This window comes from Aythya fuligula, chromosome 16 (genome assembly GCF_009819795.1).
Source record: "Aythya fuligula isolate bAytFul2 chromosome 16, bAytFul2.pri, whole genome shotgun sequence".
Taxonomy (NCBI): Eukaryota; Metazoa; Chordata; class Aves; order Anseriformes; family Anatidae; genus Aythya; species Aythya fuligula.
This window is the reverse complement of record NC_045574.1, coordinates 11207158-11351336: the sequence shown is the minus strand read 5'-3', so window position 1 is coordinate 11351336 and position 144179 is coordinate 11207158. Positions and strand designations below refer to the sequence as shown.

The following is a 144179-nucleotide window of genomic DNA, read 5'->3' as shown; positions in this document are numbered from 1 at the left end:
TAATTTTGAAAAGAGCAATCAGTTGTATGTCTCTCCACATCCAGTTTGAAGTTTCATGCAAAGTTAGGTGTTTTTGAACTACATGAAATCATTCCTTGCACTTTCCTGATTGGGAATGAAACGCTGAAAGACGTGTCCCCTTCTATTGTTATCATTGTGCTTTTAATATCTCAGATGTCTTCATTTCCTGGAGGAAGCATTCTTTCTTTTAGCTACTTGGAAAACACACAATACACATTGCTGTAATGTTCTCAGAAAATTCTCACCCCTGAGGAGAGGGCTGAAGTTTTAAGTAAGATGTTCTTGTGTCCTCACCTTTCATTTAATTTTATGCAGATATCAGGAAGTTATTTCTTCTTTATTCAAGATGCTAAAATACTTTTTGCTATAATATTTTCTTTCTTTAAAGAAAAAAAAAAATCAATAGATTCCACATAATTACTTTCTTTGAAACTATGGGTTTTATCGCTCTTCCAAAATTTTGAGTGGATTTCTTCCAATATGCAGAAACCGGCAGTCACTATGGCCTGTTGCTTGTTTCTAAAGTTATCTTGATAATTTGAGATCTTGTAAATATAAATATTTTCTGTTTCCCATGAAGCTTTTTCTGAACATTATTACTTTTGTCATCCATTCTTAAAAATTTGCTTTCTTTTTTTGGTTGAGGAAGGAATCCCTGTCTAGTAATAAAGACATCTTACAGAGCTATTGTTAACTGTCCCTTGTTATGCCTTTAGAAACTGTCCACCTGCTGGGTATTGGAAAGTAATCATTGCCACACATCCACCATTTGGGGCTGGGCGAGTCTCCATATTTTCTTGTGTGTTTACTTAGCTTGTTTTAGTTTCTGAAATGTTTAATTTCCTTTATTTCTATAAAATTTTTTGCTGTGATTGGACTTGTTCATAAATATGCTGTGGTAGCTCCTGTCAACACTCAAGTACTCCATGACTGTTTAGTAGATAACATGATGTTCTCCTGGGAAATTTCTGTGAGCAGAAGACTGAGACGGCATGAGGCTTTCTCAAGTCCTTCCCTCAGTTCCAGCTGGCTACTGTGGACTATTCTGCAGGACCAGAGGTGCTGAGAGGTATGTTACTGACTCAGGTTCCAGCACAGGTAGCATGAGTTTTATTTGCAGTAGGACTTAGCAAAAGAGACTGCATAGCATAAAACAGATTGCCATCACTGTAACTAACTTTTAAAATCAATTTCTGAAATGCCTGTTACTCTAATATCTTCATATACAGGTGTTTTTTGTTTGTTTGTTTTTCCTCCAGAGGTAAATATGATGCTCCTGAAAATACACATCCTTGCAGTGGCTGGGGGGGAGAACAAATATCTCAAATATCCTCAGTAGATTACATTTATCTCTTTTTCCAATCTCTTTTCAAGATGAAAGGTGAAATAGTCTGACTTTAAACTAAGAAATAAACCCTATCTTCTCTTTGAACTATTTGCCAAGGAAGTAATGGGCTTATGTGGCTTTACCTGAGCATTGTAGGATTTTGCTGAGAACAGCAGCTTTTAATGAAGCATACAAAAATATTTGAAATCTGGATATATTTTTTTATATGGGGGAAATAAAGGATTTTTGTGTGAACATATTAAAATTCTAAATTACTTCTAAGTATTCATTTAATTAGATAAATATCCCAGAGCTCTTTTCTACTTATCTGTGTACCCTTTTGTATTTCAGTTCCAACTGAGTCTTGTATTCTAGAAGTCGTTCTTTCTATTTTGAAATTAACAAATTCTTCAGAGATTGTACATGGATTTTAGATTTTTGCTCTGGGCAATTTGAATCTTCCAGCTTTCGTTTTCCAAATACCCAAGCTCGTGTATAAATTCATACATGAAAATATTCCTATTGATTTCAACAGGACTATTCATGTGAATGTACATATATATCTGTAGGATCAAAGCACTATGAAACAAAATGGAAGTCATTACAACGAACATTGGCCAGCAGTTCTGTGCTGATACGTTTCTGTATATTTATAAGAGAAAAAATAAAAGAAATATATATAAGGAAAAGATAAGAGCTACCTGAAGCTGATGTGAACCAGAAGTCTAGACAAATGCTTTTTTAACCATGGTAGTTCCAATCAGTACTTCTGTATACAGTCAACCCCACTTATAACAGGTAATACTAATACTTTATGGCTCATTGCTAAGCCATCTTACTTTCTTTTTAAGGAAGATGGAAAGATTTCTAAAAAATTCTAGTATTATAAATGTTCTTAGACTAAGATGCTTTGCACTTAACAAACCTGTGATTATCCAAAGGGTAAAATATGTCTTATTGGTATCCAGAGTCATGAGCAGATCAGAAGAGAGAAGCCTCAATAGTACAACAAATGTTATTCAAGTCAGATCATTTAAGACCATTTTAGTAACCAACATGGAAATCAATTACTGCCATTCTTTTTGCAGTAGCTCAAACATAGCCAAGGACTGTTTCTGTATCCCCCCCCCCTTTTTTCTACTGTTCGTCACACTGAACCTAGCTTTTCTCTGCCTGCAGACATTTTGTTAAATAATCCCATAGACAATATTTTTTAAACCAGGTATGCACATATTCATGCACATACAAGCAAGCAAACCAGAGAGGATCATTTAAACCTGATGTAATTTAAAGGTTATTTTAATTTTTATTTGATTGTAAGTAGAGACAAGTATTGAACTATAGCACAAGAAATCCAAGAAACTTTGCAAAACTACTAGCTGCTTCTTGGGCTGGAAAATGTGGAGAAGCATGGGAAGAACGCTTCCAAATTTTCACTCTGCTCTCACAGGTATATTTGCAAAGACATTTGATCATCTTGACAGTTCCAGGCTCTTTCTTTACCTGTTGAACATCATTCATAGGCACAGTAGTGCAGAAGAGGAAGAATTACCTCCAGCTTCTTGCAAGCCATGCTGTTATCCAAACCTAACAGTCCTGTAGTTATTTTGGTGCAAGTGTGCCAGTGTCTGTTCTGAGGTCAGTATGTGACTAGGTATGCTGTACTTTGTAGTATGCTCAGTAATTACCTGTTTTATGAGGTGTAACAATAAAAAGAACTATGGAAAGCCCTTCAATCCTTCTGCAGTGCTTTAATGTCACTAGGGAAAATCCACCCCCATTTGGGGAAGTAGGATTTGTAGTAAAGAGAAGTCTGATGCTTCATTTGGATGTGTTTTGATCAGAGCAGTTACAAAGTGCTTTTTTGCTTTGATGCATCTTGAATTTAATGTGTTCATACAGATAAGCCCTTGGGCATGCAGGATTTGGCCTGGTAAGGATCTGAATGAATGCCAGGTAAAGTCAGGAAAGATTCTGTTATTTTTTCAATAAGTTTTGAGTTAAGCCTCAGTGAAAATTTATATTCTAAGGATCCCTACACATTTGAAGTTTATTGCTCCTTCATTTCTGCCAATGCAGCTGAAGGTTATGTGCATGCAGGGCTGCGTTTGGAAAAGCACTGCCAGAGGGCCAAGGAAGTGGTTTTGTTTTTTCCTTGTATTCATCACCTGTGATCACCACAGATCATATTTGGAGGTTTGGGTCCTACCGTGGTATCCCAGGCACAGGATGCTGATGAACTCAAGCAAGTGGCTTAGTGGCTGGGGACCTAAAGTACTTAGAGTACACACAGAGATGAGAGAGCTGCGTTTGTTCAGCCTGGAGCAGAGGCTGTGGGAACTGTCCTAGCAGCCTGGATATGCAGAAAATAGCCTCTAGTTCTTCATGAAGGCATACAGATGAGTGGAAACAGGTAACAGCAAGGGCAATTCTGATTAGATAGGAGAAAAATCTTCACAGTAAGGGTGTTCAGGTGTTGGAACAGAGACCTAGAGAAGTTGTGGAAGACTGGAGATTTTCAAAATTGAACTGAACAAGATCCTGAACAACCTAATCTAAACTTGAGATTTTCTCCACTTTAAAGCTGGCCATGAAGTTGTACCAGGTGATCTCTAGAGTTTTTCTCCAGAATATACATTTGTAATTCTAACTGAGAAATACATGATAAAACATCTTTAGAAGATTTTCCTTCTACCAGTCTGTTTCACCATGTTGTCCCACAAATGGTCGTATGAACACAGTGGTAGGGGCAGTAAACTATGTCATAAAAAATGACAGCCAGGATGGAAAGAGAAAAGTAGTAATCACAGAAAGTGTCCTAAATGGGTTTTGATGCTGAAAACATTAAAAATAGGAGTGTGCCACCAGGCACTCCTGGTGTTTGTCTTCAACTTTTGCTTTATGCTAAGCATGTTGTCTAACGCCACAGAGGGTTTGTGGATTAAATGACACCAGATGGGAATAAGAGATCAGGCAAAAATCTCCCTATGTAGTAATAATTGCATAAATCTGGATAGCATCTAGGCATTGAGGGTAATATGTGGGAAATCAAGATTGCTCTGGCAGATCAGTATCAAGTACTGGCACCGAGTGGATCGGTATTAAAGGTACAGTTTCCAGCTTTGGTGCAAAAAGTCAAAATCTCCTGATAAATGTTTCAGTGCCATGGTCCTGTCAATCAAATCAGTATCTCCATCTTAATTAAAAGTGCTGCAATGTGTAATCCTATAGCTCTGTATTTGAAAGAAAGAGGAAAAAAATACTGCAGTAATCTCATTTGAGAAGGCAAGAAAACACATGTGGAACGCACATGTAGGTAGGTATGTAGGGAGGCTTATTGAGATTCTTGCAGAAATAAGGAAATAACTAAAAAAGAAACTGTTGTAACTACTAAGAGCTAAGAAAAAGAAATCCCAAAATGAATCTTAGACATTTATTTTTATTTTTTTTTAAGGCACTAAATTGAAGTGTTCAGCCTTTAGGTCATTCTTAGACTTCAATAAACTAGAGTTCAATGCAGGGCATGTGATGTCTTCTTGTAAGTAATAATACGAAATAAAAATCCTACACTGTGGCTCAAAATTGTAATTTCTAAACTATTATTTTCCAGATGTCTTTACCAGTATGCCCATAAACACAGTCTACAATGAACTGATGCTTTTGCCTGTCATGGTAACAAATGTTCATATCTGGACAAAAGCCTGCACCTTATGGAGGAAAGCAGAATTTCTCCTAGGTTGTGCCCTTTCTTGGGAGGACTTCCCTGTTTTTCTCATCCATCCCTAATCTTCATGGTTAAGGAAAGGCTAGAATGAAAGCATGGCTCAGAAGAACAGGTGAAGTAGCCACTTTCCAGAGGGTGAGGGGGGGATCTACTCCAGAAAGTACAAAACTAATAAGGAAAAAATATTCCCTAACAAGCACCAATAAAAGATATTGATGGCACTAACATGACTATACCTGTAAAATTGTATCAAACTTCCCACCCCTCCAAACTGTACAACAGGAGTTTGTGCTTCTGTAGGAGTTGTAGTGGGATAATAGAATTCTTGGTTATCCTACATCAGCACCCTTGGAAATATTAATGTAAAATAGAGCAGTTTCTACTTGCAATTATTTTTTCTTTCTAAAGCTTCTGTCCAAAACAGATTACTACCTTACTAGTGTTTGCTTTTTTCTTCTAAGTTTTTCCATAATCCCAGTCCATGTGGAGGTGCTGTAGCTATGTTGCCACACTACTTGCAAGCGTGAGAAATCTTTGCAGACATAATGTTCAGATATGGAAGTCAACAAAATGGTTCAGGACAGTTATTTCCTATTGTAGTTGAGTAACTCCATACTATCATTTATTCTTCTGAAAATGCACTTCTCAAGAGCAGTATTTTTCCTGAGCTTTGGCGGTATTTGTGGAGTGTTCCCTCTTCTAATTGTGTTCATGAAATTCCATATAAATACAAAAGTGTATGCAAAAGGAACTTGAATTTTGCAAGACATTACATATTTAAAAGATATTAAAAGATAAATGTTTCTGATCCCTGAAATGCTGTTAGCCTCACTCATGCAGAGGTGAACAGAGTCTTAGGGTGGAAGGGCATTATTTCCAGATAGTGAGTTTGGGAAAGGCATTAGCCATTTCACAGCCTCAGTTTGTCTCAGTTTGTGGTGAAACAGAAATGATGGTACTGAGTTCTGTGAATTGCTTTAAGAACTGTGGATAGATTATGGCATGCAAGAATGAGGCAATAATGTTCTCCTAGGCTGTGTGGTAGAATCCCTGCAATCTTTGAGGAAACTAAATATGTTCTCTTCTGGCAACTTTTCAAGAGTAAACAGCCATTTCAACTTTCCTCTGTGTATTTTGGTCTACTAGGAAAGGTTTTTAACATTAAGTCCTGGAGTAGTGCCATTGTTTCCAATGGATTTCATGTTTAGCACAGAGTCTTTTGAGGGTAAGGTGTGCCACAAAAACTAATAAGCAAAGCCTTGAGGTTGGATAATATGACTGTAATTGCGGATAATCACTGCTAGTAGAAAACTAGAATATAGTCGTCATCGTTGTCCTGTTCTAAAGTCTGCTCTCAAATGGTCTCAAAACTGTATGTCAATGAAAAACTTTTTAATTAAAAACTGATTATAAATGGTAGTTTTAGTATTTAACATTGCCTTGCTGCTCTTCAGTTTTGCATTTAACCCTTCAGGAATTACTGCAAAAGTGGGATTTTCAAGAAAAGTCATGCATTTTTAATTAATTTCTGTGGATGAAAAAGATGTATCAGGCAATACAGCTAGTAACTGGCATACCAAAACTTTGTTATATAAAATCAAGGCTTAAAAGGCTTGTTTTGGTTTTATGCAAACTATTGTAATAGAATGTGTGAGGTGATGTGTAACAACATAAGAAAGTAACTCACACAAGCATTTGGATAGTTCTGCACTCATGGATTAGCCTCTAAATCAATTAAGTCCAGATCAGATCATTCGAGACCACAAATCATTCCCATACGGAGTTCTCTGTGAGTACAAAAAATAAATCTACATAATCAAAACCAGGACTGCCACTAGCCTGCAGTGGTGGTGTCAGAGGAAAGGGACAATGGACTGCAGAAATTAAACTATATTCACATGAACTGTTCTTTTGAATGAAACACTTCAGAACAGCACAGACATCTTACAACACTTCTGCTATTGCTGTTACATAGAGGGAGGCATCTCTCACAAGAACTGCATTTAGCTCTGGGGGACTTTTCCTGCCTTGTAATAAGGAAATGCCAGAATGTAGATGCATCCCCTGTAGAAATGTACAGACTGAGAATGCCAAGATGTAGATGGTCAAACACTGAAAGTGTTATGGCATATTTATGGGCAGTTATAAGGGTGAGGTGTTTGGGTAACTGCTGCTTCAATAGCACTACAGAAAACACATGTATCTTGGATTTTTTTTGCAAGTGTCACCCAACCATAATCTTCCTCCTTTATGCTAAGCTGCCATTTTCTGTGAAACTGTAAATGAAAGAAAAATGTTTTAATGTTATAATTTTGAGATGAATTTACTATTTGTAAAAGGAAAGGACTGCATAAAAATCTATTTAGTTAAGTAATACATTATAATCTTATATTAATTTGCCACATCTTGAAATTCCAGGCATTTTAACTGACTTTTTATAGAAAGCAAACTTTTGCCTGGTAGGTAAATGGTCTAACTGTTTAAAAATTTCAATCTTCCTGCTGCATACAACCATGTCTGCATTTGTGGATGCCCCATCCCTGGAGGTGTTCAAGACCAGGCTGGATGAGGCCCTGGGCAAACTGATCTAGTGGTTGGCATCCCTGCCCATGGCAGAGAGTTGGAACTAGATGGTTTTAAGGTCCCTTCCAACCTGAACCATTCTATAATGACGTCTGACAAGTGAGTGAATAAGTTAATAATCTTAGGTACACTTAAATGCCTAGATGTTTGGTATAAGCAGGTTGTCAGGAAAGGGAAAGATCATTCATAAGTCTGCCCTTAATGAATCTGGATCCCATCTCCCAATTCTTGTAACCATTCAAGAGAACCTGTGAGTTTCTACCAAAATCCTCTGAAGACTAAAGTTGGATTTTTTGTTTGTTTTGTGTTTGGTTGGTTGTTTTTTTTGTTTTGTTTTGTTTCTTTCTTTCTTTAAGGAGAAAAAGGGATTATAATTGTATAATTGTATAGATATGTGAGGTATAAGCAGAAAAACTCTGTACAAGTCTATTTAAAAGTTTATCTAAAAGCACAAGATGTCAGGTTTCTTTAGTTCTTTTTTTTAGTTCTTTTTTTTTCATACAATTAATGGTTTAGTGTTCATATTACTGTAATACGTAAACTTTGAGAGATATCACTAAGGATTTTCTCCCCACCTTAATTATATGTAAGGCTTGCCTTAGTGATGTTTAGTCTGTGTTTGAACAAGGTCTCTCTTTGCTTGTTTAGAAATAGGGTTGATAGAGCTGTGAAGAGTTAGCAGAATTGTTTTTGTCTGTAGAGCTCAGAAAAAATGTTTTGTATTTGAGAAATTGGAACAATAAGTGGTTACTAATACTATTGCTATCGTGTTGGTAACAGAAAACATGAATAAACAACATGCAAAATCTCTTTCTACTGTGTCTACAACAGTAGATCATTTAAAAACATATTTCAAGTCTTGACACCATATCAGTTGAGGCTCCTCAGTAAGATAATTGTAAAATCATGGGAAATTGAGCTAATATGCATGCTACATAAAATTTGAAGCAGTGTGAGGAAGATGCTAAAGATCTCTGAGGTAGAAATAATATTTTAAGAAGAGCATCTAGTGGATGCAGACAAAATACTAAGTATGCGCTTGACAGAGAAATCAAAAATTTCCAGAGGAATTTTTCACGAGAGTTATGTTGTGATGTTTTGTACAGTGTTCCTGTGGTTTTTAAGTGAAAAACAAGCTTGATAAACATCTTAAGGCTGATTATCCATGAATGAAATTTGAAAACAATGAAATCTGAAGTAGGAGAAACAGATGAAGCACAAAAACTAGTGTGAGAACTATTTTCTGTAGAAGCAGAAGAAAACCTGAAAAAGAGAAGTTGACTAGCTCAGGAAATTTCTGGACTGCTAATGTTCCAATTCACACTGCTAGACAAACCCTTTATAAAAGCACCATTAAAAATATGTTTAAAAAAAAAAAAAATTATGACTTATTTAGCCCAGATGAGAAAAACACACATCAAAAATACTGGCAGCTGTTTTCCAATAAAGCTGTTGAAAGATTGTGCTGAACTTATTCTTCCTGCTGTTGAGGCAACAGATGCTGGACTCCCTTCTGTTCCAGCTAGAGCATGATTTTTTTTAGCATTATTTCATGAAAATTACAAAAGGGGAGATTGGAACTTAAGTTTCTTCCAGTAGACAGTGTTTTTTTTGAATTATTTAATTTTTTTTTTAATTATTTTTGTAGTGAGGCAGGCATAGAAGGAGTTTAGAAACACACATTGTCTTTTGAAAAAAAAAAAAAACGTAATGCTGCATATGTGGAAATAAAGGCTTTAAGAACTATTTATGAAGTCAACATGTGACTGTCAAATGTTGTTTACTGAGTTTGCTCTGTGATATATAGGAGAAAACATTTGCAACATTGATGAAATAGTTGTTGCAAGAAAAAGCTCTCCTCTGAAATCTTTTGGTAAGCTGGCATAGTTTTATGAGTATCTAAAGACAGAATGCCCAGTGCTTCCACTGTCATCTTCACAAGTAACCATATGTTGGAGCTGTTGGCCTAATGCTAGGTTGCATGCTGCACTTGAGAATGTATACAAGAAGATCATACACGATGCAGTAGCGTGGGTTGGATGTGGGCAGCTAGGATGTTTTATTATTACTGATGCTAGTAACAAGAGGTTGCAATATTGAGATGTTTCTAGAAACAGTGACAAAGTGAACCCTACACACATTAGTTTACTTTCTGAGCCCATTTTTTCCCAAGATTCCTTCATGGAATTATTGGTTCTGGAGTTATTGGACTCTAATGCAGGGTTTTCTATCCTTAAGCTTTCTTCTTTCTTCTGTGCTCCCCCAATACAGAGCTAAATTATCCGATTTCTGTGGAACTCTGCTTAAAAAATATTAATCAAGGACAAACTTCAGGGTCTGGCACAAGTGTTTTGTATGTTTTAATTCATAAACACGTTTGTATAAAGAAAGGTTTTTCATTCAAGAATTCAAAGGCTTAGATTCAATCTGGTACTTAATTGCAGTGTCTTAAACACTTCACAGCATGACCCTTAGCTGACCCATGACTGTCCAAACTGGCACCAAAAGGAGCTATAAACTGGCTTCATTCTTGTGAAACTAATGGAATTCTCTTCTGTGGTAGATATAAGGAAACAAAATTTAAAAATAAAAACAAAAATCTTTTGGGAACTGCATCTGAACAGTATCAGAATTGAATGAATACGTACAAAGTTCCAGGAATCTTCTAAGAGTACCCAGGCTTTGGTTTTAACACCTGCTTTACATTGGTTATGTATTTGCTTTGATCCTCTTGCAGAATGTTGGCTGGGGACTGGATTATTGTTCTCTTCAGAGATTGCTATTACTCAGGAGAGACTGGCTACCCAGTTGCCTATGAGCAATATATTCAGGGCTCAGTCATTACTAGCCTTCTTTTTATTAGTAGCCCAGAACTTTTTGAACTCAGGTTTATAGAATAATTTTGACTGGAGGGAACCTCTAACAGTTTAATGTACCTACTTGTATGCCTACATTTGTTAGTTAATTGAAATGAGAAATGCTGATTCCTTACCTACAAAATCCAGTGCAGAACAGTATAAATGCTGGCTATCCAGTGTGCATGACCTGTTTTATTTTTGGCAGGATAAAAGGTGCTGAAAACAGATCCTGACCTTGTATCCTAAGGGGATTTGCCAAGAGAATATTGTCAAGGACTGAACAGAAGTGAGGGTGGAACATTACTTATTACAGTTTAGAACAAATTAAACTTTTATCTTTGAAGGGGACCTCTATTGAAGCTATGATGAACTACGATATAATGCAGGAAAAAGTCCTTTTGTGGGATTTGGGATTAAATTCTAAAATGGATCTTGCATCCATTTTAGAGGCACCTTCACAAATTGTTTCCTTTATCAGCACAAGCTGCTTTCTATTATGAATAGGTTAATGAATTAGATGTTTGTATTTGCATGTGTTTGTGCTTTTGCGGTGGGAAAACTAATTCCAAATGGAAAAGAGCATAGCTTCCTTTTAGATGTGCTAAATTCAGATGTCACCTTGTACCAAAACAAGCTGCCTCATCACACGAACAAGATAATGCTACCTAAATTATCAGTATTGTCTTGAAGCTATTTTCCTGTCATATTTTGTATTTGGTAAGTCTTTCAAGTGCCGATCCTGTTTAAGCCAGGTTTTCAGTATCTACCATGTTCCCATGCTGACATGACTGCATTGGCAAAACCTCTAACCTCTGCTCCAGACAAAACTAGAATTAAAAAGGGAGAAGTTGGGGAGGAGGAGGAGGGGGACACCACACTTTTTTTTTTCTTGTTTATTCTGCTAGTATTCTTTGAAGAGATTGTGTAGCTACACTTGCAGGAGAAATTCCTGTTGTAAGGATATCCTTTGTCTTCCTCAGGGACCTTTGCCAGAATAGCTACAACCACAAGGATTCTGTAGAAAGTCTTTGATACCTGGAGGTGATATCTGCCAATTCATATTAGGAAGATGAAGAGGGTACTTCTCCCAGATGTCAAACCTATCTCTTTCAAGAGCTACCTATCTGAAGGAGAGCTGGCATAGTGGGCCAGCTACACTGTTGCCTCAGGCTCAGCTTGTATGTTCATGTAAACTTGATTTTTGTTGCAAGTTAATACATGTGGCTGTTGCTGCTCTGTGAACTCATGTTTGCTTCCGTTCGCTTGCTCCAATGTGCCAAATTACCACAGCATGAATTTCAAGTCCATCTAGAGAAAGCCTCAGTAACACATCTCAGCTGGGTTGATAGATGGCGAGTAGCTGTTGTTAAGTTCAATAGCCAGATCAGGCCAGCAGTAGGCAAGTGTATCCTCCTCTTTTGCTGTTTTCTCCAAGGCTGTTTTACCAAAAGTATCCATGGTTTTGAGATGGTTCATCTTAAAATTCACACTTACCTGCTTGTGACTTCATCAGCAATTTTTACATGTTTCTGAATAAAATCTTATAGCTGACTCTTCCAGTATCTGTGTCTGTGAACACATTAAGATACAAATTGTGCACATACCTAACTGTTGTACTTTCTTGGTTGCTTTCTGCAGTGTTGAAAGTACAGATCTCTGGAATGCAGTATTATAGATTACCAGGCTTAGAGGATGAGATTTACAGACTATAACGGAATATATTTGTCTTCACATGTCATCTTGCTTTCTGCTTAGTAATTAAAAATCTCTTAGTTAAATCTTAGTTAAAAATCTGCACCTTAAGTTTAATCTTAGTTAAAAATCTGCACCTCGGGAATTTAAGCACCAAGCTGACTCCAAAGATGATTCATCATTTACTTCGCCATACCTTTTTAAGTGCCACTTGTCATCTGTGTGCATTTTTAAGCGTAACATACCTGTGAAAAATATGTCCTCTGTAGAGAATTCCAGTCTACAACATACTTGTTGTGTTCCTGTTTTCCTGTAACTTTCTATTATGCAAAGTAAAACGTTGTTTAGTTTGTCTCCATGGTAAAACCTATCTAGCCCTTCAACATATATATATATATTTATTGCTGAAATAGTTTGCACATTTATTTTAAAGACAAAAAAAAAAAATGGCTCTAACACTTTTTATTATATGCACTGAAAGTATTTGCGTAGCCAAGGGTCTGTACTGGTAACTGAAGATCGCTCTCCTCTCACTTGAGCAATATAAATTGCCAGGCCTGGATCCACAAAGAGGAATAGAGTGAAAAATGAAGCATTTCCAAATTGATTAGTCAATACTTTGGGGAAAAAATTGTCATTACAAAATAGTAGCCAGCAAATTCAAAATGAACTATGGAAATAAAAATGAAAACAATCTAGCAGCTAGCAATAGAACAAATAATTCCTGGACAAGTATGGTAAAATTTCTGCTCATGAATCACACATAAACTCTCACTGATGTAATGGACAGCTGGATCACACTCTGAGAAACAATTTTAACAGAAATCAATAGTTAATAAACATGATTTGTTGTCCAGTGGAATATCCATTACTACAAGTAAAAAGGAAACATCTTTTTCTCAGATATTTCCTCATCTCTTCTCATTTAATTTTTTTCAACATAATGGCCCTTTACTGTCTAAATGGCCTTGTCCACATAGAAGGTATCTATTCACTGATGATTGAATGATAGCACATGGTTAAAAAAAAAAAAAAATGTAGATACCTTCTAAAAAGAAAAAAAAAAATGCAGAAGGACTAAGAATTCTTAGCATTGTGCATATAGGACGTGACTTGGTAACCAGGTCACTGTTTTAAGATTGATAAGGTGCATATTGAAATAGAGAACCAAGCTAGAAGTATGGGGGATGAGAGGGAATGTGTTCAATATGGATACTACTTTATGCAATGTGGATTTTGCAGCTTAGGCTAAAGCTCAGTAAGAGCCCAAGAATTCAGTGAAGTATTTCTCATGGCAGAACTTGAACCTCATCCCAGAAGTTTTTTTGAAGCGCAGTTACACTACTAACTATCAGTATAGGTTACTCAGCTATAGAGATAATTTTGGAGTGCAAATCAAGGCACATCTGTCTTCCAAAGAAAGCACTTCTGAAAATCTTGGAAGTGGAGATACTTCTGTTACTTCTGAAAATTTGTTTTTGAATGAAGTTTGGAAAGATACCATGCAAGGTAAACAGAAAGCTCAATATGCTTCATTTAACTTGCTTAACATATTTTAAGTCTCTCAATCCTGACATTTCTTTGTACTATAAAGCTCTCCAGGTTATGTCTTTTCTTTTGCAAAACTCTAGTAGTGAAACCAGAGATTGTTTCCAATCTCATCTGTTCACAATTTTGTTTGATTTCTGTTCCAATAGATATTAAGTTGCGGATTTAAAGATTTGATGTTCATATGGCTTTTTGTTCCTTTGTGCCAGGGCAGGTTTAGGTTGGATATTAGGAGAAATTTCTTTACTGAAAGGGTTGTACTGCATTGGAACAGGAGGTCTTTGAGAAACATGTAGATGTAGAACTTAGTAGCGTGGTTTAGTCATGGACTTTAGTACTAGGTTAACGGTTGGACTGGATGATCTTAGACTTTTTTCCGACCTGCATGGTTCTATGATTCTACAATAACTTCTAGTTGCATTTTTGTCTTACTCTTATTAGCCTGCATTTTACTCCTATAAGATAAATAGTTTTGTCATCTCAAATCACCTTGAACCAAATTTTCATGATTTCCCTCTGCAATCTTTCACTTTTTTATGCTAGATGCTGCCAGTAGGAATATCTGTCAGGCTTAAGTGCTGAGTATCTAGAAAGTATCTGTCTGGGTGGATCTGGTGGGTTTGGGTGGCACATCCCAGAACTGTGGCCAGTGTTTCTTTTAGTTGTTATGAAGAGATTACATGCACTGTAGTAACATATTTCCATTTTTTTCTTGCAGTAAAAGGAATTCTTTCAAACTCTTCTTTACTCAGCTGTGTTTTGTGAGAAAGACTTATATGTCAAACTTCTTTGAGGTTTTAAAACTGTCAAAAGCATTTCATTCAGTCTTTGCTGGTACATCATGCCAGCAGTCTTGGTTTTTATTATGGAGAAAAAACAATTCCATTCTGCTGCATTTAATGAATAGTTGGAGGATGTAGTAAATTCCATTTAGCACATTCATAAAGCAAATGAGGAATGATTTAAGTTGTCATAGTTTAGCCAAGAGAAAATTACTTCTGCCTGCATGACAAAATTACGCTAAAACATGTACCACCTTCTCCCACCCACATATCTGATAAATTTCAGTGGGTTACAAACAACCCTTAGTAAGGGAAATGAATAAATCAATGGCCTATTTTAATTCGTCTATTCTTATGAATAAAAATTAAATAACTTTCCTGGTGAAGTCAAGTAAAAATTAGTTTCCTTTTAAAGTCATCCCTGTATTAACTTAACATGAGAAGGATCTACTGAAGAACTTTGCTTCCAAGTTTTATAATCATTGTGTAATCTTTGGGAAGATTAGAAGCAAAAGAATAGTATTCCCAAAAGCCAGCACAGCAAGCAAGGAGCCATTTACTCTGATGAACAGGAAACATGAACTCTGCTCAGGGAGTAGTCACCTAACTCTGCAGGAAGGTACTTCCTTCCCCACTTGCAGCTTTGACCCCTCTCTGACTCTGACACCAAAGTCTATGCCTTTCACAGGGCACAGCCAAGGAATAAGAAGTGGAGGTGGTGATGGAGACCATTGTCTCCGTGAGACTCTTGTCTTCATGGCACTTAACTGTTCTTACTGCCATGTTTAACTTGGATGGGCTTTGCTGTAACGCAAGCCCCACACTTGCTGTTTCTGCTAGAGGAACGTAGGAACAATATGCTATTTTCCTCTCTGCCACAGACCTGTGCATTTGATGGCTGTGTTCACTTCTTTTTTTTTTTTTTTTTTTTTTTTTTTTTTTTTTAATTTAGTTTTTCTTACAAAAGAAATTCTTCAAAGCCTCCCTTCTACGGTGTTTCTAGACCTCTGATTGTTTATTGTTCTTATTCTTATTAACACCTGAAAATTGCACTTCTATTGATGGCAAATAGAATAAGAGCTATGCCATGCTGACAAAACTAGAAAAGTTGCATGTAAACAGTTGTACATGGAATAGAGTAAGAACTGGAACTAATTTGTTGTTACAAAACTATACTGGAGTGTCCTCAAAACAATATCGCAGAAGAATAGTTCTGTAGTACACCTAGCTATGCTAATGTTACATGTGAAAAGATTTATTTCTAGCTTCTGCAAATAATCATTTTGATTTATCACATTTTAAAAATTTTCTTACTTAAAACATTCATTAGTTGTATATTAATTTTATGTGAAATTTTTAAAGAATTTAAATTCAAATTAGTCCAATATGCACACCATTAAAAACAGATAGACTGACTCCCTGAGACATGAGGGATGCTAGTGGTGAAATTTTCCATAAACATATGAAAAGTAGGTAATAATCTTGTAGTCATAAACTATTTGCAGACAGAATAGTTGTGGTTACAGTCCAGAACCCAGCACACGCATTGTTTGGCTATATGCTGCAATTTACTGCAGATATATCAAAATTAATCTATAAACTTTGAATTTTGTCCCTTCCTGGTTTAATGCAACAGTTATTTCTCATGTTCTTTCTTTTACTGTGTTCAGGACAGATTGATTTTTACATGAACTGCTAGGGGTGCATACTCAATTCTCAGACTTTTAGAGCTATCAATCTGTTTTGAAAAAGGCAAGTTTTTGTATGACCTAGGTGTACGCATTCAGGGAAAGAAAAACAAAGATTCTGCTAGTAGTTATAAATGAGTATTAAGCATTCTTCATAACAAAGCCTGATTATTTGGAGCAGAGGGGAAGGGAAATTTTTCCTTTAAAAAAATTATGGGAAAATTATATGTGAGGAGTTTCCATATAATAAATAATCTATTTTCTATAAATGTACAAAATCATTTGTACAGCAAATAAGACATTGATACAAATGCAATAACTGAAAGATATATTTACTTTTATAACTATAATAATTTATTTATGAAATATATCCATATATATATATAATATCATATATATTTTGGCAAAAAGACCTCCCTTTCTTGTTTCAAACAGTCTATCACCACTGTTTTAAGTCTATATAACCATTTTTACTCTTCTCTTCATTTTGCAGTTTTTCTTTTAGTCTCCATCTTCCAATAAAATATAATTTAACATCATCTGGTTACAGTTTAACCTATGCACCCTGGGGAAAGTCTGCCTGAAGTTCGGTCAAACCAAAAAAAGATCTATAATGTTACAAGTAAGGGATTTCCTCTCTCTCTTTTTAAATTATGTTATTGAACAGGATGTGCAAAAGTTACTCTCTTTCAAGCTTACTCTCGCATCTTTCTATCAAAAAAGTCCATAATGTCTGAAAATATATTTTCTGTTGAAAGATATCCACTGGTGGATATAATAACATCATCATGTCTCCAAGTTGTTCAGTGAAGAGATAAAAATGTGATTTAAAGGACTAGAAAGGCTGAATGTATGTATTAAGGATGATAATGTATGTTAGGGGCTTTGAATAGCATATGATCTTGTACAGTAAATTCCTTTGTGTGAAGTTTCTTTTGAAGTTCCATAGTCCTACCCTTTCATCCCTAGGAAATTTATTTGGGATGAATTATTGTAGTTCTGCTCATCAGCTACAGTGCATCTCTAAATAGGCACTGTAAATGTTTTTGAATGGAACTTTGTGCAAGAATAATTTGTGCATAAATTCAGTAACCTATTGAATACTCCATGTATACTCTTAACTTGCTATAGTTTATAGTAATGTTTATATTAGCCGTTCATATTTATTCTGCATAGATATTGTTATTTAAACATCTGCCACAAGGTTACAATATGATGATTCAGGCTTGCATACATTAACAAGAGAAACATTTTGAATCTGTTTATTCTTATTGAGAACTCCTGTATAGGCAATCTCTCTCTAACTCATCACGTTGTCCAGTTACAATTGCCCATGTAAAACTGGATGGGTTCTTCAGACACATAGCAAGCATAAGTGAAACATTATGTTTCTATTTTACTTTTAAAAATCAGGTAGAAAAATGTTTCCTGAAATTGTGTTGCTGAAGTTTGAATCAGTCTTTGAATCTGTGTTCAAATATTGATATATATATTCCCTGCCAGGTTATGCGATAATTATCCTTTACTGGGACTCTCATGGGGGAAGTATGGGAGAAAGCTTCTTCGTACAGGTTCACGTGCCCTCAGAATGGCATTGAGGGAATGGAAGTGTTGCATGCTGCTGAATTCTCCACTGGCATCAGACTGAAGCATCAATGTTGTCCATCTCAGGAGAGAGCTGTAGTTTAAGTTCTTGCTTCTGAGCTTCAGCAAATGAGCATTAAAGCTAAACAAACAAACAAAAAAAAAGCCTGCTTGGTTAGTCAGAGCTAGCTCTCTCTGACCTGGTAGAACTATGGTTCACCTCCTTGATTATATACACACACCTCCTCGATATAGTATACACACAGAGTAAATGCTACCCAGATGCCTAATTAGCTCTGATTATGTAATCATAGCAAAACAAAACAAAACAAAAAAACAGCAACAACAAAAACAAAAGAAGTTGGATCCTTCCCTCCATAGCTAAAATTTTGAGGTAATGAGGTGATTTTGATGTATTTTAGAAGTCTTGTAGTCCTAATGGCTGCTTCATTTCACCCAGAACTACAAGTATTTGCTTATACTGATATAATTTTGCATTTCTTACATTGCAATGGTATTAAAGTTTGATTTGGAACAGGAACTTTTTTGCAACTGGCTACAAGGTCACAGTAACCTCTTTATATCTGACACTCATAGTAGATTTATTTTCCCCCTCCAAATATTTTTCCACAAAGTTTGTTTTGTTTCTGTACCCAGACAACTTAGGTTTTACTGCAGTAGTGCACTGTCACATGTAGATGAAGTTATTGAAGTAGTAATTGAGTAAAAAGATGATAGACAGGAACAGCTCTTGACTGGAGAGGGGGAGGGGAGTAGTACTGTTTCCAAAATATGTTGGCTTATAGCCAGAGAATCCAATTTCTGAAAGAGCTATATCAGCAAGAGAAAAGCTGTAGTAATTCTATGTGTAATAAAGGCTATTTAAAAATAAAAATAAATAAAAAATAATAAATTTATAAAAAAAAAAAAAACTTCACAAGCCAAATTCTGCCCTTATTTAGCAGGAAGGGAAAATATTCATTTGGAATAATTTAGTCTTATGAAAATACAAAGCAAATTTATTGAAAAATAGTATCTCTACTCAACAAGATACACACCTGAGCCATACCTGACTGTTCAGTATCCTCCAAGCTCTCTGTGCTACTGAATGAAAGCGTTCTCCTCTTCCCTGCTTTGGTCTTTTTCCTCTGTTGTTTTCATTGATCCATGATTTCTGGGGAAGAGAGATTTGCTCAATTTCTCACTGTGTTCTCATCAATTATCCTTACTGAGCTATTCATAAAATGACAACATCATACCTTTGTTTAGAATAGAAAAAGCCTTGCATATTTCCATTCTAAAATAATGCACTATTAAGCATGGCCTGAATTGTTCTGCTTGTTATCCTAACTGTAGCTATTTCAAAAATACCACATCATAAAAAGAAATACACACCAACAAAAATCCAAAGCACTCATTTGTCTGGCTGGCTGGGATGGGATGGCTGGGATGAGTCTGGCTGGGATTGAGTTAATTCTTCATAGCAGCCCATATGGTGCTGTGTGTTGGACTTATGATTAAAAAAAAAAAAAAAAAAAGTGTTGATAGTGCACCACTGTTTTGGTATTCCTGACCAGTGCTTGCATGGCATCAATGGGACAAAACTCAGACAGGTGACCTGAACTGGCCAAAGGAATATTTCATAACATCTAACATTATCCTTGATTACAAAACTCTGGGTATAGATGGGGGTGGGGGTTGCTTTTGGTTGGCTTTTCTTAGTGACTGGCTGGGCATCAGTCTGTATTCAGGAGATGGTGAGTGATACGCATTGCATTGGTTATTGGGTTTTCGTGTGTGTGGTTATTTATTTGTTGCTGTTTTTTTTCCCCTCTTTCCTTCGCCTGTTGAGCTGTCTGTATCATGAAGCATGAGTTTTCTCACTTTTGCTCTTACTATTCATTCCCCTACCCCACTTGAGGGTGAAGTGAGTGAGTGGCTGTGTGTGTGCTTTGCTTCTGGCCAGGGTTAACCTACACAACTAGATATGAGAATTGGATTTGAAAACAATACATCTCTTGATCAGTTTAATTTGATTAATGCAACGAACAATTTACTTCCATGAATAGTTTACTTCCATGAAATAGTCAAATCATGTACTCAGCCTGCATTATTATAAAAGATACTCACCTTCTCTTGTCTTGCATTCTCCTGCAAAACTGCGTACACTGCTTGTCATCAGTATCCAAACAGGAACACCGAAAAGAAGACTGGAAAGTACTTTGATTCTGGCCTGTAGATCTTTTGCCTCTAAAATTGCCTCTGTAGTTAGACAGCCCATATGGAACAGTCCTCCTGTTGTGAGAATCACAAATATTGTATATTTTAAGAACTATTAAGATGATGCTCTGTTTGTTTTTTTTTTTTCTCTTTTAGAAAACAGACCTACACCAAACCAATCAACTTATAAAAGCCTAAGTTGATTGAGTTTGGTATCTTCATATACCAAACTTTATGAAGTAGCTAAACAAACAAACAAAAAAACAGCTCAAGTGTCAGAATTAGTTGGCAGCTGCATTGACTATGTACAAAATAAATTGAGTACCGAGCACCCAGTACAAATACATCCCCAGGTAATTGCTTATTTTAGTGTTTCTTTGTGTTGGTTACTCCCCACAAATGTCATGTCCAGTGCCATAGCTGGTAGAAATTGAAAAAGTGGCTGTGGCAATTTCCACCAGATAAATGACATGTTGTTGTCATCGTTTTCTGATTTGCCATTAATTTTACTGAGAAATGAAGAAAACCATCAACATGATTAGTTTACTGCATCACGTTTAGGAACATGAACCGAGTCACAAATGTGTGAACAGCTAGATTATCTTTCTCATGTGATCTCTCATAGAAAAGCACTGGTGCCTACATATTTTTTACAGCAGCACGCCAATAGATAGAGGTAATTCTCTTTATTTTCCTGAAGTTTGGCATACTTTGTTTACAGGTTATAGGCGATAGTATCAGAAAAAGGAATGCTTCATTGCTGCTTGCTAGTGTCCCAAAAATGCATGGATAGTTTTGATGTACGTCATGAATTATTCTCCTACTACTACAAGTTGTCACAGAATCTCAACTCAGGTTTACACCACGTGGAACTTCTGGAGACCCACCAGTGTTCCGGTGTACTCAAGGGCTGGGCTAAGCAACCCACAAATGCTAAAAAACCAAAGGGTTCAAAAGTGAGAAAGAGGAGTACAGGTGAAAGGGTGAGAAAAAAAAAAAAAAAAAAGAAAAAAAAAAGAAATGCGGAGGAGAGGAAGTAAGAGTGGTTATAGAAGGGTTGCAGAACAAAGCCTGAATAATCAGCCTGGAACCACTAACTCTGTGTACTTGGACTTGTTTCATTTGCTTTCATAAAAACATCATTAGGCTATTAATTGGAAAGCTGCAAATTTTCCGTTTTCCCACACTCATGGTGGGCTGAAATGTTCAGAAACATTATTTTTATAATCTCTGCTATAATTTTTGATGTAACATCAGTACAGTTCATGCAAATCAGTTATTCAAACCTCTGCACTGCTAGTAACGTACCAGCTTGTAACCGTGTGTCTCATCTTTCATAGCCTGAACCAGATAGATTTGTCATAAAACCACAGAAAGAGGCAAAATCACAAGCAGTATTTCTGTTTGTTACAGGCCATGAGTGAGACACTCTCCAGCAGGTGCTGATCTTCTTGACATTTATGCAGAAATTGTTGTCTATTTTCACCACTTCCTTCATTCTACAGCTATACCTCAACACTAGGAAAGGCCAAGAATATGCAAATTTGGGTTAAGACTTTAGGACTTGATTTTGCCCCCTCTGTTCAAACAGCCATTTGAGAAGCTATTTGTTGTCTTCAGGGTTCAGGGCAAGTCCTATTTTATAATTGAAGAGTATTAATAATTCTGTACTGTCATCTACTGGAGAATAACGAATGATAAATGGCTAATGTAGTTAATTTGTGTCATAAATAGTTGTTGTACAGTCATATTTTTAGATACATTAATGCTTTTTATGAAGTAATGGCTGGTATTTAGAGACAGGAATGAAAGGAAGAAAGTTCCTGTCTTTTTAAGGGTAGTGAACCCTCTATGGAAACAGTCTGGGACAACTCTGTTATTCAACTTAATTCTTAGATGTAGGCTGAAATAAAGAGAGGAATTTTGCTTGGTCTAACCAGCTGTGAAACCCCTATTTCATGGTAGATAGGCTGTAAAGGGATAAGGAAGTTTTTTACAGCTTTTGCAGATGTCATCCCACATCATGTTAACAAGACATCAAATACTGTAGTATTTTATTTTCATTATTTTAAGTGGTTCCCCTTAAAATGTTCACTTTTCCAACATATGATACTATTTTTTCTTATTTTAATTCTCTAAATGAGACTCTCGGTGGGACTCAGCTACAGGTTGGCCTGTGTCAGAGGTTTTGCCTTCACAGCTGGAGAGGCAAAAGGGCACATGTGCTTTATTCCGTAGTTGCTGCAGTTTGCAAATTAATGGGCTAAGTGCAATCATAATCAACATCAATTTTATGTTAATGCATCAGTATGAGAACTACGGTGAGTTAGGAACGGGCCCTTTATCAGTCTGATGTATTTCCTAAGAGCCAGTAAATTCCAGAAAACTGGCAGGAGTGGACAATGTAGTGTAATTCCAAGTGATTAGAAGCATGAATCACAGCCAGAAGCAGAGGAGGAAACTGATATTTTAGATACTGCTTTTGATCTTTCTAATCAAGTGCCTTAAGTTCTGTGAGGCTTGTAAGCCTTATGCTTATAAGGGTATGCTTCATAGCTTGGAAAATATATTCAAGAGCACCTCGTTGTCAAGTGTAAGACCTTTAACTAGAATACCCAAGCAAACATTTTTATGTAAGCTAATGTGCAGATTTGCCAATCAGAGATGGAAATTTAATAGTTCTCCAATATGCCTGTTTTTTTTTATTTCTACAGATAAACTTCAATAACAACTCAGAATCCTTCCAGCAGTATTCAGAAAGAGCTAAAAAAAAAGTCAGTGTTTTCGTGCCTGTCTGTTACTCTGATGCAACTCATAAATCTCAACATTTAAACAAATGTTAGTGTGTGCATGGTTATCATTCCAGCAGCTGAAAATGTTAGTATTTCAAGTTAGTTCATGCCTCTCTCCCAGTACTTCAGAAGTGAGAAGAGATGCCAGAGAGATTCAGTTGAACAAATATCAGAAGCATTTGCCTAGCAGCATGCTGAGATTGTTACATGTGATTAATAAATGGCTGGTTGTGCAGCAAATTTTATGGTGGTGCAGTGCTCAGGTTCAAAATGACAGACACAAAATTACAATTTCTACATGCTAGATGGGAATTCTTGTCAACATTTAATTGTCACCAAGCATTTGCTTTGCTTCCTATTTCAGGTGAGGTATCTCACTTCTTTAGTCAGCTATTAACCACTTTCTAAATTAAAGAAGGTGTGAGTTTAAACAAATAGCTTCTTCAGTATAAGTTGTTTTGTTCTTTATTTCCTTCATTATAAGGCTATGGAAAAGAAGCTGCTAACCTAACTCTCCAGTGCCTCCAGCGCCTGGAATTATTTCATGTAATAAAATTATGGGCAGTCAGTGCAACAGATCTGTTATCCAAATATAATCCCATGTGTAACATAGAGCTGCACAAAGCTAATCAAAGCACAGCGTGCTCCTGTCACTTGAAATGTGCTTTTGATTTCTGCAATGGAAGGAACAGGCAGCAATCTTTAGGCTGGCCAATGTTTCTCCTAGAATTTTAAAAGGCAAGAGCATAGATATGCTCTTAAATAACCTTAAATAACCCAGACCATTTCTGTACTTCTGTACTTGTATCCATAAAATACCACATAAAAAGCTGACCTAGACGTCAGCTGTCTCTTGAAGCAAGTTTTTGTCAGTAAATTAATAGAGATACGCATTTGTTGAAAAAGACAAGTACTGAGTAGTAGTGAAACAGCCATTCTAAACCAGTGATACCAGTGCAGATTTCCCGCAGAAAAAACTGCCCGTTGAGTAACTCTTGCCTTTAAGTCTAATTGGGAATTGTACAATTTGCCCATGTCCAGCTGTCCCTCATTTATACCAGGGTGAATGTTCAGAATTCAGGCAGCCAAATCCAATTGGTCTATTTTAATTCTTATAACATGTGGCTGAGTTTCTCATGCTATGTTATAATTGACCTATGAGCTGCTATTATTTTCTACTTTCCCAGCCACTTAAACACAGCAGATACCTCCAGGGCACTTGAGAGTTTCAGCCAAAACAGAGGTATGAGGGGGTTGCAGCATTCATCTCAGATGCTGCGATTTCAGTATTCAGCAATATATTTTCTGGCAAGTATCCAGGCCAGAAAGGCTCCCAACAGTCTCTAGAGTTCTCAGAAAATCTTAAAATGTATGAGATCCCTGTAAGGACCACTGAGAACAAAGAATATGGAAAGGAAGCAAAAAGTAACATCCTTCGATGACACCAAAATGTCTCCAAAATGAAAGGTGTTGAGGGAAATCAGATATTTCTGTGTACAATTCCACATAAAGCTACTGCAGCAATACCATGCAACTGCAGATGATGAGATCATGGGCTGTTCTGAGAGTTCACTCCAACTGCCTGCAACAAGCATCAGGTTTTCTAAACTGTGAGTAGTTCACAATAGGAGTTCCTCCCGTATTATCACTTCCTCCTCTTCATTATCATTCAAGTAAAACACCATGGGAATGCTCTTCAGAGAAGTCCTGGACTTCTTGGTCTTCTGTCATTCTAACCATACGCTCTGTTCATAGAAATTGTACTTTTTCTAAGTAGCTTTTTGCAGTTAAAATTATTTTCAGATGAGAGAAACAAGTTTTTAAGCTCTAGAGCCACACCTTTATTTCCCCCATCCTCCATTTAGTTGTACTCAGTGTTCCTCTTCATCTAAACAGGCAACTGTTATCCATAAAAGATGTAGCTCCAAAATCTTGCTGGATTTGGTTTTACCTTCACTCTTGTTTTTTGTTTGTTTATATATATTTTTCAATCCTGTTCTTTAATTAATACTCGATAATTTGTGAGGACTCCAAATTAGTTAATTAGTTATAGTTAACTTAGGCAATAAGCCAAAGATTGCACATATTTACCTTGCCATCCCATCTCACTCATCAGATGGGTTCTTTGATATACCTCCCAGTGAGATTTCACACTACCCAAGTACTGTGAGAGAATCCGAAGGCTGCAATAAGGCAGATTATTGCTGGGCACCTTCTTTAGCACGCCATCCCAGGAGGATTACAGCAATGACACAGGCTTGAGCAAAACTGTGCATAGCAAAATCAAAACATATGTTTGTTTGTTTGTTTCTTTGTGTATATTAAAATTTTATCAATAAAAGCCTTAACTTATAGCTGTCAAAAGGATGCTACATGCTCTCTGCATCAAATACGATCAGAAAAAAAGTCTGAGTTTAGTAAAACCTGGGGTATGTTTCTTGAGGCTAGTGAAATCAGCAAACCATGGGGGCGTATTTTTTCTTTTTAATTTCATTCTCTAAACACCCGGAGTGGCTAACCTGCTGAACCGAGCTATTGCTTCACAAAAATACCTCTCTCTAAACAGCACTGCCCGTATCCTTCAGTGTCTCATACCAGCTCTAATCTGCTCCCAGTTTTGTGGCAAGTGATATGATTAAAAATATGTATTTGGTGCAATATTTTCTGTCTGTGGGGCCCAAGCTCCCATTATTCCTTGTTCTTCCTCTGCCTGGCAGGAAATCTTATTAACAAGGAGGCTGCTTCTAAAGGAAATAGACTGAGGCAAATCCCAAAGGGCAAGAACAGCTGGAAAATGAGGAAAGGAATCAGATAAAATTAGGTGGCAAAAGGTAGCTTTCTTAAAGTAAAATTCAGAGTACCCATTGCTAGTTTCTGAAGCCACCATACCAGTGCACACACACAACACACTCTCCGGTGCGTGTTCCCGCAGTGTGTACAGTTCAAAACCCACTACTGGTTTAAAAACAAATAAAACAAACCTGGGGGAAAATGAACAAAGGTTAAGCTTTAAGACTGATGAAAGTGCCTGTGGTTTGATGGCCATGGAGACTGTTTACTCTTTGTTTAGTCTTAGAATTAGGCCAACATGAGCAGCTGTAGTGAAATTTCAAGGCACTAGCTGTTAGCGTGTCTCATCCCTGACCCCATTTTCTTCAGGGCCAGCTCCTGCAATGACACAGGAGCCTAGGCTGCAGAGCCAAGAGATTTCAGGTCTTTCTGAGGATACTGCTGTTAAGCTATCAATACTGTCAGCATTGTAAATAAGGTTTTCAGGAAGACAGGATATATTCTACGTTTAGACTGAGGAGGGCATGCAAGCTGTGCATGTGTCAGACAGAGATTTAAGGTACCCAGGGATCAGGCTGAACAATGCAGGATGAGGAAATCTGAAAAGAATGAGACTGTTTAGGAGCAGTCAGGAGAAATGAGCAGAACACCAAGCAGGAGAGAGGGTGAATTTGAGACAGTTAGTGGAATGGGACTTTCTTTTCAACATGAAACTGTCAAAAGAAGGCATTCACTAAAAAACAAAGCCACACCTTTCTTCTTTTTTTTTTTTTTTTTTTTTTTTTAATGGAATGTTAAAGTTATTGTAAAATGGAAACACTGGATCTGTTCATTCAAGAGTCTACTGACCCGTCCTTTAAAACAGAATAAGCACAAAAAAGCAAGCTGTTTTCTATCTCAGCCTAGAAAAATCGTATTTTAAGTAGTGTGTAGTAAGATTGTGTAGTTATATGCCATTATTGAACTATTCTGAAGATATTTTTTCTTAAGTTTGATACTTATTTCACTGATTGTGGGATTCGAGTTGTGAAAACTGGTTGCACTGCTTAGTAAAATGCATGCATTTTGATAACGACAAATGACCAGCAAACTGTCTTGTCCACCTGGGAATATGCATAAAAGCTAGGAATATGCATATAGACAATCAACCTAGATGTGAGGTCAGTTGTGCAAAGCTGGAACTGTACAATAAATTTATTCTGAAACCCTTGGGGTTTCATTTGTAATAATGGCAAAGAATGAATACATCAAAAGACTTGTCTACCCATGAATCCATGCAATTAAACTGTATTAAATCAAGGTGTGAAGTCAGTACATGATTTAAATTTTCAAGAATAACCATGTTTGTATAACAGGTCTAATAAGCGCACTAGTTTGTCTATGATAAAATAAAACCATAACAGTAGAAGCCTATTACTATGTTCAGTAAACCTATTTGAAATAGTCCGCTTTTGATGTGAAGATTTGTGTAGCATTTTAATATAAAAAACCTCCTTTAGGGTAGGGGAAATTTACAATCTCTCATTTAATTTTTCACAAATATTTGTAACTTAAAAAAAAAAAAAAGACGTTATTTAATATTACTCGTTTTGTTAATATTCCTCATTTACATTAACTCCTTTTATCTTCTTTATGCCTGATTTTTTTATTTATTTTTTTTTTACACCAGTATGACCATAGATTCCATAGTTTTAGTTATTTTAATTGTTACTAACTTGTTAAGATTTTTCTTTTTATCTTTCATTATTCAGGCTACATTAAGACCGGAGATACACATGGATAATCTAATCTTGATAGTCTGCAACAGGACAGGGCAAGCTTCATCCAGAAAAATGAAATCAATTCAACATAAGATTCATCATTTCGTCACTTCTTTTGGCACTTAGTTCTGATGGTTAACAATGCACACTGTTAAACAGAGAGATCAACTTCTTTATTTGAACTTGCCTGGCTTGCAGCCACTGTTTTATCATCATGCCTTTGGCTAGCAGGTATTTTTAGTCTGATCTATTAAGATCATAAGCACGTGCTTAATTGTTTTGGTGAACGAGAAATCTTTAGCTGTGTTCTTTTATTTCTAGTAATAGGACAGGACAGTGTCTACATTTAACTAATGATGGAGATAATTCTAAAAAAAAAAAAATAGGGAAAATGTAAGACTTTATTATAACACTTAATAACCATAAGGATGAAAAGCACTTTAAATAATATTATGCAGGCTTTCTTTCAACGAAATTCAATTACTGATGAGATGCAGGTAACAAAAAGATGTTATGAAGAAAATGGAAAAGTGAGTCAGCAGGGCATCCTGTTAGAGCAGTATCCAATTGATTGTCCTGGAGTCTTCTTGTTTTCATTCTAGGATGGCCTTGAGACAGTGACCTAAGCCAGCAGCGAGCAAAGATCATTAGCTTATAGCTGTTAGACACCTGATCATAGGTGGAGTCAGCCACTGTTGCCTATATAGCTTCTGGCAAATCCTGAATCCACAACAAACACATTTGTCAGGAAAAGGAAACAAGGAAAAAGGCCTTTCTCACCTTTACAGGTGGTCATATTAGATCAGAAAAACAGATTTCTCTAGGTGAACCATCTAGAGTTGTTGACCTAGTGCCGCTCACATGATGAATTTTGATGTCCATTCAGGAATAATGACACAACATTGCATCCTTATAGCATCCCGATGTCAACACATACTCGTGAAACACTCCCCATATCCTCTACCACTATATCCCACAGAGCAAAGCAACAGACTACACTTTAGTGTATGCCCTTGTCCTTCCCCAGAGGAAATAGATACATCATGTGTAACCACAGAAGAAGTAGAACATGTCAGAGGATCAGAGCTGCAAACACAAAGATATTAGAACAAATTCTCCCTTTCACTTTGTCCATCCAATTGTACTGATTCAGAAATTGGTGTAATTGGCAGACAGAACTGTTGGATCATCACCTAAGCTGCCCTTTATGACATGGTCATAGAATTTCATTCAGTTATCCATCTTTTGAGTTTAATTAATACTGAAATAAGACGTCACTTAGAGAAAAAACTTTTGTGTTGATTTAGACACTTCAATAAATTAATTTTGTTGCTTAATCCAAGTGAGGAAGTGCTTTTACAATTATGTATCTACGCTGATTCCCCTTTGAAAGTCTCTGTATTATTGCCACATATTCTTACTCTACTTCTATTTCAGAATTAAAGCCCACTTTGGTATCTGATATTGTGTCACCGTTATAGTATTACTTTCCTATAGTTTTGATCTTTTAATCTTTTACTAATCATTCTGAGCATCTGTAGTAGTTCATGCAGCAACAGTAATGTCATTAACTGAAGCGCATTTTGACATTGATGCACAAGCTCAGTTCATATTGAAACATAGGACTCCTGTAAAGAGATACAGATCTAAAAGGTCTTCCCTACATTTTCTTCTTTAACATATAGAATTGAGCATTAAGCTGTAGCTTTATTACATCGGTGGGTACTGTTTAAAAAACAAGCCATTCTTTCACCCTCAAAATGTGTCAATCTATGCATATCTTGATCTGCATCTTGATCTATAATTAATAACTTGACAAAAAATGCATTGCCAACTAATTCTGAGTAACCAGTTTTATCAGTGAGAAAAAAATACCAGCTTTTAATTATCTTTATTATGAAAATTTTGCCTGCATCACGTAATTGCATTATTCTGTTCTACCTTACCTGACTTCCATTAGGACTATGTCTTTCCCACTTAGGGCTCTTGCTGCTCCCAGCATAAGGGACTCACACTATGTGAAAATAACACTGGTGGGCTCAGCGATCTGGACTAACCCCAGTGGTTCGTAGATAAGTATAAAGCAATACTCAAATGTGTACACGTCATATCTCATTTAATTGGAAATAGCTGCAAAGTCAGAGGCTGGATACTCTGCAATTGTGTGCTTTTCCAGAATTGTCACTCTGCTTATCCAAGTGGTTTCTCAGCAAGGATAGATAAAGGCCCTGTATTGGCAAGGCTTCTGCCTCCAACACTGTTATTGAAACTTTAACCACTTCTACAGGGAAGGAAAAGAGGAGATCATGACCACTATTTGCTTTAAACATATTACAACAATGCTTAACACCATCTTCTGTGGGAAAGAGTAGAGGGAAGAAACCAGAGGAGGAAGTGAAGTTTGTCTGTGAAGTATGGAGAGAAGAGTAACCTGGTAACAGAAAATAACGAGGAATTTGTGACAGGAATAAAAAAGGATAAAGTGAAGGATACAAATCCAGAGAAATGAGAAAGCAAAAAAAAAATAGTAAAAAAAAAAAAAAAAAATCAATTGTAGTGCTTGGTGTAGGAAGTAAAACTGCAAAAGAAATGAGAAGCAAATAAGCAGGAAAAAGATCAGAGTCAACAGATGTCAGGGTCGAGCACTGGAACAGGCTCGCAGGAAAGTGGTCACAGAACTGAGCCTGCTGGAGTTCAAGAAGCATTTGGACAATGCTCTCTGACATATGTTTTCATTTTTAGGTAGTTCTGTGTGGAGCCAGGGGTTGGACTTGATGATCCTTGTCTCTTCCAACTCAAGATGTTCTGTTCTATTTAAGAAACACGCTCCAAAAGTTTACTAACTTGCTCATGATTTAATAATGGTATCGTAAGCAAGAGAGACCCATTTAGATGAAGACACAAATACACCTTTATGAGTATAGGCACCAGCAATAGATAAAAAAACAACATTAAACTTGTCCAGGTTGATGGTTGGACTTGATGATCTTGGAAGTCTTTTCCAACATTAAACGATTCTACGATTCTCTGAAAACCTCTATTTTTCAATGTAATCTTTCTGGCTTTCTGTTGCATGTGTTGTCCTCAAAGTTACGTTTGAACAATCCTTTTTACTAGTCAATATAAAAACTTCCAACAACACGTATATAGCAACATGAAAGCCCTATTTATAAACAGCCATGCAGTCTTTACAGATCCAAGGGTTACTTCCATTTAAAGAAGTATTGTAACTTTCTTGGGATATTGAAGTGCACAGACAGGACTGATTCCTCTCATTCATATCCAGAAATACTTTGTCTTACTGAGAACACTGTTCCAGGTAGAACACCAGGCCAGAATTAGCACCTTTTCATTCATACATGTGACATAAAATCCTAATGTAATGTAATCCTATTCCTGTTGCACTGAACATGGTCAAAAATGTGGAATATCTCCATACATACTTAATTCAGTGACTACCTCTGCCCTCATATTTAGAAGCGTTCTTCTGCAATCCTAGAATCTTTGAAAATCAAGGGTGTGCTTTTTCAGCTTAGAGGGAGATTTGTACATCTACCTAACACGTAAACAGAGCCTTTCCTTTCATTGCTCAAGAACCAGCTAACGGAGCAAGACAGTCCTGTATAGAATTTAACATTCCATATGAATACTTAATCCTCGAATCTATACATTCTGTAGCTTGCATAGAAATATCTGGTCAAATGGCATAAAAATCAGCTATGATAGAAATCAAACTTTTAGAGAAGTTGAACGATCACAGGTAAGACCTCTGCACTGGACAGTGGCAGTACCAGAGACATTTGCTGTTGTTTTGCGTACAATTGACTTTAGTAAAGAAAGTTGAGAATCACAGCCCCAGCTGTTTAGTATTTGAATTATGAATACTTCCTTCATGGAAATCTTATATATCTCTCCATTCTCTACTTTTTAGAAGAAAACCTCCACATCAGTGAATTAATGCAAACATGTTACAGGATTGCATCCAAAATAATTTTCCTAATAGAATGAAAATGGCAACAACAACAAAGAAATTAAGAAAAAAAAAATTAATGACTTCTATGGACGTATTATACTTTCAGGCTGGTAGAATTTCAAAAAGGCTTGTCATCAGGCATGGCCTCTAGCTGGGATACACATATGAATTTACAAATTAAGTGTTATAAACCCTGTGTAATTTAACCTTTTCTACTGCTACTCGCTCTCTTTTTCTATTCCGTTTGTTATTTTAATCCAATGACAAGGTTTGCAGTTGATTCAGATTTATTCTTATGGCTAAGAGAAACATTCACAAACCATAGTCAACAGCAGTCAACAGTTTTAGATTCTTCCAATCTCCTGATTATTTTTTAATGAATTTGATTGCTGTGGTTCCTACAGGGCTGATACCTTTTAGCCTATGAAAATCTTCACAAATCCTTAAGACTTGTTTAGTCACTCAATGAGACAGGATATATACAATGGGCTAGGAGGAGGACTGTAACCTTTAGGATGTAGGCAAAGTGTCACTCTTCCTGGATGAGTTCTTTTAATTAGATACTGTTCATAATGGATCCTGCTTTTCTGCATGTGCTTCACCCCCTCTGACCTGCGGGAAACTCAGAATTTCCACTTCATGAGAAATGTGATGATTTCAAGAACTGTTTTTATTATATGTTGAAACAAAAGCTTATGTTTACCATTCCCATTGAGCGTAGTTGTAAAAGACACTCTTCTGTAACATCTTAACTCTGGTATACTGAGGTTTTCAACAAAATATTATTTTAACGTCAAAGCACTCTCCCACATGAATTTTTATCAAAGCCAGTACAATTACACACACACACACTATTCTTCCCTTCCTAAAGGGCGGTTTATTAGAAACAGGTTTCTCCTACAAAATAACTCCATTTTCCCCCCATGACTAATTGCACTCGGGCTGCAAACGGAGTCCACCCGGGGCTGCCTCCACCGGGACGCTGCCTGCAGCCCGCTCCCCAGCCTTCCTCCTCCTCCTCCTCCTCCACCCCCCAAGGCGATGCCGGGCAGGTGGCGGGGCGCTGCAGTTCGGCCGCCCCCGACCCCCGACGGGACCCCCGGCGGCCGCCCCTCGCCCCCTTGACCCCGGCCCCGCCTTCCCGCGGAGCTGCCCCGAGGGTGGCTGGGGGCGGGCGGGTGCCGCAGCCCCTCGGAGCCTCCCGCAGCCCCCTCGGAGCCCCCCCGCAGCCCCTCACCTCACCCCCCGCAGCCCCTCTCCTCACCTCCCGCAGCCCCTCTCCTCACCTCCCGGCGACCCGCGCAGGGGCGGCCCCTCGCAGCCCTGCCCGCCATTTCGCGTCCCTCCCTCCCTCCCCTCCATCCCTCGCCCCTGACTCACTCGGGGGTGTTGATCCAGATGATGTCGAGGTGGCAGTAGTAGACGCACTCCTTGTCCTTGTAGGTGTAGCAAGTGCAGCGCCGGGCTCGCCGCCGCAGCGCCCCGCCGTCAGCCCTGGCCCGGCCGCCGCCACCCGGCGCCGCCGCCGCCGCCTCGCCGCCCTCCCGCTCCTCCCGGCCCAGCGCCGCCGAGCGCGGCTCGCCGCCGGCCGGCACGGAGCGAGGCCGGGGCAGCGAGGACCCTGCAAAAAGGGAAGGGGGAAGAGCAGGGCTCAGAGATCCCCCTGCGGCCCCCTGGCGCCCCCCACCCGCTTGCAGTCCCCTTGGGGATGGGACCCCGAGAAGTTTCGGGCGGCCAAAGGCACCGTTATGTCTGCGCGGGATGCCGGCACCGGGGCTTGGGGGCGGCCCGGGAGAGGTTTTGGGGGGTTTAACCCACCGACGGCCGGTGATGCCTAGGTAGCTACCCGCGCTTCTGCTTATAGCCTTTGGGGAAAAGAAGAGCAAAAGCAGCTCTTCTTTGTGTGCGTGCGTGGAAACGGCGAAGAAAGAAAGCAAGTCAGGTTACCTGCAGTCGATGTAATTGTAAGTCCAAAGAGGAACAGTAACCCCAGCTCCATTAACCCCAAATTGCACGCTTGTTAACTGCAGGCAAAGGTGAAGCGCAGGGGCCGCTCCGGGAAGAGTCGCTGGGGGCCGGAGGCAGCCGCCGCTCCCCGCAGCCGGCTCCCCACGGGGCTGCGAGCGGCGCTGCTCCCTCGCGGCTCCTTTCCTCCAGCGCCCGCTGAGTCCCGACGGGGAGAGAGCGGCGTCAGGAGCAGGGAAGATCCATCGCTTGGCGTTTCTCACACACACCTCCCACCCCACCCCCAAATGCGAGCAGAAACCGGAGCTGCTGTTTCCCAGCTGCAGCCGCCTCCCCGCAGAGGCAGCCTCCTTCCCTGCCTCCCTCCTTCCCTCCCTGCTCTGCCTCCCCCGGGGCGGGCGCTCCCCGCCCCCGGCCCGGTGCAGGTGAGGGGCCGGCAGCGCGCAGCATCCTCCCGGCGCCCCCCTTTGTTCTGCCGCCCGCGCTCCATCGCCCTCGGACGGTGCCCGCTCCTCTCGTCCTCTGGGCGCTCCCCTGGGGGACGGAGGGTGGCCTCTGTGATGGAAACAAGAGGTTGAGGCTCAGTCCTGGGCTACGGGTATAGGAAGGGGTGTTTGGGGCTTTCCCTCCGGGACTTTATCACTGATTTCCCAGGTGAAAATTAAGTCATCAGTTCTCTGCTACTTTCGTTTTTCCCTTAAGTAAGAGCACCTCTTTGCCGGACAAACCTACCGAACTTAAAGAGCTTTAAGTAAACTTAAAGTAAAAGGGGGTTCGTGCTGCGTACAAAACTGGCACTTGTTCCTAGAACATTACTGCCTGTGGCCTCGTTTGTTATCATAACATAAGCCACTAAGTGATAATAGGCAAGGGTTTAAGGGTTAAGGGAGTCTGCTATATCTTCTCTTACGGTAGTTAGTGTATTACAAGCTATTATAGGGAACATATGTTGCAGATGGCATATAAAGAAAGGTTAGTAAATTTAATTGTGGATATTTTAAATCGAAACAGGATATTTCGTTTAAGTGTCTTTCAGTACTACCAGAAAGAGTTGCAATCAAAATTATTTGTATGTATCATGCCATTTCAGTCTATTCCCTAAAATCTGTTTCACGAGTAGAAAACTAGTTGCAGGATCCCTCAGGTTATTTATTTGAAGGCGTAACGCTGCTCTCCAAAGTGTCGCATTCTTTCTCCGGCCCTACCCCCAGCTCCAGCTTCAGCTGTGGACTGTTGAGTAACAACACTTACAAAAACCCCATCGAGATGTCACATTCTGTCAGTTTGTCAAACCCTGCCTTTTGTCAGTTTCTAAAGTTTGCCTGTTTTGTTGGAGAGCTTTGGTCTACCATATTCACAGCTAATAACAAAAGCATGATGCTCATTAAAGACATTAGCAGCTAGAAAGTTCCTTTTTCTCCAGTTTTCCCCAGACCATGATTCTCTGTGGAAAATTAAAATGCTTTTGTTTCACTTGGGTTTTGAAATGACAAGACATCACAATACAGAACTAAACTGCCAGGAGCATTAATCAAACCCTATATTCAAAGACTGGTTAGAAAAGACAAGAATTCAGTAAGTCCCCAAAGTTTGCACCCACTGTAGTGAGTGCAGTTCATGCAGACATAGCCAGCTGCAAGCAGTTTGCTCAGATATTGACAACATTCAACAACTGAACTGTAAAACTGTAAAAAGTCTTTGGTGATTTTAGTTCTGATAGTTTTAAATATCTTTGCTACAGCCACTAATATTCTCATAACTAATACAATGGGGGAAAACAGATCTTATCTAAGTTCCTGAAGTTAGTGTTATATTGACATTCAGGCTTGATCTAAGTGCTTATTTACCTTTAAAGTTTATTATTGCTTTGCTGGGTTGTGGGTTTGTGTATATTAAAGTTGTGTTCTCAAAGTATCAACAGAGTTACAGTTAGGCTTCACAGTTATATAGCAGCTGCTGCTATTTTGAAAGATACAGTGACAAAACATCTTTAAAAAAAAAAAAAAAAAAAAAAAAAAAGAATGATCTTGAAGTTAGTTCTGTTATGTATATGAGTAGAAAAATTAATTGCTTCAAATCACAAGTTCTAGATATAGTACCCTGATGCTGTTGGATACAGGACTGATTTTGACAAATGCTTATGACTGCATTTTAACATATCTGAAAATAAAAAAAATAGGGATTTACTGTGCAGTTACTGTTTAACAGAACTCACCCCTGAAGCTTATAGGAAGTACTGGTTATTTGTTTCTGATGTGATAAGTAACAATATGTTATTCCTAATTCTAATTTTTAAATTTAATTTTCTTTGTTGCAGCATGATTTTGTCAATAGTAATGTAAAATGATCATAGTAATAGAATGAGTAATATAAAACTGTATCATATCTATAGGTTAACAGGCTAAAAAGTTCATGTTGTGTTGTGAATTTATTTGCACAAATTTTCCTAAAAAAGACTGCTCTGTTTTTTTTAATGTTATGTTGAAGGCCTCTTCTACATTGCCCTACTTTTTCTTCCGTGTGCTGTTTAAACACTGAAAAGCCAGGGGAGACCATATCAGCACTGATACTGAGTGTTGTGTAAACAGAAGAAGTGATAAAATATATTCTGAAATTAGCTATCAAGGTTCAGAAATTGAGAAGGGCAAGGTTTTGGTCAAAGGACCATATTCAAACTTTAAAAGAAGATAAGACAGACTCTACAGGAAGAAACAGATTCTCATCAAAGGAATTAATACTTCTGGACATTGTGGGTCTGATTCTTATTTACAGTGATTATCAAGTTATTTGTTTGGTCACATATTACCTATGGAATGGTAACGGCTTTGTAAACCAGATGATCTTTAAGGTCCCTTCCAATCCAAATCATTCTATGGTCTATTTAAGGATTATATTTTCATTTATTACCAAGAAGAAAAAAAAAAAAAAAAGAGGACCCAAGCAAGCATCCCAAGCAAGATGGACGCCTCCATAGCTACAACCTTTGAAGCAAGGTTATAGCTATGGAGGTAGATTCCCAATAGACTGGACACCAAAAGATCCAATCCGTATTATCTTTTTCTGTTTCAGTTTCAAATCTTTAGGATGGATTGGTATTTTCAAAAATTTTGAGAGCCCCGCACAAAATGTATAGAGTTAATCCTCCTCATGCCTTCTAGTCTTCCCATGTCCCACATGCCTTCCTCTGCTCTTGTACAGCCATGGGGGCTGTGGGAGCTCGTTGTATTCTCTACGCACAATGGGAATTACCCTGTGCTAGGACACTTTCCCGTTCTTAGGGACACCCAAGCAGCTAAAGGGAAGACAATCAGTAGATCTATGCTCTCGCTGGGTGTAAATGGTGTATATTTGAGATGAATTTATAATTACTGAAGGGAGAATGTATCTCAGAGATGAGGTCAAGGCTGAAGGAGTCCTGGAATGCGGAGCAGCTGTAACAAATGAGATTAAGAAAAGTAAGCTTAGATTCCAGATTTTATATTTGAAAACCCTGGGCTGTCTTTTCAATTAGGAACATAATCTTGGTTTTGTTTAGTACTTCTCTGCCCCTTGTTATCCTCACTTTATAAATACACTCCAGTGATTGTGAAGCAATCAGAAACCCTAGCCATAATTCCACAGCATTTAACCTTCATCACACAGGTGACTACACAAAACACTTCTGAGTTATAAAGAAGTTCCAGATGTGTTTAAATAAGGTTGGTTACTGAAAGAAACCACTTAAAAAGCTAACCTTCTAGGATATATTTACACTAGAAATAAAGCCTGTATTTAACATGTATGGTAGGGTTTCGGCAGTAGTGGAAACATTTTTGGCAGTGACATCTATTCTTACAGCTTCACAGCAGGTCAGGAGAAAAACCTGGTCAATACAGATGTGATGCTAAGTAAATGCAACCAACCTATCTATTATGCGTATACGCCATCCATCTCTCTTTTCCCGCTCTCTTGCTTCCTTCTTAATGACAACGTTCTTTTCTGTTAATGGAAGGAAAGATCCTACTCGTGTGCAAACACCATGTGTTTACCAGCACATTCTGCATCACTCGCACAAAGCAAGGTGGCTGAGTGAAAAAATGTGCTGAAATCAGTGGGTTCTCAAGAAAACAGTATCATCTGATAATTATTTAAGTTACTTTTTGCTTTGGTTCTATAGCCAGAAAGCTGAAGTTAATTTTGACTCCCCTTCTGTTACAGACAGCCCCATTTAAAGCCCTTTGATGTCCAGAGAAAGAATCACATTTTTAGTGGCCTTTGAACCAGATGTAATAAAAGGCAACTGAGCGTTTTGTATGGGCTGCAATCAGGTAACTTGCTTAAAGGAGGAGAGATGTGTCACCTATTTCTCTTTTCCTCTTGCTTTTGTAATTTTTAATATATGTATACCATTAGAAGTAAAATAAATACTTGGTAAACACCGAAGAGGACAAATGCTCTGCTCTAACCATATTACAATATTTCGGTGAAGGCAAAGTACAGAAGGACCTGTATGGCTGTTTTTCAGCCTTCAATAGAGCACTAGCACACACATTTAATGATTCCTGTTTGTTTCAGCTGTTGTGAAATTTAGGAAGGAGTTTGCATAAGATAACATATCCTGCTGTTGTAATATACTGGAGACAGAGCTCAGATCTCTGGATAAGGAACACTGCATAAATCTGAAGTGTTATTACCACTGCCCACCACTCTCCCCAGGATCTGAACCTGACCTCACTTCCCAGCTCCAAACAACCTCTGTCTTTGTGGAAATAACAGGGTTTTATAAGAAGATGATTTACTATTTTCTTACCTGTTTCACATAACCCAATTGTGCATGAAATAATTCTTTTCATAGAAGTTTATTCAGGTTTGGACATGTTCCCAAAGAGAATTCTGTATCAAAATACGATCAATCTGAACACTCCTTGTGTTTGTAAAGGATAGTGACTGAGAGTTGCTTGCAATTAAGAAGCTAGAGGCTGAAAGCTGAGGTGGCTGTCCCTCCAAGAGACCTTGGCACACTTACAAATGAGCAAAGCAGAGAGACAGACCACTTGAGAGGGAAAGCTCATTCTGGGACATGCGGTGGCAGAAGGAAGCAAACATGAGTACCAATCCAAATCATGCTGAGCAGGAGCCATCCTAGAGGGAGATGAGAAGAGGGAGGGAGTGGTGTGGACATACAAGGGTTTGGGTTCTGGCCTGCTTTTCCTTCCATAGCAGCCTCATAGGATATTTGTATTCAGTTGTTTGTGGTGTGCGTGACAGGGAAAAACAAGGAAGGGGAGGTGTAAAGATAAGATGGAGGAAGGTGGCCAGAGACTAGGTATGTCCTGAAGACTCTGGCTGGCCCTCAGTCTATTTTCCAAAAATGAAATTTTGAAATGCGTTCTCTGACAGCGCTTCCTGGAGAGCTCCCCTTTTGGAGTGCACTGACCTGAAGCCTGCGTGGCTGCCTTTGAAGAGGGCATTTTTGCATTCCCTGCAAAGCCGGAGAACCAGAAACCCTGAGTCAGCTGTCCTGTGTGGAGCAGAGCTGCAGAGAGAGGTTACTACCAGGGACACACAGGACTACTGGAGCGGTGAGTACCTGCCATTGCCACTGCTGAGCTCCTAGGAGCTGGATGGAGAAACAGCACAAGGTGTACTGGGGCACTGCAGTGATGCTGCTTTTTACAGCTGCTTTTGTTTGGAGATGTAGAAGCTTTGTTGGAATAACAGCTTAATGCTTGTGTTGTCAATTGTGTGGTTCCTGGCCCTTCTGTCCGTGAAGGGTGCTTTACAACATCTGCTGGATTTTTAACTGAGAGACTGGATTTTGCAGAAATGGTTGGCCCTTCATGTGGTGACAATTCCTGTTTGCCTTGTTAATCAGTTTTAAGCTGTTTTGTGTGTGTGTGGATGTGTTTGAGGGGGATTGTTTGTTGTTTTTTTTTTAAGTGTGGTTTAGTGATGTGACATGCAGGTGATTGCAGAAATTAGAACAAAAGAAGGAAAGAAACAAACAAACAAAAACCCTGTCCTGCACCACTGATATGCAGGAACAGCTTTTTACAGATCTGTGGATGAGATAGGTGCCTTCTACCAGCCAGTCTTGTTACATAGTAAGGTCAGTTTGCAAACAAGGCTTAAAAACATATACACTAGCAAAAAATGTGCACATCAATAACAGAAACCTGATTTATTTTATGTGATGTATCCAGGTGGACAAGACTGTTAAAGTACATACAGCACGCAGTATACTGAGTGCAAATAGTTTATTTACCCACATGAAAACCAAACAGGCTGGTCACAAGTACTTTTTTTTTTTTTTTGTAGGAAATCTCCTCTTCAGATTTGTACTAAACAACATCAGTAAGAGACTGTTTCTGGTGCTGCTTTGTAGTATAGTATAAATAGAAGCTCTGCTGCAGTTACCAGCTACTAATGAAGTTAGTGTCATCTTATTGCAACTGCTTGGCAAATCTAATTTTAAATACAAGTCTAGGCCCAGCCATTTCTTCTTCTGGAGGATCGACAGCTGAGACTCATCAGTCTAGCAACAATCTTGACACCATGTTTGAATATATAACCTTTCCTCTCCCTAAGTAACTTATCTCTCACTAAGAAAAGACTTCCAGAGAGAAATAAACAAGTGTCTGCCTGTATGAACTAGTAAAGGGAAAATAAAATGAAAAATGAACCTTTATTATTTAAACAGTGTGACATGAAAAACTGCGAGTGCTGCTCACACCTAGCCCTCTGAGAGCAGCTTTCTTTGTTGATAAGCTTTGACTGAACATGAACCTTTACTAACTGATGCTAGGTTTGCAAATACATTATATTATATACTGGCATATTATAATCCTCCAGATTTTCTTCATACCATTTGCTGGCATGAAATCACGCAATGTCTGAACACAAAGACAAAGCCAAGTTCGGCATTGGTGTTGTGAGGGCTCTCATGTCATCATCCAGGCATATTCAAGTTTGGTGCATTTAATTGGTCAATTAAATCATTCTAATACATAGAAAGACTCTGTGTATGTGGAGCAGGGAGCTGTGGCATGAAAAGTGGGATCGTAACTGTGGAACATTTTTGCAGGTTATGTGGCCTAGGGTTGGTGCAGCTTTAACTAAATGAAGTTAAGGAAGCTCATGAATGGCCAAAATGTAAGTGCTGTAAGTGCTATGCTCTAATCCTTTCTACAGTGTATATATGTTGCACAGGTACTTTTGTGCAACACAGAGTCCATTTATGTGTGTTTTGTAGGCCTAGAAGATCTTATGGCAAAGAGTGCCATTCAGGTCCAAAATGCAAGGTCATTACACAGTTCAGAAGCTGTCTTCTGTATGCTTGAGATGCTGTTGGTAAAAGATGTGGCATAGATATCTAAGGTAGTCATAGTTATGCAATTCCTTCTGTGGCTGTGTTGTGTTTAGTCTGATTTTTTTGGAAGAACAAACGGCAGCATCCTTCCTGAAGGTTCAAAAGGAACAGCTCTTTCCAGAAGAACCTGAAGCCTGCAAAATAAACACCTAGCGTTACAAGATGAATGTAAGTCTAATGTAACAAGGGAATTCTCAATCTATTTAGCTGTTCTCATTGACGTGATTGTGCTTATTCTCAAAGGTCTTGACCTCACATTTGGTTTAATAACATGTGCCTAGGAATAACAGCAAGGCAATACTTCAGATGTAACAGAAATTCCATACGTTTTGTACATTTAAATCCATAAATTATCTTCTTGGTGGGTGAAACATCAAGATAGGAAGAAAAGTAGAAGAGGAGTAAGTGCACCGTACAACCTGCACATAAGTTTTGGATGTCACTGGTGCAGCTCTTCCCTTTTTCACATTTTCCATAGCTGCATTTCACCCTACCTTGTCAGGGTTTGTAAAGTAAGTGCTAGTAAATCAGATGGTAAGAAAGGGATGAGTGCTAAAACAATGTTCTTCTCTAGTTCCTAGGGAAAAATACTGGGACATTAACTGAAATAAGACAGTGAAGATAGCAGTGTTTAGTGGGAAAATAGGGGAGAGAATGGGGAAAAACAACAGGCAAAAGAAGGGAAAAAAAAGAAAGTCAATTAACTGATTTTTCACAGAAGTATCTATCCTATATAAAACAGAAAAAGGAGAAGAAATAAACAAAACAAAAGTAGAAAAATACAATAGGGGAATTAATGGGGGAAGTAGAGAAAAGGAGTAAAGAAACAAGATAAAGAAAGAAAATGAGATGCTAATCTGTTCCTAAGGGTCAAGTATATTCCTCTAACAGCCAACATAGCTATGATTGCGCTTCTGCTTTTGCCTTTAAGTGCTTCTGTAAAGCAAATAGCTAACCAGGCACCAGGCTGTTTAGATTAGTAGATTGCCATTTGAGCTTCCTAGGTATTATGCTATTTCCCTAGCAAAAATTCTTCAGCTGCAAAATTTGTCAGGCTGTGGTTGTGTAAGGACATGAGGAGAGGCAATCTGAGATTATTTCTGAGTAGTGGTACTTTTCATATTTCTTAGACAACACAGTGTGATAAGCACTGAAAATAGCATCGGGATAAACAAGAACAAAAGGCAAGTTCAAAAAGTTATTTTGTTGATTGAAGGACTTGGTGAGGGAGGGAATGAAGAAGGACTGGAATTTGTGCAACTCTTTTAACAGTCTGGCTGCATTCTTTTGTCAGTATTTTTATTGTCTTTCACTTCCAAAGAAGCAATGATGCTTCAAGCTGTTCTGTGAAGTCTGGATGTACCTTGCTGAACTAATGAGGCAGAATGTGTCACAGCTGTTAGCAAGGGTTACACGTGTGTACACACATTTGAACTGGAAGAACAAAAGAGCTGTGATAATACTTTCTCACTCTGAAGTGCAATTGTTTCCATGTCTTTGGGTTTTGAAAAACAATGCTTCACACATTTGAAGGGCCATCGTGAAATTGATTGTCCCTGCTTGTCAAATAATTTATTGTTGCATTGACATTTTTTCTCTTTTACTGATTAGTATTTTCTCAGATTCGGAATACAGGATTAGGAGTCAGATTTTCTGCTTTTGATGTTTGCAATTTTGCATGGAAAAGTTTACCTAATGTCTATACCAACTGAAGTTGGACTGGTAGTGACTATCTGTTGCAGTTGCAATGATATCTAGCTGAGGGGGGGGAAGTACTCATCTTCATTTTGTGATGAATCAGAATTTAGGGGCAAGGATTTTATATGTCCATCCTTATGATAGTGGTGGGCAGAAAGTCAGTGTCTTAATATGAGTTAGCTGCAGAAGGGATGTTGAAGGTTATTTTAGACTCCAGTTAAGTAACCTAAAATATGAAATGAGTAACGACTGTCAGTTTTCCATTGAATAACTAGTTTAATAAGTATCTGATCAGGTAGAGTTTCAATTAGATACCTTTATTTGCCTTTAGTTAGTTGGTGAAAATATACACGAGTTACTAATAAATCATTATTATTGCTTTAATGTGTTTGATTCCAGTAGTTTATGTTTGAAGTTCTAAAAAATCACTGGGACCTTAAAATTTGCAGAATATAATGAAAATGCTAAAAAGGGTTGGCATGAAGTATAAGGACAGCTGTGCAAGTAAAGTTAGTTGTGCTGCTAGAAACTGGCCACCCAAGAAGATCTGGCAGAAAAAGTGAAGTATTAATAACATTATTAATCTACCGAGTTTTACTGCCAGCAAAATAAGTAGAGAAAGGAAGATTAGGGAAAAGTTATGAAGCAGCAGCACAAATAATGTAACAGATTTACAGTTGTCAGAGGTATTATGTTTGTGGTTCCTGTTAGCAAACTATGAGTATATACAGGCACAGCAGCTATGCAAAATGTCCAGATATTGCAGTTTGCAGTGGGATAAAGGGCATAGCATTGTTTAAACTCAACATGTTTCCCATAAATCCCCCATGATTATTTATTAAAACCATCAGAAGCCATTTTTCATGGGTTTTGGTGGAGGGTGGGGGAGGGGGAGTTGCATTTTGTGTTAATCAAATGTATTTTTTCCACTCTTACTCTGCAGAGTTCTGGTACTGTGTAACAATGGCACTGTGCCATTGTTACTTCTTGTGTGTTTTTCCAGAAATTAAAAGTAGTTTTCTTGATATTCTGGATATATATATATATTTTTTTTTTTCAACAAATGGTTCCAGTAATTTCAGAATATCTCAACCAATTGAAACTGTCATTCATGGAAAAGCCTGGGTCACAGTTCAAATTATTCCTGAAAAACCACTTCATTCAAATCCAGCACAACTCGGGGCAATGCCACATCATCCAGTGTAAATCTCCAGTGTATTTTCTGCATGTGTTCACATCAGTACTTTGGAAGAAATATGTTAAGCTTTAATTAAGACTTACATTTTATTTGTAACACAGAAAGAAAATTCTGCTCTCAGTCTGTGGTATTCTATTAAGGCTCAGATTTAGTTGCCAGTTTTTGGTGAACATTTTTCTTTGATGCACTATTTACTTTCCTGTTCTTGCCTTCCTGACACTTGCCATGACTTCTCAGCTTAATGATCAGCATACATTTTTCACTATACTTTTCTCAGTGTTGAAGAACAGACTGGAAGAGCATTTGTCTACACAGACCTTCCTAGAAAACAAGATAAAACTATCTTTTTATTATTATTATTTTAATGTTTGGTTTGTAGCATCATCTTGAAGGGCCAAAACAGAGGAAGGATGTGATTGCTAGATGTATTGCACATGTGTAAGAATCAATTCCTACCTCCAGGACCATTCCAATTTTTCCTGGTCAAGACAATAGGTCTGCACAGTTGGGAAACTGAAGGCCCAATAGGTCAGACGATTTAGAAAAGATTGACTAAAAAAGGAAAACACTGTTAAGCCCTTTTGCCTGACATCAGATAGAATAAATAATTCATAGGAACTCTTTTTATACAGAACATATTCAATATGAGCAGGCTCTAGTAATAAATAAAGCATGATGAAGCCAAGAGCAGTTAAATCCAGAGACTGATCTCTCCAGAAAATACAGTCTTTCCAGGATATGGACCAGGTTATGCCAGATTAGATGGCCTAGGCAAGCAGGCAAGAAAAAAAAAAATACATTGGAGATTTCAGGCCCTGCTATTCATACATTAGGGCTCCTATGTAGAAATAAATGGTAAAGAAAGGATGGAGATTCTATGCAAAAGGTCTAAGTAAATACAATATCTTGCACAAGGACTTCAACACAGAAGACTGTAATTAAAAAAAAAAAAAAAAAGTCATATTTGGGGACACACATTTTTAAATAAACGGATTAGACCTATCAAAAAAGTCACATGTGGCTTAAATTTCCTTGAAATATGAAAAGCAGAATAGGAAAAAGTTGTTTGGAAAAAGAGCATGAAAACAGCTCAGCAGGAAAACTGAAACATATTACATTCGCTGTCAGAGAACCATCATTCAATTTTCAGATCCTCAGATGCAGAGGAGGACACACTGCTTTCCTCTCTTGCTTCAACTTCTTTTCTCTTAATAAAACTGTTGTTTAGTTTGAAATTTCACATCTGTTTTATACAAACTGCATGAGTATTTTAAACTTCAGCTTTAAATGCTGTTAAGCCATCATTTGCTGCTCACAGTATGGTTTATAATTGGGATCACGTACTCCCTTCTTGAACCGGGAACTGAAGCCAGCATTCCCTGTCCCGATAAATACCTCAGAAATCAGTGACAAACTGAGTCTCATCTTTTGCGAGCTGGGCTCTGTCAAGGATGACAGCCTGCTGGTTGCTACCCATTCCTACACTGTCTCAGAAGGAAGAGGAACATGCTGGGAATCCCAAGGTACCAGTCACTACAGAGGAGACTTTGGCATGACGCTTTTTGGTTTTTCCTTTTTTTTTTTTTTTGACTTGTCTGTTTGTAAGTAATTTGTTTGTTTTCAAAATCTCCCTTACTTCCCTTTCCCCAAACTAAGTTAAACCCAAGTGAGCATCCTGTTTAAAAGTAAATAAATAAACAAAAAATCTAGCTATGTAATCAAATCTCAAGTATGTTGCTTATACAATTGATCTGAACTGTCAGCAAGAAAAGTCCAATCTTATGCCCTTAAGATCTAGGTTTTGGCTTTAAAGAGACCTTTTTTTTTCTTTGGTTTGCCTTTTAGACACCTCTGAAATGTAGTATTTTTGCAGATATAGTGCCTTTTGAGGGTTATTTTCTAACCTTTCTTCAGTCTCCTGTTTCAAGAGTGGGTATGTGTCCACGGGTTTTTTTCCCTTTATTTCTGCTTCTCAGGGCTACTCATAATCTCTTGGGTCTATAAAGCATGTCCAGGTTACTTTTACCATTTGGAAACTGAACATAGGGCAATACAGGAATCTGAACTAAACCTGTTAAGTTTAATTCTGGATTAATTTTTTTATTGTGGTTTAGGAAATCTCTCTGGCAGTTTCTCGCAAGCTGGGCAAGTGGTGTTCTTCAGGCCTACTTAGGTTATAATCCATTTGAGGCAGGTTTTCCTTATCTTTTGTATGAACACTGCTTCAGTGTTTGCATTTTGTCTCTAAGTACAAATGAAAAATAAAAGACGTAATGGCAAGTCCCTCTAGTAAGCTCCAGCTTTGCTTCATATCCACCATTGAAGACATACTGATTGTTCCCAGTCTTAAAGAACTATATCTTAAATAAGACAAGAAGTTGAAAATAAATGTATTTTATTTGAACCTCTGTATTCTGTTTCAGTGATATTTTGCATGTTCTTTTATTTGAGAGCGATGTTTGAAGTTAAAATTCAGTGGTCTTACAGAGTAAAGGCTCTGTATTTAGGGCATTTAAAATGTGTGGTTGATTTTATTTTGCTCTTAATTTTTGTACGCTGACTGTATTTACATTTTATGCCCAGATGGTTTTCTTTAAAGTCTTAGTAGAACTTACATGTAACATCTTGCGCCAGTGTTGTTTTCTTGATTTATGCCTCTGTGTTTGAATAGTTTGAAACTTTGTTAGGGCACCTAATGGGGAAACTGCTTTTTTAACACTGGGGATGGCTGTTCTCCATCAACAGAAAAATGGAAACACAGCTTGTGTGAATTGTGGGACAGTATTATTGTCACATTGTGCTGCTGTGTTTTTTGTTTTTGTTTTCTTTAAAGAAACCCAAAGCCTTTACCCCTAGTTGAAAGAGCATTCTTCCTTATCATTTTAAGTATTGCTCTGGAATTAAGGATTAAGTTATATCTACTTTTCATAAGGGATCTTATTCTTCCCATGTAATAAAATGCATATAAGATGTTAAGTCCTGCATGTCCAAGTTAACGATGAAACTTATGAGCTGTTGTTAACTGTTCATGGAGGGAACATCTAATGTAAGGTAGAAGGAGGAATATTCATTGAGTAGATAAAAGCCTGCAGACACTATTGGCTATGACCATTCTGTACGTTATCTAAAACAAAAGGTTATACAGTAAATAAACATTTATAGTAAATTTTAAAACTAGTCTGCAACCTGATGTGCAAGTTAGATGTCCCTTACTGCTAGCAGATAATTTTGTTCAGTGAGTAGAAGAACATAGTTTGCTATGGCAGCCTAAAAATTAGTATGAATAGAAGTCCATAACTTGTTGAACTGAGCTAGCAATTGAGAGTATTTTCAAAACAAAATAGCATGGGCTTCATTTTTTCTACATCTGGGGAGATACTGAGGGCTTTTGGTATTACTTGAAAGATGAATTGATCAGTGATGAATGACATTATGCAGCTACCACAAGGAATTGATTTCTTATCAATTTTCACTGGACTGGTTATAAAATGATTTAGTTGAAATGTCTATCAAGTATTTTTGTTCCACTGTTGAACAAAATAGGCTAATAATATTCACAAACAATGACATTTTTGTTTTCTTTTGAAATGTGCTGTTGCCAGAGTTCTGTTTCATCCCAGTTTAGGGAAAGAAAAAGTAGAAAAGCATTCTATTTGTACAAACTGAATGCAATAGAAATTACACAGATTAAACCAAATTCTTTACTGTAAATGTGCTTAGTTTTACTGTAAGCTGGGGAAGCGTAAGTAACATTGGTAAACTGAAGCTAGTTACACCTTACTGGCATATTTAAATCTTTTTAGAGAAGACAAACTTCCGTGCAATCCCAAAGAGATGCAATCTATTTAAGTAATTATTGGATACACAGAAAAGTGCTTATTCCTGTCTGAAAATCTTCCCATATACGTTTATTTGCATCCTATACCCACTTCAGTCAGTGCTTAGAGGAAACTATTATGCTAAAATCACAATTTTGGCAAAATATAAATGTTTCTTATTAGAAAACGTGAAAACAGCAGTTTTCATTAAATCATGGTTTTCAATCTCTTCTTTGCACTCTGTATTCGGATGTACTTTCACCGAAAGCATACCAGAATGTATAAACTTTACAAACTGAAGCATGATCTGATCTGTGGCTTTGAGCAAATCTTATTTTCATTTACTGCAACATTTACATTTGCCAGGGACATACAATTCTACAGACCATTATTAATAAAGTAAAAAGTTTTCTGAATTAATGTTGTGGCTTGATTAGTTTAGTGGAAGAATTTAAATCCCAACAAAGGACTGTCAGGATTTAATTGCTATTAAGAGTTCTTCATATTTCTGCTTTTTTGTAGAATAGCAAATGTCTTACTAACACACATGGGAAAAAATAAATAAATAAAAAAGGTGCAGGCTTAGGTGTTCTTGGAGCAGTTTACTTACTGATTTCTGTATTTTTGCTCAAAGTTGAAAGCAGACTGGTCTGTTTAAAGCTGAGCTATTCTATGAAGTCTTTTCTTCCAAATGATGTTTCTCAGTTGCTGTAGGAAGGGAAAGTATTTGTGAATCTGTTTTGCTTCAGTAAGGTGACTGGCTCCTCATAGGCACTGCCTACAAAAGGCTACTAGTAAATGTCCCTCCGTTCTCTGAGAGACAAAGGTCTTATCTTGTTGGTCTGAAAGTGTCATGGTACTCTGAATCTCCTCCTGATACTCCTCTGTGCTGCCACCAAGATACAGGATTCATGAACTGATACTTTCCCTCATGTCTGGGCAACGTTATTGCCAATTCATGTTCATGGCTTTCCTTTACTTGTTGCTGATCCTGCTCCCATGCTCATTTTTCCAGCTGTTATCTCTGGTGGTTTCAGCACCTGCTCATCAGCTACTCCCCCGTGCTTCCACTCATCTTTCTGCTTTCATAGCAAGGAAAAGCACTAGAGGTCTCCTTGATGTCTCTGCCCTAAAAATGTACCTCTTCAGGATTACCTCCCCAGACTATATCCACAGCCGATCAAGAAGTTTTTGTATCTGAACTTTGCTCTGCAGCTACATCCAGTCTCCCTGCAGCATGCCATTGCTGTTGCACATTCTTGTGCTTCGTTTCCTGTCCTGAATTCCTGTATTCCAGAATGATGCTTCCTCTTTTTGGTTGCTTGAATAACAGTCTTGTCCTCTGGCAGATAGCTATCGGTATCCTTCCTCTAGTATTTTTTCCACAATGACCCATGGCTCAGCCTTTTCCGTCCTCGCCCATAAAAATTTGGAAATAAAGAAGCAACAATTTCATTACAACTGTTTTTTGACTGGGTCCCTTTGCTGCTTTTTCTTGTTATCTAAGTCATGTTAATTTCACCAGTGGGAATTGCTGACTGTAAACATACTCAAACCTGAGATGTTGAGTTGAAATCAGTCTTCAAGGATACGTTGGACATAGTCTGATGACACAGCCATCCATTAAATGCTTTGAAGCTCCTTTTTTAAAATCACTTGTGGAAGTTCCAAGGCTTCTCAGCACGGCTTATGTGGGTGAAGCTCCACATAAGCACTAGACTCTGAATTGGTTTATTTAAAGCCAACTTTATATGTCTGTTCTGATTTCCCATGTCTCCATGTAAAGAAGTTCCTAGTTAAAAAGTTTGGACAGACCCAACTTAGTTCTTCCTGAACCCAGATGTGTCCACCCAACAAGTAAATGGAGGTTTCAGAGCAAAGGGAAGAGTGGAACAAAGTGCAAAGACATGTGGCAATGAGAAATCAACATGTTCCTGAAAACCTCTCTCATAAGATGCAATAGTTACTGGGAAAAGACTAGTTAAGAAAAACATGCTAAATTGACATCTGCTTTTAGCAAGAATAGATACGTTGGCTGTCTCCAATGAAACCACTTTATTAAAATAAAAAATCTTAAATCAGATTTAGAGTACTCGAATACATATAGTGAGAGAAAAGAAGGGGAAGCTATAAAAATGTTCTGCCACTGGTGTACATATATTAAAGAGATTCATTTCTTATAACTGGAAAAAAAAAATAAGCAAAAGACATAAGCACTAGTTATTTAATTTGCACTTAACTACCTTTCGTGGGTTTCTCTTCAGAAGCTGTTTGAAAGGAGTCATGTAGCCTGCTACTGTGTTATCATTTATGTAGATTATAGGAAATAATGGAGAGAACCATTCATTGGCAGCTTAAACATATTCTTTTTTCAACATTATCCAACACACTTAAAAAGAGGGAATTCAACATCCAAGTTAACTGCCTGTTGGAACACTAGCCCTGAGTCTTCCCAGAAGAATGTAGAATGAATTTAACTTTTCAGGGGGCAAAGATATTTGGAGATATACAAGCTATGTAAAGAGCTTGAGGGTAGTCAACTAAATAGTTTTCTGTTGACTCAAGCACTTTTTTTCTTATTGTCACGCAGCATGGGATCAAGGGTGGTGGAAATATGCATGTGAGGAAGCGTGAAGAAATGGCTGTCTCTCTTTGTATATCTTTTTGTGGCTTTTTTAGACTTGGCTTTACTGCAACATAGTTACTGTTGCTACAGTCCAATCTGGAAACTTTCCATCAGAAATGCTATTTTGAGTACTGACTTCTACATGTTTCGTATTTCATTGTTCTTAAATTCATGATATTTAGAGTTCAAGAGGCAAATTAAACCCCATTTAATTTTAGATGGATTCTCTACTATCCAAAGAACCAGGCTTGTTTTGCCACTTTTTTGGATTAAGATTTCTGTTGATTTCTGAAACCAGAATTGTTATACAGAGCTATAGGGGTGGGTAGCAGTCATCTGAATGGCTCCAGTAGCTTGGCACAGGATGTGTGCTTTGCATGTAGGCTAAGACTACAGTTTTTTTTAATATTTGGTATTAGTCTAACATTGTTTCAGCTGAGCTCAGTAATGATGAATTCAAAGTGTGATGAACACAGTGCTTCTGGAATTCCTCCTTATGCAATACCAAGGCTTATGTGTAGCATCAAGGTAAATTGCCACCCATTTTATTTGTTCTACTTAAATTATATGGTTTTCCCCAGAATCTTTGTGTCCAAATCAGGATTTTAGTGCAAGACAGTTAAATACTAGATGGATGGAAAAACAGGCAGGATTGTTGGGCTCTTAGGGTACTGGTTAATAGCTGACTCTACCTGGAGTCCAGTTACCAGAGGAGTTCCTAGGAGTCTATTCTTGGACATATCTGTTTAATATCCTATTTGTTATCTTTATTGATGACCTGGAGGAGGACATAGAATACAGCTTCACTATGTTAGCATGACACCAAACTGGAGGGAGCAGTCAGTATACTTGAAGGTAGCGTTGCTGTTCAGAGTGATTTACCATGGAGGAATGGACCAACTAGAGCTCCATGAAATCCTGCGATGACAAATGCAAAGTCCTGGGATATGCTAAATGCATGCCATTGTTGGCTGGCTGGGTAGCAGCTCCTCTGGACAGGATCAGGAGTTCTGGTGAGCAAAGCATCAGCCAGCAGTATCATGGGCTGTATCAACAAGAATGTATTCAGTAGATTGAGGGTAGTGATTATTCCCCTTTACTCATCTTATTAGTCCACATCCTGATTACCGTGTCTAGTTTTAGGCCTTCAAGTTCAAGAAAGTTGATAAACTTGAGCAAATTTGGTGCAGAGCCACAAAGATAATCTAGAGCTTTGGGATTGAGTTGCAGCCTGCCTATAGCTGTGAGACAGTTACCAGTTAGATGGAACCAGGCTCTTTACTGAGCTGTGTGTTAGAAGATTGGGAAGCAAGTCATAAGATGAAACAGGAGACTCCAGCCATATATGTAAAAAAAACAAAACAAAACAAAACCAAAAAAAAAAAAAAAAACACATTCTGAGGATAATTATGCATTGGAACAAGTTGCACAGATTAACTCTTGAATCTCCATTCTTAGAGATTTTCAAGCTGGATTGTGTTTGCCCTGATCTGAGCAGAAGGTTGAACTAGTTAACATCCTCATGCCCCTCCCAACCTGAATGACTCTGTGAAATAATGTCTAAGCAGATAAAAGTAATTCTGTCCACTTGTCTACTCATGAAAACAGGTTTAACTGATCACTGCCAGGGTACTTTTTAAAGTTGGACTAAATTGACCATTGCAAACCCTGAACACAAGAGTAAAGTGAATGTTTCCAAACAGCATTCTGCATTCTGTATTTCCATCTGGATTCCCAGTAGCAGAATTTTGATGGATTGGGGGGCATAAATGTACATGCTCTGAATCTCTTTCCCTAATAGCTGCTAAATTAAAATGTTGCCAGGAGTAGTTGCTGCTTCCAAAAGCAAGATGCCAGCAAATTTATGTATTTTCAAGTCTAACTTACTCTTGACTCTTTTATCCAGGAAACAATGCTAACTTGTAAGATTGCTCTCCTTTTGGCCCCACCTTTTTATTTTTTCCCCTTCTGTGGCATTGTAGTTAAACCAAAATTGGTGATTATTGTTCTTTATCTGAGGAGGTTTTTTCCTTTTTTTTTTTTTTTTTTTTTCCATGTGCTCTTGATGAATATGAAATGGAAAATCTGGTAGAATTCTTAGTGCATAAAGGCAATATAAAGGCAATGCAATGCAATTGCATTTTAGTAAAATGACCCGTCTTGGATAAGTTTTTGTAACGCATTAGTCACTGCTATGTAAATTAAGGTGGAGAGGAGTTGATGGAGAGGAGTTGATATAGACATTGTGTCTGAGTGTCTGATTTTATGAATGTCAGGAAATCAGTAGTAGATTTCTAGCAGAACTGCTTGGTCTCATTCTCTAGCGACCTCCTGTGTATAATTGTTTTGTACAGTGAGTGACTCTGTTCTAGCCTCACTTTAAACACCCCAGAGGAGGTATTTAGTAGATGTAACTGCAGTGGAACATTCTCTGTCTTTCTTTCTTCTTTTTTTTTTTTTTAATACTTATTTATTTATTTAAATTTTATTACATAACTTATTTTTTCCTTAAAACATTTTATCAATTCCTGTCCTTCCTGGAGGGAGTTCTTCCTTTAATCTTTTCTTAACAAATCAATATATTTTAATCAAGTTTTTCTCCTGATTATGTTGGTACATTGTCATTGAATTTAACTGGACAGCACTGGTGTAACTGAGAGAAAAAGATTGGTTCATTTAATCTTTCTGAATAAGTAATCTATTTCTGCAGTCCTTTTTTTTCTTGCTTGGAATTTCTTCAAATTTGTCAACATCTTCAGGGTAAGGAGGTTCTCCCAGTTCTAATAGCACCTGAATTCTTTTTGAAGTACAGAACGTGTTTCCGCAGGCATGTTATTAATTACAGATATTTCCCTAATTCCACTTCTCTGACTATTGTCCAACAGTTCACATCTGCATATCCACATCTGGTTCAAATAAAATAATAATAATAATAATTAAAAAAAAAAAGCTGTTGTGTTTTTCATTTTAAACATGTAAGAATAATGAGTGTTTTACTTTTTTCATATTTTTAAATCAAAGTTTGCAAATCCTTTTTATGATCTCTTAAACTCTATAATATTGCACAGGATGAGGCAGCTTTTTATGCTTTACTTAGCTGTATTTACATTCTTGCTTCTGAATAGCCAGTGATTTGAGGTCTAAGACCTTTGTATCATTTCAATTTTTAATATTTGCTTCATTTACAGCTCGTATAACCCATAACTAAAATCAACAAAGTTATGCAAAACTTCTTCATAAGGTATAAAAACCATCTGTGGTGTGCAGAGGCTATGATAATGTGTTTTGTATGCTTGTATTGCCTTCCATTTGAGGATCTAAATGCAAATTTTTCTCTGTACGCAATGGGAACATTAAGAGGTATTGTGGAGTTAATGGTCAAATAACTTTTTAGGAGTTGTAATTTTCCCTGTTCTTTTTCTTTCTAGCCAACACTCAAGAACATGTATGTGCACGTCACTATCTAAATTACTAGTTGTGCCAATCTTGTAATTGCATTTGTACGTACAGGTTTTGAGATACAAGCTATTATAGCTCTTGCTTAGCTTCCCAGTAAAGTATTCCTCTTCTCAGACTGTAGCTTCCTAACACAGGTAGGAAAAACACTGGCTCCCTTTGCCCCATTTGGTTGCTAACCTAGGTAGCTGCCAAAGCATGCTAAAGAAGTAGATTTTGTTCTTTTCTTTTTGCTTTAACCATTTTGATGGAGAGGGGGAAGTTTCTGTAGTGGCTCCTTTTTACAGAGGAGAGTGAGCAGCTCATCTGAATGACCCTGTCATATTCCCAGCTCTGTATATGAGAAAAAATGTTTTAATTTGGAATGTGAGGGATGATTTCAAGAAAAAAATTGAATATGATAAGTACAATAAGGAATGATAAATCATAGGACTGTTTCTGGAGATAAACACTGGCTATTGGTCTACCGGTGTGAAAAGAGTGGGGAGAGGTTTTGTTGTGACGTTAATTTTGCACTGTGAATACCTCTGTAATAAGTAAGAGGTTTTAGTTTGCAGGGGTTAAGTGTAATTCAGAAAGACACATTGAAGCCTGACTCCATAAAGACATAGCTTTCTACATTTGTCTAGAGTGGTTGACCTGGTCACCAGTACTACTGAACCTAAGTAGCATTTAAGACATCTGGAAAACAAGACCACAGTAGGTTATGAAACACAGCTCCCACGGCTTTCATCCAATTGTTCATTTTGTTAATGGCATAATAATCTTTGAAAAGAATCACAGTTTAACATATCTGAACTTGCTCAGACTCTGAAACACTTCCAATCATTGTTGGATTAAGTACATACTCATAATAATAAATCTCATGTTTTATTTAGCATTGCTTGCTTTGTCAGTCAGTGAAACAACAATATGCATATATGCAAAACCTGTGAAGCTTAAAGAAACTGGATTATGGATTTACTATTAGAATCACCTTCTGTTTCTTTTTTTTTTCCTTTTTGTACCTTTTTTTTTTTTTCTTTAGGGACTGATAATAAGACATATAGTGTCTCTTTAAAGATAAAATAGTATATGGACAAATGGCACTAGAATCCTTTTTGACCAGTTTACAAAGCATCTGCAAATGTTCAGGCGAGTTCATCCCTTATTTAACTGTCTCTTGTAGTTCTTCTAAACTCAAGGATTGCATAAATACAGAACATACTTGGGCAGTTTTCATGAGTAGTCAGTAGGTACATTGACTTTTACTGTGAGAAAGAAGAGCACTTTTTTATGTTTGAGTACTGCTTAAACTTAAGAGAATGGCTTATAACCAAACTGCGGAAGACACAGCTTTTACATTGTGTGCTTCTACGTGATGTTTATCCAGTTCCACCAAAACACTTTAAATGTGCTATTAAAATCTCTCAGTATTTTGTAGTCTAAAAAATAATATTGACCTTTTCATTCACATGACTTTTGTGGAATGTTGATGGTAAATGAAAAATACAGGCCAGGAGACTTAATCTGCAGCCTTAATTCCACATGAATCCTTAAGGTAAAATTAGTCATAGAATCATAGAATATCCTGAGTTGGAAGGGACCCACAAGGATCATTGAGTCCAACTCCTGGCTCCACACAGGACTACCTAAAAATCAAACCATATGTCTGAGAGCCTTGTCCAAATGCTTCTTGAACTCCGGCAGGCTCAGTGCTACGACCACTGCCCTGGGGAGCCTGTTCCAGTGCCTGACCATCCTCTTGATGAAGAATCTTTCCCTAACACCCAGCCTGACCAGCTCCATGCCATTCCCCCGGGTCCTGTCGCTGTCCCCAGAAAGCAGAGCTCAGCGCCTGCCCCTCCGCTCCCCTCGTGAGGGAGCTGCAGGCCGCCATGAGGCCTCCCTTTGGCCTGCTCTGCTCTTGGCTGAGCAAACCAAGGGACCTCAGCCCCTCCTCATATGTCATGGCCACTAGACCCTTCCTCATCTTTGTAGCTCTCCTGTAGATACTATCTAATAGTTTTATGTCCTTTTTATCCTGTGGCACTGTTGGTCCTTTTGGCTGCCAGGGCACACTGCTGATTCATATTCAACTTGCTGTTGACCAGAATCCCCAGATCGCTTTCTGTAAGCGATCTTTTCTGCTCTCCAGCCTGATGTAACCCCATTTACTATAACCCTTTGAGCTCAACCCACCAGCCAATTGTTCACTCATTGTATTATGTGCTCTTCTAGCTGTATGACATTTTGTCCGGAAGGATACTGTGACAGACAGTATGAAAAGATCAAAAGATTTGCTAAAATAATAATAATCAAAAAAAAAATCATAAAAAAAAAAATACAGTGGTTTAGCAAAGCTACTTAACTAGATGACAATGATTAAAATGTAAACACTCGTGAATGGGAACAAATTTGCTTGTGTAAATAAAACAGGCAGCATACAAAAACAGACATACATTATGATATACATTGCAAGTAATGCAAAGCAAATGTTTTTAGATACAATTCCATGTGTGTACATCAGTGGTGCATATATAGCCACATATGTCCCAAATATTTTAGGCATGGCATTTTGGGGAATCTATTTACAAACAATAATAATGAATAATAAATTTGTTAATGTTATTATAATAAGAAATATGTGACCATTATATAAATATTTTAAGTGCATATATGGCACTATTCTGTGATTCTATATGATTCTATGAAATACTTGCCTAAACTGTTACTGAAGTTTCCAAGTGATGAAGAGTCCATAACTTCCCTGAGCTATTTGTTACAAGTGTAGTTGCTCCTTCAACGGGGAGCATTTCTTAATATTTAATTTTTATGCTGCAAATAAAGGCCATCATCATCCCACAATGAATGTGAACAGATGAGATAGTCTTTTCTCATAAACTTCTATTTAGTGTTTTTGTGCATATTTCCTAATTTCTGATGCCTTAACAGCTCTTGTCCATTCTATCTTTTCTCATAGGTTATATATTCAAGGCATATCTTCATATTTGTTGGTGATCTCTGGGATTGCACTGCTTGGTTTGCACCCTTCTCATCCACCCTAGTGGACATACATATATCAGTTAGAGTTTTCCAGGCAGATCAATATCAGTGGTAAATGAGATTAATAGGAAAGTTTGAATAAATAAGGAATATTCACATCTAACAATAAGAAACGTTCACATCTAAAGAGGAAAAAATTTCTAACATCCACATATTTACAGTGTATTTGAGTAGAGCAGATGTTGAATATAGATCTTATCAGTGATCATCATTGCTGGTTTATTTGCATCCTTTAATGGAAGAAATGAAAATATGAGATGCATTCATGTGTAAAAAAGATCAAATTTTTTTATAGCAAAGCAATGAATCATCAGGACTGCTGCTAACTTTGAAGGATTGAGACAGATTTTTCTCTGTACTGGTGCCCTCATGTGGCTTTGATGTTCAACTTCTTGAAAATTAATTAAAAATATCACTGCATGACTGACACTTCTGCTGTGAAAAGTCAGGGAATAATTTTTCTGCAAAGCCTTGTATGTTCTGTGTGAGTACAATATCCTTTGGGAAGGCAAAAATGCCGTCTGCCATATGGCCAGTTGGATTTGGATATGCAAACTCCTAAAGTTCTGTAATTTAAACCAAGAGCATTACTCACTGTTTTCACACATTGATGCATGTGATTCAGACCTTAATCCTCCAAGGGTTGTTGTGGCTAAAAAGATTCTGGTGGAGTCACTACCTCCTTTAGTGATGCTGCTAAAAACGCCACCACAGATGTATAAATGCTTTTAGAGATCTATGTTTTTTTCAGTTTTCAGCTCTAATGTTAGGTCAAATTTTTACACTGTACACTGAACTAAAATATGAAAGATTACTTCTATCAAGAAATAGAGTTTAACATGTTCTTTCTTTTCTAGTTTAAAATCATCCCAATTTTGTTCCAGCTACAGCTGTTTTATCACAAAGAAGTCTTTATATTTAATGCTCTGAAGTGTACACAGGATGAAAGTTTCTTTGCACAGCACTTCTGAGTTTGCCTTTAGAATATTTCTAAATTACAGATCTAGGAATTTCACTTTAAAACATGTCATTTAGCCACAAACGTTATGCAACAAAAAACTTTATATAGCAAATTCATTACACATCCATAAATTATTTTAATAAGAAAACTCTTGCACAAGCAAGAAGTGAATATAGATGCTGTGGGGCTGCTGGTTTGGTTTGATGCAAGGGTTGTCTTATGCTTTCTAAAGGTGCTTGACAATGTATTTTCTTTTATAGCTGGTTTAGATTTAATAGGTACAGAAATTTTCCATTTGCTCTAGAAGGTTGTAATTTTTTTAAGATTTTGCAAAACTTTGAAGCATTTGAAATTTATTTTTTTGAGATTTTTAGATAGAATGGCACTGAATTGAAAATTTGATTAAAAACTGGTGTATATATAAATTTGTCATCAATGCTACTGTTAACAATAATATGTAGGGAGTTTGAAAATGAAAATGGAAATAGCCATGAAGCTAAAGCACCTGAAACCAGACATATGCCTTTTTGTTAGTATGATTATCTAAGGAATATATTTGTGCAAGACAAGTCCTACAGCCTTTTCTAAAGCCTGCACAACAGAATTCCAGAGAGCACTGTGACTTGTAAGCACTGTGACTGCAAGCACTGTGTCTCTTCTTCTCCTGTTTTCTCTACAGATTCAAAATCCAGTAACTTGGAGTTATTCCATCAGAAGAAAATTCCAAAACTTTTGATGGGTTCGTTGCAGTAACATTCTTCCTCACTTTTCTCTTTAGACAAAGGCACCTTTCATCTAAACATTACCAGAGTACCTGACTAGTTTCAAGCACTAGTTTGAATCTCACTGGGTCTGACTTCATAATTTAGAAGCTTTAGAAGCTTTTCTGAAATGGGAACCTCTACATCAGGTTCCCTGTTTTGTTTTGTTTTGTTTTTTTTTCCCATTTATTTTGAGGCCTTCGTAAAAAGTAGTGTTCCTTCTTGAAAAGTGGAGCATTTTCCATTCATCTTTAGTTTGGGTTAAAGCAGAAATAGTAGCTGAGATGAAACTCAGGGATGGATGGCAACTTGTCAGTCATACATAGAATCTGTTAAATAGGATAAACTAAGGCTTGTCACACCTCTGTTATTTATGGGATGTTTAAGTAATGGGAGCCTGTTAGTTCAGTGCAATTTTTCAGCCTATAAATTTGAACCAACTGAATATATTCCATTTGAACAAGACTTTTTGCATTCTAAAAGTTTATATATAGTATGTTTACCATTACTATCTTCATGGACGTTGAGCATGTTTTTTTTGTTTATTTTTTTGGTTTATATCCACTGGTGTTACATGAAGCTTTGGATTATTTTAAGAGCCTTTCACTCCTTGTGACATAAAAAGACAGTGATTACACCTTTAATTTATTATTTGAATTCTAATTTACAGACAACAAATCATGACATTCTTAAGTGAATCAGAGTGAGTGTTTTTTTCTCCTTGTAAATCACATATATATATATATATATATATATCTTGGTATTTATTGAAGAGATTCTTGAGTGATTTTATCTACTTTGTCTATTTTCATGGGACATTCTGAAGTTTTTATGACAGCATCTCTTCCTCTTTCCTCTCTTTTCCTCTTTACTCCCAAATTTGAGTAATAATAGAGTACTTCTTTGAGCTCACAATATTTAAATTCTTTGTACTGGGGATTCACTTAAATAACTCTCCAGTTTGTCTTGGAGCACTAATACTGAACAGAGAAAGAAAGATTTAGATACGTTTTCCTTTGATCTTTCTTGTCCCTGTAATATCAAACTAGTGAAACTTGTCAAATAATGATGACATTAAAAATTTTCTTGTTAATTATCTGACTGAGAAGTTTTCTGAGTAACTCATTGGTTCTCCTGCTAAGTTTTGAGGTAGGTTAAGAAAATTAATACAATTATGACTAAAATAATTCAATGTTAAAATGCTTGAACTGTAATACTGGTGCTTGTACTTAGACTATCAATACTTAAATAAGATATTTTTGTAAAACAATGTTGGATTTTATGTATAGGCTCTCTAGTAAGCCTTCCCTAATCTGCTGACAGCTTCTTCCAATGATCAGGAATGGAGACTTGCAGCTCATACAATATGTCCGTGTTCCTCACTTAGAAAATATGTGCTAGCAGAAAGCCTATTGACATTATAGCACTCAGAATATCCTCTAGGAACAGTGACGTTCTTGAATTTCCATCTCTGCAGTTGATTCTAGAAATAAACCTTAATAACTACAGCAATATTGGTGTTATTTTGAGATTCATGTTTTATTTTTACTAAGATAAAATAATTTAACAATATAAAGAAAAAATCTAACAATATAAAGAAAAAATTTAACAATATAAAAACAACCTACAAGTATATCATTCTTATTCATCTGTACCACCCTAAACAAACTGGTATTTTTTTGTACTGTTTCTCAGTCAACAAAATACACGATTTACAGGGCCTTGCAATCCACCATGGTCAGTGTCATTCATTTTTCAACTATATCCCCATGCTTGCTGACCTCTGAATACAAGGCTTCCTAAGTTAAGGAAGCTGTTACTTCATCTTATCCTCTCATTGTATGTAGAAATGTAACTGAAATTTACAGAAGTTTACCATAAAATGTAGTAAGAAAACGGACTGGTTCACTGTATTTCTGAATTGCAAATTCTGATCACAACCCAGCAGAATAGTATTAATACCATTGTTGTAAAATTTCAGCACTTTGTAAATGACAAGTAAAGCATGAAAATGAAAATCTTAAACTAATATTCCTGGATTTTTTCCTCACAATCTTGACACCAATTATTTGTGTAATGCTACTGAAAATTCTGTGTTAAGGAGCAATATTGTAACATTTCTAAAAATGAAAAAATACCTTTCACAGCTCATCCTCTGTTCTGAAAGAGTAGATATTTTTTCCTAACTTCATTTTTTTTTTCCTTACGTTAGAAGTAGGAATTGGTATAATGATTTGATCACAATTTTTGTTTTCTGTACATTAGTAAATGTACAAACATAAATCACAGCTAACCTTGAAGTTCCGTATGGACAGTTTCAAGAATGGTCACGTTTGTAAGCCAGCTGAAAATACAGGAATTGCATGGGACTTAGCACTTGGTTTTACATCTGTTAGCTGTTTTGGCATTGTTTTTCACATATACATTTATGTTCTCCTGTAGTATACTAGATCTCCCTATAAGATCTATGTAAGCTAAACTGTGCATAAATAAAGTAAAAGCAATTCCAAATATTCCATGTGAGTTTATCCATAAAACCCAAGTGTAGAAGTGGAGAGTTTTAATGTTTATCAGTTTAATCAAGTAAGTGAATACACTTGGCCAATTTAAACTATCTCATAATTTATTCACATAGAAACCAGTAAATTTGGGGGTTAATAGCACAAAACTTTTTGTTAAAAAAAAAAAAAAAAACAAAAGAGAGAGAGAGAGAACTATGAGAGCTATGCCATATAGCTTCTTTACTGTCAATAAAATAACATCATTGCACTTAAATTTAAGAGTACAATAAAAACAGAACATGCCAGATTATATTGGTTGGAGCACAATGTGATGATCCTTGTCAAAAGTTATGCCACAAGGAAATATTAATAGCTAACATCCATATTCTCCAACTAGAAATCAAGAATATTTAAGTAGATATTGGCATAAAAGGCACAAAACACAAAGCAAAGCGTGCTTGTGTCATTTGTCACAAAGAAGCATTGACGTTTGTGCAACATGAAGAAAGATCAGCATTTTTGCAGACTCTTTCATTACCACAGACGTTTAGGCAGTGTATCTTCTCCTTAATGCCAGTTTATCACTCCCATTACAAATGGCAGTGACTACAGAAAAAGAGAATATAGGAGAGAATACACCCATACCCTTCCAGGAAATCTTAGCTTATATATTGAGGAAGCTGCTGCTACTGTTACTGTGTGTATTTACATAAACACGCTGCTGTCTTTTAATAATATAACCTCTGGCAGCTGGCACTTGTGGGCATTATATAAGACTGGTAAGAAGGTTAACAAGGCTAGAAACCCCTATGCAGGTTTACCGTTTGCATTTAAATAAATGATGCCAGCTCCCCCTTTTGTTTCAAATAAGCTTTAAAAAAGTTCCAAGTAGAAATAGAGGACTCTCTTCAGAAAAGAATGCTGCCAGTTGCACAGAGGAATGGCTTTTCTGATCTTAAGGTGCTTCAGAAATACAGATCAAACATCCATGGTATTCCCTTCTGTAATGGGCCATCATACAAACATCTTATTAGCAGCCTGTCTATATTTCTATAACAAGCCTATCTTCATCATCACTACTAGTGTCATCATATTCAACTCTGGTTTGCTTCCTCATCATCTCTAAACCTCTCTTTTTGTATATCTTGGAAGGTGTTGCAGAGTAATTCTTGAACTCGGGAGACCTGAGAGTTACTGAAGGCTTTTTAAAAGTAGAAGTAGCTGTTCTGTGTGTCCTTCCATAGCTCTCTGACTGCAGGGGGGTTCCATTCTTGTCAGAAGTTCCATGAAGGTCAAGGACTTTTTGAGAAAAGTTTTCCCGTTCTGTGTGTTCTACACTGGGTAATTTAGCTGTAGAGACTGACTCAAGAGGAAACTCTGCTTTTGATCCTAATGAACGAGAACATCCAGGTTGGGAACTAGGAGCTGAGTTTTCCATAGAAGATGAATATATATTTTCTTCAACTGGACATTTCTCCTTTCTTGAGGCCTGGATCACCAGATCTGATGTACCAGATCTTTGACTCTCTGACTCCACCTTTAATATACTTTCCTGGCTTGCCTCTAGATGTAAGGAAAGAGGACCAGCAGCCTCTGAGTTTGTGCTATCAGATTGTTCACCTGTGCCTATATTTCTAAAGTCAAAAGGACGAGACCAAAAAGAAGACGCCATTGAGTCAGCCTGAACATTTGTCTCTGACTCCCCTGGAACTGATTGTTGAAGCACAAGTGGCTGTGTCACTGAACAGCAAATTTCCACAGCACTGCTGACTTGCTGCATGGCTGTATTAACCGTGGATGAAAAGGAATGAGTTGTCATAGATACTTCCAGAGGTGGTATAATGTTCTGAAACGAGAAATTTCTTCTTGTGTGTTCCCTGATTTGCCCAGAAATGTCCTGTAGAAATTAGGGAAGAAAAAAGTTTACATTTTAAAATTTCAATCCAGAGCAATGCTATCTTTTAAAAGAGTGCAATAATAATAATATTAATTATGTCAGTAGAAAGCATTTACCTCTGCTATAACTCATATCAATGGAGTAATTAAGGATAATGTCAACCTTTATTTATACAACTGTGATTATATTTGCACTACTGTTTTCCATTACTGCAGGCCAAGTCACTCATCTCTCTTTTGATGAGAAAACTTTTTTTTTTCCTCCCAGTATGGGGGAGGTGTAGTAACGGATATATTTTTTTCCTTTTTTTTTTTTTTTCTTGGTTAGGTGACAAATCGTGCTAATAATATATGGATAATAGGAATTAGATATTTCAAGCTACATATGTGCTATCTAGGATGATGTTCTTTTCATTAAGGTATTTTAATATTCATATTGCAAAGATGTTTATGCAAGGTTGGGGGAAAGGTTTAGGATGAGTCTGCAAGAAATACAATGTCTGAGGTGGTAAGATATGAGTAGGAAATAAAAATATTTCATAAAACACATCTTAAGGGTTAGGCTCCTAAGTGCTTGTGCTACATCAGGCACCAGTGCTTATGCTACATAAAAACAGTCTGGTTCTGGAGCTTCTGTCTTCAATTGTGGCAAGTCTAGGGAAAAGTATAACAGTTAGGATAAGTGTAGAATATTTCCCCCAGAAGCTATGCTGGCACTGCATGCAACAGCATTGTTTGCAGCCAGTGCAGGTGTCTAAGGCCCCCATCTAAGCTAATGTAGCTATTGGTAGTGTCAAAACCATAGCCACACAGGCGTCCACAAAGGGCTAAAGAAGATCTGTTGTGAAGTTTCATACGCGTTCTTCTCACTGCTGTGTGTCCATTAGCATCCTCCTAGTGACAAGTTAACTGTCTCCATCTCAGCATCCTCTGTGCTACATCTACCAGCACCTCCAACAGCAGTGCCAACCAAGACAGCAAGCAAGAGAAATATACTTTCCAAATCATGCAAATTTAATCGTTCTTTTTAAAAAAGCAAATTCTAACATTAGTAAGTTTCCATTATATTTTAACCCCCCAAAATAACTTTTTAATCAAAATTAAAAAACATTTTTAATCAAAATCTGTGAATAGATAAAGTACTCTCAACTTGAAGTTTAAAACTGCTGAATATAATTCAAGTTTTGCCACTATCATTTTTTCTTGTAATAAACAGTCATATAGAGTACAATACCTACTTTTTTATCCAATTTGTCTTTTTGCTTAGCGTGGTTTAGATTTTCAGTATAGGAAAATATTCCTGAGGTATTCTTTCCTTCTTTCTTCCTACTGCAAAGTGGCTTGTCTGAGGTGGAACAAGATGAGTCTTTTTGCTGGTGTAGGTAATTTTCTATTAAAAAGAGGTTTGAAGAAGCTTTTACTTTTATTGTTGTTCCCCCACATGCTAGAACTTACTTAGTAAATTTCTCATCATATCACTGAACTAATTGTCATGTATTTATTATTTTCTGTAAATTTTTATTCTACATCTGATACGTTTTCTCAGCTACTATATATGTGTCTTTTTAAACAACCACTAAAAAATGTCTTGCAGAGTAATAACTATTTAGATCTTCTATAAACAAACACAGGGTATTGTCTCTGCTTCAAAGATGGCCATAGGATAAACAACATTTGCATTACTACCACTCCTTTAAGTTTGTGGATGAGGGGGCAGAATATGTTGATTGAACCACAGAAAGCACGTCAATACACGAAGCATCACACAACAAACACACAATCTTGTTTCAGGAAATTGTAAAGATCTATCTTAAACTGTTCAGGCTTCTAATATAAGTTTGTTTTGTGTTGTTTCTTTTTAAAATGCCCTCCTAATTGTCAAATTTGTTTAAGTAAGGATATAGATGAAAATCATGTGTGAGATGTTTGTCTTTTTACTTGAAGAACATACTGAAAGACAAAAGTGTTTTTGCAGTTCAGTGCAAAACAGGTACATATCAGAGATACTGTTAATGTTCATTCTTTTCTAAACCAAACATTCAATACATTCCAAAATATTCAAAGTACTTACCTTGTACTTCTGCCTGAAGGGAATGGCACTTCTTATACTGATTAAATTTACAGGGTTGTGATGAATAGCCCTTTTTCAAAACATCCCATGTTCTGTTTGGAAAACAGTGCCTCTTGCTTAGTCGATTCATTTTCAGCTGAGCATATCCATGTACATGCCTTCCTCTATACCTGCAATGCAAACGACGTTGAAAAGATACACAAAAATGTGTCATTTAAAAGCAGCCATGGTAGAATAATACCACAGCATCAAGCAAATTTCCTGGGAATTTGGGACTTTACTACTGTGAAAATGTTGTTTTATGTCAACTCAAAAAATCTGGATTTTAGACAAGAGATCCACAATTATTTTATTAAACTTTTTCTCAGTAGGATTCAGTAAACCTTTGGTTTGCTAAGAGAAACAGATTCAGGAATAACAGATCCAGAAACCTTTCTCCTATAGCTGGAATTTTAAAACAATATACTTTTTTTTGAAGTTTTTGAAATACATGTATACAAGAATCACCTGAGACTGCATGGTTGTTGACTTTTTGTTTTTCATTTTGCTTCATGTGTTTGACATATTCATCATTACTAATGAACAACATATTTCAGTTATTTACAAAGCTCACAATGAATAATCCAACTTCTTTGTTTTATACTCTATCTAGTTCAGTTAGTTTTAATGACTGGGACTAAATTCCATTGGAAGGTCCCATTTTTATATTGATAGAATCAATCATTTTATACACAGAGTGGTGGGTAAATCTTAAATGTTTAGGTGTTTGGTGTATTTGAAAAATGTGTTACATTTCACAATTAATACTTTGGTGAGTTAGCTACCAATACGGACTGGCTTTCAGGTCTCTGTATTTAATTGAGTCCCTGTACTTACTTGATATAGCCAAATGAATCAATTCTCAGATCATCAGAAAAGAAAGAGAATTTTTATAAAGCTGAAAAAGAAGTCCCAGAAGAATGCCTCTGGACTGTTTGGGTAACATAGACTTGAGTGTTCTATTTTTGTTCTTATGATCATTTGGAATTGCAGTGCTGTTTGCCAAGCTAGACATGGTGATGAAGTTACTGACACTGATTTGTCCTCAAGGGACAACCCTGTCTGGTTTTGGTCATGAAATAAGAGGGATGCATGCACACAATATATGTTTCTTATTGAAGTCATTCATCAGACATTCTGCTGCCCCATACTCTTGAAAGACAAGAGACTAAATCTTACATTGATATGAACTCCCATTAAAGTCAGAGGAGCTGTGCTGATTGATACAATGTGCCTTTGATAGTTTTGTGCTCATATTCATCCTGCTTTGTATTTAAACTGAATGATCCTTTAAACTACAGCTGGTTTTAACATTAACTTTGTGTTAGAACTTGATATTTATCAAGTGTTCTCTGCTTAATAGAAGTTTAGGATATAGATTTGCGGCTAAAAGGATCTTACATGCTGCTTTTAACTGTAACAGGAATAAAAATTGAAATATGTTGATTCACCTCAAACAAAATGAAATGCTGAAAGTTTTGGAAGAGATGAATTTCTAAGTCAGAGAGTCAACTGACCAGTCATCATCTTTCCTTTGTAAATGGTATGGTAATATGGAATGGTAATATTTCATTGGTAATATGAATTGGTTCTGCTTGCAAAAGTCTGTTCCTGATAGTCAACAATATGTTGATGTTTTGATAATTTACCTTTGTGAAACTGCTGCCTTGTGGGAATAGATCTTTCTCAGAGAATTATTTTTCCCAGTTTTGACAAGATTGAACTTTGGGGCTGGCTTTCTATTTTCTGAGGACTTTATTACACCTATAATAGCAAAATGATGTCCATATCCAATGAAGCTGAAAAATATATTCCTTACCATTTTGGGGGGAGTTTAATTTTGTTCTGTTTGTGGCTTCTCTTGAGTTTATTTGTTGTAAGTTTTTCCTTTTTGCAAACTGCTGTTTTCTTCTTTTGCTCTGATGTATTTTTGAAAGCACCACCAGCAGCTGCTGAGCTTAACTGTTGAGAATATTGAAAACATTGAAAGTATGTGAAAATTGTTAATTACATTAACTGAGATATTAGAAATCTGTGCTCCTGTTAAATAGAACTGAATAGCATAGTAAAATGTTACTACTTTTTCTAGAAGTGTTGTGTTTTTCTAATCACTTTGTCCATCTAATTTTATAAACTAAACTTTTGTTTATCTATATAGAATTAGTGCATGTTCTTTTGTATTCTTATTCCTATATAAAAAACAAGCTTAGTCTTACAGAGCTGTTCTAGGATCCTGATAGACTTCATTTCCCTAAAAATGAAAAGCTTTCAGGCCTTAAACACTTATAATGTATTAATGCAATTTGGTTTTGTTGACATTTCCGTTTATCTCCATAATGAGACATCTAGTATATAGTCTGTCTTTGACTCCAAGTAAAATAAAGTCTTGAGCTTGACTGTCTTATAAGTCCTACTCTAATTCAGATATTAATTTAAAATGAAAACTATGAAATGCTGTTACAAAAGAATATAACAGATACCCCTACTGGAACAAAATAAGAAATAGAAATTATAGTCTAAGAATCATAGAATGAGTTACAGAATGGTTTGGCTTGGAAGGAACCTCAAGGATCATCTAGTTCCATCCCCCCACCATGCGCAGTCTTCTGCCTAGACAACATTCCTACTGAAATTCTCAGTAAATATTCACACAAATATGTATATATATGTATGTATATGCACCAAATGAATATATGACTTATCTTGTAAAGACAGAACTTATAAATTCTGCATCCACAGATACCTGCAAATGTCCGTAAACTTGTTGTTAGATAATGCTCTTATCTTTCAAATGACAATATCTTTGCAAGCAAATTACACCCTTTTGAGAAAGGGAATAGGATTAATAATCCTACCTCCCGCATCTGTTGTCCTTGAGAAAAGGATGAAAACAGTGTTTTTAAATTCTTGTTTGTTAAGCCATAGGCCACAGTCTTGTTAATATTTTTCATTTTGAAAATAGAAATATCATATGTTGAGAGTGTGCATTCATTGCTAGATTCCTTGTAACAGGTGTGCATGGAGGAATAAGCAGAGTCTGCATTTCCCTTCTGCTCAGCAGGCAGAGGAAGGCTTTTGGTTAAACAGCACCACGTTAACCGAGGTTCAGCATTTAGTGATGGGAAGGTGCTCTTGGTGCTTGATACTGTTAAACTTGCAGAGTAGTAAGTCAGGCTATTGTTGGGTAGTGCTGGGAATTCTTTACAGTGAGTGGTGAGAGTGTGGCAATAAAATGTGCCAAAGGAATGGCAAAAATAAGTGGAGCTCTCTGTTGAGCTCTGAGAATGCTCCATATCCTGCAGTGTTGGTGACATGTCCTTAAGAATGCCTGGGCTTCCACGTGTGTCCTGTCCTATGGATGTTGGCTCCATGTCCTTGCTAGAAGTTCCCCTGTGGCCTGATGCTGTCATCGAAGCATCACTTCCTGAGCAAAGGTGATGTAAAACTTTATTTTCTTCTTTGATGTCAGCTGATATGAAAAAACCACTTGAATACTTAGAGGTAAAGCATATTTTGTTCTTTGGGGTCTGTGCAGAAGTGGTTATGCTTGTCCACTTCTCCTCTGTTTGCCTTTGATAATTTAATTTATTTTTGTTCTGCTTATTTTTCCAAGCCTCTCTCTTAATTTCCTGCTTATAAAATGTGCTGCCTACTGTGGTTAATATATTTGTTGTTTCTGAATTGACTGGTGAGCAAAATACTGGAGTTTTCAAGTTTGCATGTACATTCCATTTCAGCTCTCCTTTGCTGCCCTTTTGTCTCACTTCAAATTTTAAAGGGGACCAAAGCACATCAGTAGAATGAGAACAGAGTGATCCACTGTCAGAAGAGCAGGGTGGGTTGGTTAAGGTGTCTGTCACAGATATAATCTTCTGTTCAGGCTTAAAGAGAATTGACAGATCTGAGGCTTTCTTGTCTTGTGGCAATTTAAGGATGTATTTTGGAGGAAAGACATTTTTCTGTGGGACCGGAGTTAACTGACCAGATTGCAGATGATGAAGTTTGGAAGGTGCATCACCAGCGTTGTCACTGAGAAGTGGTATTCCTGTTTTCACAAGACATGTTTTGACATCTTTATCTGTTGCGTTGTGCAAGGCTAAAGAATTGCAATCGCTTCCCCTTAATTCAGGCCCCAAAAATCCCACAGATAAAGTTTTTGAGATAACTGCTGAATGTGAAAGAAGGTTAGAACCACTACAATTAACAGCTTTTGTGGGGAGTCTGGTTGTTTTCATATACTCCACGTTCTCAGCACCTCCAGATGATTCATTAATTCCTATGCTTATTTTTTGCTCCTCTGTTTTACTGGAGAATTTCACTGGAACTGTGGAAAGACATTCAGTGATAGTGCAACAGATTCTCTCTACTTCATTTACTGTGTTGTTCTCACTACTGGGACTGGAACAGGGCTTTGAAATAATGTTTTCTTGCTTCTCCACTTCAACTTTCAGCTTTTTTCTTTCTGACGGCAAATTCTGGGATTTCCCCAGGGTATCTCTGTTGTTGTTGGTGCAGTGGACCCACAGGGGCGTCAGGGCATGCTGGCCAGTTTCCTTATTCCTGTTTTGGTTTCCATAATTGTTTGAAGTGCTTTTATAATCTGATTCAAATGTACTGGATTCTTTCCCAGGACTCAATTCCTCCCATTTGCTACTCTGTACTGGCAAGCAGTCATCCTTCATTCTGCTAGCGTTCAGTTGACACTGAGTATTTTGCAGCCTGAGCTCACAACTGCTTGGAGCTAGTGATTTGTTGTTGCCACCTGTGCATTTGTCTGTGTCGCTGCCACAGACATGATCTTGGGAAGTTGTGCTCATTACACCATGTGCACTAGCAGTTACTGAATGTGATGTCTCCATTACATAAGTTAAACTGTCTGCAGTTTCCTCCGAGGACACATTCTGTAGAGTATGATTACCATTAGTACACGTTTCTGATTTAACAGTGTTTAAATCTGTTGTCACGAGGGAGGAAAGACTGTCACTTGGAGAGCTCCTGACGTCTCTTTCTTCAGTAATTTCAGTACTGCTGATAGATTCCTTTGAATCAGGAGTGAAGCCTGCAATATCTGTAATCTTATTCCCCCGTTGTTTCATTTTCTTGGCATTTTGACTGCTTTTCATTTTTTGGTAGATTTTCTTAAACGTTTCATCTCCATACATTTGCCATTTTTCTTGAGAGAACATCTTCAGCTTCCTTTGATTGTTTTTCTTATTTTTAGCGCTGACTACTTCTCCAGCCCCAGGCTTTTTACTTGCTTGCAACTCTTCCAAGGGAGGAGGATCAGCCGCGTTACTTAGTGGCAAGTCATCCACTGCTGTTTGTCTGACTAGAGCTCGAGGATGGCTATTAGGAAAATCCACCGAATTTGCAACGAGGTTGTTGCTAGGCAGCAAACTAGCAGTGCCTGCAGTTACAGACTGCTTAGTAAGAGAAGGTGGTTTTGAGCAGCCTGCTTTGTCATGTACCATTCTTGTGCCTTCCACAAATGGCAAAGAGTTGCTTCGTGTGACAGGCACAGCGTCTATCGTCGTGGAGAACTGGGTGGGCACCGAATGAAAAAACATCGGCTTGCATTTTTCTAGGGGTGCAAAGGTAGATTTAGCAGAACAAAGAGAAAGGTTCTTTTTCCTATTCACATCAAAAGTTTTGATGTCAAAATGGAAAGAGTCTTTGTATGTGTAAGGCATTGGCAGATCTATGCTCCCCTGTTTAGAAAGGATGGTTTTTCTGGGCCTAACATTGTCTAGCTGAGTATCATCCACCACAATTTTGTTATGAGAAATAAGTTTTGAAATGTGTTCTTCCAGCCTCTTTTTCTCTAGCATCAAGGCTGTAGCTTTCTCAGCTGAATCTAGCTTTGCACTGCTTCCGGCAGTGCACCTTAAGCTGCTGAAGGCAGTTTCATTTTCCAGTTCAGTGCTGTGTTCATAGAGACTGTGCAGCGGGCTGGAGGATGCCATCTGTTGTTCTGTGCTATCAGAGCGTGACAGATACCCTGAGTCGGTGCTCTCACACTTCTTTAGCTTGCAGTCAAATGGCTTGTAATCCCACTGTTTTTCTGAAGAGGTTGCTTGCTGCCTTTGCAACTGAATGTGCTTATTGGCAGATGGACTTATTTGCTCCTGTATCTTCTTTCTCTGACACTGACCATTTGGCAAAGCCACTGGAGATGATAAACCTTGAGGTTCTTTTTCAGGAATCCCCTGCTCAGTCTTTGAACTAAAGGACTGATTAGTTCTTTCTGGATTTTCTGAAGCAAGTGATGAATTGCTTGTTGCCGGCACTGAAAGGTCATTAAGTTTCTTAGTGTCTGTTACATCACTGGTCTCCAAAGTCACTTTTTTCATCTGCGTCCCCTTGTCTTCACAGATGCTGCTGTGTAATTTGGTGCTTTGCTGTGACATGATGTTCTCTTTTACCTTCTCATTTTGCTCCAATATGCCAGTGTTGTCAGAATCAGAGGGTAGTCTCGTATTGTTGACATGTGTCTGCGTTCTTCTGTGTTTGTACAAATTGCTTTGAGTTTTAAATGCAATACCACAAGTGGTGCATGGAAAGGGTCTCTCTCCTGTGTGAGAGCGAATATGTTTCTCAAGGACACTTGGCTTCAAACAGTCTCGTCCACAGTGTTTACAGATATATTTCCCAGCATTTTTTGTTTTTCCTGGGCTTCCAATAGATGCATTTACAGAATTTGGTGATGATAAAACTGGTAAAGTGCTTACTATGTTTAACGTTAGAGTTTGCCCAAATTGTTTCTGAAAAACTGACTGGGGCTGATCTGTGCCTTCTGAAGGAACAAGTGGATTCAGGATTAAAGGTATGCTACTGCTGTCTAGATTTACACAGCGCCTGCCAGGCACTAACTGGCTGTTTGGCTGAAAGCATCCTGGCTGGACGGGTTGATACAGGGGTATAGTGAGGGTTTTTAGATACACAGGTTGAGACAGCGCTTGCTCCTGTTGAGGAATCACATTGTTTTGGCTGAGAGCTGAAGAACCCTGTGCAGGCTGAAGAGAAGAGGTTGGAAGTGGCTGATCTGCTAGTGCAACAGTCACACCAGGATGCTTCTGTGCCTCCATTTCAAAGGTTGTCTGCCATGTACTCACGTATCTGTAGGGGAGGGGAAACAAACAAGTAGGAATCTTAACCAATAAAATAAACTAAGCTAATATAAGCTATAGTAAGTATATTTAGCTATAATAAGCTAAATAAAATAAACACTTTTTTATTAGTGTATATAAATAAGTCAACTGTTCAACTGGGAATCTTACCAAATAAAAATATAACAAATCTTATATACAGGCATTATACAGACTAAAATTATTTCTTTTTCCAATTAAATTGATTCATCTTTAATGTCTTAGCTAGGAATTAAAAAGTTCTGTGTAGTTTAAAGAACATTGAAGAATATACTTAAAACCTGCAATAAGTACCCAAAATATTAGAAATAAATCTGAGCAAATGTAAGGTCTCACTACAACCTCCACCCCAAAAAAATAAATAAATAATACCGTTTTAATTTTCTGGAACCATATTCCCATTCCCATATTCTTTTGTGCAGCCCAAATTCATTTTGTTTAATGGAAGGTAATACTGTGGTATACTGTTTAGATTTAGATGTTTTGAATCCCAGCTGAAAACATTTTATAGTCATAGTTTTTGGATTAAGTGAAGCCATTCTTATGAAAATCTGCCCAGGGTTGGTGCTGGTCCAGACTAATTTTTTTTTATTTTTTTTTTACAAAATAAAATTGTTTTTACTTTTTTTCCTTCTCAGAAACAAGCTAGGAAACTAGCAAAATAAGCTAGTTGAAAATTGTTTTTGGAAGAGCTGATAGAGACATCAGCATAACATCTAATTATAGCTCAGGTGAAAATTAAAAAGTGATCTTTGGATGTTTATTCAAATTATTATTCTTCTATACTCACAACTATGTATTTAGTGGCTGTTATGAGTAACAGGCTGTTCTTGTGCAAACAGTCTCCAAAAAAAGACATTTAAAATAACATCATTGGTAGCTAAATGTGAAACCCGCAGTTTGTTGCCTTGCTGTATAATCTGTAGCAGTGTTTTTGTACCTTCCTTGGATCTTTCTAATAGTTAACCATTACTGGAAAACAGTAAAAAAAAAAAAAAAAAAAAAAAAAAAAAATTAAAAATATTCTCTGAAATTTGGACTAGTGCCATATGACACACAGTATGTTACCATTATTCAAAGCAAAATCTCTGTTGCATGTAGTTAGTGAGAAGCTTGCAAATGATTCATCTCAAGGAGAATTGGCAAACTCAGTGAAATTGTTTTTAAGTATTCCTCCATTACTGTTGATAGAGCTGGTAAATGGATATAAAACTGGATGAAGATCCAAGAGAATTTTGACTACTTCATAGCTAAAAATGGTAGCATTTCACTCACATCACATGAAAAAATGGGAAAATAACTTTGTATTCATGATCAATTGGAACAGATTAAGGTCAACTGGTTATGTGCTCAATAGTAAATCTAATTAGCATCTTAATGAACAGCCTGAATTCTGGTACTTTTCATATAAAATATATGCATCATTGAAACTGAAGGTAAAGCAACCCTCTTGGTTATCTCTTCTTTGCAAATGAAAAGGTTTTGCATATTAGGATATTGCCTTTAATCCCTCTGATTATCTCATCCTTACATGTAGCTTGCAATGCAACTGTAAATACTTGTCTCACTGAGCAGTGGAAAGCCAGTGTACCAAGCACCTGGTGCCTATTAGCACACCCTCCTAATTCTGCACCACTTCAGGAAGTTCTGTTACTGGCTGGCAACCCATGCTTCACAGCCAAGGCTTCTTCCAATTTCTCTCCAATCTGCTTTGCTTTTTGCAAGAATTGAAAAAGTGTAGGAAAAAACAGCAATGCAGCCCCTGGGATGTGTTTTCTGTTTTTCCTTCTAGAACAGTCCTTTTTTTTTCTTTCTCATGCATTTTGTCAATCAAACTCAGTTATCAAGTGTGGACTTACCTTGCCCACTTTTGAGATTTTCACATCGAACAATCACTTAACTAGTTTTGTCATATACGTATTGTCTATATTAATAAAATAATGTTATAAGAATTATGACTTATTAAAGGGATTAAGTTATTATCCATATTCTGCAGTGTGGTTAACACTACAGGATAAAAGTAGAGTGCTCTGATTTGCAAAACGAGATTACAGACGCTTCAAGCCCATTCTAGGTTTTTAAGCTATGTAGTCACCTTCAAATCCAATTTAGGTATTGTAAATTTGACTGATAGGTAGAAGCTATGATGACACAAACACAAGAAATACCAGGCATTGTATAAAGTCTAATATTTGCAGCAAAATCACAGTGCAGATAAATTGTAACTGTACTTAATAAAACCAGCAGCAAGTAATAAGACATGAAGCACTCGTAACCTAAGCATGCAGTAGTTTTTCCAAGGATGTTAGGGAGATAAAACTCAGAGAAGAAAAGTGAAATCTGAATACCATGTAGCTAGAACATCTAACAAATAAACCACATCAGACAAAACAGATCATAGTATCTGTGCTCCCCACCTTCCCCTGGATTAGCGTGGAAATGTGGAATTTACACTTCCACCCTGATAAGCCTGCTCCTGTGTGACAAATTTTGATCCCTCTTTGAAATTTTTGATCCCTCCTGTACATGCGCAGTTGATGGGCACTTCAAGGCCAGACTGTAAATTAGTAGAATTAGTAGGACTTGTGGTGGACAGATGTTTTTAATATGAATCCTGTAGTTCCAGGGACCAGAATATCTGTGTAATTTCACTTATACTGTTAAGATTTCTGGGGCCCAACAAACAGTAAGATCCTGAAAATTGTTTCAGTATTCTGTAATGTTACACAAGGAAAATACCTAAGTGCTTACCAAATACTTTTAAGAGTTTAATAATATATTTCTACTGGCTATGGTAGTTTGCTACTTTCTACAACAGACAGAAGATTATTTTCTTCCTAAGTGAAAATTCAGTGGCTGGTGTTCTGTTGTGGTAAATAAAATCACATTTTTCACATCTGTTGTTTATATACATATATATGTTTATATATATCTTCCCCTTGGCTAATTCTAGATAGTTCCTGCTTAGAGTAGAAAAACTTCCTTTGTTGATTATCCCCCACCCTCTGTACTGAGCAGCCCCCACATGACTGTCTGAGCTCAACCTCTAGCTTGTAGCATTGAACTACTAATATAAAAACTTGATCCTACTTAGATAAGGAAATGTTTCCAGTAAACAAAACAACAAGCAGGCTTTGGCCGTCCAAAACTTTCAAAATTCATTTCTTAAGGTATCAAAACTGGTCAAGATTCAATTTAAATGCAATTATTTTGTCCCTAGATTGAATTATACTTTCAGGTAAGCACCATAGGTAGATCTGTGGAACACAGTAAAGTCAAAAAATGGAGTAGTTTCAGATCGGCATAGCAGAATTTGTTTGATTCTATAAAGTGGTAGAAAAAAATCAATGTAAGCCCTTTCTGTACTCTTCTTAATTCCAAATATATTTTAGAAAATTTGCTTCTTTTTATCAGCTCTATTATAATAATCTTGATTATTCTCTTCTGTTTTCTCTTGATTTTTGTCTTCTGTGTGGCACTGTCAACTGCCCATCATTATTAATAAAATTACTAAGTGAACTTGTAACTGCTTATTTCCAGCACTTATATATAACCTCTTGATACGCCACTAAGAGGAGCATCATAGTCCTTAAGTCCAGTGCTCAGTTCCCCATCTTCATCTACAAGTATAGTCTGTAGGCATGATAGAGTTAGTTTATTTTTGTAACCATGCAGAAGCAGCTATTCATCACTCTGAACATACATAATGTACTATATTGTACTTAAAATATTTGTATTTTAAAAGCTTTTGGTGATCCCTACCTTAAATATAATACTATATAGAAAATGAATCCTCTTTAGTCTGTAAATAATTTTAGCTTACATACCTTTTATTGAGCCAGGCATTTCAGCAGAAGAAGTCTCATTTCTGTCAATAGTTCATGCAAGCAGAGAGAAATGAGGACAAAGACTTGAAACAGATTCGAAGTAGGAAGTATTTTTTTTTTACATTGGTTTCACAGTAACAACCTTCAGAAAACAGGAAGAGATGAAGCAAAAGAAAATGAAGTAGCATTTCAATCTGTTCTTATCCTTCATTCACGTAGGAACCTATAAACAGAATCAGCTGCCTTTGAAATATAGACATTTCATACACTGCATTCAGTTGCATTATTCAGTGAAATACACTAACACAGTGGTAGTTAAACAACATAAATATTTTGTTTATACCCTTAAAGGTAATTTGCTCGTAACCTTATAGTAAAGATATCTCTTAAAATATGTTAGAAAAGGAAACAATGGAGGAGACGAGTCACTTGCTGTATATGAAATGCTGAGCTCATCCCGTGTGGGTATTATCCCCCAGTGTCTTCTAATGGTGCCCTGCAGTGCGGTAGGAAGCAGTAACCAACTGGCAAAATACTTCAAGGCTATTGAAAGTGTTTAGATCATTCTTCAAATACCTCTCAAAACTTGTGAAAAGTTGTAGGGAAAACAGGATGGGACATCCTTTTGAGAATTTAAGTTTTGTTTGTGGGTACAATTCATAAAGTCCTCAAAAAAAGTGGTCTGCCAGGGTGGCCTGCAAGAGGACAGCTGTTCATCATGCAAACGCCTTTTTAAAATACGGATTGGGATGGCTACTTCCTTCACCGCTGTTAGACTGGGTAAATGCTGAACTAGAATATGCAAGATTTACTCCTGTCACTGTTACAAAATCAGCATCTCTGGCCTGTAAAAATTCCTTAGGAAATGTGTTTTGGAAAATGGAGCCTTTATTCTGGTTACAACTTAACACAATCTGCCCAATTCAAATAGCTGCAGCCTGTATCTGCTACCCTAAGTTGGGTAGTGGTTGAACTGTAATATTTATGATTGTTTGTCCAATATCCAACTTAGTGAAAGCTCTTTCTTTTTGGTAATTCAGTCAATAGACTGATGCTGGAGGTGTAAATGGATTTTCATTTTACATAGCTTTATTCATCTCAGAGAGTTTTGCCTGTTGTTTGGATCACTATTGGGTCTTTTCTGGACCTTATTATAGAAATCCTCTAATTCTGGATGTGGAGAAATATTTGTCTTCTCATCCTTTCTATCTTTCTTGCCTGTCATTTAGTTATTCAGGGTCAAAAAAAGCTCTTAACAGGACCCAGTATTGATGCCTAAGATCCTGCTTTGTTCTATCATGCACTGAAATGCTCCCAGTACTAGGTAACAGCACAGCAAAAACTTAAAATTGGTGAATCTAGAAAACTACTTGACACTGTGAACTGTTTTACAACTCGTGCTTCTGATCCTCAGACTCATTCTGTCCCTATGGATAAAAAGTAACTGCATGCAGTAACAAGTTTCAGTTCTACTGGGAGATACTTTCCTAAAGCAATGGCTTCTCACATGTGAGATCATCTGGAGGATTATTGCCTGCTACAGTCAACCAACAGAGACAAAGAGACACACATAAAAGAACACTGCTCAGACTCAAATGATACAAAGAGGCATTTTATATAACCAAAATAAGTGTCTCTTCAGTTTTATCACATATCTGAAGTCAATTATATTTTATTCTTCTATGACACTGGTTATTATTTTAAGGTCAGGTGAACTTACTTTAAAAGAACATTTATTTTAAACAGTACTAATAATTCTAGCAATATGCTGGAACTAGTAACAACTCTAAAGCATATAAAAAACTTTTAAAATTCATTATTTAGAACACTCAGTAGCATATCAAATTCTAAATACTAAACTTGCAAACTGCTTATCTCGAGAGGCTAAAAGGAAACAATAATTAAAGAAAACAAGTTACAACTATAGCAGATATCTGAATGGATTTTGCCATTATCACATAGGTTTCAGGGCTTAGCAGAAACTATTGAAGCTTGATCTGAAATTTCTGAATTTTAAATAAGTGAATCTGGAATCAGAATGACACCTCAGAATGTGATGATTCCCATGTATATGGATGAACAGACTGCTGTAATGGCTACAATTTGAACTGTATATTTAATAGTAAGGACTAGTATTGCACTGTATTAGTTCTATTTGAAATTAAGTTAATTTTGCTTTCTCTTTTTAACCTACCTATTTTTAGGTGTTACCTCCTAAACTGGAATCTCTGTGCAAGATTGCTTATATTCATTTTAGTTCAAACCATTATCCTGACCAGGGAAGCCCAATTAACTTTGGTTGGCCAATAGCAAAATAGCTATTTTAGCTATGTGCAAAGATAAACCTACTGTCAGGTACTGCACAGCAGGGAGATGTGGTGCTAACAAACTCACTTCACACTCAATTCATGTCTTAGTCAGGATTTGAAGAGATAAACCCACATACTATTCTCATGTATTTCTAGGTTCCAAGAATGTGTGGAAACGGCTCCTTCCCAGGCATCTAAAACCCTGCATCTTTCAAAGATACCCACAGGATTTTAGTCAAAGATGTAATCAACTGAAAGTAACAATAAATATGCTACCTATACTGATAAACTAATGTATTTCAAAGATCCTATCAACTACATGTTCTTAAATATTTTACACACTTAAATGAAAAGAAAGCATCTTACAGGATTGTTAGCTATTATTTTTTATTATTATGTATTTATTTATGTGGACAATAATGCTGAAAACAGCACACAGTACACATTATCTTATTGTCAGCATATGGTACAGATACTGGAATTATCATTTCCAGTTGCTAGACTACCACTGATGGCTACCAGAAGGTGCTAGTGTTTATGAAGAACTCCCATGATTGACTAGACAAAACTTCCATTTAAATACAAGAACAGTGAGCTAAAGAGCCAGAAATAAATTTTGTACAGGTACTTCAAACGCTACTTGTTTAATGGAAAAGAAATCTTTATGAGTTTACCCTAATTCTGGAGCTTTCTAAACCTCAATTCAAACTTGCAAATGGAACCAATACATTTCCTGATTAGCCCAGAAATGACTGTTAATCTTGTTTTACTTACTTTAAAACTATTTCTGCCTCTGCTCTTTTCTCAGTTTGACTTCATACCTTGAAATGTCTCATAACAGAAGTACTGACTTCACCTTTTCACTTGTTCTTAAGGGATGTATCTGATTTTACCAGACTGCAAGTTCTCCCAGCAATGTGCAGACCGCTCATAACCTTATTAACAAAGTTGAGAGCCTCAGTTCCAGGCAGAATTGAGATGAAATGTGTGATTTCCTAATCTTCTGAAACCCTTATAATTTTCAACATTAATGTTTCTTGATCAATTTCTGACTTTGGGAAATCTTCCTATTTGTTAAGAAGTCATTGTTCCTGAAATTTTACCGTTTTATCTCCTATAAAAGTACAAAGCACCTAGAAATCACAGTTATCAAACTTTGAAGGTCCAGTACTATACCCTGGGGACAGATATTTACTTCTACCACTGCGTTATGTCAGCTAAATTGTGTTATTTTTGTAAACCCTATCCCACAAAACAGCATTAAAACCTTTTAAGAAGAATGTGATCTGTAACACCTTTCCTTCACTCTAGAATAGAAAGTTTTGATCATTTTTAATTATACAGCTTTTTGTATTTTTGATTCTCCTTTTCATGAATATCCACAAATGAAAATGTTCAAAAGGCTTAAATCAATAATATTGTCAGCTGAAGTTTTAGTGTGTAAATAAGTGTTGCTTTGGCCCTTTTGATCTCTTCATGCAATTAGTATCAGAGTATCAGAGAATATTTCCTATTCTACTCCTTGTGCTTCTACTCTTACCAGCTCCACTCAGAAGAAATGCTTCTAGTTTATTATGGCTTTATTACATCTTTATTTCAAATGTACATTTTTCTCAAAAAAAAAAAAAAAAAAAAAAAAAAAACACTAACACATCTGTTGGTTTTGTAACACTTTTGGTGGTTTCACAATGAAAAGAACTAGGAATGTTAGTGCTTAAAAAAATCTAAAAACCTCAAAGAATTTCCATTCTTTTGTCCTTTCATCAAATTTGCTTCTGTGAATTTCTCTGGTTAGGAAAGAGTTAAGAACCTCCAGCCAGCAGTCTCTAATCAACAGGTTGCTCTAACAGAAAAATAATAACCCTTATCCATCTTTTAAAGTTTAGGAGGTTGGACTAAATGATGAAAAAATACTGATTAAAGCCCTCTTAAAAACAGAAGTGGGGCCAGTACTAAAATACTCTGTGTTTTAGTAAAAAATCCTCCTCGTTCCTAAGTGAAAGAACCATTACATTAAAACAATCATAACTTAAAAAATTATCTCTTCCTGTCTAAAATTTCATTATATCTCTATCGATATAAAATGATAACAAAACACTTGCTAACCTTTAGGTGGCCAATTCACAGGCAGGTGGAGAGGTTCAGGTCTCTCTGGAATAGCGTTGAAACAAAAGAAGCATCCTGTTTTCTTTTTTCAGTCTCTTTCTCTTCTCTTTTTTTTTAAGCATTTGAAAATTGAAGGGTGGGTGGTGGGGTGTGTGCAAAGAGGGGAGGGGGCGAAGTCAGCCCACGCTTGGTGTGGGAAGAGTTTTAATGGCCGATGCTGGTAATATGGTTTGCCTGCTACAGTGTCTGCACTACTGCAGCTCTGTGTGTGGGCGTAAAGAAATGACACGACTGGGTTTCAAACCATTACACTGAAGATTTGCAAACAGTAAAAAAAAAAAAAAAAAACACAAACCCATCAGGCACAAATGAAAAATTATTACTTTTTTCTTTTATCTTTTTCTGAGTTGCTTTGATATTATTTATTAACTTAATAGATGTAATCCAGTCAGGTTTCCTCCTTGGCCTCTAAAATATTAAAGGTAAAATGAGTATTTAAGAAGGTTATTTTGTTTTATATAGTGTGAACATTTTGTTGTCATTTTTGCTGCTATTCTTTTCATTAGCCTAGAAGCCCATATCCCAAAAGGCATCCAAATTTCCACAGTAAAAGTCTTCAGAATGTGCCTATATTTCTGCTTTTGAGCATGCTATATCTTGGTAGCACCAAGCAGAAGGGTACTTTACACATAGCAGCCACTCCACAACTAGCCAGGCAGGACATTTTAAGCCACAACTATTCCCTTGAATGTTCCACAAAACAGACAAGAATAAAAGTGAAATTCTGGCAACCCATTTTTGTTCATCACTCCAAAAATGCTTCAGGCTTACTGATCCAAATCCAAATCAGTCAGAAAACAAATCTGAAAGTTTGTTGCAACTACTGGATAAAAAGGAGGCCAACAGCAATGAGACAAAGGGATTGTTCTCTATAATACCATGACGAAGGACAGGAAAATGCTCTTTAAGCTAAAATGCAACTGCTGGCACAAGAGGGAATGAATATAAATGGATGTGAATACTACATTACTGGGAGGGACAGAGGAAAGTTTTCTGACAGACAAGTGAGAACACTTCTCAACATTTTGTTGACCAACAAGAATGAAACAGAGACAAAACAGTTTTGGAAAGGAGCTTGAAAACTTCATGGAGTCTTTATGACTTGCCTGGTCCATGACAGCAAGGGACCAGCACTTGTTAAATGCATATCTTCATGTATGCCTGAGAGAAGGCATCCAGCTTGAAAATTCATGTGCTTGGACACAAAGCATATGCATTCTTTAGTGTGAGGGTTTAGGTGTGTGGTTTTTTGTTTAGTTTTGTTTTTTAATATTGAAATGACCCCCAAATCAAACAGGGGTTTTGTTGCATTTGGTGTTCTGTTAATGCTAAAGAGCAGGGCAGCTGGACAGCTGGGCAGGTGGGGATGGCACAGGGAGGAGACTTCACAATATCCATGTTGCTGTATAGTGTGTAGTGTCACTGTCACCCCACCTTCTGGCCACAGAGGATCCAGAGCTGAATGCCAAACCAGCAGAATTTGGTGTGTGTGAGTCACAACTTTCTTGACCCAGTTTGAAAGGGTAGTAACAAAATGCATAGCCTGAAGCAGTATCTTTGTAAGGAACATATTGCTCATTTTGTCTCGGTATGTCATGGACACGCTGTGTAGTGACTTTCTAGTAGCCTAATACAGGCTAGTAGCCTGGATACAGCCACTACAACATCCATAATTTCTGTATTGGCCACTTTGCTGCAGATAAAGTGACATCTGAAATGTCTAAATGTACCTCATCCTCCTCTGGGGACTAATCCCCATGAAGACTTATTATATAAAGTTGCTATCAGTTATCTCAAATAACAATATTTATTTTATATATGTGAACTCTGAAGTTTGAATGTACAGAACATGGTTGCCTACAGTTTCCATTTGACCAAAGGTACATTTGTACTATGGTACTTAACGTGATATTTTTCCCCACAAAACACAGCTGTATAAATTGTTAGAATCTTTTAAAGCAAGTATTCAAATTTTGGAAACATTTAAATACAATAAAAATATTCAAAGCAGGATTAATGAAGGCATTCTAGTAAGTTGAAGAGCTAATTATTACCCTAATATCAATACTGACTAACAGCTACTGAGGTTCATATGGCGCTGTTGTATATTTTGGCGAGACAGCAAGAACTGCCACCGTAAACAGGAGTGTAACACTCACATATTGGTAAAGCCAAAAAAAAAAAAAAAAAAGTCCAAGAGAAAAGAACTTAAGGGCAAAAATTTGCTCAAACAGCAAAAGAGAGAGACACAGCTTCATTAGCAAATGGTTCTAGTTGCCAAAAAAAAAAAAAAAAAAAAAAAAAAAAAAAAAAGCCAGTACAGGGAAAAAACTAAAACACAAGGCAAAAGTAATAGATCCCATAAGAAAAGGAGTCAAGGGCTGCTGAGAAAATGCTGAGGCAAACACAAAAAAAAGAAAAGGTTCAGCTGGTTGTGCACACAAACAAAGTGTTTCACTAAGAATTGAATTTCTGCTTTAAAATGCTTGGATGCTTTTCATAACCCAGCAGCAGGGCTGTGTATGTAGACATTCACCAAAGAAAATAATAATAATAATAAAAACATATATATCCAAACCATCTCCAATTAAAAACCACAGACCTTTTTTCCCCAAACTTATATTTAATGTGTTTTAGGTAGGGCTTTTCATGCTGAATCATCATACAGGGTTTATTTGGGGATTTGGGGCTTCTCTTGGTTTCTTTCTTTTTTCCTTTTTCTTTTTTTTTTTTTTTTTTTTTTTTTATAAATTCAGCATAAGCAGTTCTGGTGAATGACAGTTTCGTGGATTAATTCACAGGGATATTCTACAACCCAAGAACAAAGCTCAAACTAATGAGAGAAAAAGTAGTCTAGCCTTGCTCCTAAGTACCAGGAGATAGGGTGGTAATGAAGAGTTCCAACTACTCCTTCTTGCTTAAGTCATTATTTGCTACCAGTTGAAAGGGTAAAAAGTAGAGGAACTTATGCTGCCTCTTCTACAAAATAAATGTTTACAGGAGGAGTATGAAGGGTCTTTTCAGGTCTTTTAGATTGCTGGAATAATGAGCTATAATATTTTCAGGCATATCACATCATAAATATGAGTAATTGCAATTATGATGCACTTAAAAGCAATGTAGCTTTCAGAGGAACAGTTGCTTCTACTCAGAAAGTCAGAAAGGTTAGGGTTTTTTTACACATGCACAGACTAGTCATACTAATTCTCCCATCTGTTTCTTATTTGTCATAGAAAACAGATAACTTCAGAACTTCAGATGATATTCAGAAATGTTCTAAAAAACACCAGCTACATTAACTTAAATGTACCTTACAGAAAATAAGACCAGAATTTGACAGGGTCATCCATCACTTGAATCAACTTTCTGATAAGTATCAAAAACAGTAAAGGAAAATGTCAATAAATAGACCGGTGACTCCACACCTGCACCAGTCACACAGGTAAAACCATTCAGACAACTCAACCATATATATTTATATATAGTTTTATTTTATTTTATTTTATTTTATTTTATTTTATTTTATTTTATTTTATTTTATTTTATTTTATTTTATTTTATTTTATTTTTATTTTCTTCATAAGCTTTTATGTAGTTGTGTTTTTTCTCAACATGTTGTCAAGGAAACCCTACATTCTTGTAGCTTAGTATCCAGTTCTTTATTGCTATAGCCACAAAACAGTTTAGGATTTTGAGCTGATTGATATACTTGCATTTCCACTGTGTAGCAATGCTTGCAATAACATAAACCGGATAGTGTTGAAGAAAGACCTCTTTTGGAAGATTCATTTCTTCCAAAATACCTGTGGCAAATCAGCCAATTAACTCTTCTATTTTTTAATTTAATTAAATTGTTGTATGTATCAATTTTCTATTATGCTATATACTAACCACCAAAAAAAATAACCCTGTAATCTTACTGTTTTCCTCTTATTTACCTCTATTATGGTTTCTCTTATTTTGTTGTGTTTGAATGATTTTGAGTTCCTCCAACAAAAATATTTTTGGATTGTGTGAGAGGCTGCCAGCCTTTCTATATTTTGAGTGAGAATAATTAAGTTAAAGTTGTATACTACTTGTATCCCTTCCTGTGTCATAATCTTACCTACTATTTATACCATTTTTCATTGGGCAAAGAGGGGCTATATATACACAGAATTTATGATGCAGTCCAAGAAAGAGCTGCTCTTCAACACCTGGCTGTGAAATAGTAGTGTCCACTCTGCCCAGGGATAGATTTCTCCAGAGCACACTAATCCCATCCACACTGCAAGGCACTAGATCAGTCTCAGGGTTGGCACTTATTGCTTGCATCGCGTGCCTTTTGTCCAAGAAGGACTTTCTTACTTATGGCTTCCTGGCAGAGTCGCTTCACCTTTTCTAGTGGTGTATGCTATTGCACTGGACTTGTATTTCTGTTGTATGTCATGGTAAAAGGTATTTCTGTCATTCTCTCCTCTCGGTTTCATGGAGCTATGCTTTTTTCTGTTGTCAAGGAAACACCAGTTTTTTCCCCCCTTGCTCATTAATGTCTGCATTTTTGTTTCCATGGCTACAAAGGAACCTTAGTATTTTAAAATAGCAGTAATTGGATTGCCTTAATTTTTTAAATTTTTTTGGCACCACTAATGGCTCCAGTTTTTTAAAAGCAGACACAAAAACTGTATCAGCAGTTTTTCAGCTATTAATGCTTGGTATCCCCTTGTCCTGAAATACTGGGTACATGCTAAGAAAAGTCATCAGCACCCAAACACTCACTGCACTCAACCTCAGACTCTACACATGGTGCTCCAACATAAGTCACCGAGTTCTTAACAGGAATGAGCAATCTGTTGTTATATTTAAATGTAGTTTTCTGCCCATGCTAATACGGTTTATGGAAAACTGTAGAGATTTTGCATACTCGTTCTTCTGTTATGAGTTGCTAAAGATTCCTTAAATAACTATAACAAAATGTGCCAGTTATCTTTTAATAGAAGTTTCCCCGACCTGTACTGAATGACCCTCTATTTGGCACTGGCTGAATTTCCAAACATTTGTTAAAAAATGCCTTCATTTTGATGCAAAATATGAGCTGAAATTACTGAAAATAGTCACTTTTTCAGTTGTATGAATTTCAATTTCTGGTGAGTGCTTGTAAAGAAGTGCAGAAGTTCTATTGTGAATTTTCTGGGTGTTAACCCCAGCATTTAACACATTTCTAAGCTTTTGTAAATTTGACCACCGGAAGAATAAACTGGAAGGAATTTTACAGGCAGATGTCTAACATACCCAGGATACGGGGTACATAGAACATGGAAAAAGCACAGATTGAGAGTCCCAGTGTTGCTAAGAATTGTTATTACTTAGCAGGGGCATAACTCCATTTTGCTGAAGATAAAACCTGCAACTCCTTGACAGGCTGGTCTGTGTGTCTGTCTGCATCTGTGTCTGTGTGTACACTCCTACCATGCTGAAATTGTTACCATGCCACTAATTTTTTATTTCTCACAATTTCACCTCCCTATTTCAAGTGGCTACAGTGCACCATAAATGCAGATTCTTCACCCTCATCTTTCTTCCTTTCCAGTATCTCAAGTTCCTCCTGTCCTCAGCCTCGATGCCACTTGTCCTATATCCCCTGATAGGAGGCGTCACCTCTTGTTACTGCCTGGCTAAGCAGCCATATACAAGTGTTCATATACACTTCCTACCAGTGATGCCCCTGCTCTGGGTTCCTGCACTCTTCCTGTCTAGTTGCTTTCATAGAATCAGAAGCATATCCCTGTCCCACTCCCTGATTTGATTGAAGTTAACCAACAAATTCAAAAGTTATAAGGGAACGACAGACAGAATAACTAGATAATCAGCCTTTTTTTTTTTATTTTGAAAACAAACTAGAAAGGATCACCAACTGAAAAAGTCCACAAGCTAGGTATAAGAAAAACACGGCAACAAGTAGCTAGACATAGATAAGTATAAACAAGGAATTCCCTTTAATCTGAAATGCCAGTTTTTACTTTTCATAATGGACTTCTTTGCATCATTGAGGCTAAGGCATTCTATTGCCATAGAAACAGTATCCTGTGTCATTGTGGACCTTTCTGTTGCTGTGTGCTGTTATGGAAACAGTCATCATAACAGCTGTCCACATGTTATATATCTCAATTATTGTGTTTGTAAAGATCCACTATTAAACTATCCTTTCAGGATTAATTTTAATAACAACTAAGCCTCTGAAGTAGTTAGCAATTTAGTAAACACCTCAAGGCTGCCCCGAATTAAAAATACAGCATTAGAACAAAATGTATAGTAACAGTGCCCTTTCAGTAATTACCAGCCTTTCTAAATCTCTAGCATCTGCAGAAGTTTGGGGGAAAAAAAAAAAAAAAAAAAAAAAAAAAAAAAAAAAAAGTTGCCTGTCCACCCTTACAATCATTTGTAAAACTAGTTCAGGAAAGCAAATTCTTCACCTTCTGTGCAAGGACTCCTTTGCACATCTGTCATGCATGCGTGCATGGAAATGAAAAAAAAAAGAAAAGAGAAAAAAAAAAAAAAAAAAAGAATAATGTTCAGTGAGAAAATGTAGCTTAGTTGGCTGAACAGGTGAATCCTTTTCATCCCAGGTCAACCATTCTTTTGTCTTGGAAAAGCCATCTAGGATCTTGACATAGATGAATGCGAACCAGAAGCTCAACTCCTACTAATTTTTCCTGGAAACTGAGACCTTAGATGATCCTTGAGCTTTGAGAAAATCTCTTCATAACATCTGAGGTACTCTTACTTACTTATATCACTAGAGTTCTGTGAGCATAATTATTTTTTAGTTTTCTTGAATAAAACCGTTTAAAAATCTGTGACACAGATATAAGTTCTTACTTGAGTTTGTGGTCATTCACCATTTAATTTGTTAGATGTTAATAGTTTTCTGGCTAGTTATATTGATTATACTTTTTAACTACTGTAATTTAAAAACTGCAAATGTGTACTTTTAAACTTCATCCTTTATCTCTATCTTTCATCTTTCTATTTTTTAATTATATTCACCTGTACCAGGAAGGTTATATCTTACCTCTTTTTTCTACAGTTATTACAGCTTGTAATAGGAATATTTCCTAACACTGAAAACCTGAAAAGATGTCAACTACAGATAGGATTTGAATACTTATAAAGAAAACAGTCAAATATAATGAGTTCATTGGTAAAATTCAGGTGCCTCCACTGACCTTCAGGGAAGCAGAGAAACAAAAACTACATGGAAACATGTCAATAACAAAACCCTGCTAATTCCCCTCATAAGGGAAATAAGGCCTTGCTCATCAGGCCAGTGATGTAATGATGCCTCAGCAGTGTTTGTATCATTTAAGTGGAGCAACATTTTTGTGAAGTTCTAATTCTAATTTAGTTCTAATTTAGCATTCAATTTGAATCCTTAGATACTTTTTCTTTCCTAAAGCAAACTACTAATGACTGTATGCTTGAATTTAGCTTAAATATATATATATATGTAGTCTATCAAAACTCCCCCCAGAAAGGTTTTTGAACTGGAACAGAAAGTTCATTTTTTCTCTCCTTATTAATCTCTTCCCAAAGAAAGCTATGTTTAATACTATACAGAAAAAAAAAAAAAAAAAATCACCTTACAAATGAATAGATATTTATATTACACCATCAGGGCTACAGTGAATTGCAAAAACTACTCATCAGTAAACCTCTTTGTTTACTTACCACAGAAAACCAAAGTGAACTCAGAGGTTCAATATATCATCTCCATATTGCATATTCTGATTAACTAAAAATATGCCTGCTTCTGAATGTCCTTCTTTAATGAATTCTACAACTTCTGTTACAACTACGAGACCACAAGCTTCATGTTATACCGAGCTCTGAGTGGGACAAGACGCCTGGTTACTTGCATCTCTGAAGCATGCACTGACCTGAGGTGATGTTCCATAGGCCTGAGCCGTGTCCAGAACTGGTTAATGCTCCTGGGTCAGAACACCATTTTCTAAAGTAGATTTAAATCCTGATTCCTTATCAAGGACCTATAGGCTAGGGCAAAGTGACCCCTATCTCAGCATGTGGGAATTGACTTATGAGGGGACACCACCACCCAGGCCCCACTGGTGGTTACACACTGTCTGAACTGGGAGATCCTGAATTTACTAGAAAAAAATTTACTAGAAAAAAAAAAAAAAATCAAATCTGAGATGCTTATCCTTGCCTCCAGTTTCATGCACTGACGTGGTACATCACACAGAAGGTGGCAGCGGGCAGGCACACACGTGCACGTGCCACTGCGCTGTGCTGTTAGCCGCACACAAAATGGCGGCAGCATGGGGAAGGCTCGATCCCTGTGGCAGTGGCCCCTTCGGCCATGGGCACGGTCCAGCCTCAGAGCCCACAGGACTGCCGTGTCATGGCCCTTCACGTCTGTTGCTTCCAGTGGGCTCTGGTTTTGCTCTGCTGGAGCATGGGGCTGCCCAGTTCCCCCTGCAGGGAGATCGACAGCGCCTGTGGAGGATGCTGGAAATGCCTGACCTTCCTCAGCCAGGTGTGGGGGCAGGAGGCTGGCAGGGTGCCACGAGGGGTGTGAGCAGAGGGAGAAAGAGGATGACTCCCTGCTGGGCAGGAGCATTACCTGCTGCTTGGTGTCACTCAGCCAAGTGCCATGCTGAGCAGGGGTTAAGTTGAAGTGAGAGCTTTCCCCTTTTCAGGGAGAAGAGTGCAAAGAGTGTCAAGAGCAATTCATTGAGCTCTGAGAAGGGAGATGTATATTATCAGCCCTTCAAAGGACTTGGTGTCAAGCAGTGACTAAAACAATTAGATGTTTTTGAAGATTTTCTCCTGAATGCCATGTGTTCTTCTTGGGAAAAAAAAAAAAAAAAATCAAGGAAAACTTGCATTCAGTCAGTGGGAAAATAGTTGGACCAATTAAGATGTCAACACAGAAAATGATTTATTTTTTTTGCTTCAAAATATTTATAGCTTCTCTAATATTAGTAAATAAATGTGCCAAAACTTCCCAAATGGTTAAGTAAATTTAAGTCAAGTGAAAAAGAATGTCAGTTATTTCCAGGACAAGGAATTTTTAGGTACTTCAACATTTTTCCCTTGTAAAATCAATACAGTAAAAATAAAGTACTGACAAAAAAAAAAAAAAAAAAAAAAAAAAAAAAAAAAAAAAAAACTTTTTCTTAACATGTCCTTTAACTGTTTAGATTCTGCAAGTTTTATTGTTTAGGCATATATTCAAATCTGCCAAGGATAAGTTTGTTATCCCAGTTGTTACCTACGAAAGACTCCATCTTCACAGTGCTGGTATTCTCAGTTGGCTTAGTAAGTAGTGTCTATGAACTGTCAGATTTTTCAATACCTTCCAATATTATTTTTGTAAAGACAGAACAAATTGATGCGCTCAATTAAAGTAGCAAAGCTGACAGGTATAATCCCATTTTGTTCAGCTTCCAAAAAATCTGAGTGCCTTGGAGAGGCTACGAATTCTTCTTCTACCCAGTTATAGCCATGTTTTTCAGAAAACAGACTCTCTGAAATTTATTTTTTAGTATTCCTTTTTTTTTGGAATGCATGTCTAGATTCTCTAAGACAACAGCAAACTCTAGTAGTTTAAAAACAGACTACATGCCATGCTCTCAATATAGGCCTTAATGAAAAGTCTACAACAAGATTAGGTAGGAATTCCTTTTTGTTTCTTTTGTAGGTGAGCACAGAAGGGATTCAACATCTGAGGTTTGCCTAAGTCCTAATTCCATAGACATTTTTCATGTCTGTGATCCTGATTATTTGGATAAACATGAGAATCATTGAACTAAAAATAATATTCATCATCACTTTTCTGAAGAAGGGACTTCCTTACAAGTAGTTAATTTACTTTTGTTTAAATCTGTGCAGATCCCATTTGTGTGTTTAGACAGTTTTGAAAGTACTCCTCTAATTTTGAATGTATCATGTATGACACACTGAAATACATATTTATAAAAGGAACAAACATTAATTTTGGAGTAGCTGAATTAAATAATATTTTTTTTCTTTTTTGCTTCCGGTCTTGGCTTGTCTCCAAGTTCTGTGTTTAATGAAGCTTTGTGGAGGTTTTTGTTAATATCATTCTTCTACTTAGAACTCGCCTTGCCTTCTGCTTCCATCACAAATGTATCTGGCAGCACCAGAACCTGTTTGAATCCATATGTGCAGGGAAGTGTTCAGCTGTTCAGACAGTATTTGTTTTTTTCTGTTCCTATGATACTCATTCCACAGTACATCTGGGAGTCCCCCAGTTAGAAGATATACAGTATTCATATCTTGGTTAAAAAGAAAAAATTTGTAGCTCCTATACACTTCATATAGCTCCTATACACTCCTATAACTTTTCATAGACTGGGATTTCTAGTAATTATTGATTTACAGTATTTTATATATTCCAGAGCACTGCTGTACACTCTGAATTTATCATCACTAGAAAATGTATAATAGAGCTATTCTTTTTTCTGAGCATGAAAACTGTATGTTGGCATTAACCAAGAACTCCAGTTTTGCCATTTAACCAGTCATGAACTTGCTGATAACAATGCATTTCCTATTGACTTAGTGCTGTAGAACTGACATAGATATTATTTATTTGTGCAGCAACTTATAATGGTTCTTAAATGAATCTTAAATTCAGAGAAAATTATGTATTGAGGCAGCTAGTAAGAAAGTGTTTTAATGTACTAGATATGAAAACTAGATATGAAAAACTAGATATGAAAAATTGCATTTAAAATGTTTTGTGGAAATACTAGTCATCATTAAATCTACTTTGTGCACATATTTATTCCATTTATTTATATTTTTACTTCAGTTTTTGGCTGTTATATTTTGGACTCTAATTGCTTATAACAGAGAACTTGTACATCCTGAGGAGATGGATGGCATTAACCCAAGTTGGCCTATTCAAATAATAGTAATTTTGATCCTTTTCAGCACTTTGGATTTATTTAATTTTTTAATTTATACAAGTTGTTTATTCTTTAATTATTGCTTTTGCTGAAATGCTAAGTTGCAGACAACTTCCTATAAAGCTTAGCTTCAGCATAGCTTTAACTGTAGGTAGCACGATGATGAAAAAACTTTTGTCTCCCAAAGTGCCAACTAATCATCACTAATGAAGCTGCACAAATTAATAACAATAGAGGGGGTGGGAGGAGGGCTAGAAGAGTACAAATTTCCATGTCTAAATTCTGTATCTAAGAACTGTCTCGTGCACTAAACATTTTGTACCCTTGATACTAAGACGTAACAATATGGGGAAAAACAAGTGTATGATTTTGCAGGTATACTACATGCACAGGTAGGAGTTAAACTGTGATGATGTTAACTTGGTAGTACTCTTATTTTTGACAAAGTACAACTCTTCAAGTAATGTTCTGTAAATGTATTTTTAATACTTACTAAATCCTTAGATCTTTTTTAAGTTCTTGCACAGATTTTACTCAAGTTTTCTTATTCTGTATGTACCAAACTCATAGAAGCATATAAAATGCCTTTGGCTTTGTATCAGGACAGTTCCAGACAATGCAGTGTTCTTCTTCAGTGCTTCCAAGATTATGTGTTTTCCCACATATTCCTTTCATTTTTTCTTCAGTGCTATCATATTGTACAGTTGAAGTGTATTAAGAAATGTCCATAGCCTGTACTAAGCATCAGATCAGGTTACAACAACATGCAAATTCAGGCATTTTATCTTGCTGGACTCTGCCAGTTAATTACGATTGCATCGCCTTCTTCCTGATTTTTATTTTTCCTAAATGGGAATTATTTTTACATGGATGAGGATTTTTTGAAATCTGTTTATTAGATTAAAATGTTTATTAGAGAAGACCATGAAGGAAAATACTTTTGTCCCAACTGTACGTGTAGGGTTTTCTATTACATTTTTTTTTTTTTTTTTTTTTGGATACCACCATACTGATGTTACTTTTTGTACAGCAAGTGCTAGTGTCCAGCTATGTTGAATGGAATAGAAGGATTTAGCAACTTTGGTTCTTCATATTCTTCATACCTTAGAGCGTAAGCCTTCCTTCTTTCTCAGAAATACTTTTTATGAAATAATTCTTTACGTACAAAATAATTCTTAAAAATACGAACCTGCAATCTTCTTGGTGTCCAATCTTTGTTTTGTATTCATTATGTGTAGTATGTACCAATGTAATATATCAAAATTGCAATGTGTATTGATTCTTCCATTGAAATACAAAATAAATAGTTTAGAAGAGATGAGTAGAAATTGCAGATGTTTATGTTATTTGGTCTTCTGTTCATCTTCCAGTTTAGTTTCATCTGATTATTATGAATAGCTCTGTGAGGCTTAAAGACCTATTTTGGGTACTGATAATGTACCTTACAAATATTCAGAAAAAAAAAAAACAAAAACAGGACATGCTGTTAAATGTGTGGTCCTTAACAGAGAAATCTAGAAGGGAAGAGATACTGGAGTGGGACAAGAAAACAAGTGAGTAACAAAATCATCAGGGAAAAAAAATAAAATAAAAAAGTAAAACTTCTAACTGAACAGTCCACCTGAAAATTGACTGATAACTGCCGTGGCTTTTTAAAAATGCTCCTGGTTTAATACAAAGTTAGAAAGGTGCCTCGAATGCTAGGCTTCTCTGCATTGCGACCACCAGCATGATTCATTCACCAATACATTTCCTGACTCAAAGTCTGTGTTAGATGATACAGGCCATAAATCAAATATGTACACTTGCTAATTTGTTTCACTTTTCAGGTGATACTCAAACATATAAAAAGCAGTCATAGAAAAAGGTTGTGAAATGGCAAGTGATTGAAAGTAGAAATTCACTTAAAATTTGTTGCATTTTTAAAGAATAAAAAAACTTTCATACCAGCTGATGCTGTATTTCCAATCTGCTAAGGTAGTCATTTCTGAATACACTGTTGAAAGCTGCAGTAAATTACATACTTTACAAACAATCTACAGAGACTGGAAAAAATACGGGTTTGTCTTCATCATACTTCTGTGGTCAGCCACTGCTAGACACAAGTTATAGTTGTCTAAGCCTGTTGGATTTATAAGTGATCTGATCGTTGTCTCTGTGATAATTAAGACATCAGCCATCACCACTAAGTAGCCGCTTCCATCCAGTAGTTTGTGTACAAAGAATTCTCAGCTGTTATTTCCAGATTGCGGTTGCTTTAAACCACGTCAAAAGATACCTGGTGAGCACGAGATTTCTGAAACAGAGGTTTATTTTGGATAAGGGAGCATGGTTTGAAGACCATGAGTGCATATAGAGCTCCATGTTTGTGATGTAATGTGTAATATGCTATGACCACTACCTGTCATCACTGGTTCTTCAAGGTTTTACGTTGGGAAGTTGCATTCATCAAAAGTTTAATAGCTTGTGTGTTTAGAAGAAATGTTGTGGTCCTTAAACAAGGATCAGATATAGTTGTGAAGCACTTTAAAACATGTGGCTTTGTCTCTAATTGTGCAGTTACTGTGCTTACTCATGAGTTGTGGGTGATAACGTGATTATCATCTGCCTACTTGATCACATGTACATTTTGATGCTTGAAAAAAAAATATATATATATCTGGCTGGTAATTGTCATATTACACAAATTTAAAGAGACTGTTTCCTAGACAACAGAATAGTTGTGTTGCATCCATGAACTGTACACCATCTTGTATCTGCACCTAGGTGACACACCTGGTGGCAGCTGCTGCTCCCATTAATAACATGGACAAGATGGAGCTGTTTCCATAGCCATAATCAAACTCCCTGAACTATGCAAGTCAAGGAAATCACATAATTGTATGAAACAAAACCAAAATGACAAAATTCATGGTGCTAATGAGTCATACAGTCAATACCTTGATAGAAATGTTGAGTTTGTTTTTAAATGGAAACCAAATCATTCAGTAGCCAAAGGCCATTTAAGGCTATCCTATTTAGGATATCTGCTGCAAAAAAACAAGTGCACCTGTATAACATGGCACATCAATTCACTATGACGATTCAAGTATGTTAAAATAAAATACGATAGACAGCAGGTGGAAGACCTAACCTTAATGTAGCCACTATGCTAACAATAAGGCAATGAGATGGCCAGTTGTCATTATTTTATATACTATTTTATTATTATTAATTTTATACATTACTGTATATATTTTGTATATTCTCAGATGGGGGAGAAAGCTGATGGGAAAAATGGTTATTGACATTCAAATCACATAAACATTATCACAGCCTAGTTAGTGTAGACAGTGTTAGACAGCATCTTTCACAGGAGCAGTAGCTGCATCACATGCTTGGTAAGGAAGGTGTTTGGCAGTTTTACTCATGAGGCAACAGAACTCTGAAGTTGTGCAGGTTTAGGAAATTCATGGCAGTGAAAGCAATCTAAAGGGCTAATGTTTGTTCCAGGGCTAGATCATTTTACTAAATGCATATTTTTATATACCCTAACTTAAACTAAATGCTCTGAAGTAAAGATAATATTTGGTGTTTGGTGTTTGGGGAGGAGGTGGGGAAGCTTCTGGGGGAATGGTGTTGGTGGTTTGCTTTTTGTTGTCTGGGGAAGACATTAAATGCTAGGTAACAAAAACTCAATCTCTCCTCAATGTTTTTAGGTTCCTTAGCTAAAAAAGGGTGTGTTTTAGCAGGAGTATAGTGGTATCATCACTTAGCAGTTTGTATTCTATGCTAGTATTTCACAGTCAGATGGTCACAAGTTTCTGAAGATCTTTATCACACTTTTTTTTTTTTTCCTAAATGACTTAAAGTGTGAATGTAATAGTAAATGAATTTGCTTATTGATCCTGTGACATTTAGTCAGGATTGCCTGTAAATTTAAAAAGGAGTTCTCTGGGGTGTCTCTCCCTCTGTGGGTAGTAAGGGTTAGAGTCTGATGGAAGGTGCATCACCTTCGGCACATGCCTTTCATAGGTAGTTTCTGACAGCAAGTCTGCCTTTCAAAGCTTCTCCAAGAAAAGTCATTTCTTTTCTGTAGGCCTTTTCTATTCAAACTGCAGCCAGTCATTGATCAGCCACCTCTAGAATCATTGCTCAATGCCTCTAGGTCAGCCACCCTTGTCCTTATGGGTGACTGCAACTTGCCAGACATAAACTGGGAAATCCACTCAGCTGATACAAACAGGTCCAGGAGATTCCTAAAATATCTGGATGATAACTTCTTGGTACAGGTATTAAGAGAACACACTAGGAAAGGTGCCCTCCAAGATTTGCTCCTTCTAAATGTTGGTCCGTTCCTTGAGATAACATCGGTCCATTTCTTGATAAGGATGGTCATCTCTCAAACAGGGTCACAGGCAAAGCAGAGACATTTAATGCCTTCTTCACCTCTGTCTTCAACACTGATGATGGGCTCCAGGACCCCCAGAGCCCCAAGTTGGAGGACCATGACTGTGGTAATGATAAACTCCCAGCCAACCCCAAACTTGGGCGAGATTTGCTGCTTCCTCATGAGGGGAGCAGAGGGGCAGGCACTGATCTCTTCTCTCTGGTGGCAGTGGCAGGATCCATGGGAACAGCATGAAGCTGTGACAGGGGAAGGTCAAGCTGGGTGTTAGGAAAAGATTCTTCACCAGGAGGTTGATCAGGCACTGGAAAAGGCTCCCCAGGGCAGTGGTCACAGCCTGTTGGCATTCAAGAAGTTTTGGACAAGGCTCTCAGACACATGGTTTGGTTTTTGGGTGGTCCTGTACGGAGCCAGGAGTTGGACTCTGTGATCCATGCAGGTCCCTTCCAACTTCGGATCCTGAGTGATTCTACGATTGCATGACTGTAAATGATAACAAGTTGATGGAGATCTGCAGCCTTGTGAGAGAAGGTTGTGCTGCTGTTCTGTTCATTTGTTGTCACTGTTACAGAAGGACTGATTGACTCTCAACAAAATGTGACCAGACCACATCCACTGTAATTGTCTGGTGTTGAACTAATTTATGCAACCTAGTACATAATCATGATGTGTTAGTAATTTGACCAGTTTATTGAGTAAATAGAAACACCAGTATGGAGGCATTCCCAGTTCAAATTCCCTCCTTCCCACAAATAAATCTCAGATGGCTTTCAAAAGATGCTATTTTAGAGCCTAGAAATGGTTTTTGGAACCAGACTGTTTTAGATGTGTCTGGAAGGAAAATAACGTCATTTTGAAACAGGAAATAGATGTACAATGGTATTGTTATGAAACTTCATCCCCCTTTTTTCCCCTCCCTATATCACCAAGGTAGAGAACAGTGCCACTTTCTGACTTTGTAGAACAGTGCAAAGCTTTATACAATAGAAAAATAACACAGGTTAAGAAACTCCAGGAAGAATCCTTGTAGTACAAGTCCTTTCAGAAAACAAATTCTGAATCTGCATATAAGTCTGTGAAAAAAAGACTTAGTTCCTTGTTTTTAGTTATAAGGAAGTATATTTCCCCTTTTTATATTATAGAAAATAGAATATGGTCACTGACAATGAGTAATTCTTATTATACACTCTGCCTGTTCTGTCATCTTTTTTTCCCCAAAAGACAATATGTTTCGTTATCATGTTGAGTTTTCATTTATATTTTCGATCTACTGGAAAAAAAAAAAAAAAAAAAAAAAAAAAAAAAGAGCCTGAATGTATCTTCCTCTTTTTTTTTCCAGCAGGGAAATTCTGTCTAGATCACATTTTAAAATGGAATTAGGGGAACCATTTATTTCTGCAGAAAAATGTGCTTTGGATTTAGGGATGGGCAGCCCTTTGGGAGTGGCTGCTGCTGGGATGCAGAATCAGAGTGGGATCTTGCCCTCTTTCACATGGCCATGCTTAGAGATGTGGATGCTTTGAGGTGAGTTTGCTTGTAAGAAGGTAAATACAACCTCTTTCCCTCTGATGGACTAGCAGGTCTTCATGTGGAGAACCTCATGGAAATTTAGCTCCCTCTTGTGGTTTTTCCACACAGAATGTATGAATCGAGTCAACCTTAATTCTAAGTATAATATACCTGTTACTTTTCTCTGGCAGTTGATGTATTTACTGCTATTTCCTCTCTTCTTAGGGAATGATAGGCTAGCGATAATCTGTAAAATTTTGATTTACATTTCATATGCAATTTGACAGCCATTTTATCAGAACATGGGGAACTCAGAGAAAGAGATTTGTTGGCTATTTCTGTTGTTTGATTTTTTTTCAAATGAGGGAAGAAGAGCCCTAAATACTAGAGGATAAAAAGAAAAAGAAAAAAGAAAAGAAAAATATAAGACTCTCCTGGTTGACTGATAAAACATGGAAACAAATATAGGCATCTGGTTGTCTTACTAGGATCTGTGTTTTATTTTGGGTTGAACTGAATTACATGATACTAACAGATACCATGCCATTGTTAGTGGATGAAGAAAAAGCACACATAGAAAACTGTTGAGTCTAGCTATTACCAAGCTATGATTCCAGCAGGCATTTTGGGGGGTACAGCATTGGCTTAATCAGCCCTGACCACTTATTCTTGCAGCCTCTCTGCCTCCTCTGCAATACTGGCATGGCCTTCCTGTGATTTTCAGTTCCATTTATGGTTCACTGTGCAGAAAACAGGAATTCAGCTGTGTTGTTCCCTTACAGCACTCATCCTGGCCATGTGAATTGTTGTTCTGGAGCTGAGTAGCAGCTCAGGAATGGGACTGAGTGACCACAGGCAGGACCTGCTCCAGCCAGCTTAAGCAGATTTAACAAATGTTGGGAGATCAGTTGTAGAGACTGCAGTCTTACAGTACCGCTACCTTGATTGAGGAAGGTACCTTCAAGGCAGCATAGAACTCGGTAGTCTTGAATGCTGTTTGCCTCACGCCTGTCCAGTTTGTATTCACTGGCTCCAGCTTGTATTTGACCCTGCCCTGGGTCAAATTATGAGTCAGTTCTGACATGGAATTTGGGACAACATCAGCTTTGTAGAAGGAAGGTGAAAGGTTTTGGAGTGAAAAACGAGCTTGCTGAAGCAGTGGGAGGCAACTGTTAGGACTCAGCATCAGCAGTGGAACTGCTAATGCCGTGCAGAGGAGAAAAAGAGAACGGTAAAGAATGATGGCTATTTGTATAGAAACACGTTTCCAGTTTTTAAGAGGAAATATATTTATACCATCATTTCTCTGAAGAGAGAAGGAGATGGTTGCTTACCACTGAAACCTCTGAATGCTAACTTGTAGCATAGCTAGAGTTCTGTTCTGACCTAGGAAAGGTGCGCTGTGTAAACTCATTTGCAACTAGCATGGTGTTTGCAGGATGTAGTACACTGTGTAGTGGTGACATTTCCCCCTTTTTATACCAGTCAGAAATCTGGGAGGATCAAAATTGCTTGAACAAAACCCCTATTAAAATATGAGCAAGAACTAGAGGAAATGGTACTATACTACATTGAGATATCAGCGTGCTTCCTTTCTGAAAAGGAACTTTTATAAAAAGTACAATTCAAGGTGAATTTTTATACATGCAGACATGTATAATGACTTGCAGGGGATTAATAGTCTGATTTCGGAAGCACAGAAAAGAGATCCTTGCTATCCAACAAAGCTTTTTAAGAAGTACACGCAGGCAAACAGCCAAATAGTACAGGCTCATATGCTGAATTGACTGCTGATGGTGAGTTTATAGATGGGGTATTTGTTAAGAATTGTATAATGAAAGTAATTCAATAAATATGTCTGGATAGGAAAGCATTGTTAATGTAAGTTTTCTGCCAGTACAACTGCCTGGCTGACAAAGGGAGTGGGAACTTGTTTTTCCAGCTCAAGAAAAGGGCAAGACCTTTGGATGGTTTTCATTAATACTGCATGAGAATGCCAATATTTCAAAAACATCAAAACTTTAATTTCAGATCAAGGAACTGATTCAGTATTATTGTACTGTTAGCTATATTTCAGAATATGACAGGGGAAAAAATACTAACAAATACATTTTTCCTGAGTGTATGAAATAGTAAACTTGTCTCATCTGTAATTTGAAAAGCCTGAGAAATGTTGTGATGCACGAAGCAGGTAAGCAAACAGAGCTCATCCTGCATACTACAAGAGAGTGCAGCAGTTAAATATGGTTCACTGTATCAGTCATCAGCAATCTTACTGTGCTAAAATTTGGTTATGGTAACCCCTTAAACATGCCGGTTTTGACCTGCATTCATTTCCTTTAGAAGTGCAGCTTGAAGCACTGCCATTATCACCAAAGCCTTCTTAGTTTTGTGATGTTTTGTACTGCAGAGTGGTCTAGTTGATCTCTGGGATTAAGGCTTTGAAGAAGTATGGGTTTTGTGGTATTTTTTTTTAAGTGTGCCACAATATGTTTTGCAGAAAGGTGAAAAAGCCTGAGTGGGTATGACAATCTGGCTTTTTGGTACCCATTATGGAATGAATAAATTATCTGGTCCTAATGCTGGGGACTTGGTTTGTGAGATATTTCCTGATATTTATGCTTTTCAGTCAAAACAATGGATATTTTATGAGGCTATTTAGAGGGGACAACTCATATCACCCTGCTGGCAAACATGGGTGTGAAAATACGGAATCATAATGATTTGTCCTGCAAATCAGTTTATTGCAACATCAAAGTTCTTTCATACACAATTCTAACAACAATTTCAAGTCTTTCTTAGTTATGCCAATGAGATTGCTCTTCCAAAATATATATGAAGCCTATAATTATAAGGCCCATCGGTTGCATTTAGCAGAGTGATAAGCAAACAGCCCTTGGAAGGTACATATGAAACGAGTAATCTTTCCATGGATTTCCACAGATTTTTATATTCTTTTGTAGATGTCTGTTATGGTCCTTAGTGATCATCTTAGTAGTAGCAGTGACTGAAAAGATTTAACTGAAAGAATATGTTCTTTGCTTTCAATTACTAGACAAATACTGTCAACAGATGTGGGGAAAAGATATCAAAGTATTAAATTTTTAGACATTAAAAAATGGACACAGCATTCTCAAGATGCAACATCACCAATATAAAGAATTCTAAATGCCACTTCTCCCTTTGCAACTACAAGGAAGCATTTTCTTTATCTAGTATCTGGCTTTGTTGTTTATGATTTTATCATTCCTTTCAAAGGTCTGGTCTTATAAAGTAGTTCAGCCATTTATATCACTCAAATGCAGAAACTTGAACAAAGAACTGTTAAGATGTAGCTCCTAATCTTCACCATATGTTGTCATGCTTTATTTTTGCTTTCTTCCAATAGTTAACATTTCCTTCACAGAAAAAATGGTGAGAGGCTAATGGACAGGAGCCATACTGCCTATGAATTGCCTATGTTTTTATGTAAGAGTTACAAAATCTAGAAATAATTTTGTATACTAAGATGGATTACGAGCACATCGACAATGTTTAGGAATGGTCCCATGAGATGGAAGAGTCAGGAAAAACAAGACCGAGACAGGTCTCTCGTTTCTGGGAAATTTCTCTCTCAACGTTTTTCCAGGGAATCCGTTACTGTGCCGTGACAAGTACATGGAGCCACGCAGCGCCTGAGATGTGTCCCCGAGTCGATGCCCTGTGGCCTGTTTGGAAGCAGCACAACTTCCACACCACTCAAGGCACTTCCAACACCATTACCTCGAGAACCGTCACCGAAAATTCTCGAAGTGCCACAAAACGCACGCGTGTGTTGCCATAACCGATTTATTGCTTTATTATCAAACACTTCGAGGACGTTTGGGTGCAGCAGCCCAGGGCAGTGAGCCCAAGCCCTCGGCCCCTGGCACAGGCGGCCCCAGGGCTGTTTCGTAACGGCGCCGCGCTTCCCGCCAGCGGCCTTACAAAATGCGCTGGCGACGGACAGCGGGAACCCGGCCTGTGCGGGGCAGTGCCAAGCGCTGTCAGCAGTTAGGTAACAGCGCAGTCGCCTCGTGAGAGGTGCCTCGGCGCCCTCTCGCGACAGCTGCCCTTGTCGCGACAGGCTGCACGCCGCCGCCTCGGAACGGCGCGGCACGGCGGAGTGGATTTGCGGTGGGGAGGGCTCCTGCGAGCCGCGTTGGTGTTGACCTAGCCCTGATTAAGCCGCACACCGGGCGGACATTTTAATGTTTTACAGCGCGTTTAACGCCCCGCCGGCAGCGCTCAGCCCGCCCCGCCCTTCTTCTCCTCACGGCCGGGCTGCGCCTAGCGCGCATGCGCAGCGGGCGGGGTGGGGCGCGGCGCCCGGCGCCCTCCGTGCGACATTCAGGGGACACGCGGCCCTGCGTCACCGCCACCGCGCCGCGCGCGGCCATTGGAAGCCGGCGGGACCGGCCCGCAGTGCGCAGGCGCGGCGGGGCTGAGGGACGGGACCGGGAGCGGGGCCGGGACCGGGACTGGGACCGGGACCGGGGCTCGGCTCCCGCTGCCGCCATGAGGATCTGGACCTCGGAGCACGTCTTTGAGTAGGGCCGGGGGCTGCGGAGAGGGGGTGGGGAATGAGCTCGGGAGGCGCCGCTCCGCCGTGGGGCAGCCGCCTCAAGGTCCTTTGGTGCCGGCCGGGGGTGGCGGCCCCGGAGCGGTGCTGAGCGATAACCCCAAGGGAGCGGGGGGGGGGGGGGGAAGGGAACGGCTCAGGGGGGTGTTGGGGAACTGCTGAAATCCCGATAAATTCGGGTCTCGTGGAGTTATATGGGAGGGAACGCATTCCTGCCAAATTAGAAGCCTCAGGGTAATTACAGGAGGCAGGGGAATTGGGGAGTGCTGCTGAACCAGGGGTGCCGGTCCTCTTGGATCTGCCCCTGTCCAGCCTAGGGAAGGATGTTTTGTAAGGTTAAGAATGGGAAACTGGTCTGCCCTAAAAATACAAAGTGATTGATATGTTGTGTCCAGTTTTAATAGAAGTCCTGCTAAAAAAACTGTAAGTGTACAACCTCGTGTCTTGGTTTTGTTTTGGCAGTCACCCCTGGGAAACAGTAACGACAGCTGCCATGCAGAAGTACCCAAACCCGATGAACCCCAGCGTGGTCGGAGTCGATGTCCTGGACAGACACGTAGACAAGAGCGGGAAGCTGCACAGCCACAGGCTGCTCAGTACAGAGTGGGGAATACCCTCCATTGTGAAATCGGTGGGTATCGTGGAGCAGAGCTTGGGACGGATGTTGGGGGAAGCTTGTGAACCAGGTTGTTGCAATACAAGTGCCTGATCTCATAGTTCTCACGTTTTAAAAGTTTAAGAACTTAAGCGCCAGGAAGGCTCAATAGCAGTACGTGTATTGACTTCCAGGTAGTCAAAAACTGTCTAGACTGTAGATTGCTTCCAGTTAAAAAAAAAAAAAGAGATCCACTGTGACCTAATAGTTTTATTTAAATTAAACCCTAATTCTGTTGTCTCTGTGTCTGTTCAGTACCTTATGTATTTAGAAGCACTAAAAAAGTTGCAGTTGCTTAGCATACTTATTTCCATGTATGTGTGCCTGTTTTCTAGCTCATTGGCACATGCAGAACGAAGACATACGTTCAGGAGCACTCTGTTGTTGACCCAGTGAAGAAAACAATGGAGCTTAAATCCAGTAATGTAAGTACTTTAGTTTTGTTTATACAATTTAAACAGATTCCAGGTTATAATAAATCCTTGTAAATATGAAAAGGGTACTCATCTTTAAAATTACTATAAAATTGCATTAGAACAATATAAGTAAAACCTTTTAGGTAATGTGTTTATAGCTGACCAGTTCTGTTTTTCAGAAGGGATCTCTTAGATTTTTGGAACCTGTCAGCAGTGAAACATCTGAACATACAGATGAGCAGAATACCAGTAGTTTTCTTGTTTGTTTGTAGGGTTTTGTTTTTGTTTTCATTTCTTTTTCCTTTTTTTTTTTAACTTTAAGTTCTTTGGTGTACAGTGCTACCATTTCCTAATTGTGTAACATTTTGCTTTATGTACTGCCACATCTTTTTGATTCGACGGTTAAAAGGTTCTTATAAACGTGGTAGTTTGTGTCTTGTGAATGTTGGTAGCTCATAAGGGATCCAAAAGAATCTGAGGAAAGAGCACTAGATTGCTAAACACTTAACTTGGAGACTTATCTGTTCTCTTGTACACCTCTAATCCTAAAACTTGCAGGAAAAACTTGTTTAAGCCAGATAAAAATATTAGTTTTGTATCTGCAGTTTTATTTACTATATTCCTGTAATGTTTTTACTAAGAGGTAGTCTTGTTTTATGTTCTACAGATTTCATTTACAAATCTAGTGTCAGTAGATGAGAGGCTTGTCTACAAACCACACCCTCATGAACCAGACAAGTAAGTACCACTTGTTCTGATTGCCCTGAGGTAGTACAGACTGGTTTTGTATTTGTAAATTCCCATGGTCTTGAACGGATGATGCTGTGGGGTTTGCATCGCTTCTAGTGGTATCTTGTCAAAAAAGAGAGAGAGAAACTGTCGTTTTCTTTAGGCTATACTCGTACTGCTAGTGATAATTCTCAGGTATCTATATAAGGATTTTAAAGTAAGAGTTTTTCTTCCGTAACTGTGGGAAATGCTAAAAACCTGTTGTTAAAGGGGATGTCATAATACCATAATTCTCGAAATAACTTCACGCCAAATCTGCTGCTTCTACTCTATCTGCCTGCTGCTGAAGATAGAAGTAGTTGAGTGCCACAAAGGTCCATCTAGACTTAGTGTGGACACTTGGTTTTTATTTTATGCGTTGAAGCCTATGCAGTTAACCACTGAGGAAGTAGGTTGTGTTTATGGGGCAGGATGTTCTGTGTTACGTGACAAAGCTGATGAAGGAATGTGCTTGTTGGGGAGGAGTGAGAAGCCTTTAAGCAACGCAGTTTTAAACTACTTGGAACAATTCATTTTCTGCTCTCTGTTTCAGAACCATTTTGACGCAAGAAGCAATAATATCTGTAAAAGGTGTCAGTCTCAGTAGTTACCTGGAAGGGTTAATGGCGAACACAATTTCTTCCAATGCTAATAAAGTAAGTATGACCTTTGCGTACAATGTGACCGCTAGCAAATGACAATGGGAATGCAAATACAAATCTCTGTTTTATGTTCTGGCTTTGTCAACAATCTTGGAAAGGGTGGGGGTAATTCTGCTGCCTTTACTGTAGATATGTGAATGCTGAGCTTATTGAACTTGCTCTTTTTTTTCTCTTATGAATATAGATAACAAATTCTTATTGGTAAGCACTCAATCATAATTGAAAAAACATTTCCATTCATTTAAACGGTGCTTTCACTCCGTTCCTGCACTCTTGATGCAATCTATTAGTTTTACTGTTGAAACAGAATGTGCATCAAGGCACCTGAAGTAGTTATGTGGGAGCAATGAAGTGGTGTTTTAGTTGAGAGTTTATCCTTTGAGTTCAGCCACAAGAATAACAGAACACAAAGTGGATAAAAAGCCACCTTGTGGTTCATAAGACAGCACTGCTGATAAAAGGAATTTTAAAGTGTAAAGCAGTACAATTCCTGCAGTACTCTGGTTATCGAAGGAAAAAAAATATCAGGCATGCATTTCTGTAACTTTTGCTTCCTTTTTCAATTATTGTTTCTTAAGTCATTTTCAGTAAGACAGAGTTTAATCTATTTACTTAATTACCAAGACTTACACCTTTTTTTTCTAACCTGTAGGGACGTGAAGCATTGGAATGGGTAATAAATAGACTGAATGCTGAAATTGAGGAGTTCGCAGCTTCAGCAAGAGGAACGATGAGGAATTCAATGGCAGCAGCAGCATTTGTAGAGAAATGATAGTAAATATACTTGTATTACTAACAAGGTTTAACAATCCAAAGCTTCTCTCCAAACCTAAATACATGTATCCTTTGTTATTTAAAGGCATACCTGTGTATTAGGTATGTTTCAAATTTAATTTGGAGAAAAGCTAAATTCATACTAATGGGGCTGATATGCAAAACTTAATTAATATATTGGTTCAGCTGGACCGAACTTTGGTTGCAGATGGAAAAAATAATTTTGGAGTGTCGTTCCTGTATTTACATGAACACTAACTTAAAATGTTTTCAGATATGAAATAGCCTTGTTTAGAGATGAGGCTGTGTATGTCCAAGGAGACTGGCATGTTAGGTTGACTTCTGTGGAATTTTTATTTTTGTGTGACTTATGGACTACCTCTTTTGGGACCAAACCCAAAATTAAGTAGAATGGTTTGTTCCAGCATTGTTCTGTTTAAGTTTTGATAGTTGTATGATACAACTTGGTTTAACAGAAAGTTTATTACTTGAAGCTTGAAATACAAAAGAATGTAGAAAATATTTTTTGATATGCTTTTTAACTAGTTTGACTGGTTGAGCTAATATGGTACTCAAATTGTTTTTCAGTCAGTATAGGTAAAACATTCAAAGTGTCTCTTATCTACTAAGACCTAAATTCTGTTTTCAAGTATGACATTGATGAGCTGGACATGCAGTAACATAAGATTTTATCTTACATGTCTAGAATAACTATCTCCATTTCTAGAAGCCCGTTAAATAAATGGGTACAATAAGCATAGAGCCTTAAAAAAAGCTGCTGGGACTTCTGAGAATAGTAGGTTTTCAATTCAAAAGTTTGAAGAATCACATAGCGGACTAAAAAAACTTGGTGAAGCTGGCTAAAGAGAGACCTGAGCATAAGACAAAGTAATAATAAGAATGTTAACGATATATTTATTAACTCAATCATGCTCTGAAAATAACCTGTTACACCAGCTGATTATTTTGTTGTCCTTTAAATTAAACATAATGTTCTAAATTCCAGGAGGTCCTCTACATTTTAAGCTAATTTGCTCACAAAAGAAGGCTCTTTAAATGAAAACCTTGAGAATAAAAGGTTTTCTACAGTTCGTGTTTGTTTCCTGGTACTAGCTATAAATTCTTCATACTGACTCCAGTGATTAGCTGTGGGAACTTAAAGGTCAAACCTTGACGTCCTTGCTTACGTAATGCACCAGTCTGCTGGTAGTCCTGTTGGCTTCAGCAGAGGCTGTGTCCCACATCTGGCTCCTTCAGTGTGAAGGGATAATGGGAAAACACAGCCCCAAATCTGCTGACTGGGGGGTGGGGGGAAAGTATTTTGGTGCCAGAGACTTATCCTGGAATTTTGATTCTAAGCTTACAAGTAATCTCAAGACTCTCTTAGCCTTTACAAGCTGTAATGTCACCTGTTCATCGATTTTATGTTGCATGCCATTTCTGTTGTATCAGAATTGCCTGTTCAACAGTATCTGCTATATAAAGAAACAGAGCTTATTTTAAGTTGGAAAGTTTGAAAAAATATTTGTGTAGGAAAAAACAGGTATGTACATATACCTTTTAAAAATTAACTATTCTAAATATTTTTCTAAAAAGAAATGGTTTAAGAATACCTTTATAAATTGAAATCATTCTGGTTTACCATGCTTTTACAGAAAATTATTACAAGTGAAATAGTGTTTCAACTTAAAAAGTGTATGTGAAACTGCTGCAAAATTGTACCATAACTTCTGATAAAAACGCAATGCTTGAAAGTGACTTTAAATGCTTATTTAGCCCTTATCACTTGGCATTTTAAAGTCAATTTTATGTTTTCCTAACTTTTCTGCACTAAGGACCTGCATAGTATGAATTCACAGTTTGTCCTTGCACTGAAAAAAACTTAACTATTTAATTTTTGCAAGCATTCAACAACTTCTTGAAAGATCATGATTTGCTTGGTTCTATTTTATTTATATGCCTGCATTCTCATTCTGTCAGGGAGTATGGCTTTCTGTATGTGGCGCTTTTTTATTTTAAATAAAACTTTATCTGAGTTCTGGCTACTTTCTGAAGCATTCTGATTATTCATTTCTTTTAACTGCTAGGTTAGTAATCTAGAGTGAGGGGGGGTGAAGGTGAAGAAATAGTTTGGAGATAATAGTTTATTTTATTCAAATGCATATCCTAAAATATACGTTTATAAGTGGTAATAATTTAAACCCATTTGCAGCTGCTGTGGTCTGTCTTACTCAGATGAATGCAGGGTGCTATGACTGAATGCATCAATTCTGGAGCAAGAGTGACTTGAGCTCATGCAGAGAAGCCGTGCGTTTGGGTGGTTAGAAGGGAGGTGGGAAGGAAAGGAGCTACACTTGAAGGGTTAAGAACTAAAGGACAAGGAAGAAAGAAAAAGGGGGGGGATGGGGTGAAGGAATATAACGCGAACAAATCGGTGGTGTGGTCTTTGGTGGATCCTTACCTCTTCCAGCTCACCTAAATGGATTCATGTTTTTCCTTATCTGCAGATGAAGGCTTTTAATTGGCAAAAATTCAAACTCACCTGTCTAACTTTTCTGAGAAACAGAACAGAAGTGAGTAAGCTTTAGATCCAAAGCTCCATAGTCTGGAGAAGATTTAAGATGATTTTTGCACTGTTAAACATTCTGTTTTCACTGCACACCTGGATTTTGAACCGAGTCATAAATCCTTAGCTTTCCTTGCTGTTCATTGTCTGAAATATTTTGGATGATTTTCTTGTGTTCGTGTGATATTTGATTACTCCAACACAACTGCTAAGCATTTCTGCCTGGAGGAGGGACAATTCAAATCTGTAGCAACCAAGCATTCTTCTAAAGCAATTGTATTCACTGCAAATGCTATTACAGTTAACTTAAAACCAAAAGTTTGAATTGCAGTAGCTGAAAGTTTGAGGGCCTCTCGAGCTTAGTGCCACCTTTTGTTGAAACTTGCATCATCTGCTGGTTATTAATGTAAACAGTGTTCTTATTGTCAGTAAATGAATGGATGTAGCTATTTGCCTACAGAAAGCTTCTGTTGAATAAAACTGCTTACCTAATTTGTATCTAAAAGTTGAAAGAAGGAACTGAAAACTACTTTTGCTCATATTTGATATGAGAATTAGCTGTACCAGTGGTGAGATTTTTATGTTAATTTGGTAAATAATTTTTCTGTAAATTACCCTCTCCTTGTCCTTCATTTCTTGATTTAAACAGGCTTGGGATAGCTAAAGTAGCAGTATAGTGGATTCCTTTGTTTCATATTACTTGCAAGGCATTCTGAGATCTATAGAACTTTAATTTTTTCAGTGGTGTGTAGCTGCGTACCTTCAATGTACCCATCTGCACTATAAAATCTCGTTTGTTAAAGACTTTGTGCACTTTAAATCTTGCAGACAGCCTTATATTCTGAAAGGCAGAGCTATTCACAATCTGAAATAATAAAAACTGGTACAGTGGAAGAATGTTTCTGAATTTACTGTGACACTGAAATGACTTGTGTCTGTATGTACACTAAAATAATAATTTCTTCAGTCAGTAACAAAAACAAAGTACTTTAAAGGAAAACAAAAGGCTACTTTTACCTGATGAATATTTCTTCTTGCTAACAATGGGTGTCAGCACCTGTTCAGCCATACAGCAGTTAACAAACAATTGGTTTACATTTTCCTTTAAGAAGGAAAGAAAAAAGAAAAAAGAAAAAAAAAAAAAAGCTTTAACCACCATTTCCTACAGCATCACTATTTTGTCTGTTGTGGTCTGTATTTGCAGTTAAACTGTATAGTCTAATGTATTTCCAGTAAGTGTCCTATACAGTAAACCTAAATACCCACTATCTAGTCCGCTGGCATTGACAGATACAGGGTTCAGAGGAAAGATCAGCATCCTGTTGAGGTGCAAGTTAATAGGTGAACTGACGAATGCTGATAAAGAGAACTTGTCTGAAAACACTGAGTCATTATAGAATCATTTTCTCAAGGTGAAGGCTGGTCTTTCACTTGCACAGGACCTGTTCTTTTTTTTCTCAGATAATTTGATAGCTTTTCTTTACTTGTTGCCATAAAATTGAATTCTCTAAAGGTGAGCTTACGTGTTATAACTAAGTTGAACTAACTGCTTACCTTTAATGAAAGGAAATAGTCCTGTGTCTGCCTGCTTTTTTTTTTTTTTTTTTTCTGGTTGTACTGTCCTATTTCTTTGCACTGAGGATAGCATTCTTCACACCTTTTGAGTCAAAAGCTATGAATACAAGAAGAGAGATGATGTTTATGTAGCCCACAATGAGGGGAGACAATGAAAGAGGAGTAAGCTATCACTTGGGCTGAAATTGTATTGCCTGCATTGTAATATGTATTGCAATAATTTCATATTGCATCTCCTAGAAAGAGTACTTGATACTGTCAAGATTAACTTTAATGTAGGAGTAGTTTGTTATTTGTCAGCTATCTGGGAATTTGCTGGGAGTGGACCAAACTTTTCTGGATTTATTAGAGTTTCGTTTTTCAGCTCATCAATTCACATTTTAGTTTGTAAGACATCAGATAATGATTTGTAAAATTACAGCTGTTCCAATGTTAATGTCTCACAAATGATCAATTTAGCTTTATTTCAATGTATCTTACTATAACTAAAAACTGTATTTTTGTAAAGCAGTTACATCCTTACATTAAATATTAAAAATCTCTTATATTTCTCTTCAGACATACATACACTAAGAACTGCAATGCAAGGTGTTTTTTTTTTTGTTGTGTTTTTTTTTTTTTTACATTCTTTTTCAACAGGAAGGTTTAACAGTTCTTTAATTAAAGTTTTAAAACACTGAACTAAAACAAAAAATAGTATCAGCTCTGTATTCATCATCAGCTAGAGAACTCGATGAAATAAAGTGACAGATGTAGTAAAAATTTTCCTAACCATCTACCCAATCCTTTTCCCAACAAATTATATGAAACAATTTTGCCCCTGCTGTGACCTTTCATATTCCTAGAACCTGTTCAACTTCATGGGGACCCTTATAAAAAAAAATAAAAATCTATAATATGGCCCAAATGTAGCAAGTAGCATTACTTGGGTGAGTTCTTGTTAATGTGCTTTTTCATTTTTGTTTGTTTTGAGGGGGAATGTAAATATTATTTACATGGGAGATAGCTGCTTTGTTTTATCTGGATTTAATTGCATTTACATTCAAATTCTGTAGCACAATCTAGCCGATATATTGCAAAATTGGGAGTAAAAGAAGTACATATCAGAGTCCATACTTAGGATTTTTTCATGATCTATAGTTGTGTTGTATTCTGAATGATCTAGAAGCACTAGAAACATTAAACCTTCTTAGCCTGATGCTCTGTACAGTTTTATTTTCTCTTATTCCCCTCAGTTTTGAGGGACATTCAGCAAGCTACACAATTTCCCTGCTGTTTCTAGGAGAAGAAAAAAAAAAAAAAAAAAAAAAAAAACAGGAAGAGAAATGGAAGGCAAGTGTTAAAGTGAGATGCAATAATGGATCCCAAGGATCCCTTACCTGTCAAAGAAACATAAGCACCTATGAGAATTAAAAACTTCAGAAAATGGGTACCAGTCCTTGATTTCACCTAGATATTTTTAAAAAAGTTATTCAACGTTATGCTCAACTGTGGACAGAATTTTTCATTATCAAGCTATTATAACAACATTTATAAAGTAACATAGCTGACATAAAAGGTTATTAAGCATATTGAAGTAGTAATGCACAAGATTCTTAAAACTTGAATGTACCTGAATTCTGCTCTGCAGATCCGGGATTCATCCAGAGAACATTTAATGCCAGATTTTGTAGAATGGACAGCTAAGAACTTGGCTCACACTGCAAAATAATTTTTATATTGAATCTAGGTGTCCGAAAGTTAAATGTCTTCATCTGCTTCATCAACTAACCTTTGAAATGTAGTCCTGTTAGGGAACAGCACAAAAGTGCAAATTTATCTTAAGATTCGAGATGGTTTTGGAGCATGTTTTCTGCTGGTGCTCTGTGCTTAGTGCTGTGCTTAGACAAAGAGGAGATTTAAAAAGAGATGAACTGTATTGTCATCAGCATGGATTGATTTCCAGTAGCTGTGGAACAGATTAGGGTCATCAGCAGAGAGAACAGCAGAGCTTTAACAGCACAGCCCAATATGGCTTACACAAGCAGAGAAAGGAGATAAATCCACAGCTATCAAAGGTAGGAAGTACGATTGCTGATCAGTATATTTTATACAATAGTATAAAACTGAATAATTCCGTGTTTTTTGATAGTGTTATTTCATAGGAAAATATGCAATAACCTCGCCACTTAAAATTAAGGCAGAAAGAGCACAGCAAAGGAATAATGGAATTTATAGTCAGCTGGAAATCATTTTGATACTGGCTTTTCATTGTATTGCAATTTGCCTTAAGTATAATTCTGTTCTTCCCTGTACAATGCACTTCAAAAACTTTTAAGATTAAAGATAAAGTCAGTCACAAAATCATACAGTTATTAAATAGTGAGGGATTTTTTTAAGGGGTTAATTATTTTTATTGCTTTATTATGAATACAGGACAGCAAGCAAACCTGTAATCTCATCACAAACATGCATGTGAAGAAAGTGTCGTTTGCTTTGCCTTTTCATCTACACATATGGTACTCTTAAGTGTTACAAGCATAGTGCTTGAGCCCTAAAGTTACAGATACATTGTGAATAAATATTCAAAGTGTATTCAAGAACTATTTCAGGTCTCACCATTGACATGTAAGTAGCTTTTTTTAATCTGGTAATTTTTGTGTTGTGCTAAACCCCTCCAGTTTTAATATTTGCATAGTAAAACATTATTTCTGTCAGCTGTCTGTTTCAGTTAGCTTCAGTCTGTTCAGCAGACACCTGCTTCAGTTAAGAGGTGACCTCAGTGGGAGTTTCACCATGGTGATTATGTTAAATCCATTATACATGCATCTGGACATCAGTTGCATAATAACACGAGCAAAGCTTGGGCATATTCACCTGAGAAAATGCAGCCTCCTGTCATGTGTATCTTTCACTTTCTTGGTCTATAAAATACTTCTGTGATTAATCTCTGAAGAACTTCTTGTGTAATCCTGTGCCTATGCCTAGAAAGACAATGGCAGGATTCACCTACTCTGCTTTGCAGCACAGTCTTGAGAAGAGAGAAGGCAGCTGTAGATCAGTCTCTTTATCTATGCGTACAGTAATTAATGTACCTTTATAAACTGAAATATAAGCTGTTGTTTCCTTTTTAATTCATCTGCCTTCTATCAGAACTTCTCTTTAGTTTTATTAATCAATTCAAACTAAACACAAACTGAAAAATACTGTTGTTATTGTAGCTCAGGTTTTATGTCCAGAGGTACAAGGGTAGAAGAAGTAATACAGTAAGAGTTCTCTTTACCTAAAGACAATGAAGAACTGATGTTGCTGAACTATGTATTTTTTAGTCACAGCATCAGTTTAGTTCACTGCAGGCTTCCAAAAAATAAATCCTGTACACGTGGAGAAAAATAATGATGCATTTGCCATTTGGTTAGCATCTTCAGGAAGATCTACATTTTTTACTTAAATTTTATGAATCAGAAAGAAGTAATCCATCATACCTTTATAGTCAGAGGTCAGGTTTGACTTGAAGCTGCCGTGTGCATCTGTGCAGGTTTTTTTTAATTTCTCTGCATAACCAGTAAGCAGCGTGCTGTCTGAATATGATACGACTTCTGGAAAAAAGAAAAACATTTTAATTTCCATTACATTACATAACCATTATTTCATTTCAGACCTAAATATATAGATGGTAAAACCTAATTGAGCAGAGAGAGACATGCCAAGAAAAAACGTCTCCTACCACAGTTACTCTTCTGTATTTGTACTTCTGTACTGGTATTCTGTGAAAGACTGATATTCTGAATAATTCTGCAAGCTCTTGTTACTAAAGTTGCCTGCACCAAAGCAGTATGCTTAGTTATTCTCAAACGTGCTAGTATTTGGGTTTCAATATATCTTTTGAAGTTGTTTTGACATGTTACTAGAGATCTTCAGTTAAAAATACTTCTGATTTAAAACTGCTCACATTGTGAATTTATTCGGCTTTTCAGTTCCATCTCTGCCATCTACCTGGACCCACCTGGTCTCACTTTTTTGGCCTCCCTGGACCCCTCCAGTGTAAAGACTTCAGCCTCTTTGGAACGCTTTAAAATTCCCTTTTCGGATTCCTTGGATCTATCCAGTCTGAGCTCTTCATCCTCTGTGGACTTTTCCAGCCTCACTTCATCTTCTCTGGACCTTTCAAGTCTTACATCTTCAGCCTCTTCCGACTTCTCCAGTACCTCTTCAATCTCCTTAGAGCTCTCCAGTGTCTCCTCTTCAGATTCCTGGGAGTGCTCCAGTTTCACCTCTTCAGTTTCACTGGACCTATTGAGTCTCACCTCATCAGGCTCTCTGGACGTCTCTGGCGACAGTTCTTCAATCTCCTTAGATCTCTCAAGTCTCACCTCAGTAGCCTCCCCAGATTTCTCCAGTCCTGCTTCTTCACCCTCTCTGGACCTCTCCAGTCTCACTTCTTCATCCTCCCTAGACGTCTCCAGTCCCACCTCCTCAGCTCCCTTGGACGTTTCCTGTGAAATCCCTCCAACCTCCACACATGTCTCAGAGCACACTTCCTCAACCTCTTCAGAATCACTAGATTTCACAGATTTTAACTATTTCACATTTCAGGGTTCCTCTGAGTTATCCTCATCGACTGCTGAAGATGTGTCTAACCCCATCTCTACGCCATTTCTGGATGTCTCCAACCTCTCCTTTCGGGATGCTTCTTCCCTCACTTCCTCAATTCCTCTGGACATTTCTAATCTCACATCTTTAGTTCCCACAGACCTATCCACTCTCACATTTCTGGATGTTGCTAATCGCACCACCTCAGCTTCTCTTGATCTCTGCATCTAACCAACCCCCTTATCATAGCCTTTTTTTTCTCTTTGCACACTCTGTACTTTTCCAAAATTTCCTCCTTTTGTATATTCTCTTTAAGTTCCCTTTCCTATGCCTCTGAAAGTTCTAATATGAAGGAAGATTCAGGCTTTACAGATACATTCTAGCATTTAAACAGAACTGAAAACAATCCTGTTTAAGCAAGCGTGAAAACAGTTTGTATAATTCTGTAATGGTGCCTTGTTTACAGATGTATAAATATTAATATAAACTCTGGAATTTTTGTAGAGCATGATTTCTATCACTGATGTAATTTTCACTCTGTCTCAGGATGGCACCTCTCCCAGAAATTTAACTTTTATTCCTTTTAATAAGTTTTTATTTTTCAAGATCAACAAATAGCAAATACAGCTAAATGTGGGAATAGGTGCACCCAGGTTATGTGTATCTCTATTACGGATTTAAATCTGAGTGCAGCGCACACAATTGCAGAGCCATCACATGTTGGTATGGAGAGGGAAGATGTAGTGGAAAAAGAAAACAGATTAAAAAGAGGAGCAGATGAGAGAGGGGTGAGGAGAGAGATCAGGGAAGGTGGAGGGGCAGTAGAAGAACATGTAGCTGGAACAAAGGTGTCCATATTTGTGGCCTGGGTAGCCCATGATTATCTTATTTATGATTAATATCATTAAACTTATTTATAACTATTTTACCTAAGAAATCATCAGATATTAACACTAAAACAGCATTTGAATATAAGATCTCTTTATATATACATAAAAGTAATGTAGTTACTTGTGGTGCATCAAGTATGTTGCACAGGTAACAGAGATGGGCTTTTAAAAATCTTTGGTGCTTCCTTGTATCTTCCTCCTGGAGCTAGCTTTTTTGAAAACAAATATGGTTTCTTTGTTTTTCCAATGTATCACTGGCACCCTTTGTGTGTTAAAAGTGCTGCCTGCCGTAACAAATACTTTTTAATGGATTTAATTTTTACAAGCTGGAAAGCTTTGCTCCAATATGTCACCCATGTCTCAGAATTAGGAGGACATAAATGTCTTAAACAAAAAATAAATATGGAAATAAATGTATGCAATATGAAATATTTTCTGCCTCATTTATACTAGCTCTTTCTTTAAAATTAAGTAGTAAAGATTGCAATACATAAGTTATAGAAATCAAGTCCAAATTCAGTGGAGGCAAAGTTGTTTAGCAATTATAAAAATCACAAATTGTTTGTCTGTTGGTCCAGATGGAAGGAACAGGTGTAATAAAATGCCCACCTTCAAAATGTCATCACAACTGGCACTGTAGAGTCATCTTCAGTGATCTCAGTAGAGAGATCAAATAGGCAAAGTAAGGAGAGGAAATTCTTTCTGCCTTCCCACTATTTCCTCCTGGTTGCTGTGCCTACTAATTACACAGGGCAATCTTCTCTTACTGGCTTATAATATCCTGGAGACACTGTGGCTAATCTGGTGGCTAATTGTTCTCTTTGTTCTGGTGGCTCTATTCTGTCACTATTAGGGTGTATAGCTTGTTAATTACAATGTCTCTGGACTAAGTAAGCTCTCCAATAAAGCTGAAAATTACTCTGTGCTTTAAAAATCATCACCGTGTAGCGTTGTGAAATCTTGCAGTGACTTCCAGATATCTGCACTTCAGCAGAGACCAAAACGGTCAGGAAGACACGAGGCCTCTGTGCAAAGAGGAGCAAACCACCAAGGTCTCCTCAGGACCTCTGTGGTTTCCAGAGGATTCCAAAATACTTTGTGCTGTGGTTTGGTTCGGGATGGAAAGAACAGAGAAGAGGTATGCGTGCTTAACTGCAAGGATTTAAAAAATAATAATAATCCAAAATTTTCCTTGCTTAAAACCTTAGCAGTAATTATTTAAATTAGTATTTGATTAGAACCATGTTGATTCCTTATGCAGCTTGTTTTGAGTCTTCTTATAACTTTTTGCTTATTATATATGGAATTTGTCTGTTTTTTTTCCAGCAAGTAGTGACGAATGGGTGGTAGTGAACTAGAAGCTATGCTGTTTCTTACGAGTCTATTTAAATATTTAAATTTATTTAAACATCAGGTGCGTGCAATGCCTTACACCCACAAGAACCCCATGCCAAGGGGATCCCGTGCTCTAAGGGATAAAAGTGAACGTGGCAGAGCTTGGCCACACGTGGCTTAACGCCCTAACTCGAGAATTTATAGATAACTATAAAAATCATTGACTGTGCGTGCTTATAAACCATTTTGATCCCTACACTCGAACTGAGGAAGCCAAAGCCCGCCAGCTGAGGCACTGACGAGGCCAATGCCCTTCCCCCCCCCCCTCCTCTCCCCTCCCCTCCCCTCCCCCCGCCCCTCACACCCCGCCTGAGCCCCCGCGAGACCCCCTCGAGGAGAAAGGGCGGGAGGCGCGTGCCGTATGCAGCCCTCTCATTGGCCGCCGCCAGCAGCGAGCGACGGCGCTGAGGAGACTGCTCATTTCCCATTGGTCACCTTCTCTGAGGCAACTCGGAGGCTGATTGGGCAGCAGATAATTCTCGCTCGCTGATTGGTCGGAGCCCGGCAGGGCGGTCTTTCCCCTTCCGGCGGGCGCTGACCTTGCTGGTGGCGGAGCGGCGGGGGCAGCCATGGTGGCGTACTGGCGGCAGGCCGGCCTCAGGTAGCGGCGCGGCGCGGGGGGACCTCGGGGACCCTCCCGGGAACCCTTCGGGGCCCCCCCGTGCCCGCTGGGCTCTCACCTCGCCTCTCTCCCTCTCGCCAGCTACATCCGCTACTCGCAGATCTGCGCCCAGGTTGTGCGGGCGGCCATGAAGCCGCAGTACAAGGCCGAGGCGGAGAGGGCGGCGATGGCCACCGTGAAGACCGTGAAGCCCAAGAAGGAGTGAGGTGGGTGACGGCTGAGGGTGCTCGTGGTGGCCGCGTCCTCGTCTCCTGGGGGGCAGGGGAGGGCTCCCCGTGTAGCGCAGCGAGCTGAGGCCGCTCTGTCAGGCTCTGGTTTGAATGATTGAGGTTCAAAGCTGTTACACGCTGCGGTAAGGCAGCTGTGTCCTTGTAAGAGCTGAGAGCTCTGAACGCCCTTGCTTTGCCAAGCCAGAGACAGTCTCGCAGGTGACCACTTCTGCTCCTTACGCTGAGTAGATAATAACCTTGGGTAAACCCTAATCTATGTAAGGGTCAGCTGGTGGCTGTGAGAGGTGGGTGCTGCTTGTACCTGCATTTGTGATGTTGCACACATCATGAGCAGATGAAATCTCTTCTGGACTCTGCCTCAAGCAGCAGTAGATAACGTCACTAGGAAGGATTGCTTTGTGACTAGGACTGTTATGTGCATAAGATAACAACCTGTCCCAGTAAAGGTGATCTGTGTACCTTAACATTACCACAACCATGTTTGTAGAGACAGTAATGTTGTGGAAATGGTTAAAATGTCCCCATAAGATGCTTGATCAGCATACTTGTAAATGAAAACAAGACTGTTTTTAAAATAAACCTCTGAACGGAGACCTGCAGTTAATATGGTTGGCAAAAGCCACATGAAGATTTTTGTTTTGCATAATCAGGAGTTAGTGTATTTGACATCCTGAAAAAATAGGTGATGATACCACGAATGTAGGACAGCTTCTAGTTCTGAGATTAACTATTATTACCTTGTGTGAAACTTACCTCGTACATGTGTTCTCATTCTTGAATCAAGTAACTTGTATTTTAAATCTCTCCCAGGAACTGATCTGTGGTGAATACTGTAACAGCAAACTGCAAGCTGTAGGCAAGCTGAAGACCGCAATACAATGTCATCATGTTAACTGTAAAACTTGCCTGTGTGTAAATCAGCACGCTAATAAATATCACTTGTGGTTAAACAAATGAATGTGTGGCAACTGTTGTTCCTCTTGAAACAAAGTACTCCCTTTAGCAGAAACATCTTGAGTTAAGAGACTTTATCAAACTCTACCATTCAGTAGCAACAGGTGTTTAAGCCAAATCTATTGGTTTTCATGCTGGTATCTCAGGTATGTCAATGAGAGAGATGTAGCTGCCATTTAAAGCTTTTCTGCTTATTCCATTTCATGATTAATGAATATTTTGTGGAATTAATCACTTAGAATGTATGTCAGCAGAGAACATAAGCACATAATTTCAAACCTGTAATCAAAAATACACCTGCCAGTTCTCTCCCACTGCTGGAAGTGGTACGCTGTTGTTTTTCAAGTTCTCCCACTGGGGCGTTCGTCTTCCCTGTGTGCTCAGAACAAACTAATTCAGTGAAAATCATGAGGTCTAAGTTGAAGACAAAACTGTAAGCGGAATGCTTCTCCGGGGATGTGTGTGCATAATGTCCCACTGCATAGGAAGACTATATCCATACAGAATTGGCATTGGATTCATGTTCACCTAGATGCTGTTACCGTCACTGTAATACAAGTGACCCAAAGTAAAACACGAGGCATTGCTTTCTGCAGAGTATAATAAACTCTCCCTTCCAAGAATATAAAAAAAGTGCTTTTTTTGTGTAAAAACTTGTAAATATATTTTAATCTTTATAAAAATAAATTGTTTATCAAACTTTTGAGTATTATTTTGTAGTATTGGTATATATCTTTATTTTAAAGAATATTATACATACAGTGGTTATGAAGGGCATAAGACTTTTTGTCAAGGTATCCTTATGTAATGATTGCTGTTGAACTCTAGCTGCAAACCATTCCATCTGTTTTGCTGTACTCGGTGATAGGAAGAAAGTTTACAATAATTGGGGGGGGGAATAGCACACCAAAATACAGTGTTCACAATTTTGTATGCTAGTATAACTCAAGCTATAGTTTGAAAGGGAAACAAATCACACAACAATGAGTACAAGCTCTGCAATAATATAATAATATAGACCAGCAATGTTATAAAACTATTTAAAAAAAAAATGAAAAAAAAAATGTCCATATTTAGTCTTGTCCTCTGTTTTTCTCCCTTCACCCTGCAACTTGAACATGAATGGCTCTAATGAAGACCCGTCTGCAGAGTGCATGATAAAACATAGTGCCTTTATAGGTCTTACAGATGTGTACATGTTCCTAAAACAGTAGCAAGTTCATAAACAAGACATGGACTGTGGTTACCTGAAAATAAATAAATGTGATGAGTTGACAGCATGTTTTGCTGTTGCTTATGATCCTGATACACACATGTGCACGTACATACACAGACTATATTACATTGTGTCACGCAATAATACTCAAGAAGTGAATCCATTTACAAGAAAGGCTGTTATGAGGGTACTTGCCTTAATAGCAGATCTTTTGGGGGGAGATTCAGTGTCAACAGTTGATTTGGAAAGTAAAGCATAGCTGCTGTTGCATCATATTGTAATGCTGGATATACTTCGGACAAATACAGAGGAAAAAATCTAAGTGTTATTTTTGGTATACAGTTGATGGCTACTGCTTTTTCTTTAGTGAATGACAACTGGCTTGTTTGGAGAATGTTTTTGTGTTGTCATTGTTCTTACGTTTCCTTTTCTGGACTAGCTTCCACTTCTACCTCTTCATATTCCTCAACATCTGCAGTGGCATCTTGGTACTGCTGGTACTCGGAAACAAGGTCATTGGTGTTTCCCTCTGCTTCAGAAAACTCCATCTCATCCATGCCTTCACCAGTGTACCAGTGGAGAAATGCTTTTCTTTTGAACATAGCTGAGAACTGTTCAGAAACCCTGATGAAGAGCTCCTGGATGGCCGTGTTATTGCCAATGAAGGTAGCTGCCATCTTCAGTCCCCGCGGCGGTATGTCGCACACAGCCACTTTGACGTTGTTAGGGATCCACTCCACAAAGTAGGAGCTGTTCTTGGTCTGGACAGCCAGCAGCTGTTCGTCCACTTCTCTGGTAGACATGCGGCCTCTGAAGATGCAAGCCACAGTCAAGTAACGCCCACGACGGGGGTCACAGGCTGCCATCATGTTGCGCGCATCAAACATTTGTTGAGTGAGCTCTGGCACCGAGAGGGCTCTGTACTGTTGGCTACCTCGAGCCGTCAGCGGAGCAAAGCCTGGCATGAAGAAATGCAGGCGAGGAAAGGGCACCATGTTAACAGCCAGCTTCCGCAGGTCCGCGTTCAGCTGGCCAGGAAAACGGAGCGAGGTTGTGACACCACTCATCGTCAGGGACACTAAATGATTGAGGTCACCATAGGTGGGATTGGTGAGCTTTAAGGTTCTGAAACAGATATCGTACAGTGCTTCGTTGTCAATGCAAAAGGTTTCATCTGTATTCTCTATTAGCTGGTGGATGGAGAGGATGGCATTATACGGCTCTACGACTGTGTCGGATACTTTGGGGGATGGCACAACACTGAAGGTGTTCATAATCCTGTCCGGATATTCTTCTCTGATTTTGTTGATGAGCAGTGTGCCCATGCCTGAGCCTGTACCACCACCAAGTGAATGGATGAGCTGGAATCCCTGAAGGCAGTCACAGCTCTCACACTCGTTCCTGACCACATCCATGACATTTTCAATCAGTTCAGCTCCTTCTGTGTAGTGGCCCTTAGCCCAGTTGTTTCCAGCACCTGAATTACCTGTAAACAGAATTACAGACAGAACAACCACAAAATTAACAAAAGCAATTTTTAAATGCTACAAGACTGGAGTTAAAAGGCTGGTCTGTGACAGCTGGCCCCAGTTACATTGCTGTACATACCGTGAATAAAATTGTCAGGTCGAAATAGTGGCCCTATTTTGCTGGAGCGTACACTGTCCATTGTACCAGGTTCCAGGTCCACCAAGATAGAACGGGGTACGTATTTATGGGCTGGAACAAAAGAAAATGACCAACTACTGTTAGAAAACAGACAGGCTTATAACCTACTCTAAAAAATCCAACCCACCTACAGGTTTGGGGTGGTGATGGTGTTTTTATGTTTTTGTTTTTTAAATTCTATTACTTATTTTAACCTTCATTTTGTCCCTGTAAATTGCTGACATCCTAACAGCACTGTGCACTTACAGTAAGCCTCGTTGAAGTACACGTTAATTCGTTCAAGCTGCAGTGATGCATCCCCACGATAGTTTCCAGCAATATCAATTCCGTGTTCATCACTTATCACCTCCCAGAACTGAAAAAGGAAAGAGATTCATTACAGTCATCATGATTTTTTTTTCCCTGCACAATGTGTCCAGCAGCAGCTCTCACGTCTTGTGCCTGTGACTCCACACAAAGCAGGAACTGCAGCTAAAGTGAGGGATGATTTGCCATGTACAGGTTAGACTGCAGAGGGTGGGAGAGCAATTTCAGTACAAACAGCTGAATGAAATGCAATGGAGCCCATCAGAGCGGGTGGCTTCCCCTCCTCCTCTCCCTCCCTGTAAGTTCAAGGGGAGAGTTTAGGAGACCAGTTATGCTGGTTAAATATTGCCTGTGCACTAGAAAAGGAAATATTGCCTCTCTAGAAAAGGCAAATTGATACTTGTTTAAATAGCACAGAATTATTATTACTTTAAATGACAGGGGTACTGTTTGCTATAAATATAACAACCTGTGTTGGGCTGGGGGAGCTGTGTGATTTGAGGCATGTCATGCACAAGTGGGGCTGCGGCATGGCAACACCAGCACAGTCAAGTCTGCACGGGAGCAATGCTTTCTGCAAGCAGATACTGGGCCTGAATGTCCTATCTTGACATTCATATGGCTGTCTTGTACCAGGACTCTTATCAAGGCAGCTGCCACAGCAGTGTTAATGCAGACACACCCAGCCAATATAATGAGCAAGCTATTTTAATTTTAAAGGTCTTTCGGGTTAGCAAACATTTCAACTCTACAACTACAACACTGCCAACACGTGCATGGTATATTTATCTGCATGTGTACTTTTATACTGGTCCTATTAGACTTAAGTGGTTTCCAGGACAAATACAAAAGCAAAATTATAAACCTTTCAGTGTTCACACTGGCTGCATTCAAACTATCTGGGTCTAACATTACATTTCCTGGCCATCCACAGCTTCATGTGCCAATAGAAGAAACCAAAGTGATGTTTGCGGTAGCGAGAAATGGAGGAAGAACAGAATTGAACTCCTTCAGCTAGCATGTGTCTTCAAAGACACCCCCAGCACCAAATTGACCCAAACACTTTTTTTTTTCTTTTTTTTTGGCACCTTCCTAGTAAGTAAATAAAAAGGGTGTTATGGGCATTTTACAGCAAAAATAACATATTTTTATTTTTTATCTTGGCACGCAAAGTCAGCAATGACTGACATCTCTACGTAACAGCATACCACTGTTTAAACTACACAAATGTAGTCCAAATGACATGGCTCTCTCGCAGGAGGCCAGTTAGGCAGGAATCCTTAACTTAGCTTAGAAAAGCCTAATTTTTCACTGACAGCACAGGTATTTCAGTTGACTAACACAATCCCATATTAATGATTATTATGTGGCAGAGTTAGTGCTGTATGTCAGAACTAAAGCACTGGCATAACAAACTTGCAGTCGTGACGTTGCTGGCTCCTTCACTTGTCCTGGTATTTTGCAGACTGGATTAATGCCCCAGGAACATGAGTCCCAGCAGGAATGCTCTGGAGCACTTAGAATTGCTCTGCCATAGTTATTGCAGATATAAGAACATTCTCATGTTATTATTAGTTTTACAGTTTTTGTGGAATGAAAAACAGTCTTTGACAGTCTTAAGATCAGCCTTTGCATGATGAGCATGCCTGGCTTACAACTTTCACATCAAAACACTCATAAGCATGGCTGGCATGCCATGCATCCTATCATCGAGTCAACAAAGTAATTGTCCCTCCCTCTAAGTCCCCATCTGGTAATGATGTTTGACATGGTACTGATGACAGCACTTACTCCTAAGGACCAAAACTGAAAGGAGACCTTACCTTTGCTCCAATTTGGTTTCCACACTGGCCAATCTGAAGATGCACGATTTCACGCATTTTGTGCAGCTTAAACCTGTTGGTAGCTACAGCCCAGCACAGGATTTCTAGCTGCAGTCCCTAGAGCAAGCCCTCTTTCTGCTGCTCTATCAGCTACACCCAGCACAGTCCGCCCCAAGGGGCCTTTTTATACTGGTGAGATTGTCACTCACCCAGCAAAGGGAGTAGCCAGCTCCCCGCAAGTGGCACATCAAATTTGTCACAAAAAGGCGAAGTACATATTCACTGCCCATGGCTAAGGTATAAGAGCACAGGTACATTGCTGAGAGTGGCTTGGAAGAGCAAATTGTGCCTCACATGTACATGCACACTTTGAATTAATTATAGTTCTTTGTGCAGCAGTGTGATTCAAAACTCTGCATGTTGTATTTCTGTTTCATTATTTTGTGCATAACTTATGTATATATGTATGTTATTTTATGTATTTATCTGTACATAGAAATAGTAGAGCCAAAAGTGAGCAATTATAACTATCTATACTGTCATGTAATTTAAATTTTACACATCATAAGAGCCAAACAGGACAAAATCCATAATCAAAACAGTAATAACTTCTGAGCATTAACCTCCTAGAATGACAGTATTGAGCGCACTGCCAGGCAAACTTGCAGTTCACTAATAAGCATCATTTTCATGAAGGAGGGGGACAGGATCAGTAACAAAAAATACTTTGTAAGATGTAAGTATATGATGTCATACAGTACAATATTTCTGTACTGTAAAATAATGTCGTATTTTTCATTTTCTTGTATCTGAGATGAAGTATCTCAGAATTTTCCAGGAAAACACTAGAGGTGAAATCCCACTTCCAGTGCAGTTAACTATAATGTCCACTGTGTGAAATGTGTCACTGCATTAAAGGAAATAACGCAAGCCTGAGCAAAACATGGCACAGTCGTGTTGCTTGCTGATAAACAGGGCTAATATCACTGCGCAACAGAAACCCAGAATGGACGGCCTTCTGGAAGCTTGTAGGAGTTTTATTATGTCAGATGACTGCCAGTACTTCACAGGTTTTCTTTTTAAGGATAGGGGGAGAAACTACAATTAGGAAAGCACCTTTAATAATTTTGCATAAAAAAGAAGACACTGGAAGGACTTGACTCATTAAAAGTAACTACTACTTTTACCCTGTTATGGGTTGCTAGAGATAAGGAATCTATGAGCTTCCATATTGTTACGAAACAAAAATCAGCTTATTCCAGACTTCCCCACCACAGATGACTTACTTCCACTTTTTCCACCAGCCAATGAAGGAACTGTTCCTAAGACAAAGTTTACTACCACAGCCACATTGCAAAAAGGGGCTAGCAAACATTGTCACCTTCTGTAAAGCTGTCCCCAACAGGGAGCATTAATAGCAAGATTTACAATTCAGGCATATTAATTTTGTTTCTTTAGAACACAATAGTTTTATCATTTTCCAGAAAATAAACAGTTTAGTTTCCATTGCAAGACAACACCACAGTTATGTTCAAAATTGCTGCATTGTAAATATTTTCTAATGCAAAATTCTGAAAAGATTATTTGGATATTTGCTTTGGAAAGCACATACTTTTCATTCACACACATTTCTTGTTTGTTTTCCTAGAATCACTGAGTATCCCAAGTTGGAAAGGACCTATATGGATCATTGAGTCCAACTCCTGTCTCCACACAGGGCCATCCAAAAACCAAACCATGTGTCTGAGAGCTTTGTCCAAACACTTCTTGAATACCAACAGGCTCGGTGCTGTGACCCTGGGGACACTGTTCCAGTGCCTGAGCACCCTCACAGGGCAGAACCTTTTCCTAACACCCAGTCTGAACCACCCTGGTGCAGTCTTGTCCTGTACAATTCCAAATTCTGTACTCAACTGCTGCATTCTGAATGGGAGCTGCAGTGACACAATGTGTTGGAAAGCTACTGATAGTGGGGAAAAAAAAAAAAGAAAAAAAAAGCCACTTAAAATATCCAATGTATTAATTTGCAATAGCCACAATTTATGAAGAAGCTGAAGATTTGGTAATTTGTTGTCCAAAATATTTGGCAAAATAATTTCAGCAATAAAAATATTGAGAGCATTTCACAAGAAAAGGGGAAATTAAAACAAAAACAAAAAAAAAAAGGAAGCGAAAAAATATGCAATCACTAAGCATTGTTTTTTTCTCTTGCTAAAAATAGCTTCCTGGAATCATGTGCCTTCTCTGAAGCATTTCCTAATACAGTCTTTAAAATTATTGCACGAAACAAAGTTCCTGACTGCTTCATGAAGGTGGTTTGTTCCTCTTTTTCCCTGCCTTCACCTAAACGCATTGCTATGAACCCCTAAGTCTTTCTTTATACCAAACTTGGCATATGGAAAGCATGTTTCTGTGTAGATTTTGTTTGTTTGCAGGTCAGTCATCCTTCATCTCAAGACGAAGAAAACCAGTCAGTGAAGGAAACCCCAAGCTTGCTAACTGCACAAGAACACTTCCCAGGCACGGCCAGTACACATGTGCCGCTGTAGATTAGCAGTGTGTGTCTCAAGAGAAAGAGGAGGATGTGGCAGAAGGGTTGGCTTTGGGCACCTTTCGGCACAGAGGCGATTAGGGGCAGCCTGGCACTGGGCAGACTCCCACCCGCCTGCCCTGCAGCGTCTATCAGCCTGCCCACTGCTTCCACTGCCCTCGGAGTGGGCCTGAGATATTAAAGCCCTGGTGATGGGTGTAAGACCACAAACAAGCCATGTTTTTTGGTTGCTGGGCTGGGGTTTTTGTTTCTGTTTTGTTTGCTTCCTTGTACCAACACAGTACACGCTAGCAACAAATATGCCTGTGCAAGGGCCTGTATTTCTTTTTAAACTCTAGTATAAGAGGACTTAAAAATTCAAAAATTGAGACTGTAAAACTGGAATAAAAAAAAATAAAATAAAATAAAATAAAATAATAATAAAAAAAAAAACCTGCCTGCTGTATGTAATCACACAGTTGCTGGCTACAGCCATACATGACACCGGTGTATCAGGCTGAAGTCAAAGAAACCTGGATCCCGTTCACACAGGGTCTGTCGCCAGTACAGGTCCTCCTGTCACAAACCGCGCATTGATAGCCACTGTACTTATTGACTCATCGCGCTATTTTAACGGCTTTTTCTGTGTGTGTATGTGCTTGCTTTAAACCAAAATGACTCGGTTTTAAGCGTGTGAGACAGAGACCCTCCAGCACAGTGCACCAGCCGAGCAGGCTGAGGCTGCCCTGATCCAGAGGCAGGGCGCAGAGCGGGCCCGGCCAGTTGATCTCCCTCATTACACTCGCTCCTTCCCCCCTCAGAAATTAATTACACCCCTCGGAAATTAATTAAACGCTCTTCGCCAGCCTTCCACGCCTCTCCACCACCGAGCCCAGCGCCAGGGGCTCCCCTCAGCGGCTCCCCGGGGGCAGCAGGGCCCGCCCACGGCAAGGCCCCTCCCGCCGCCCTTAAATCAGCGCCGGGGCCGGGTTCCTGAGGAAGGCTCTGCAGCCCAGCATGGAGGGCCCGGCCCGGCTCCTCGCCTCCCTCCTGCTGCTGCTCGTGGGCTATTTTGGCCTCTGCCGGGCCGGCCTCTACTTCAGGGAGGGGCAGAGCTGTTACCGGCCGGCCCCGCGCAGGGCCGTGGGGCTGAGGTGAGCTGCTCCGAGCCGGCCGGGGGCTGCCCGCCCGCCCCATGGGTGCCAGCCCCGGGGCTCGGCGGTGCTGAGGGGGAGCTCGGGGATCAGCCTCAGGGACAGAGAGGGGCAAGGGGAGGCTCGGGGGGGCTTTGGGGGAGCTCCGGGGCTGCCCCGACCCTCTCACAGCCCTCCGGGCACCTCACGGCTGGGAGAGCCCGGTCACGTTGTCTGCAGGCACATGACCGGCGTCAGATTGCGAAAGGCTGGGAGTCCTCCTTGTTTTTTTTTTTTTTCCTTTTAACCCCCCCCCCCCCCCCCCCCTTTTCTTTTTTTTTTCTTTTTTCTTTTTTTTTTTCTTTTTTTAATTTTTATTTTTTACCTTCCCCTCATTCGCCTGAAAACATATGGATCGGTAACGAGGGAAACTCCTTTCTGTCTCCGTGCAGAACCTACCCCCGGCCTCACGAGTACCTGGACATCTCTGCGCTCCCAGAAAGCTGGGACTGGAGAAATGTCAACGGCATCAACTACGCCAGCACCACTCGGAACCAGCACATCCCGCAGTACTGCGGGTCCTGCTGGGCCCACGGGAGCACCAGCGCCTTAGCAGGTACGTGCGGGGCTGTGTGCTAGCTCTGCCAGCCAAGGTGTTGCCCTCAGTGACTTCAGTGTTTCTTGCTAAGCAAAGGAAGTTTATCTTAAGGTTACAAAATAGCTGATGTGAAGAAAAAAAGTGCCGAGTTGCTGCAGTGACTAATGTAGCAAAACCAGGCTTAGACATCTGTGAATACCCCAGGAAAAGAATAAAAGCCAAGCTGGTAGCTGAAGGCAGTTTTAGTTTCAGTAGAGAAAGCAGCCAGAGAAAGGCTGTCCCTACCTGCTTAAAACTATGTGGGGTTGAAGGGAAACGCTGGGATGGTTAAAAAGCTGTTTGCAGAGAGATTACATTTATAGCTCCTGCTGAACTGTTTAGGGCCTGGAGAAGGAACTGGGTGTACTGTCCCTCACCTTGGAGGGGTGGTGATGGTAGAAGCAGATATAAAGCAGTAAGTGTGTCCCCTTCCCTCTGTCTGTACCTGGGGCTGCTGCACCCTCCAAAGCAGCAAGGGGCTGTGGGCTGCTCCAGCAGTGCCTAGCTATGAGGAAATGAAAGGAGTTGCCCTTGGTGGGAAGGGCCTATGCAGTATTACCTTAAAGAGCCCTGTTATTTAAATGAATGTCTACCGCAGCATGCAGACACAGCTGGTTTCAGCAGATGGGTATGTCTGCCCTTTTCTTGGGAAAACGGAAGTAGAGGTTTATGTTAATTGGTGAAACGCTCCCTCTAGAGAGAATGTATTATGACTTGTATGTAACTGCTTTGGCTTAGTAACATACAGGAGAAGTTGTTTGCATAGGATGTTTTAAGAGGATCAGCTGTGAAGGAGAAATGGAGGAAATACTACAGAAATAGGGAGACAATGCAGGTGTGCGAGGAGACAGAAGCAACTGTAAAGTCTCTGTTCTTAAGCAATACAACAACATAAATGTGTGTGCAGTACTAAGATATATAGCTAAGAAGCTGCTAAATTTTATCTAACTTTTGGTAGAACTTTATTGTGTATGTAGGTGTGCATGTATGTGTGTTGAGTGCCTAAAGCATTCATTCCTTCTGCTCTTGCTGAAAGACTAGGCTGGGATAACGCCTTGCTAATTCATACGGAGCACTCCTCCAGTTCTTTGTCAAAGTAGAGTTGAATGTTGCTAGTACTAATAGGATTAAAAGTACTACAGCTGCATGACTTAAGCCAGTTAATACCTTGTGAGAAGCAGTTTATAAGTATTGATTAGGAAGCCAAATAAGCTAGCTGTTTCAGGCAAAGTAAGGCAGCAGGATGGTGATGCCTGTCTGAGATAGCAGAATAATGGTGAGATGTTTACTCAGTGTGGCTGTACTTCTGAAAGCTCTTCCTTGCTTTAAGCTTGTGACAACTGTCTCCCAGAGACCTGGGCTGCCTGAGCTTATGATTGTCTGCATGAGTTTATGCGCAACTCTTCTGTAGAGAGAGAGCGCGCTCGTTTCATGATGTGTGTTTAAGGGCCAGGAAATAAATCTAGTTTTCAGACACTGATGAATTAAGAGCTCTAGAGTACTAGGAGGGTTGAAATGGGTCTTACTCATCTGCATCTTTTAGATGAGCTTTTAATGGAAAAACCTTGTAATGAAAACCCACAGAAACTCAGCCTGCCTATTTAAGTAGGTATTGAGACACACAGCATGACCTATAGCTGGGGCTTTTCCAACCACAAATACAGTTGTCTGCAAATAGTTACAGGTTCAATGAAGGCGAGGGTGTTTCAATACTAGTAATGTAACAGCACACATATTCCACTAACATTTACTGATTGCTTATACTTGCAGATCGAATCAACATAAAGAGAAAAGGTGCATGGCCTTCTGCCTACCTCTCTGTACAGAACGTGATTGATTGTGCTAATGCGGGGTCCTGTGAAGGTGGAGACCACACAGGTGTTTGGATGTATGCCCACGACCACGGCATTCCAGATGAGACCTGTAACAACTACCAAGCTAAGAATCAAAGTACAATGCCTTTTTTTTTTTTTTTTTTTTGCTGTAGGGCCTCAGCCCAGATTTGTCAGATTTTAATATAGAGAAATTATAATTTTCTGTGTTGTTTTATTCAGTTTACTGATTCCTGCCTTTCAGTGTAGTACCAGCTGTTTGACTGACAGGTTTCCTTACAGGTCTCTATCTAGACAGCATAACACGCAAACTTGTCTGGACATGATTTCACCAGCTAAAGAGTTTAAACTCAATCTTTTAAGTCGGTGATATACAATCTCTAGTGTAGTAAAATACTTGCAAGAGTCAACCTAAACAAAGGAGAAATGAAACTTTTTTGTTTCCAGTATTACTGGAATAGTGTCTGTATTTATAGAGAAGCACAACTGAATAACTTTCTCCAAGCAGTTGTGCCAATGAAGTGAAGAATAATAACTAGCGATTATAGATACTTTAAGTGTAATTTCCAGAAAGACAATTAGTTCACTGGAGATAAGTAATCATACTTATTAGTATCTACCTCAAATGAAGCTAAATAAAAAATCAGTGTGTTATTAATTCACAGGAAGAAAAGCATTATCTTGCAGTGATGATCTTTCTCTTTGTAGAATGCAAGAAGTTCAACCAGTGTGGAACCTGTGTCACTTTTGGAGAATGCCATGTGATAAAGAACTACACTCTCTGGAAAGTTGCTGACTATGGTTCTGTCAGTGGAAGGGAAAAAATGATGGCAGAAATCTATAAGAATGGACCAATTAGGTAAAAAAAAAAAAAAAAAAAAAACACCAAAAACTTTATCTACTAGTAGTATTTGGATTGAAATACTTGGTATTCAGTTTAGTGACTGAAGTGTACTTCTCCAATTGAGCACATAGTAGCAGCCCTGCACTTATGCAGACTTCAACTTGTTCGTAGAAGACTGAGCTCAGAAGTCAAAATGCAAGAAAACAGATTTTTAGCCAGGCTCCCACCCTGACTCCTGTGTATAAAAATGCTTGTTCTGTTTTATTACAGCTGTGGTATAATGGCTACTGAAAAGCTGGATGCTTATACTGGAGGACTCTATACAGAGTACAACCCTTCACCTACCGTGAATCATATTGTATCTGTGGCTGGCTGGGGTGTAGAAAATGGAACAGAATACTGGATTGTTCGCAATTCATGGGGTGAACCCTGGGTAAGGAAACAGAAGAATATGTTTGCAGCACTGCTTTAGAGGAAAGGTGGAGTTTTACACACTTGCTAAGAGGATGCTGCAATGGCAGCTTGCAGGTAGAAAGTAAAACTTTATTTGAATTAGACTTTCAATTTAAAAAAAAAAAAAAAATCTAAGCTGAAGATGGATACTTGGTTAAAGTTTGTTAGGTAATGTCAACTCAATCCTAAATGCTGCCTTTTCATGGGCCACCATAAATCTGTTAGTTGTAGGCAAAACCCAAATCATATACATAGAACAGAAGCAGATTGCCCCTTCAAAAAAGGCTGTTCTATAAATGTAGCACTATACTTCTTGAGTGAATTCCTAGCTTCACTTCTAAACCACTCCCATTTGGAAAACAAAAGGATTCAATAGCATAGTTTATGTTTTCTAAATCACAATGTCTCTACTTATACTAATGCAAATTAATTCTCTACAGGGTGAAAGAGGATGGCTGAGAATTGTGACAAGTGCATATAAAGGTGGAAAAGGAGCACAATACAATCTTGCTATTGAAGAGGACTGTGCGTATGGAGATGTTTTACTTCCTTGATTCTGTACTGTACATTTTTCTGTTTAAAGAATAGTCTAAAACTTTCACAGTTAAACTTTCAGGCAGTTTACGTAATTAGTCCAGATAACACAACACACAGTATTAAAAATAAAATACAAGTTGCCTTCAGATAACTACTTAAAATTTTAAAATTAAAGTAATTTACCAATGAAAAAGTGTTGTCTGCTTTGATGCACAGTATTTAAATCAGTGTCTTACAGAAACTATATGTAAATTTGTGTATAAACATATATTTTTAAAATACAACTTATGCAGATGTAACTAAAAAACTATGCACACTAAACTAACAGTAGCGAGCAAATATTATACAATTATGCAGCTATAAAAACAAAGCTAAGACCAGATATTTTACATTCAAAAACTAAATCTCTCTGTTGTATCCTTGGCTTCCTGGTGAAAAAATATTGCTGCAAGTCTCGTGTGATGCTGTTGCTTTTATCCAACCAAAATTATAATAGGAATGTTGATCAAAAGATGTTAAAAGTACTTATCTACTTAGTCTTTTTTGCTTTAATATATGACTGGCTGTACTATTTTTCTCCTAGAGAGGCAAAATCTAGCCTGCCACAAGACAGAGCTCTCCTCATGCTCACTAATGAGTAAAGGTAGTAAATTCTATTCCTTAAAAATGAATCAATTACTAAGTGGAAATCAGTGCCATATTAAGTGGCACTGCTCATTACATTTAATAAACTGACAATGTTCTCTTTTATGATTGTGTTTACAGTGTAAGAGCTTATTAATACATGTCTCCAGTCATATTTTATTATTGTACATAACAAGCATTCTAATGTGGCAGACTAGTAGACTGTGGTAGACCAGGATGGTACTGCTTTTACTAGGCTTATTCTTGTGACGGAGTTGTTCAACAATGTGATATGTAGCAAACTATAATGTTTTAAAAACAAATCAAATGAAATTATATTAATCCTACCCTCTCTATGCTAAAGCTTTTTAGTGGTATAGCGAAGTGTGTGTGGGGGGAGATGATAGAGACAGGTTCAGGAAAGACTGCTGCCTTTTATTAGGTAGTTTCTCCAACTTACCTTGGTTTTATCTGCCTTATAATTAGAGGCTATTATGCTTAGCAGAATGAAACAACAGAGCTGATAGTGTCAAGATTGTTGTGCTATTCTGATTATCAGATATCAAAGAGAACATGTTTTAGATATGGTTGATTTGGCCCTAATTCTGGGTTCCTCTATAAAATCACTCGCTAATCATTAGCTGTTGATCACCTACCATTCACCTCTTCAGTTCTAAAGACTAGAATAGCCTTTTGCCTAGAGTTAAATGTCAATCAAGAATCTCATGCTGTGCATTGGTTAGTGCCAGCTACTTCCTTGGCTTTCCTTTATCATAGTAAAATGACTCCCCGGTGACAATAAGATTAATTTTGCCAAGCTGCAAAGCCTACTGTAAGTTAAGTCCTATTCAGCAGGATGGGGGAGTATAATAGCATTGACAGCAGCAGCATGGAAGTTTTACCCAGTTTAATATCATAAGCCATGAGTACAGAGGAACTCAAATGTATAAAGGAAATTATATAAAACTTGAACAAGGAGAAAAGCAGAAGTCTGCTTTGTCTGAACAGCTGTTAACTTTGTGATGGAGATAGGAACCAACTGCTCTTGATTATCACTAAGATGGTATATGAGGCAGGGCTACACACAAAAAAGGAAGAGCTGTAGGGTAAGTTGTTTTTGCAGTTCTTAATTCTACTAAGAAAGGAATCCAGGGTCTACAACAAACCAAACTCATGTGCTAATACTACTTCCAGTAGAATGAAGATAGGGTCTCATGCAAGTTTAAGTAGCAAGACATTTAAAAGATGTGCAAAGAAAGGGAGCTTTAAAGGTCCATTTGGAAAAAAAAAAAAAAGTCATGTGAAAGACTGGCTGAAGAAAGGAAAAATGCAGTCCTTTTAGAAAGGAATGGAGAATCTATACAATCGATTTCTGTCTCAAATTGTCATGGTAGCCTAGAATTCCCCTTCATAAATCAGTGACAGCAGAAAAGAGCAAAAACAATTTAGATCTTAAGTTTACAGCAAGTTGACTTAAAATGTCACCTTTTGTCTTTTAGAAAGTACTTTGAAAAGTGCAGATAGTCTTGGCTATACCCCTTTTAAGTAGTATTTCTATGTACAAAGAGAAATCCAGGCAGATGAACAGAAACAAACAGTGGTCTCTGGAAAAGAAAAGACCTTTATTTAAAGGTACATTGTAATCTTGGGGGTATCCCTAACTTTAGTATCAACCAAACAGAGTACAGAGAAGTATTTAAAAAAAAAAAAAAAAAAAAGCAAGCCACATCACAGTAATGAAGCTTTTGCGCACACGTTTTTTAGAGAGCAAAAAAATTCTGACATGGTAATGAAACTTACCAGTAACATTTGATGCATCTATTTAACAAAAAAATAGATTCTGAAAGATACCACACTCACATTGGATCCATCTGTTAATACAAAACTAACCTTGAGTGTTACACCTCAACCTCTATTATGTAGAACATGTTTTCTCATAGCAGTACGTACATAGGATATTTAAAATTTTACTATAATATAAAGGTGAGAAAGAGGCATCACGGACCCTGCAGCACAGAGGTAATCATGCTTTTTCCATTTTTTTTTTTATACTTCCCAACTCACAAGATCAAAGCCTATAGCATTCAAGATTTGTAGTCTTCAGAGAACTATCTGCAGGACGGGTTAATTAAGAACTACCTCCCCTATTCTTCAGGTTTTATATATTACACATGAAGAATCAGTGACAAGTTTTGTAAGTAACTGAAAAGAACATTCTTTGAGACATGTTTGTGTGTCTCCTGCTACCCACTTCAGAATATTCAGATTTATACCAATGTGTTCAGTAACAGAAAATCCTTCAGTATTATTTTGTTTTCCAAATTACATTAACAGTCCTCTGATATAAACCTCAAGGTCACCATGCAAGTCAATCAAATGCCCTTCAGCCCTTTCTTTGTCATTTTTTTTTTGTTGTTGCTGTGTTGCCCACCTATAGAACCTTATGGTTGAGGGTATGTCAAAGAAGTGATCATGTGCTCTGCGTTCTTGACTTTTCCACTGCTTAGTTCACCATAATAAAGTTAGATTTGCAGTGAGCTTAAAAGAAAGAAAAAAAAAAGTGTTCAGTACATTACTGTGATTTATCTGTCTGCATGTGGAATTCTGCATTACATAATTAAATAGAATTTTAGGGTCTGAGCAGGTTTTTTTTTACCCCCCCCTAGGAAATGAGTATACTATGAAAAACTACTTCCTTCCTTTTTTCTTTACTACAGTGTCAGCTCTCCAAAAGCAGTATTTGTCTTCAAGTTCCTCAAATACTGCTCAGAGATTCTTGATTAAAGAAAAATTGCTAAACAGAGGCCCACAAAAGGGAAATAACCTGTCAAAGTATCTGGCAAGCATTCTTATTTTTAGCAATCCTGTTGCTAAGCATTATTTACAAACTGTAACAAATACACAAGGAAGCAGATGTGCAATGGACAAGCATGACTTACCTATAAACTCAGTGACAGGATCATGTTCACCTTCTGTTTTAATAGTACCTGCAATACTTTCATTCTCCAAGATTGGAAGAAAAAGCTGTACGAAGTCTGAGGTATATGGAGGAGCAATCACATCCAGTACCTGAAATGGTAGACAAAATTGGATTATTCTTCCATTTAGGTGTACGGTAGAAATATTACTTAATTCACAATACTCGTCTCAAAAGCATACAAGTATTTGGACTTCTAAGACCTTTTGTTGTCCATACAAGTAATTGATTATATATTCTTGTGGTACTGTACCTTAATACTACCAGAAGTCAAAGTTCAGTATGACTAAGTCCTGTCCTTGTGAATACTGATATTACATACATTGCTTGGAAACCCATCTCTTAACTTCAAGTATTTTTGAATTTGGGGCAAGCTGACTCGGTATCCATCCAGCCATATACAGCTGATACTAAAGTTTATCTCTACATGTTAGTAAACACATTTTTTTTTGCTGCTGACCTCTGTAACAAAGTATCTGATGAGAGAGATATCTGTGTCTAGCTTCTCCAGGCATTTGCGGATATAGCTGACAACAGGCAGGACGTATCCTCGACTGAGTAAGTGCACCATTCTATCCAAGAGGGTTTTCTTCAGTTCCAGCTGACAAGGAGGGAAAGAGAGCAGGGTGAAGGAGGAAAACCAATACATTAGAAATATACTCTCAAAAGCGTACAATTTTCATCGTTTATTCTTATAGACTCAATATCTGCTATGATACGATCACTACCATGTTCCTAACTCTTAGAACTGCTGTGACAACTGCTGTGATAACAGCAGTTACCCTAAGAAAGCATAATACAAAGGAATGCAAATAACGAATCCTTTGATAATCACCTGCTCCATTACATCAAGCTGTGAATGTTCTGTTTCAAAGAGTTTGACAAGAAGTTGTAGAACTTGGGGATGAAGCAGCTGATGGCATGTACTAATCTGCAAACAAGATAAAGTAAGATCAACAGAAATTCAATTTAAAAACCAATGTGCTACTCTTATTAGACAAGTTTACATTGATGTTTATTGCCAGATGTACATTCTTTTAGAAAAGTATACCACCACTTCTTTCTGTAATGCCCAAATTTCCCTAATATAAATAACGCTGAGCTGACAAAACCAAACAATTAACTCCAAACAGAAACAGATTCATCTTTGTATATTTACTGTAAACGACAGGCATTCCATGAATTGGGTGTAATTCCAGTTACAAGGATAAAAAATGCTTTTGCTCCCCAACCAGCTTTATCTGTACACTTTTACCTCATCCAGTAATGCCAGATGAACTGGGGTATGATCAGTCTGCAGCTGGAAGTATCGTGGTTCTGACACTGTCCAGTCCACCCACTTCAATACACCCATTGCCACCACTGGAAACCTACGGAAAAAGAGGTCACTTTAGAACATGAGCATCCAAACAATCATCATCTTCCAGCATATTCTAACGATTGCTAGATTTTCATAATTTAATTTAAAACAGAATTAATAAAGCTCGAAATTTTATTTGAAGAGTTGTCAGCATACATAAAGAGCCACCTTCACCCCCAGTAAAATTAAGAAGCTGGAGAATAATTTTTTCTACAAAAGACACTACCTGCTTAGCACAAAACGCTAAAAGCAGGCAACATAATTCACATGCATGCCGAGCTTAATCCAGTTCATGCAATATCTGCTGTTTCATACTACTGAGAGAAGAAAGAACACGTCTATTGCTAAGAAAGCTGCATTCGGAAGACAAAGTAACCTGTCACCTATTTCCAATGGCAGAGCCATTTCTTGGCAGAGCCAAGATGTCCTGCAACATGAGAGGTGCAGTTTGCAATGGAAGCCAGAATTTGTATCCTCATGAGGGAAAGATTCCAAAAAATCAAATGTACAATTTCGAAAGCTACTTTTAGACCACATATTCACCCACTCTACAGAGAGCACATTCTCACAGAGCTGCCCACAAAGGTACTTCCATTTAGCAGTACTTTTTCTCCTAAATAATACTTCCCTTCCAAAAATGGAAACTTGTGACCAGTCTCTCTGCTTACCTGATGCACTGATAGAGCGTGCTCAGTTCTGCAACCAACTCTGATGCTCCTTTGTTCTCATTGCAACACAGATTGTGAACGGTTTCAATGGCTTTTGAAGTTGACTTGAGTTCATCCTTGTTTATGCTGACTCTCTTGTTCTGACAAAATACAAAGTTCAGATGCAAGAGACACAAATACACAGGGAGTCTTTGTTTACTTAAGGAACTGTAGCTTGACATAACCCTAAGACTACATTGTATTTCTCAAAGTTAGACTCACAGGAAAGTTTTAGAAGAAAAAAAGTGTCAATGTGCTGAAATAGAAGGAGATTTGCTTTATCTAATTCCCAGCTCATTGATACTTTTTTCTTCTAAAAATCCACATAAAAACATTTCACAACAAAATAAACAAACCAAGATGAACATATAATTTTAAACTGAGCAACTTAATGACCAACCATTTTCTTCAGCACAGTTACACCACCATAGGTGAAAAGAAAACGTTACGCACAGAACTGAGCATTACCTTTTTCCACATCTCTACTACGCTAGCTGCATATGCCAGTATGTGAATGTATTTGTGTTTGTGGTCCTGGTTGATCTTGGCACCTGGCTTAAACAATGACTGCATGAAGAGGTCCAGAAAGGCAGGTACTCGAATCTGAAGAAAATGAATAGTTTATTAGAGTCTGAGAATTATGAGAAAAATATATTTTTTTGCATCTAACGTGTCTCCCATAAAGCGAGATTTAACGGATTCCTCCTCAGGAATAAGTTAGATGGTTTCTGAAGAAACCTGAACTTTTGACACTGGCACACAAAAAAAAAAAAAACATACAAAAGAGCAGCAAGTTAGAAACTGTATTACTCAGGTATCTAAATGCCAGCATTTGTTACCAGAACCCATTTTAGAACAAGGCAGTAAAACATGCCATTTACAACTGCTTGTAACAAAATGCAAAATTGATACAATTTTTTGTTTTAAAGAAGGAAGTGAATTCCTTAACATCTTTTACTTCCTTCCTATTGGGGAGTTCTTTAAATTAATCAATTATATGTAACAAGGCAGATCAGAATGGTTAAAAAAAATAAGGTGCTAACGCAAAATACAATACAAATAGTAGTCTCACATTTATACATTATTTAAAATTACAGATGGATGAGCCTGAGTGATAAATTCCATCTTGTGTCAATACATTTAGCACAGTAAGACCTCAGATTTTTGAGGCTACAATAACAGAAGAAAGTTACAGAGGTTAAAAAGAAGACGGCTACTAACCAGTTCTACTGGAGGTGGGTCCATGCTTGTAAACATTTTGAACAAAACGGTGATATCTGCTGGATTCAGAGCTCCTTTGGACAGCATTGCACCAAGAGCTTGACACGCACGAGGGTAAGAGGCTGCAGTACCCAACGCTAAAGTGATTTGACTAGCATCATGGCCTCTAGATGAATAACACAAACATACATAGCAGCTTATTTTATTAATTTGGACAATTCAGTTCTAGCCTCACTGAGGCAACAAGGTACACCCCATGTAATGCAATACCTGGTGACAGAACCTCTTATCATGGGTAACTAGAGAAATAGACATGTATTTTCCTGGTTTTATTCTAAAATGTGCATCAAATAATAAAAATAAGTATTTTTGTAATAGACAGAAGCATAAATTCTTTGTTATTCCTACTTCAGTTCTCCCAGTACAGGACAAGGAACTTTTCTGTTGTTCTACATATTAAAGCCTGCTACAAGAACTGCTCTGTTGCTAGCAATTTCACACTACCACAGACTGAATAAAAAACAAAGAATTCTCCTTTTGCTGGTAATCAAGAATGAGCAAAAAAAAAAAGCAGATTACAGATTATGACGACTTATCTTTCGCTTATAACAGGCGCTTACTTCTCATGAGCATATCGCTGAACCTCCTGAGCAATCCGTCTGACAGCTGACCCTCCTTGCTCTTCTTGAGATAATATGGACATCATAGCTTGAGCAAAAAGATACGTGTGCTCTCCATGGCAAACCATCTTCTGCGAAGGTGCACATGAAAAATATTACCAGAAAACAAGAAATACATTTTTATTATTACATTGCCTTAAGAGGAAAGATTTCAATGAAATCTACTAATACAAAAGGAAGAGAAGGAAGACAAAAGTACAGAAAAGCATAGTCTATCACAGTGCATTGATACCATGCAAGTAGAAATGACTACGTTGAGAACGTATGTTTTTTAGATGCTAGAGAGGAAAAATTAGCCTATTCATACTTGGCAATATTTAAAAAGTAAGCCAAGTCCAAAGCCATCCAAAAGTCATTATGGTATTTCATAATAAAGAACAAACAATACATTGAATCAGATGGCAAATTTCACACTGATGTGGATGATAAAACAATTATTAGAATTTGCCAGAGGACTGATTAGACTGATCTTTAGATCTTAAATTAAATGTGAAAGAAGACAGTTTTTCTTTTTCCTTTATACAATCCATTTAAGAAATATATGAAATGTTACATACACAGCTCAAAACACGATTGGTGACAGAATCACCAAATTTGTATTTTTTAACTCATATATAGCTTCTTTTCATAAAATTCTCTAAGACTTCAGAAAATGTCAAGATTTTCTATAATCCCGCAATGACTTGTATATTCTAACTGGAAAAGAAAAAAATATTTTTCCCCACATAAAAAGGAACAGAGAACTTACGGCAAACTCAGGGAGGTTTTTCTCAAGGTTTTCTTCCCCTCCATCTAAAATTGTTGCCAAAGATGTGCGCAGGACTCTGGAAAATACTTCCAGTTGCTGACATGCTGTCGAAACACTGGTTATTTCCCCTTGATATCCAGCATCAGATATAAGCTACAGCAAAAATAATAAAGAAATGAATAAACAAATCACTTAATACCTATATTATTTAAGATGATATTTCAGATATCCTAACAAGCCTAGGAGAACACATACACTTGCTGGAATTCACATTCATCATTTAGAATACAAAAACAGAAACCAATGAATATCTGAAGTGAAGTGTTGCACTGTGTGCACTTGTAGTTCACACAGGAATCACGAGCTATTTACATGAATTATTCCTCCCATATAGGAACGTTATCTCCTAACAGGAGATTAAACATGCTTTTACTTTATGTATGCCAACAAGAGCCACAAAGCAAGATTAAGAATTAGATACCTTTGGTACTTGTGTACATATATATGGATGTACATGTGTAATAAATACAATATATAGTAATAGGGTCTTATGCACACACATACGTGCATGAGCAAAAAGCCCAGGAGAATAACTGTCACTGGGGAAAAAAAGCATGTATGAACCTTTTAACAACTATTTCCCAGCACTCACAAGATAAATCTGTTCTTATAGCACAAAATTAAGGGAATTCCAATAACATTGCATATAATTTATATCAAAAGGTATCCAACGCTGAAGTCATCTTCAAAAACAGAACAAGTCACTAGGACATGGCAATAAAAATAAAACTAGAGATACAGACATTCTCGCTATTTTACTCTTAAATAGCAAACTAGTTTTGTTTCACTGTTGTATAAAAACAAAGGCTTACTTGAAAGCCTTTGAATTCACAACCCCGTAACCATAAAAATATGATTTAGAAAACACATAATGCACAATTTTCAAACACAGATCAGAGCAAAAAAATCTTAAAAAGCAGGTCAAATTGGAAGACTACATTCACAATCGGTAGGACAATTCCTCTCACCGATATGTACTTGTACTGTTCTGACATTTGAACAAGTAGTATTAACAAATACACATATGAGATACAGGCAATGTCATAGCCAACATTTGATGCCAGAACAATTAGCCTGGTATGGATCATCTCATTTATTACACTTGAGCATACTACCTTCACAGTAAAATTAAGCATTAAACAGTCTGGATGGGCTTCTGCCAACTTGTAGAAGAGATCTCTCCATGTTGTGTGTGCTATCATTTGCTCAAGCCATGCTGGAGTCTGAAAAGATTAAAGAAATAGAAATAAACATAAGAATATCTACTTGTCAATATCATTAAAAGTAAGCTTTTTACCTCTCAGGAGTCTAAGCAGTTGCTATGCAGGACTTTATTACAACAAAGGATATATTCCACTTTTCTAAGTTCTCTAAGCCCCTGAGAACTCTAGTGAAATAGAGCTGGTTTTCTGAAAACGGTTGATTAGCTGAACAGCTTAGAAGACAGTTTTCCATCCCCCACCATCTACTACTCCATCACACAAAGACATCTATACAGGATCCACTCATGTCATGTAAAGACAGCAACATGGATTCCATGCATACCTCTCCTTCCTCTGTGAAGATGGAATCTGCTTTCCGAGGATCAAAATGCTTGATAAGTAAGCTCTTTAAATGGTTTTCCACAGTCTCCTGAACTTGCACTGGCTCAACACCTGTACAGAAGGAACAAAAAACTTGGCAGATGCAATCCAATCAAACATGGCAGCAAAATTTTCAATTTTTCAATAATGTTCTATCATGAGAACAAAAGCTACTCCGCAATTTACCAGAAATTTATCCACAGGTAGAAGGTGAGAGAAGAACCATCAGTTCTATTCTCAAGCCATGCAGATACAGACACGTACAGATTTTGAGATTCTCCATCATTTTTCCTAAATGCAAACTATGCTTAGGTTCATAGGCAGGTTATACTAGCCCTTTTCTCTTGCTCTCTTCATCACTCATGCTAACAGCAATGCCAGACATCTCACAAGGCTGTCACTAGGTGTGATACCAAAATATCCTAAACACAAAAGAGATTACCAGGATTGGTGCACAAACCCACGTTACTGCAGGCTAGAGTCCATCTGCTTTAAATATGTTAGGTACCAGTAGTTTTGACAAAAACCAATAGATTACTTATTCTCTGAACAGAATCAACATATTACGATGTTACACAAGAACTGAAAGGAATGGCAATACGTATCCTGAAGACGTCTTTCACATAAAGAATTTAGTCACATACATATACAGGATAACAACTCTAATATGATCCACTTTTCAATATGATCAAATTTGCCAATTCACGTATTTACAATGAAAGACGGACTACGGACCCAAATTATACAGTATCTTACCTGTTTGAATGAGCCATTCTGCCAGCAAATTTACAGTCTGTGCCACTGCTGTATAGTTTTCAGAAAGAAGCTGGATGACATTCTCTGGAGAGCCTCCTGCTTGGAAATATCTGATGAAAGAATTAGAAAAGAGCAATTTAAAAACTCTATTAAAAAAAAGGCAACTCTAAAAATAAAGTGAAAATAACAGCATCGTTTATTTTTGCATACTTCCATACAAAACAGTAGCACTGCACAGCAAGCTGCACTCACCTTTTTAGCGTGTTAAATATAGACGGCTCCATGATGTAGTCAGGAGTTGAAAATTTCTTCAGGCATTCTTGCTGGACTTCGGCATCATCCTCTCCCTCCCCGTCCTCATCGTCCTGCTGTTTGCAAGCACCGCCAGGTCAGTCACCTCAGGTCTTCCCCGCTTACCCCACAGCACACTACCAACTCCCGGAAAAAAAAAATACCCGATTTAACAGAGGAGGCGCAACCCCAACAGCACCTTGCTCTTGTTTTCTTTCTTTTTAACCCCCAAAACCCAGGTCCCACAGCCCCGGGCGGACCCCCACGCTGGGCAGGGCGAGAGGAGAAACCCCGGAGCCCAGAAGGGGGGCAGGAGCCCGCCGGCCCCCCCAGCAGCCCGGCGGGACGGCGACCCCCAACCCCCGGCCGCTTCAGGCCGGTTCTCACCGCTCCCCCGTCTGCTTCGTTGCCCCACTCCGCCGCGCTCCCTTCGAAGTAATCGGCGTCCTCCATGGCTCCCCGGCCGAAAAACCCGCGGCGATGGCCGGAACCAGGCCGCGACCGGCCCCCGGGGCGGAGCGGCGCGGAATGGCGGGCGGCGGCCGGGCGGAGCCTGGCCCGCCCCGGGGCCGGCCTCAGCTGAGGTGAGGTGCCGCCGCTGTTGGGTTTATGGAGCTGTGAGGGCGGTTTGTGCTCGAAAGCCGTCGCCCTCCTGCCGCTTCGTGGGGAGTTTTTCGCCCCAGAGCCGGTGTGAGGAGGCGGCCGTCACCTCACGCCTCAGCGCCGCTCCCCCTGCAGCGGGCGTTCGCTGCCGCGCAGCCACCGCCCGGTGAACGAAGGCTGAAACCACGCAGCAAATAGTAGTGAAATAGCACAACCTAAAAGCCGTTCCCATGGTAAAAATAAAGTAATAAAATAACAGTAATAAATAAGCTTCCCTATAGCACCAGGCCTCCCAAAGCCATAGCAACTCAGATGGAGACTGCAAGAAAAGAGAAAAAAAATTGGATCATCATACTGTAAAAATGTTAGGAAAACAACAACAAATTGGTGGTAATTATTACATATTATCATATGGTTTAAAAATTAACAGGTAGAAGGAAAAAGCAGTCCCTCTAAAGAACGAAGAAGGTACCCTTGGTATAATGGAAATGGCAAGATTGTAAGGTTTTAGGACCAGAATCAGTGTAACAGCATCCCCTAAATTTGCTGGAGAATAATATTAAATCAACCTGTCTTTTCTTGTTCGTTAAGATTTGTTACTTCTAGCCTAAGACAAAACCCTGGAATCTTTGATCTAAAAAGACAACAGACCAACTGAAGCCCCTACAGGTAACGGTATGGGCTGTTAACAGGTTCATTTCCACCAGCAGTGAGGCCTGCACCATGTGGGGCTCCTTTCCTCAGGCTCTTGCCGTCTCGTGTCCCCACCAGAGGCAGGCAGTCACATAAAGAAAACACGACTGCTCCCCCGGCCACAAAGCAGGATGCTCAGGGCAGCGGCTGTGCTGAGGTCGGGCCTTGGTGCTGCCCTTCCTAGGGTCTGCCCACAGAGGCTGGAAGGAGGGCATCAGGCTGGGGTGCTGGCCTGAGGCAGGGAGGGATCTGGGAGTTACAGACAAACGAAAAGGGGCCAAGTCCTAAATGGATGCTGATCATACAGCGAAGAGATGGGTGTTACTGAAACAGGAGAGCTAGAAGGCCTATCTGGTGACAACAATCAAACTTGTAAGGACTCCCGTGATATTTATGCTACAAAACTTACTGTCCAGATGAACAGAAAAATTGGACAGTCCTAGCACCAACTACCACTGAGAGACAGAGTGGTATTAGGTATTAATGCTACCAGTAATTTCAGTGTGTGACTCTCAAAACCACAAGTTCTGTTGTCTTTATATACTCGCATCTCTTTGTTTTGATTGCAGTAACAGAAACTTATTGATAATATTATTATCATTTTAATATAAAGAATGAACAATACTCAAAGCATTTCCTTTCAGCTTTCCTAGAGGAGAAAACTAGGGCCTTGTACTAGAGCCAGACATTAGCAGAGTGGCCCTTTGCAGAAGAGCAATATTCAGGCATTCCCCACTGTAGGTCAATAAACAAGCAAAATCAAAACAGAAACAAATTTCAAGGTATCATTTAAACTGCTGGAAAAACAAGTGTACCAGAAACTGATTTTGCAAACTAAACTGTTACAGCTTTGAATGGAAATAATGTTGGTTGTTCTCTTGGTTTAACCGTGTTCTCCCATACAATTTTTCAGTTTCCGTGAATTGTTCACCACTGCATATAATAAAAGCACTTAGACTTACCTGAGTGTCCCTGAAAGATTTTATTATCCAACAAATGCAGGCAACAAATTTCTCACTGAATGCGTATTTGACTATAGTTTGTATGTAAAATATTCTCGAGTCACAGTTCCCAACTAATGAGATTTTGATGACAGCATATTTGAGCCAAATCAATGTTCTGTGAAGGCCAGCCTAGGACACTCTGCAGCATGCCATGAAGAAGCTCTAAAGGCAACCTAGGCAGTAGATGTGGGTGAAGAAGAGCCACATCTAGA

At 38.1% G+C, this 144179-nt stretch overlaps 7 protein-coding genes across 7 annotated transcripts; 3 read left to right on the top strand and 4 right to left on the bottom strand.

Annotated features, from left to right (window-relative positions):
* Positions 1-17366: 17366 nt before the first annotated feature.
* EDN3 (endothelin 3) lies at positions 17367-33577 on the bottom strand. The gene is made up of 4 exons (XM_032198314.1): positions 33290-33577; positions 32723-32963; positions 19938-20102; positions 17367-17949 (listed from the first exon to the last, which is right to left on the bottom strand). Exons 1-4 carry the CDS (start codon positions 33339-33341, stop codon positions 17739-17741), a joined length of 669 nt encoding a protein of 222 aa, XP_032054205.1. The 5' UTR covers positions 33342-33577; the 3' UTR covers positions 17367-17738.
* Positions 33578-61366: 27789 nt separating this feature from the next.
* Positions 61367-71810, bottom strand: ZNF831 (zinc finger protein 831). The gene is made up of 5 exons (XM_032198418.1): positions 67581-71810; positions 66545-66687; positions 64687-64856; positions 63854-64005; positions 61367-62616 (listed from the first exon to the last, which is right to left on the bottom strand). The coding sequence occupies exons 1-5, from the start codon at positions 71808-71810 to the stop codon at positions 61762-61764; spliced, it is 5550 nt and encodes a 1849-aa protein (XP_032054309.1). The 3' UTR covers positions 61367-61761.
* Positions 71811-101392: 29582 nt separating this feature from the next.
* PRELID3B (PRELI domain containing 3B) lies at positions 101393-106923 on the top strand. Its single transcript, XM_032198460.1, is given in 7 exon segments — positions 101393-101570; positions 102065-102233; positions 102593-102682; positions 103341-103411; positions 103995-104097; positions 104756-104822; positions 104825-106923. Coding segments are annotated over 7 exon segments (687 nt in total). The 5' UTR covers positions 101393-101538; the 3' UTR covers positions 104980-106923.
* A 9469-nt stretch (positions 106924-116392) lies between these two features.
* On the top strand, positions 116393-117681 carry ATP5F1E (ATP synthase F1 subunit epsilon). Its single transcript, XM_032198589.1, has 3 exons — positions 116393-116476; positions 116579-116703; positions 117538-117681. The coding sequence occupies exons 1-2, from the start codon at positions 116445-116447 to the stop codon at positions 116700-116702; spliced, it is 156 nt and encodes a 51-aa protein (XP_032054480.1). The 5' UTR covers positions 116393-116444; the 3' UTR covers position 116703; positions 117538-117681.
* A 1095-nt stretch (positions 117682-118776) lies between these two features.
* TUBB1 (tubulin beta 1 class VI) lies at positions 118777-122754 on the bottom strand. Its single transcript, XM_032198587.1, has 4 exons — positions 122695-122754; positions 120812-120920; positions 120506-120616; positions 118777-120383 (listed from the first exon to the last, which is right to left on the bottom strand). Exons 1-4 carry the CDS (start codon positions 122749-122751, stop codon positions 119314-119316), a joined length of 1347 nt encoding a protein of 448 aa, XP_032054478.1. The 5' UTR covers positions 122752-122754; the 3' UTR covers positions 118777-119313.
* Positions 122755-126213: 3459 nt separating this feature from the next.
* On the top strand, positions 126214-132579 carry CTSZ (cathepsin Z). The gene is made up of 6 exons (XM_032198157.1): positions 126214-126378; positions 126810-126973; positions 128765-128944; positions 129535-129685; positions 129941-130103; positions 130564-132579. The coding sequence occupies exons 1-6, from the start codon at positions 126242-126244 to the stop codon at positions 130675-130677; spliced, it is 909 nt and encodes a 302-aa protein (XP_032054048.1). The 5' UTR covers positions 126214-126241; the 3' UTR covers positions 130678-132579.
* Positions 132580-132885: 306 nt separating this feature from the next.
* NELFCD (negative elongation factor complex member C/D) lies at positions 132886-142170 on the bottom strand. Its single transcript, XM_032198156.1, has 15 exons — positions 142055-142170; positions 141629-141744; positions 141377-141486; positions 140583-140692; positions 140153-140260; positions 138978-139130; positions 138170-138300; positions 137550-137715; positions 136797-136931; positions 136290-136429; positions 135517-135631; positions 135097-135192; positions 134722-134862; positions 134224-134353; positions 132886-133822 (listed from the first exon to the last, which is right to left on the bottom strand). The coding sequence occupies exons 1-15, from the start codon at positions 142118-142120 to the stop codon at positions 133788-133790; spliced, it is 1752 nt and encodes a 583-aa protein (XP_032054047.1). The 5' UTR covers positions 142121-142170; the 3' UTR covers positions 132886-133787.
* Positions 142171-144179: the final 2009 nt, after the last annotated feature.

Excerpts from the sequence above, each read along its gene's own strand:
- ATP5F1E (XM_032198589.1), top strand. The coding sequence starts at position 116,445 with ATGGTGGCGTACTGGCGGCAGGCCGGCCTCAG. Across the intron at positions 116,477-116,578 it reads TGGCGGCAGGCCGGCCTCAG|CTACATCCGCTACTCGCAGA; the intron begins GTAGCGGCGCGG and ends CCCTCTCGCCAG.
- EDN3 (XM_032198314.1), bottom strand. The coding sequence starts at position 33,341 with ATGGAGCTGGGGTTACTGTTCCTCTTTGGACTTACAATTACATCGACT. Across the intron at positions 32,964-33,289 it reads TACAATTACATCGACTGCAG|GGTCCTCGCTGCCCCGGCCT; the intron begins GTAACCTGACTT and ends CCCTTTTTGCAG. Across the intron at positions 20,103-32,722 it reads ATCTGGATCAACACCCCCGA|GAGGACTGTTCCATATGGGC; the intron begins GTGAGTCAGGGG and ends TTCTCACAACAG.
- CTSZ (XM_032198157.1), top strand. The coding sequence starts at position 126,242 with ATGGAGGGCCCGGCCCGGCTCCTCGCCTCCCTCCTGCTGCTGCTCGTG. Across the intron at positions 126,974-128,764 it reads GAGCACCAGCGCCTTAGCAG|ATCGAATCAACATAAAGAGA; the intron begins GTACGTGCGGGG and ends TTATACTTGCAG. Across the intron at positions 130,104-130,563 it reads ATTCATGGGGTGAACCCTGG|GGTGAAAGAGGATGGCTGAG; the intron begins GTAAGGAAACAG and ends AATTCTCTACAG.
- ZNF831 (XM_032198418.1), bottom strand. The coding sequence starts at position 71,810 with ATGGAGGCACAGAAGCATCCTGGTGTGACTGTTGCACTAGCAGATCAG. Across the intron at positions 66,688-67,580 it reads AAGGACAACAGATGCGGGAG|TTAAGCTCAGCAGCTGCTGG; the intron begins GTAGGATTATTA and ends TATTCTCAACAG. Across the intron at positions 64,006-64,686 it reads CCTTCAGGCAGAAGTACAAG|AAAATTACCTACACCAGCAA; the intron begins GTAAGTACTTTG and ends TCTTTTTAATAG.
- TUBB1 (XM_032198587.1), bottom strand. The coding sequence starts at position 122,751 with ATGCGTGAAATCGTGCATCTTCAGATTGGCCAGTGTGGAAACCAAATT. Across the intron at positions 120,921-122,694 it reads GAAACCAAATTGGAGCAAAG|TTCTGGGAGGTGATAAGTGA; the intron begins GTAAGGTCTCCT and ends TTCCTTTTTCAG. Across the intron at positions 120,617-120,811 it reads GTACTTCAACGAGGCTTACT|CCCATAAATACGTACCCCGT; the intron begins GTAAGTGCACAG and ends CTTTTGTTCCAG.
- NELFCD (XM_032198156.1), bottom strand. The coding sequence starts at position 142,120 with ATGGAGGACGCCGATTACTTCGAAGGGAGCGCGGCGGAGTGGGGCAAC. Across the intron at positions 140,693-141,376 it reads AGAATGGCTCATTCAAACAG|GTGTTGAGCCAGTGCAAGTT; the intron begins GTAAGATACTGT and ends CCTTCTGTACAG. Across the intron at positions 138,301-138,977 it reads AAAACCTCCCTGAGTTTGCC|AAGATGGTTTGCCATGGAGA; the intron begins GTAAGTTCTCTG and ends GCACCTTCGCAG.